Source organism: Eleginops maclovinus, chromosome 2, assembly GCF_036324505.1.
Source record: "Eleginops maclovinus isolate JMC-PN-2008 ecotype Puerto Natales chromosome 2, JC_Emac_rtc_rv5, whole genome shotgun sequence".
Classification (NCBI taxonomy): domain Eukaryota; kingdom Metazoa; phylum Chordata; class Actinopteri; order Perciformes; family Eleginopidae; genus Eleginops; species Eleginops maclovinus.
The window spans coordinates 11,101,491-11,209,863 of record NC_086350.1 but is presented as its reverse complement, the minus strand read 5'-3'; the positions used below and the strand labels follow the sequence as shown (position 1 = coordinate 11,209,863).

Below are 108,373 nucleotides of genomic sequence, written 5' to 3'. Positions count from 1 at the left end.
GTTAATTGATCTCGGGCAGTGCGGATTATGTTGTAACCTTTTAATCAAAATTAGTTCAAGTCTAAACCTTAATTAAAACATGTTATTAAATGGTGTAATGTACTCTTTCATAACAAGTGTCTCTGTTTTGAACATTATTTCCCTTTACTATAAAGTAGATGTTGGAGCTGTAAGCACTGTCTCACTCTTCTCTCTGTCACACACACACACACACACACACACACACACACACACACACACACACACACACACACACACACACACACACACACACACACACACACACACCCACACCCACACCCACACCATTCTTATCTGTGGGCCGAGGAGCCCTGACTCCAGCCTGTGCAGACAGTGCTATCTAACTGGGCCGTGTCTCTATATACACAAGGAAATCACCCACTCCTCATGAAAAAATTAAATCTGCTTCAGACATCCTGGCCCTGAGCTAGGAAAAAAATACATTTTGATAAGTCAGCTGGAGAATATTCACAAGGAAAAACAACATAAATCACATTTGGCTTTAAGTATGAGAGCAAAATCTATTCTTCTGAGCGTGTTGAGGACACTGTCCTTTGTGATCCTCTGTCCTAGGGAATTTATCTGTAAAGCATGTTGTGTTTCATCTGACTCCTTACTAGATGAGCTCGGTTAAGTTATTTTACATTCTTGTTTGTAGCATGATCTGCTTTTCAGCCACAGACAATGTTAAGGTTGTGGGTCTGCCCCTGGACTGACAGCACAGTGCTGGAGGCAAGGAGTCAGAGGTCATAGGGAAGTGAGGATGGCCGACCTCTCATCAGGACAAACTGTTAAGTGTTGTTGACTTAACATCGGCCAGAGTCTGGTGGCGGCTCTCACCCTCCGTTTTCGCTGACCTGTCCCAAGTGTTCACCACAGGAGACATGAGCAAGATTTCTGAGAGACCCCACACTGTTGGAGTTCTTCGAAACTGATACCCTCAGGATCCTCAGACGCAGAATATGCTGACACCACTTGATGAAACACATGCGTTGGATTCCTGGTGTTTCCATGTCAGTCATCCTCATAACTGCAGGAGGTCTCAGAGTGCTCACAGCCCCAGCTTACCTCAAAATTCAACATTTTTTTTTAATCCTTGTGGCCCTGATGGAGCGAGGAGACATCATGTCCAGTGATTTTGCAGCCATGTATTTATATTTGAACACAATAACAAATCTAACTTGTATTTATCAGAATCCTTAGTAATAGTAAAGTGGAAGATGGCTTAGGGGTGGAAAAGTAATCAAGTACAAAATAATAACATTTAAAGCACTTAGTCAGCTCCGTCAGTTAACATATGGCAGGATGAGAATGAGTCACTTGTTTCACTTTGAGGGGGAAGTTAGCTGGTTAGTGTTTACAAAGCGGACAAAACAGTCTGAGAGCCTTGCTCCATAAATAATTGATGATTATTCAAAAGATGAGTCACATTAGTGGTTTCTATGGCAATGAATCATGTTGTATTTGTGGAGCTATGCAGAGTACGAGGCCTGGGCCTGTCCCCCGCCTCTGGCTAGATGCTACAGAGGCCCTTCACAGACCAGCCTCAATCAGACTCCTGTGCAGGGGACAGGGCGCCCTGGGCCAAAGCCTCATGTTGGTGACAGGATGGCTGAGCTATCTGACCGCTGGACAAGATGCCCTCTATTATTTCGCCTCACTATTGGACAAATAGTCCTTTAGTTCAGCTACGATCTTGTCTTTAGTAGCTCATGCATAGACCGCGCTAATAGTGTTTGCACACTTGCTTTGCAGATGACAAAAAAGCCTGTATTGAATAATGCAGGCCTACTTTACCTGCTTCCAGGCCATGTCTCAAAATGTTGCAGTTATGATCCTACAAGCATTAGTGTTTGCATAGTCATCATTAGTCATATTAATAGTAATTACCTAGTAGCCTGCAGCGACAGAAGCATGTAAACCACAGCTACCTCCCAAACAGACACAGAAACCACACCCCGCTGCCACAATGTGTCCAGAGACTATTTTGTGGAAAAACCCCTGAAATGACTTTATCTCTAGGATGGTCGTCTTAGTTTAAATCAGGCTGGTAACAGTCAAAATACAGTATGCCACACTTTAGCATTGCAGCAGAGCAAATTGATCTCTTTCAAAAGCATGTAGGACATTTAATGATAGGCTAAGCAATAATGTTTCCTTTTTCAAAAGACTTGGGTCTGTTTTCAATGGTTCAATACATTTTTTTTCAAATATTTTACAAGATAAACATTCAACACAAAGATGTTCCTGTATGCCTTCTACAGTTTCTTACATTCAGAGTAAATTTCACACTGATATTTCAGTACTGTTTTGTTTCCCCTAAATCTTGCCCTATTGCATTTTAACCTTTAACATTGCCACTGCTCTTCATCACTTCTGTCTGGATGTGGCGTGAGTGACACAGCTGGTGTCTCTGCATCAGGCTAGAGAGGAGGGGTTATTTTTACCACTCGTTCGGGTAACCCTGGGCCGCATCCACTGGGTGAAAAGATGGTTCTAATTACAGATCTCTTCCTTCACTGTCTCTCTGGGAGTCTGTATTTCTGCCCCTCTCACTCTGTCTGTAGCATTCTTCCCAGATGTCCATCGCCCTCTCAATAAGCTAGAGCTCTCCATCGTCAGACCTGTGACTTATTTCATGTTGAAACCCATACCGTCTCAGTTGTAAGGATAGAAATGTCTGACAGACAGATGTAAAGAGGACATATGGCTCTGTGCAGCACTCCAAGCTTCCCATGAAAAAACATCTGTAGCAGCACACCAAGCCAATGATAATGTTGTGTTTAAGCGATAATGGCTGTGCTCACAGTGTCAATTTGAGATTACGATGTGCTGCTAACTTTGAGGGACGATTGTACGTTGTGAAAAAATCTGTTGCTGTTATTTGCTGTTATGCAGGGTCAGCATTGTGTGTAGACCACCAAACATGATGAAGTAGCTCCAGGGGCAAACACTCCCATATGTCGGGCAGCTGTCATTGTATGGTAAAAAGTTACATTCATACCAAACTAAACCCACAGACAAAGATGGTGGATTAGAGGCTTCCAGGTCCTAGGGCCGGTTTAAAAGCTATGTCCTTCATGGAGGATGATTGCAGAAATGCGTGGAAAGACAGAAATCAGAGGAGGAATAAGAAGAGGGGAGAAGTGGAGGTGGAAGGATTGCCCTAGAGAGGAAAGAGGGGGAATGCAGAATTAGAGGCTAAGAGCAGTGTGGAGAAAGGGATCAGAGGAGTGGGGAGTGGGGAGGGGGGGGGGGGGGGGGGGGGGGGGGGGGGGGAAGAGAGAGACATAGCAGAGGGGAAGGCGTCTGCACTCGCCAGCAAGCCATGGCTGTCAGTGGCAGGGCCTCTCTCCCAGCACCAGGGGCTCCAGGGCTGTGGCCACATAATGAAGGCTTGTTTGAGTTCACATTCAAACATCACAGAGAGTGCCTGGAAAAACAGTGCCCCACGGGCTACTTTTATTAACCCAGCTAGGATTCCCAGCCTTCAACCCTGTGCCAAAAGGCTTCCTCGTTTCTCATCCCCACACACACACACACACACACACACACACACAGTCTGTCTGGTAAAACCTCGTCATGTTGAGCCTGGAACCTGTAGCAGTTTGGTGGTGACTTGAGAGGATGTTGTAGACAGTCCTCTGTCTCCTCTGTCTCCTCCGGCTGTGAGAAAATGAGTTCTTTTCACAAGGTTAATCGAGAATATGTTGCACAACATAGAGCTTTTACACTTTCCACAGAGTCTCATCTGACTTCTCTGCTGTTTGTCTTCCCTCTCTTTACTCTCTTTCATAACACACACACACACACACACACACACACACACACACACACACACACACACACACACACACACACACACACACACACACACACACACACACACACACACACACACACACACACACACACACAGGTCTGCTGAATGATGGCCCTGTGAGGTTCACTGGGGAGGATATTTGACTCAGGATTTTCCGATAATAGGATTTGAAGCGTGCTTGCAACAGATAGTGGTTTTGTGGTGAAGGAAAGCAGTATGTGATCCTGCTTCTGTATGTAAATACTCAAGCTGTTTATGACAACCAGATGATTCCGGTTCTTCTTTTATGGTGGGAACAATACATTGTGTGAGAACAAACTTGTTTAAGTGTGGATTTTTGGGAGGAGCAGCGGTCAGATTCGCTCTGTCACAATTCATAGGGGATGTAACAGAGAAACAAGGCTTTGTTTTTGTGACTTGTTATATACATTTTGTAAAATATCTCTCGACACGGTAAGACATTTTAACAAAAATGAATAGGAAGGTTTTGTTGTAAAAATTTTACTTTGGAGTTAAGCTGTAATGTTATATAACCAAGGGGGACTGGTTGAAATGCACCATGGGATAAAAGTCCTCTCATTTTTTCCCAGGGTTGCCTGTTTGAGGGGCCCGTCAGCCCTCTGGACTCACACAAATCCCCTTAAAACCCCTGGAGTCACTGAGGGTGTATCAGGCCCCTGGATCTGCTGTGTGCAGGGCTGGGTGACGGGCTGTGGTCCGGAGCCAACTGGGGGGGGGGGGAAAGGGCCGCTACTGTGAGGGCGCCCGAGAGCTGGGAGTCACTCAGCCACAGAAACCCTGTGTTTGTGTATGGAGCGCAGTGCTCTTATCTCCCGCCTGTACTGACGCCACACTCTTCCTGTTTCAAATCTTTACTGCTGATTTTCTCTTCACTCTTGCCTCAGTCCCAGCCAGTCCTGTTGTTTTTGGTGTTCTTGTTCTTTTCAATAGAGATTAGATAGAGTTGCTGTGGCGACACGAGAGACAGAAGCCTTGCTGGTTTGAATGTACGTAACTGAGATAATATTAAAATATTAGCCCGTTTCAAGGCATTAAAAAAAGTTAGGAATTATGACTCATTCCATGACAAGCATGTTCAGTCCACGTCTGTTGTAATTAAAAAAATGGAAATGGAAAAAGAGCAGAAAACACAGCAGTTTGCTGCTTTTTTCCTTCATTTACAAGATGGTGAAAATGTATGTAGCCAATATAATGACATTGAACATTTCCAGGGCTTATTACAGTTTAGTTAAACATACCATGCATGAAATACCTCATTAACTTGTAATGAAGGCATCGTTCTTTCTGATAGCCTGTGTCCTATTTGCGTAATTCAGTTATGATTTGATTAATATATGAGCTATGGGGTATTAGGATCTTCGTTTTACACAGATTGATAACTGTCTCACACCCCAGAGGGATCAGACAGGTTTTTTACTAACATGTAGTTTTACTGAGTATAAGTGAAATTCAAGGTGAATGAACCTTAAGCAGTTTCATTACACTGTAAAACTGTTTAACCGCACAGCTATATTATATTCAGTAGATCAAAGTTCAACAAGAAAGTAGCTCTGCAACATGAAGAGCAATTGGTAGTTGCAATGGATAGTTAATAATTGTAACATTCATTTAAGAAAGGCTGTTCACATTCAGAATATGCTTAACCTTTCCCATTGTAAGTCAGTGAATGACATACTACTGCGGATAAGTATTTAACCTCAGTTGTCTAAAACCGAAACTACATCCTCTGAGAACAGATTTAGAAAACATTTAGTTCATGGAAGACTTTTCATGAACATTGACACATATCCCCCTGAGTTACTGAAGACCTATCCCTCAATAATCTTGTTTATCAACCACAAATAAGATGAGTTGTTGGCCAAATAACTGAAATAAACATATATTGCCATCCAAGGTTTTAATGGATAGGCCAAGTAAATTGAGTGTTTTTTGTAGTAGTTTGAAGTTGCTTATACAGTCGACACACATTATTGTTCTTGCTAAGGGACTCCTCAGTTGACTTGTGTTTGGAGACATAATGCTTGATCGGAGCCAATAAGTAATTTATATATTATACAACACAAAAGATGTGTGACGTTCAGTATGTAGAACACAATAACAGGTTAGATGGCATAATTTGCGTACAAAACAAGTGTAGTAACTGAGGGAGGTGTCTATCTTTCGTCTCGTGCTTTTCAAAATCCAAAACAGCCATCTAAAATACATAAACACTGAAAGAGCTCCCTAACAGTCTCCCACTTGGTATTTGCTAGCGTCACCAGCAGTCTCCCTTTCCCTGTCTGGCCTGCCCAGCTGCCTGGATGGCCGATTCTGATGGCGCCAAGCACTCTGCAACTCTGCTGTAATCAGGAACAGCGAGGGGCAGTCTCTATCACAGAGAGTTTCTTTCCTTTTCCTTTGTTTTCCACTGATTTCCTTCCTCGTTTTCTTAGATATTCTCTCCCCACTGATGTAAGTCCAAACAGAGGCCTATTTAGAAAGTAAACAGATGAATGAGGGGAGGTTCTGCGCCTGGCGTCCACGGAGTCAGGCGCAGAGCGGAGACGTCTCGCTCCACCCGCCCTGTGCTGACACAGCCTGTAAATATACAGCATGACAAATGGCATGGCTCTGCAGCAGTCCCCCGACCAATCTCTGGCAAGCAGGCCTGATGCCGGAGAGGCTAGCCGACAGGCCGTGTCTGATTCACTGTCACAAGAGACACATTGTTTATAGGACAGAGAGACACTGTAACACAAACACTAATACCCCTCGAGTGGGTGACACATTGGGAAAACCCTTGGTTTGTGGCTCCAGTGTTGGCCTCAAGGAGAAAATTGCCATAGGAACTTTGTTGTAGCTCCTCATAGAAACGTGTGTGATATTCTGCCACTGTAGTATACACTGCTGATCAATCACTCTCCTGTACCCATTTTTTTCCCCTTGTTTCTCAAGACCTCTCAAGAGACCCTGCTCTGGTTACACCAAACACAGCATGGCCGTGCATGTTAAGCTTCCGCCAAATGTATGCCTGGGACATTGATTTAGATCAGATATTTTCACCTTAAGCACATTGCATTTTCACGCTTTAACGCTTCTCTGGAAAAGAAGTTCCTCTTGGGTAAAACCCTTCATATGAGGCTGTTGATCTTGTTTGTGTCACTTTTGGCAATAACCTTGACTATCATGCTGGCCAGAGTTATTTGATAAATCTGAATAACTAAGTGAAAGGCCATAAATGGGGAAAGTTTTGAGATGTTGATGGATCTGAACTGTTTTGGAGGCAAGGTTTGGAGAAAGGAATGTCTTTGAGGAGTAGGGGGAGGGAAAACAGAGAGTGTGGAGGCCCCTTGGGGAAAAAGCTCTGTTTGACCTCCAAGGATAGACCTGCAAACTGAAATGTCCTCACGTTTTCCGGCTATGCTCTTGACCAGGATTTCCTTCCCTTCTCCAGGCCGACATCTCCTGAAACACCAGGGACATGGGCCGCAGTGGGCCGCCTATTGTGAGCGCTGAGCAGACTAGCTGAGGTCACACCGGGAGTCTGTGAGCGCCAGACTGGCAGGCGATCCACCGTTTCCTCCTAGATAGGAGATCAAGTAAATCAGAGTCGTTGCCCTTTAAGAGTCCTAATGACCACTGCTCCAGTACACAGCTATGTCTGGTGTGGAGCATTATGAAGGTGGTATTTTGTGCTATTATCCGTTTTTCATGGACTGGCTTTCCTTTCAGCAAACATGATATCATCCTGGTATCATGGCTAACTTAATGCAGCCAGTATTAGTGTTGTGTTATGTAGCATTAGCATATAGACTGGAGCTCGATTATTCATGCTGTGGATTTGTGCCCCACATGAATACTGTGTTACCTCTTAAGAGGATCCATTTTTCACAGGCTGCCGAGGGCTATAAAGACAAGAGACAAACCAATTGATTTTAATTCGTTGGCAGTGTCAGGGGAGCCTGTTGGAATAGACACATGGAGATTCATCTCCCAAAGCACTAGTAATGACAAGATTGTAATGACAACCAGCTGATCTGGAAAGTGCTGCTGCTGCTGCATGCTGCATGTTGCTGCTGCTGCTGCTGCTTGGTTCTGTCCACATTGAGACCGCTACTTTCTATTTGAAAGATGGTCTTGGACTCTAAAATGCTGGCATTGTTGTGTGCATTGCACCAATGACACAGAGCTTGTGTATACATATTTTCTCTCAGCAGATGACTTCATTCAGAAGAATGAATTCCATGTTTTGATACAGCTGTGTTTTTGGAGTCTTGTCTTGTCTTATCTCAACACCTTACATTACATATGTCACAGAGTTCTGAAGTTGCTGCTCATCGTTTTATTATCCGCGGATGTTTACTTACTCACCTACTTTATTCTAGTTTGACTAATTTGTGCTTTTCTTCTATATACTCATTTCTTAGCTTATTCTGTGTCATTGCATGCTTTTTTTTAAAATCCTGCTATGCCACTTTTGCTGTAACAAATGTAAATGTCCCCGCTGTGGCACAAATAAAGGATTTCTGATACTGATTCTGAGTCTTGGTAGATGTACTGAGTCATTTTCCATGGGACATTGAATTTCACTTACCTGTAAGGAATTTTCAGAACCTGCTGTTGGCTTTCTCAGGATTATGTTGCTATCAAGCTTAAAGCACTCACGGGGAACCTTTGCTCTCACTTGCTCTCTCTCTCTGAGGCTTGCACAGATACAGCTTCACTGTGGCTGCCTACTTTTAAGTCCATCGTTCAATGTCTCCTGTTCTCCTATCTTATTGATTTACTTCATGGGGCCCATCAGTGGAATTTTAGCATCAGGGACTGCAATTAATGTTCCTGTGTGCGACTTAACAAGTGGATTTTACAAGTGTCATAAGGACCAGAGCCAGAGGAGTGCCTGGGCAGAGGGGAAAGCTTACCCTGTGTGCACAAGTAAATCATCATTGGGGAAAGACAGGGTCACAGTTCTGACCCTGCTGCACCAGCGGGGCTTAAATCACAGCATCCCTTAGTGAATAGAGACAGTGCAGGCTACATAATAAAAACAGCATGATCCTTTGGACATGGCTGCTGTTTCAACTTTGCATATGGCGTGTTTCCCCTACAAGATATGGCCCTGCTCGACTTGACCTGACTCACTGTACAGTAAGAACCAGCTTGACTATTTCTTTTTCCACTGCAGACAGTACCTCCAGTGGATTGTTTAGGCAGGTTTTTTAGCTAATCGGGGTAGCCTCACCGGGTGAAACAGCTGTGAAAACGGGACAACAGTTACATTTTTTCATGGGCATTCATGCAGAGGACTGTTGGCACCTCGTCAACTGTTTTGGTTTAGTTTACAGCATTATTTTGTCACTGCCATTTGTGTCCCTTGATGCACCAGCGACAATGTTAGTGATAAATGAAAAAATAAAAGAGTGAATCTAGTTGAGAAGGGGACATTTACAATAGTCTGCTTAATCAAGATTATTGAAATATTTGAGCTCAATGTGGAACGTAGAGCGCATACAGGTCCGGAAGAAATTAAGAGACCACTCCAAATGTTTCTTAAATCTTTATCTCTACATGTATGGCAGCCATTCAGTGTCTGTCGGAATTCCAACACAGAGAAAAATTGTCAGTAGTTTATAGAATACAAAAAACTCAAAGACATGCCTATTATTGCGGCTGTAGTAATCCAATAAAAAAAAAGGTGCCGCAACGGACTAAGCAAGGGGAAAAACAGTGACTGCCACGTAAATTACGCAGCCTTTACACCATTATCCGTTTTTATTTGTTGAATAAAGCAAGCAAACAAAACAATCCAGCGATGTATGCGTGATGCGGTCAACAAAAATGATCCACCCCAATGCTCACTCCCTCTCCATCTATCACCAGGGTGAGCAGGTAAGACCAAATGGATATACTTTCTAGTCACCACCCAAAACCAATAGACACACCCACCACCTATAGTGACTCAAAATATGTGGCATAAAAAGCAGAAAATACTATTCATGTGGCTCCTACACCTATAAATAATAAAACAAGAGAAAATGATAATGCTGAAGTGGTCTCTTAATTTGATCTGGGGCTGTTTATGGATCTGTCTAAGGATGTTTGTCCCTGCTGCAGATGTGTTCTGTATCTAAGGTCAGCTGTAAGGTCTGGGAGTTATAGTGTGTTTGTTCTTTGGCCAGAGTCAGAGAGACAGAGCAGGCTAACAGTTAGTGATAGTGAATTGGCCGTAATCATTATCAGCTCTGTGGTAGTGAGTGGCTCCCACTCTGTGCAGGCGGCTCCATGTCTGACCTGTCTGTGGTGTGGCGAGGCGCTGCTCAGTGAGAGAACTAAATGCTGAGGGTTGGGGTCACTCAGCGTCTGCCCACTCTCTTGAATATCTGCATGCTATTAGCAGCAATGGCCCTGATGACATGTTTTTCCTGAACTGGCCTTGTCTGGGCTCCTTTTCTTCAGCGGGAGGTGGCCCCTGGTCTTGAGGCTCTTGTCTATTTTGGGAGGTCATTTGGAGCCGGACACTCTGTCTCCCCAACGCAGCCTGTCTCCTGATACTGCTATCAACCAGCCGGCTTTTAACAAGGAGCCACGGCAATTTACTAGAATGACGCCAAGCCAAGCAGTTATCAGGACCCCAACACCAGATTAGCTGGTTGCTCTTCTAATGAGCATCCTTGAACAGGGAAATGGAGGGGCGACACACAGAGTACAATAATAACACTATTATCCATGGTCCTGAAAAAACAGGAAATACTTGGCAAAGTGCATCTAAGTCCATCTAAGTGAACATTTAATTTATTTCTCAAGTTCAGAGATATTATGACATATTCCAGCTTCAAAAAACCCAAATGAAAGACCCTGTTTTTCCTTACTGCATGTACGAGGTGTAATACTAAAAAAATTTGACATTTTTGCCTTGATTGAAGTTGGGAAGTAGAGATGTGAAAGGAGGACATTGTGATCAAGGTATAGAGAGTATTAGTTTTTGTTATAGGTGCTTCTGCATGATCCTATACACATCTGTCAATGGAGAACAGTGATGCCAAAAACTGTGTTCAGAATAATGTCTCACAGATATAAAAAGGCATCCAGGAGTTATTCTGACTCTTGATAAGTAAGAAAAGCTGAACTTAACTGCAAACAGCCACTGATCTCTCCCATCTCTTTTCTTTGGTTCTCTTGTTTGTCAGTCAGATCTGGAGCGAATGACTCAACTAGTCTCTGCCGTTCAGTGTGGCCACTGAGTTTTAAACTGGACTCTGTGGCCTGCCCAACCCCGGCCTCTGTAAATGAAGTTAAAAATCATAAAACGTGTCTGTGCCGGGGTGATGTCATACTTGGCATAATGTTTCACTGTGGATTTTAGGAGGTTTAGATTTACTAGCATTCGGGAAACCTTAAAAAGTAGTGGTTCACTCTAAGTGCCTGTGCTTTCTGTAGTGTTTCCCTAGCCCCCTCCTGACTCCATGCAGTATACCGCCACTGTTGGTGCAGAGCCGTAAAACCATATACAAGAGAACCCTGCAGAATATAAACTGGTGCCATTGCACAGTGTGTTCAAACAGGATGGAAGTTTGTTGCTCTCAAAACACCATGCGCTACTTTATCCAGCTCAATCATAGAATTGAGTAAATTGTTATAAATAAATATAAATTTCCCTGAGCATTTGCATTTGAATATTATGCGGGCATGTGATATCTTCCTGGAATGAAAAATCAGCTTACTGCCAGTTGGTTTTGGCTTGAGTGCTCCTCTCCTGAAACAGTATTTTCATTTTGAGTCTGCTTGTATGGACGGGCAGCCCGACATGAAATTTATGAATGCATTAGGTACATTTAGACAGTTGAAATGAACTGAGTGCAAGTATGCAGCAAATTATAATTCTGTGGTAGTTATGATTTTATAATTGCAGTCAGCTCCATTTTACTGTAGGCAAATTGCAGCAGCATATTAAAAATACATACCATCAGCTATGCTGTAATACGTTTCAATGAGTGTGCTGTTAAGTGTGCACTTGATGGAGGCAGCTTAAAACAGGAAATTCCCCTGTGGGTAGTTTGGACCCCTGGGGCAAGATGGCGCCCACACAAGTGGCACCAGTTAGATATGACAGCCAGTGATTATGTTGCATCTTGACATAAAAGCATCCAACCAAATGGATGTTTTCCAAAATAATAATAAGACGGGTGGGGGTTGTATTGGGTTCGAGACAGGGTGTGGCCCCCACCACAGGGCTTGTTACCTTTGCTCTTAGACACGCCTAATTTGCAGCCAAGAGGAATGTGATGATGATTAAGATGAAATCCCACTAAAAGATAATACAATTAGGTCTGTTATAGGAACTTAAAATGCAGTCTGTCTGCCTGATAGAATGAAAGAATGAAAGAATGCCAATAGAAAGGATATTATTTCCACAACTTAGGTTTGTCTTGCTCAGGATTCAAAAGCTCTGCTAACTTTCCCTTTGAGGAAGTCATGGCAGCAACACACGTAATGCATATAACATTAACTATTGTGAACGCCAGAGGATCATATTTGTATGGGTTCTTACTGTGTGTGCGTGGCAGCGGACTATGGACAGGATTGTGTGCTGATCATGTTATGCTCATGTGGCCGGTTGTGACTCTATCCCCAGACTTTAATCTAAGTTTGTGTTTGTAGTCTTTGAGGTGTGGATTAGTGGGAGTGTTGAGTCAGGCCCAGGCGAGGGCCCAGGAGGTCAGCCCGGAGAGAGGCCCACGTACGCAGGCTCCAGTGCTGCTGAATGGGCCAATAATGGCCTGGATCAGAAGGAATGTGTTCATGGAGCCTTGCTACTGACAGCCGGCCCCTGGGGACACGAATTACTCTGACTGATACAAAAAGAAGATGACAAAAAAACAGCCTCAGGCTCTGTCTCCCCGGACTCCTTGTCTCCAACTGGCTAAATGAATCAAATTGCCTCCAATTAAAGATTTAACTATTCTTCTTTCCTTTCGGCTCTCCCATTTTTCTCACCCTCAAGTTTTCATGATACAAAACATTTGTCACTGCGTCTGTGTAGAAAATAACTCACAATAAGAAAACTTTGTTATGTTAAGTAATATTGGAAGGCACTTAGGGAATGCATCTGTTGTATCACAGATTTGTTATAAGCAAATACATTCTTTATTATTTAGATAATGATATGCCTTGTTGTGCAATAAACAGGCAATACAACAAACTTTTATATACGCTTATAGTTTTCAAGTAGTTTGGTTTTGTGCTTAGATATGTTGAATTTCTAAATACACAGCTAATCTTCCCCAACCCACACCTCTCCTAAGTGCCTTTAACTTCTAAAACTGCCACTCATCCATACTTAAAGCAATTTTGACATTTTCACCACGTTGCAATTCTCTGCAGTGCCTCGATGCTCAAGAGCCGTGTCAGTCAGGGTTCACTCTTGCCTCACTGCCCCGTACATTACCCAAGGCGTTGTACAATAATTTATTTCTGTGTATTTATGATTTCCCTTTGATTAAGTTGACCTATTATATTAAGTCCACTTTCCTCTCTCTTTGGAACACTTATGGTAAGATGTTTTTAAAGCCAGATTAGATCGTACTATAAAATAGTTTGCCAATTAAGTTTGATATAAGTTATTAATACCAAGAACAATTTATGGACTTTGCTCAAACGCAACCGTGAAATTAGTAAGAACTTTAGATAAAGTAGGTTATTATAAACACACATTTTGCTTGTCAGTTTTTTCATAGCAAGTGCTGAAATAGGCCGATCTCGCACATGGTTCGTGTCGAAATGCGCATTTACATGACAAAGGAAATAATAATTAAACAAAATCTAAATACTATTTTTAAATGACATCATTATTTAGTCGATAGGCATTGGAAATAATAAAATAAAGGCTAGCTTTTGTATTAATATCAATCACATGCTTTGTTACATTTCTATTTTCAACAAATGATTTAGTTGTTATGTATGTAAAACTTTATTTCAGGTACGTTTCTTAATATTCAGTAGGTACATTTGGATTCTCAAGCCAGGCAGTCCAACATGACTTTACTCACTTCTCTGAACATTAACACAGTAGATCAATTAGAGAGCCAGAGAGCTGTGATCACCTTCAAATAAATGACAGATTAATTAGGCCCATATTTCATTAGTAGCCCCAGGACTGAGCATGATCTTTTCTGAACCGGTTCCCCTAACCAAATGGAGTTGATCCTTTCTGTGGCTCCATAAAGAGCTTCCATCACAGCTTAATGTGTGTAACGACAATTGACTATTTGTCATCAGTATTTTTCTTGTAACTGCAGCATCACATCAGTTCCCTGTGGCACAAGTTGTCATCACAATTGTGTGCCTTATTTTTATTATGACATTTATTTTGGATTAAAGGCCTGTTTTGAATACTATTAGTCACAGACATGAAGTCACTTTACTAATGGGGTTTACGTACGAATAATCAACTGCTACACAGAGCTAGTTTGTTCTCCATGTTGTCTGTTTGAGTATGGTCTAAGAAGGTTTACACTGGAATAGGACATAAGGGTAAAAAAAAAAATTCTAATGGATTTGTAAGTGCAACCGTTTATGTGTTCTTTCTCGCTGCCATGTTTAATGTGAGTTTCTCGCCTGCTTGTCTGAAGCGTGAGTTGGGATGGCTGGCGTGACCACTGCATTATTACCCAGGGGTCTCCAGGGGTGCATGGGCCTGGACCTTCACAGGGAGAGGGGCAGGCCAGGGGACAGGCCTGTGTGAACAGCTGTGCCCTGTTTTAGATCCGCGTACTCAGTTACCTCTTACTCTTTGAAGAAGTCTTTCCTTACAGACTTTCACACATGCAGCACACATTAGTAGAGCTCAGATATGACTGTAGGATGAAAAGTTCAACTGCTAAACTTTGATTTTTCTATTTGGAGCCAGATGGTTTTAGTTGCTTTTTAAATTGTGCTTTTAAAAATGATGAATCTTCAAAGGTTCTTCAAAAGGAGCTTTATGGAATCATTAGTATCTGAGAGACATTTTGAAAGCGTGTCTCTTCGCTGCTACAGGAACCAATTGTGAATCCTTATAGCTAGTAATCGCCCAATTTAAAACCATAGCTTTCTTTGTTAAACCACAAATTGTTCTATGTATAAGCTATAGTGGTTTTTCTTTGCACTGTAACACTGGAGCACATGTGGTACAAAAGATTGTACATTCATACTGCGCTGCCACAGCAACATTTCAGAGAGATAGCCTCAATCCTATTTTAAGCTATGCTTGGCCTGTCAGTTCTGCCTTAACTGTGTGACAGAGGAATTCAAATGCATGACAGAAATCACATAAAGAACATCAATGATGACCACAAGATGTTTCCATGTAGGAACTACAGACCACTCTGCTTAATGATGTAATAGTTGTATTGGATGTATTCTGCAGTATCAACAATTAGCCTGTTTTGCTATAGATTCAGAAGAGCGTTTACGTCATTCATCATTTTAGGTGATGTATCGTCGTATTTTCAAGCTGCATCAGCATTAGAGGAAGAGGGAGCCGTTTTAAACAGATTTTATTGGCATTGGCTAATCAGCATTTCTCAACCGCAGAGTATCGAAAGCTTCTCCAACAAGCATGCCATACTTAAACAAACAGACGGATATATTAACAATTTATCAATGCGGAATAGTCATTGCTGATGGCAGTTTCAATTGGAGCTTTGTACTGATGAACATGCATAATGGAGACATCCACAGTATATGTACATACATATATTCAGTTCTCAACAAAGTGGGGTCAAATAGACTCCCTTAATAACAGAAAGTTATAATAATAAAACAGTTTGGATAAACGTTCCTTTTGAGAGTGATGAGCGACCAAAAAATAGTGCTCTTTTACAATACGTGCTACGGTAAATATAAATGAGCTTTTTTAGATCACCGACATTACAAGTATTTATTTATTTATGTTCATGCCATCATACAAGGAATTCATTAGACTTGCAATGCAGGGAATGAATGCAAGGACATATTTGCAGGGGGGCATTCTGTAAATTCAGCTTTGAGCTTTACAGTAACTTTGACAGTTCATGTAGATATTGGTGCAGGTTCTAAAGTTAACTCAATGTAACAGTGACCGGGTCAAGACCTTCTTACAGGGTCACTGGATCATCCATATGCAATTTATGCTGTACCAGATTCAAAGCATCTAAAGTGTCTGCATGCTCCTGATGCTTCCAGACATTTTGCCTCACGTGAATCGGTTCCAGCAGCAGGAATAGCAGAGCAGACAGCCTCGTGAATTATGAGCCAGCTGGGTTTTCCTTTGACTTAATTGAAAATTGCATGACACTGATTTAAATGAAGCGGTGCTCTGTAATAACAGTTTTCTTTTCCTTGTCTGACATGTGATTGAGTTACAAAGGGGAATGTATTTGCAACAGGTGCCTCTAACACAGTGCAGGCATGAGGGCCTCCATGTCCACCCTCAGTAACCTCCCTCTGCCCCAAAGCCGTCAGGCTGCCAGGGAAACCTGATTCCAGATCAGACATTGGCACACCGTGCTGCTGCTGCTGCATGCTGCTGCTCCTGCATGCTGCTGCTGCTGCTGCTGCTGCTGCTGCTGCTGCTGCATGCTGCTGCTGCTGCTGCCCTCAAAGACTCAAGATTCAAAGGGATTATTGTCATATGTGCAGTAGTTACAGTGAGTAATGGCAATGAACAGCTTAAGAACCAGGCTCCTCCAACAATGCAACAAAAACATGAAACACATTTTTTTTAAAAACAATATGAACAGTGCAAGAAGAAACAGTAGAATTAAAATAGTGCAGGAGAATTTTGCCAGGCTAGTCGGCAATGGGCCCTCAGAGCTTCTGCTCCTGCAACCCTGAGGGATCCAGAGACATCCTGAGGACAGGGTGTGAGAGTGTGCAGGTGAACATTGGTGTAGGTGTGTTTTACACCATCTTTTAAAATGTCCATTTGATTATGTGAAGCTAGTTGTTTTTAAATCCTGAAAAAAACTTAGTTAAGAATTAACTCTGTGGGCGACACAGCAACGACAATGTTATATCGTTTACATTTAAAGTTTCAAATGTGATTATATTAAAGAACGACCATCTAACAGTGTCATATGAGTAATGTTCAAGTAAGGATTGTTGTGTAGGTTGGATAATATGTTTGGCACATCATCAACATTTAAAGGACTGTGTTTCATTCATGACTCTTTACAAAGGTGATGTAGGATGTGGTTTTTTTCACCAGCAGGCAAGGGTTTAGTGCTTTTTAACCAATCAGCCGTGCTTACTCTTAAACTATTGCCTCTTGGATCTGTGTAATACATATTGGGGTGTGGCTTTGTCTACCTGATTTCAGAGCCGGGACATTTTAACTCTTTAACGGTTGTTCCGCTTTTAGGAGTTCCCTGTTATTAACCGAGTAACCTGACAAGAAACTCAAGATGAGGTGGAGACAGATTTGTAGAGATGTCAGAGAGTCGGTGAGTGCTGTGTCTCCAGCCAACATGACGATTGCTGTTTCTGAAATTGTGAAAGACCTGTAGTTTCTATTTTTTAAAACCTGAAGCTAAAAAGCATAGTTTTATGATAAACCATGTAAATACAGCAGTCTGGTGTCTCATATTTTTATCCTTGTCTCATTTTACAGCAAAGCAAATGCCTCTCCAGGTTATTATGTCCCTTATATACACTTCTTGATACAAACTTATTCACACATTTTAATTTGTTCTACCTTCTACAACCTTTATCCTCCATGTCACTGAACTGACCAAAAGCTAGTGGTTAAACAGAAAATTAGTTTTCCGATTTGTGAGTGTGACAACCAATCCTGGTTTTTTTTATTTACTTCGTCGATGAAATATACAATGGAGAAAGGATACAAACATGGCTGAGGTATCTGAGGAGCAGGAAATAAATAATACAAAGTACAAATACATATTTTCCCACTCTTTTCTCCCTATGTGCAACACTGGTGTGACCTCCTTGATATACTTTATTGTTACCAGCAACATAACTGGGTGCCACCCATGGGAGTCACAGTAATAAAAGCTAACTTTTAAATGTTTAACTAAGCAATGATATCCGGGAAGCCATTCCCTCAGGTCACTGCATCTGTAATGAAATTGTACTTTTGTTTTTTTTCCCTAAATAATCAGAATCAGGATGTCTTTATACTAGTAATACTTTATGTTTTGATTTGTTCTCTTTAACTTTACTTTTCATTGTCTTCATTTTTTCAAGTCCAAAATCTAATTTGGTGAATGTCAATATGATGTGATTTGCAATTGATGCACATTTGTCAGTCTTCACATTATTAAAAATGAGCTGCGACTTTTTAGTAGGAAAAAAAAGAAAAAAGCACTCTTAGGCATGAAAGTTCCTCGGTTGCTATTTTTCTTATAACAGTCACATCCTGCCGGCAGCTCAGATGTAAATAAGTTTACGTAACTCTAACTTAAAAACTATAGGTGGTTGTTTCGCCTTTAAGAGTTAAGAAACTTGAAACCTTGTTTGCGCAACAATCAGTGCAGCTCACAGCCGCCAAAGTGTCTAGACTAGCACATGATGGTAGTCAGCCAATGGCTCCACCGCTCTCCTCGGGGGCCCCGTGTGTGTGTGTGTGTGTGTGTGTGTGTGTGTGTGTGTGTGTGTGTGTGTGTGTGTGTGTGTGTGTGTGTGTGTGTGTGTGTGTGTGTGTGTGTGTGTGTGTGTGTGTGTGTGTGTGTGTGTGTGTGTGTGTGCGCGCGCGCGCGTGCGAATGTGTGTGCGGTTGTGTGTGTGAGGAAGCGGGGGGAGAGAAAAAAAGAAAAAGAGAGAGAAACGGAGAAAGAAAGGGATCTGGGCAGCAGTTTGGTTTAGATCTGAGTCGAGGAGCAGGAGCGCGATTCAGCCCCGGATTGATCCTCTTCGTGTAATATCAGCTCGCATGGATATTTTGTTGGGATTGTAAAAAAATAAAGAAGTGCACTGACATCTCAAGAAGACGACCAGGATCCTGATTTTTAGTGCATTTTCTTTGGGATTAAATCGCCTCGAAGTACCTCATGCTCTACGTGCCGGTGTACAAAGTAGATCCGAGCTTGTTAAAAGTACGAAACTGCTCCAGCCTGCGAGTCGCCGTCTTGGTTTGAAGGCTACTGGCTTTGGATTATGTTTCTAAATATACTATGTTGTGTTATTATGTATTCTACTTTTTATATGCGTTCATAACACACATATAAACAGTCAATTCCGCAGCAATCCTGGATAATAAGTCTCAATCTCAGCCGCTTGGTTATTTACAGCATATTCGGCTAAATGAATGCATTTTGATCGGTATGCTGCAGTGCATTTATTGCGCGATTTTATCGTTGTAAATGCAACAAAATAGCCCTTTCTCTAATGTTGCGGGTTTGCCACCAATGCTCGTCAGTCGGCTGTGCAGGCATTGCACGGCATTTCACAGACATTAATGTTTTGCAACGACCGGAGAAGTATCTGTAATTTTCGGATATCCGTACAAGAATAAAACCCTCTTATAGATTTTCAAGTTGTCGTATGTTCAGGACGAAACGCTCAGGTCTTGTGCGGCGACTCTGGAGAAGCCGTTTGATCCCAGATAAAGAAGGGGAAGATGGAAATGGCAAAACTAGTGAGGGCTGTGGGGACGATCTGTTCGGAAACAACCCAGAGAAAATTCCCAAAAGGGAGCTCGGACCGATGACCCCTAGCGGGTCTCTTGTAGGGGACATAGGGGGTGTGTGCTCCCGCAGCCCCGTGGAGAGCAGCGGCTTGGGGGTCACGTCGGACCAAGATGGGGGTGCAGTGTGCGTCCAGGAGCAGGGGAGCCCCCGCTCCATACAGGACAGAGAGTGCAGGACAGTGACGTGCTGCTTATTTAAAGAGCGGGACCACTCAGAGCTTAGGGGTCCAGAGACGACTCAGGGTACCAGGGATCCGGGGTCGTGTCACTTCATGCTCAGGAGCCTTGGTCCCCGGGAAAGCGGCTCTCCGGAGGCTCAGGAGGCGATGCCACGCACGGTGTTGGAGCAAGAACTGAAATCAGCCACATACTCTCTGTTAAAGAGGCTAAAGGAGAGGGCGCTGGATAACTTACTAGAGGCGGTGGAGTCCAGAGGAGGGATGCCGAGCGACTGTGTTATGATTTCCCGGACAGACCTGAGGTTGGGCGGCAATGTGGCATCCCCACAGCTGCTCGTGTGTAAACTGTACCGCTGGTCCGACCTCCAGCACCCTGCCCAGCTCAAACCGCTCTGTGAGTGTAAGAGCTTTGGGGCCCTGGACGGTCCTTCAGTATGCTGCAACCCCTATCACTACAGCCGGCTCTGTGGGCCAGGTAAGAGCATCTGCCAGAACACACACACACACACACACACACACACACACACACACACACACACACACACACACTCACACTCACACTCACACTGTCTTATTGTAGCACCTTGCAGACCTTCCTAGCTAAATGCTTCTATAATCACCAGGTAGCCCTATACTATAAGGCATCAGGGTTGGTTTTCTCAAATGTTAGTCATGCTGGCTACCATATTTCCTTCTGATCATGCAGATACATCTAAACAATCAGGCCTATTTTGTCCATTTGCCAAATGATTTTAAAGAGAACTGAACAGGTCATATTGCCTTTAACTTTTGAAGATTGTGAAACTGTAAAGGCCCTTGAAATATGTTCTCAAAATCTTTCCCTATCACCATGTTTTATTTGTCTGGTATTGTTTAGAAAAAAGGCTGGTCTTTGATTAAATAGTTAATAATTACTTTATACATTACTGAAAGGTGACCAATAGTGAAGTACTTGGTTGGTATGGCAAAACATAAATGTACCATAGTCTACTTTTGTTGCTAGTTTGATGTTCTTCTCATGTTGTGTTGACTGAGTTTGGTATATTCCGAAAAAACATCAAAATGCATGCAACATTGAATATGTGTTATTGTTTGTCTCTTTTGGAGGTTTTAGTTGCCTTGGAAGTTGTGTTTGAAGAGTTTGGTGCTTTACCAGAAAATCTCCCACATTAGCCTGTGAAATATAGGCCTTTTGAATGTGAATGTTAGTCTGGACTGCTGCTGTTCTTACAACGTGTTCCAGCTTTTGGTATTTAATAACTTCCTTAATAACATGAAGTACATGACATATTTAGCGTGTGTGAATATATGTATATGCCGTCAGTGTGATTGTCAACACACTGACGGCATATACATATTCTGTTTCTTGCATGGGTATTGCCATTTATAGGCTGATTATCAACATTGTTTGACATGTATATGATTGTTTAGACTCAGTCAGAGGATTGGACCAGGTGCCATAGGTCAGTTTAGTTGTTGTGGTTTGAGGATTGAGCTTTATTTTCACAATCAATAAGCTGTCTATGGCCGAACCTCTCTGACCTATATTAAACAGATTCAGTTTTGGCAGGGGGCAAGCCTGTGATTTGGCAAACCTGAAACGCTGGGCCACTCGACCCCACTGACTCCGAGAGGGAGAGGGGCACATACCCCATATTGGGACTAAGGCTCGTAGTAGACATAGCTCACATGCGTTCATGCGTGGCCCGATAGAGCTGGTATTTCTTTCATGCTATTCAAGAAGGGGGGCTTTGAATCACGACCTTAATCACTGTTTTTAAACTTTGTTTCAAATGGAGAAATACAAATTATGGAATTATGTGACACTGACAATAGATTTGAGTAGATAAACATTTAAATCCTTTGTATAAAAAAAAAACACCTCAACCAAAAAAGCCTAACATGTAGGCTAGTGCTGAAGCCTTTGTCAATTCTACTTTAGTTGGATTTGAAGATTATTTGAAAATAAACTCCTGGTCTGGATATTGTTTTTAAAGAATATAACAGTCTCTAATGTTTGACAGAGAGCTTGGATTGAAGTGGGCAAAAACTTTTTCCTTTTATTTTGCCAGGCATTATACTTTTCGAATTAGATCAGTTTCAAGTTGCGCTTTAAAAGCCCTTTTGTCCTAAGGAGGTCCCTTCGTGCTATTTAGGTGAAGGAGTGGTGATAATATACAGTTTGCATACTCCTGGCGCCAGACTGACTAGCTGTGTATCTGAGTGACTGAGTTCAGATCCCAGCAATTACTGCCGCCACTCTTAAAGGACCCGCTGCTATTATGCTTTTCTCCTTCCCCTTTTCTCTGTAGGCGAGGTCACAGTGTGCTCACAAAGTTTTCTTTCCTTTGTGCTTTTCCTTCTTTTGCAAGTTATCCTCCTTGTTTCTCCTCTTGTTTATTGGATATAATAAAGGTCTCTGAACAGAATAAAGTCAAAAAGTAGGGATTTACTCTGATTCTTTAAACTTCTAACTGCATAACTAAAGTAATGGTTAGTCTCTGTAGTTGTTGTAATGACTGCTTCAGTTAAATAATATGTGCTTGAATAATAGAAAATAAATGGTGCTCTGTTGGCTTTATTAGCTGTTTAATGAGGTTTTAAACAAAAGGATTTGATTCTGTAGTGCAGACACAAAGCTGTGAGAGTTAAGATGCAGTCTGGTGTCTACTTGGATCAACTGTGGAGTTATTTGTTGATGCCTTTATGATGGCTCAGTGTTTGTTGTGTTGGCATATTTCTTTTGGCTTGTATTAACTCATTACTATTACTTACTGGTAATTCAAACATAATTTAGTAAACAATGTTTGGTGACCCTTGAATTACTATTTTAGGAAATCAGATATAGAAGTGCAAGTAAGCGTGTATATGTGCTGCAAGGTCTTTACAGTTCTTTTACTAACCGGCTTTGTCAGCTACTTTTCATCACAGGCATTCAACTTATTAACAGTTATTTTTTTACAGTGTAAAAGTCAATATATTCAAACTGATTGATCTTCTTAGACCCCAAAACTGTTACTTCATGTTCACATTGCACATGCATAGTGACTCTCTTATGTTTAGTGTGTCGATTAAGTTTGAACTTTCTATCTTTCAAATCAGATTTCTTCCCTTTTTTAGGTTATTTACTTGACTGTTTTGTTTTACAGAATCACCCCCACCTCCTTATTCAAGGCTTTCCCCTAATGAAGAACACAAGCCACTGGGTAAGTGACACAGATGAGCTCTATGGCACCTGAAGCTTTCTATTCTTTACATATTGTTTCATCTTAAGTCTGCTATTGATATTGATCCTCTGTGTTATGACTTGTAACCATGTAGATGTCAGACTGTAAATACTTGATTGATTATTGTTTTCGTTCATAATTACATTAGGAGCCTGTAAATTGCATAGGGCACGGTCAGTCTTTTGTTAAGGCTCTGGTTTAACAGGAAGAAAAAAAGGAATAAAGCTATGTGGAAACTTTAAATGGCTCTAATTGGGAACAGTTACTGGCAAACTGCATGGTAGCTTTGAGATGAGACCAAGGCCAGCATGTGGCATGATGTCAGCATGCCAGCCAGAGCCAGTGTGGGTAATATGGCGTGGGCAGTATGTACTGTGGGCTGCTAGGACTTTGGAGCCTGGCTGCTAGCTGGGGCTGCAAGCCTGAGTACAGCTGAGGATTCTGGCAGCATTTGGGGGGGATGTCATCAGGTGAAGCCTGTTAGAAAAGTTGCCAATATGGGATGAAGCCAAATGTGGTGTTAATGGTTTTTAATTTAATATGGAAAAACTGAATGTTCCAGTTGAAGTAAAGATGTACACAGATGAAACAAGTTCAGACTAGCTGCAGATGAATAATCTCTGTTTTCCTCCCCACAGATCTGTCAGACTCCACATTGTCTTACACTGAAACTGAGGCAGCCAGCTCACCAAATATCACACCGGGGGAATTCTCAGGTGGGTGTGTTTCTCCAACTCCTCGTCAGTCTCCAAATAAGGAGTTTATATCCGCAGTGTATTACACTGATTTGAGAAATTAATGATTACCAGAAGTTTATCATCCCAGAGGAGCCATTCTGTAAATACTGAAGTCATTTGTCAAACAAGTAGAGATGTACATTTTAGTAGGGGGCATTCTTTTTTTTGGTTTGCATGGTACATACAACATACAGTATGTATACAACATACTGTATAGTACACACACATTGGGTGTTCAAATGCTGTCTGCTGCAGAAGTGTACTTTGACATCCTGGTCATAGAAGTGTGTATAGTTGCTTTAATCGTTTAGTGGCATGTATCAGAAAATAAATCAACTTTGACTTTGGTTTCATGGATACATGTGTGAGCAGCTGTTTGAAGTGGTAAGGCTCATATAGTGACACATTAACTATCCTGGATAAAGAGTTACTGTATTACTATAGAAACACAACTTGGAAAAGAGCTTCCAGTTAGTGCGTCACATGAAGCTATTATATTAAGTACTCTGTTTGATTAAAAGAGATTCTTGATGAGGAAATCATCCATGTGGTAAGGATCATTAATACATGGATTAGGGGTTTTGCTTTTTCCCTGAAGTATGATTAAAGTTGATATTTTGAGTAATTAAGCACATAATACAGATGTTAATTAGATGTTAAAAAAGTGATACTTTTCTCCCATGCTGATGTGTCTGCATGTCTCTGCATATCGATTTAAATCAGTATAATATAATCTGTGAATCACCATTTTAACATGGCATTAAACCACAGAGCACCTCTCGTGTTCAGTCCGGCTGTTTCTTCTGGCTTTGTAGTGGTGAAAATGTGAAAGAAATAGAAGGAGGTATACTGCTTGAGCAACAGTTCATCACCCTTCTCTGCCTAGCTTTTGAGTGTTTTTGAATCAACATACAAACTTATGAAGGTAATTTCATTTTGCTGTTGCACTTTATTTCTTCTCATTAAGGGCCATTAGGAACAGTGGGAGCTTTAAAGATAAAGGTTTCATTGTGAGCGCTGCAGAGGTTCAGCGGGGCGTGTGTGTTGGCCACAGAGCCGGCCTCCCCTCCTCTGTTTTTCTTTTAGAAATATTTGAGTGGGATCAAACTGTAATAAGATCCAAGCTCACTCAGAAACACACACAAGCACACATAGTTGTTCACATGCATGTGCGCAGACACTCGCACGTACAACTCTATCAGGCCTCGCTGTTAGCGGGCTGCAGGGAGGGGTGGGCTCAGGGAAATGGAGTTGCTCCTGTGAATGAGGCCACACCAAAGGAAGCGAGTAGAAACAGTCCTGTCCTCTGATTTGAAATGAAACACTCCTTTCTCATGGCACAGAGTGAGCATGCCTCCCCCTCCTCAATACTAGGGCCACAGCCAACATGCACAGTATCATGTGGACTGGGACTCAGAGCCCTCATTTTGGGGCTAGCAGGGAGCAGCATTTCCTGTTAGAGGGTCTGCCATGGCTCAGAGGCCCGGCCAGTTGACATGGCTACCTGGCAGTGAAGTATTCAGTCAGCAAGGGCCCCCTCCACCCCAGTACACATGCTGTCACCACCTCAGCATGGCCCGGCGACACTCCCTGAGTCAACAAATGAGGGGCTTGTCAGAGCGCGCACCACAATTCCTCAGAGACTGTGGTGAGGAGGGAGGATCTAGACACGCTAGGCTTTGGTTTCTTCCAACTGTGTTGCTGCTTGTACAGGCCTGGCCAGATCACTCTGCATTTGCGGGGACACACTCAGCAACTCGGACTTGGGAAGGAGAATGACCAGGGCTCTACAGGCTGGTGGTTTTCCATGCTGTGAGCTAATTTGTGTTGCCAGTTAGTCTTTGATCATGCTGCGTTTGGACCGTATGATGGTTTTAGATACAAAAACATAGTGTCCATGCTGAGTGAAACAAACTGTTAGCGTCTTGTCAGCGATAGAGATCTTCCTCAAAATGCTTTCAAGCGTATTCCATCATAAGACCAAAGCCGGAAGGCCTCCTTATGAAGCCCGCTTAGTTCTGCTGTATCACACAGACATGTAATGCATATTGTCAAGTTAACCTGTGTTTAATGCTTTGCTGACCTGGAGATGACTTTCTCTGTGAATCCCCCTGCAGCTCTGCTAGAGAGAGTGTGACTCTCTGTGTGTAACCGGAGTTGTATGGGATCCAGACTCCACCCCTCGTGCAGGAACAAGTAAACCTCTTAAAAGCAAGTCTGGGGGGCACTTGGTGGATGGGTGGGGTGTAGCTAAATAATCAACAACAGTTTGCTGCCCAGGGCTACAGAAATACCTAGTGAGCATTCTTCTGCATCACACAGGGGCAGAGAAACACATTCGGAACTGGTCGGTTTGGTAGATAAACTCGTTCCTCCACATCAACCAAGATTTTGATTGTATATAGTGGACTTTGAAAAGTAGTTTCCTTCTGCTTGGTGCCATGTTCATGAGGTATATTTTTAAATCAATACACTGTGTTGTTATGTCAATGTTAGAGTTGCATTTAAGTGCAGATTCTTTTTTCCCCTCTGGCTGATTCTTGCAGTTGTTTAACATGTTAAAAAGACACATGCATTCCTAAAAATATTCCCCATGTGCTCACTATTTACTGTAACGCTAATACCTTCAGTTACTGTGTGATCATAGACATTTGAACCCTTCACGGTGTTTTATTTAAACATGGCTGGGAGGGAAAGAGACGGCCCCACCATGGCACTCTGGGATATCTGTTTACGTCATGAGCGGGCCCAGCTTGCATTCACAGTATACCTCAGCACTGTGTGTGTGAGGGAATGTGCCTTTGCTGGTGCTGCCCTCCCAGTTTGCCCGCACACCTGTTTCCTCACCGCCTGGGCCTAGTCGTGTGGTCATCAGAGTGAAATCCTTTGAAGTGGGTCTCATTGCTTCCTGTATGACTGTCTGAGGGGGAGTTTTCCCCCTACACTTTGACTTTATTATTTCAGTCACATTGTCTCTGACATTGGGGCCTCTTTATGTTTGTCACTTCTTCATTATAATGCTGCTCTTAACGGGAGGAGGCTGTCTAAGAATTTCAGTCATTGAAGATATGGTCTTTTTCAGAGCCACTATTGATATTAATTTGGCACAATACGTGACAGGCATTGAGACCAGTGTAAGATCATCACTGCTGGGTGTCAATCACCCCATTTATCAGCATGACACTTTGTTTATATGCTCATGTGAGTTAAGATCACCAATGTCAATTAAGGGGCTCCATCAGATTAGCTAGACACAAAAAAGTGACCTGAATATCTTTCCTTGTTTTGTGTCTTCTCTGTTCCTGAATGAGAGCTTGAACTGGAGAAGCAAAAATATTGAACGTTAGTAGACATGGATTAAACAGAGTGCTGTAGCGCCTACTGGAGGCATGAGGGCATCAGCAGGTATTCAGGGTTCCCACAGAGTAATCATACAGTGCTCTCATCGTCTGCCTGCCTGTCTCTGGAGGAAAGGCCAGTGCTGTCTCTGTGGATGTCTGGTCTGCCGACTGTGTCAGCTCCACTCTGCTATTGACTGATTGTTCCAGGCAGCTACTAGATGGATGGGAAGGGCCTCATGTGATTCATGCAACAGATTGCTCAGGAACATTTCTGTATACAATGCATAGATCCCGGGACCACAAACATTCTTATATGTTTAAGTTTGTGATTCTCATACAAGTCCAGATGCATGCTGACATACAGTACATTCACACGCAAAGGTAATGAAATTGTACAGTCAATACTAATCACAGTCCACCCGTCTGGGTCAGGAAGAGGCCAGCAGTAAGCATCAAACCCTGTGTCTGTGTCAGAGACACTGGAAATGCATGGAATAATTAAACCGTCTAAACAAGGCATGTGATGCTTCTCTTGATTAAAGTAGATTAGACTGGACCTGTACTTGTTGATCTGACTTTGAAGGCATGTGATTCCACTTCTGCCTCCAAACTAATTAAATAGCATATCTACTGTACGTATCTGAAAAGATTTGGGATAGATTGCACTTGCATTTGCCCTGAACTGTCTTGTTGTGTTTTTCCATGCTGGATAATTGATTCAGTTTGTTGCAGTGGTTTTAATATTTTATGGATGGCTTTTTAAGTAATTTTTCTCTCTATCTTAAACTATCCTTGATGACAAATTGTAGGTCACATAATTTACACCACACCCAGATCCATAACATATTATTGCTTTATAGTATCAAATGTTAATAACTGTAATAATATGTAGTAATAATAATCCTGCTCTTCTCTCTTTTAAGGGTTACTTTGAAGTGTTTTGAGTAGATACAGTATGTCTTTCACACTGTGCAGACATTTACCAGTCTGTTTGTAGCAGCAGTACCCTGACACCGCACTGCTTCCCATGGTCTTATGAAATGTCAACTGAATCAGCATGTTAGCGAGGTCCCCCTCCCCACCTTGAGGCATGATCCCCCTGCTCCGTCCCCCAGACCCCAGAGTGATGCAGCCCGGGCTCATCTCCCCCTGCAGCCTGGCACATGGCCTCAGGTTTCCACCGCAGCCCTGAGCCTTCTCAGCGCCTGGCCGCCCACACTCCCTCAGGAGCCCCAATGCTCCAGGATACGGGATGTGGAAATAATGTGACTCGAGTGCTTCCACCCTGCCTCCCGAAATCAGGTTTTGCGGATTGTTTATTTGAGGGGAAGGAGGCCTCAGACAAACATCCTGTTTTAAAAAGCTGCCTGGGTTTTGTAGCCGTCCAGGGCGGTGAATTGCCCCTTTGACAGCGGCGGGAGAGGAATGTTGAAGAGAAGGCCAGAATCTCAGGGGACATAAGGGGGCTCTCCTCACCCATTTGTCATGTCCAGTTTGCAGAGTCCATTTTTTAGAGCTGGTTAGCAGAGAGTTGCAGCTATACATCCTGGAGGGTCTTGTGCTCTTTTCTCTCTGTAGTGCTGTGGAGCCTATACCCACAATCCTCGTCTCAAGTATCCGTTCCTGTCCTGGGAGGCTGGCTTCCGTTTCCCCTTACGTAACACACACATAGAAAAAGAGCCATTGATAAGAGCGATAAGGCCATTTTTCATTTTCCCTTTCTCAGCATTGTTAGACTGTGGTGTCTCAGAAATCCACTTTCAACCTATTTTCTCAGGGGTTATGACATTGAGGATCCTCAGTAGATTCCTCCACTGTCTACAGGATCCATTGGCTCACTAATTTAATGTTTAATGTTGGTTGTTATCCATGGGAAGGTGTTCAGAGTGAGAATATGTGTAATTGCAGTGTAGGTATTTAGATTTTTTTTTTTTTGATTGAAGACAAGGATGTAAGCCAAGTCTAGAATGACAACATTTCCAATAAACCTTCCCGCAAGTTCATAGTAGAGAAATATCCTGATGGTTGGCTGTTTGTGTCAAGCTGCACACATGTGGGTTTGAAGTAAACTCTGTGCCAACAGCACAGGCTAGAGTAATTGTGTTTTTGAGTTGTCCATCTCTCCGTAATTCCATCAATGCTGTCCATGCGTCCCAACCCTGTATCTCAGGAAGACAAAGGTCAAGGTCACTGATATCTGACCAATCGCCTTTTTGGCTATAACTCAATAACTCCTTATTATGATTTATGATATCCTTATGATTTAGACTTGCAACTGGGTAATGGAGGCATACAACCACAAGATGGTATCCATAGTTGAAATGAATCTTGAATAGTGCCATAGATGAAGAGGGGGGACCGCAGATGTCTTTGGGTTGAGATTTCTTCACGCAAAATTTGCTATAAGAGTTGATATTCAGTCAGAACTAACAACACAGGTCCTAGATGTGGTGAGGTAATGTGACCTCTACATGCAGAGTGAAAGCCATGCTAATCTAAAGCAGTCCTTGGAGAGGCCTGAAACCCCTTACATGTCAACAGAAACTAGCCTGCTGAGCTTAGTATTTATCTGTCTCCTCTTGGCAAGCCAGAGCGGTGCCAGCACTGCCGGTTGTTTGACTAACTTGTGAAGGGCTCACAGATAAAGATAAATCTATAGCCTCATACATGACCGTGTGTCTAAGCTCACAGTGCTGCGCTTGTTATTTGAATTTACAGAGTGTACTGTGCTCAGGATGAGGTGGACTATGTTTCGTTTTAGGGCTTACCGCATAGATAGAAAGTGCAGTCTTTAGAAATAACAGGAGGTGTGCTCAGGCTATAATTTCTGCCCCATATTCTACCTTAGCAAACAAAGTGAGTGAGCTAATCTTGTCATGTGCTCAAGGAGGGCTGCGCTTACCATCTTCCCGCTTCTTACCGCAGCGCTGCACCAGCCTCCACCAATAGCTCCATTCATTCAGCTCAGGGCAAAGGGTTACAGCAACAAATAAAGAGCGTGCAATGCCATTAAAAATGTAAGGAATGTCCAACTGTTAGTTTAGTGTTTTAGTGTGCCTCCTCTCAGCCTTGAGAGGGGGAACAATACTCCATTTGAGCTGGCCACCGTAAATATGCTAGCCTTGCAATGCCTGGCAAGCAGCGGGGAAGGAGGTGCCAGTTTCTGGATGCTGTTTTTATTTTCTGACCATTTTACCCACAATTATAAATCCAGACACTGGCCATGGCCAGCCATGATTTAGGCCTGTGGTCTGATTGCTGGCGAAAATAGATTTAAGATTTGTTTCCCTTCCTCCCCAGAGGAGCATTGACAGTTGTGCCTGAACCTATGGCTGTCAGTATTTTTAAAACTCAGAATAGCCAGCGCATTCTCTGAGCCTCCAGAATGCTGTGTGTGGATTAACTGTAGGGGCCCATGCCATCCGACATCTCTACACAAACCTTTTACAGCCAGAGGGAACAGATAGGAGCTCATTGTTGATTAGTTGAGCAGTACATTTCAAGTGTGTCAAGGTCTGGTTCATTTGCTCTTTACTTTACATGTGTAAACTGAGAGACAGGAACCTGAATTTTTTCTCTTTCCTTATCTTCAACTTGATCTCCTGTAGCTATATCTTCATTCCTCTCCCTTGTCCTAACATGGGGCCAAGTATGATAGACATCGTTTGGAGCCTTTGATCTTGTTCCCAAAAGAGGATGCCTTTTAAATCTGAGCAGAAAACCTTTATTTTGAGCGATGGTCCAGCAAAACTCCCCTGATAATACAGAGTTTACAATGGCTCGGCGCCCTGTTCTGACCAAGGTATTTTGTTTCCTGAGCATGCACAAGTATGTACTGTATGTCCTCACGTAAAGCACAAAGCACAACTTGACAAGGCAAATTATGCAAGTAGTAGTTATTACAAGTCATAAACATGCCTATGTGAACATTCCCATTGATTAACTTCACCAGGGAAAATGTATTTACTGTTGTAATGTGTGCTTTACTTATCTTGTATTTGTGTGTGTTTCTGAAGCCTTGGCTGTGCGGCGCAGTACGTGCAGCCAGGCTGTCGCATTTCAGGGTACGGTTTAGATTAGAGGTCTGGCTCTAGCTTCCCCCTCTTCCCCTCTCTGTGACTGCCAGCACATAATTTACTTAATGAAATCCTGCCATTCCCTTTAGCTTCAAGATTTTTCGCAGATGTTGACAGGGAAGGACTTTGTGAATTATTGGAAATGTTCACTCCTGCATTTTTAATGAATGTCTTGCTTGTTGTGAACGGGCTGACTTGTTGGAGATGGGGGAAACAGTTGTCTTTGTTTGGGGAGCTGGTGTCTGGATGCCCACGGTGGAGCAGTATGGGTTACCGCGCAGCAAGTGTTGTGATTGAAACAGAAACTCTGGTGCCACATTATCCTGACAGAACACATTCTCCTCACAGACTCTGATCCACTGGGCCGATCAATAGAAAACCATTGTTTCAACGGCAACGGTGTACATCAAAGCTGGTTCACCTCCTAGCCCGGTGGAAACCAAAAACCTACCTTTCGCCTTAAATTAGTCAGACTAATATAACTCGTAATAATAAAGTTCCTTGTTATTGTTCATTTGAAACCAAGCTCTCGACAAAGCTTGAGTATACAGACCAGCTAAAGTCAGTGTTCGTTTCTACTACAAATCAGAAGAATAAAATAAAAGTGTGTGTGGAAAAGTATCTTAACACACAACCAGCACTTTTTCTCTCATGTGTGGTTTAGTGAGAGTTTTTACGCCAAATGAGACTCTTACAGGAGACATAAAGCAACCTTCTAGCAGCACCCCTACCCCCCACAGTCCTAACCAGAGTAGGAAGTTAGGAGGCACAGCGAGGCGAGGAGGGGGGAGTTCAGGAATGTGCAGGGTCTCCTCTGCTCTAATGCTGCAGCCTTCTTGGCTCGAAGCTCCCTCACACACACACTCACAAATAAACACACGGACACACATGCTCACACACAAACAGATAGGCTGTACGAGGAGGTGAAAGGGCACAGCCCCCCAGCAGGATGTTCGCTGAGTGTTTTGCTTTCTGTGCTCTCTCAAACGTCGCTGGCCTTTAACGCCGCCCGTAGATATGACATTTACAAACATTCCCCACAGTTTCACAGAGTTTTTACATGCCCTCAAGGACTCTAATAGGCCTCACTTGCATCACCACCATCACTTGAGCTCTGTGTCTCTGACACATTGCAGACCTGTGGAGGAAACTTTGAGGAAATGAGCAGCACATTCTCTTCCCCTCGAAAAAAAAAAAGACTTCTGCCACAAACCCTCTTGCTCTCGCGCCCAGACGGCTCCTTCATATTAGCTTCCTGTGCTTTTTACACCCTCTGCTGTTTATTGATTTAATTTATGGATTCTGTTAGTATCTGCTATCAAGGGTACAGTACTTTTCCTCCCTCACGGGGTCATCCCGAAACAGCAACAGAGGGAAAGTGGAGAGGAAGTGGATGACAATGTAAAGCATTCCCATTGTGACCAGCCAGGCTTGGTGACTGGATTCAGTTTCTCCGGCTCCCACAGTGATTTCTCCCAGCACGTATCTCTCTCCCTCTCTTTCTATCTTGCCTTTTCTCTCTCTCTCTCTCTCTCTGTCTCTCTCTCTCTCTCTCTCTCGCTCTCGCTCTGTGTCTCTCTCAGCAGAGAAAGGCCAGACCTCAGGGAGAAAAATCCATAGACATATAAGAGCAGCTCCAGTTAGCGTGTCTGTCTGATAAAGCCGACTTTGATGGCAGCGATAGCCCAGACGCCAGCCTAAATGTGGCAAGCTCAGGGGTTATAGTCGGCCTGTAGGAACCATTGTCTACAGAATTAAAGCCATGAGGGGGACGCTTTTGCTTTAGTTACACTTTGCTCTTTTACTTTTTAAAGACGAACAAATTAAGAGTAGGGGGGTGCACAGGAATGCAGAAAGAAAATAATTTGTTCAGAATTTTCACACACACAACCACAAAGTACATATACACACACACAGGCATACACACAGTCCTCATGCCCCCCTCCTCACCACCAGCCCACCAGCCCCCAAGCCTATCAGTTCATTGGTAGAGTCTAATAGCTGGAGGGGAATCTAATCCTTGGCACAGGATGAGAGACTGCTCCCCCCCACCATCCTCCCCTTGCTGCTCTCCTCCCCTCCACTGCTTAAAGGGGCTCGCTACACTGTTTATTTTTTTCTTCCTCCTTAGCAAAGTTTTGCAGCAATGAGTTCCTCTGTGCTTGCAGCTCTGGATTAGGAGAGATGAAGTATAATGGAGGTGGCCCCGGAGCCTGGTGGGGAGATGTTAGCACGGAGGGGAAGCTGTTGTTTGTCTGCCTGTCCCTGACACTCGGCCTCCCATTTATCTCACTCCAAGGCTGCAGAGCCGTGTTTACCCCGGGGCAGCTCTTTTCTGCTTCTCCCTCTGCCCTTTTTATCCCCTCCTTTTCATGCTGTCTTTAAAAGCATTACTGGATGATCATCAAGGATTGCCATTGAAACTTTCAAGCCCCCCATTTTTGTGTACTTAGTAGTAATTATCCGGACTCGCCCTTGAGTGCAAGGAACTCAGAGATCGGTTTTTTTTCCATACGTAAAGGGCTTGGGCGAGTTCTGTTTAACATGGCTGATTTAAGGGTTGTGCTCATGGCATATTCCTCTACTCTCATAACAGAGGAACATAATATAAAAGATGTAATCATAATCAGCATATCCCTTTTATTGTACTCTAGTACAGTCCTTTGTGAAAGATGTTAATTCTTTCCTTCTCTGCTGATTTTCTACTTCATTTGTATTTTATGTTAAACCAATACACAGCAGACGTATCAGTGAGATATTATGCAGACACTTGAGCATGCCTCCAGGATCAAGCACACTTATTCTGTGTTTGTTATCAGACATCATGGCCTGCTTTTGATGCTCTGAATTCCTCCAATCAGAAAGGCCACAGGGAAACAGAAAAATCAACATTTTACATGGTTTCCATGGAGCTCACGCCTTGTTATGGAAATCAAGCTCTGCACACGAAATGCTTTTTGTAGTTGCTAAGTGTTTGTTAAATATCTCTGTTGACTGTGTGACTGTACTGAGACACGCAGTACGTGCAGATACAAGGCGTACAAGGTTACTTTTTATCCACTAAACATGAGCGTGGGCTTGTTATATTATGAATGTCGTAATCTGTTTACTTATTTCTTAAGGCGTAAGGGAAAGCCAAACAGATACTTATCATCATTTATTTATCGTAACTGTTTTATTCCATGTATTTCATTTTGGCCGTGGACCATTTTGTAGACCAAAGACTTTCTTCATGTCCGTGTACCTACATTTTTTTGATACCAGCACATTCAGTTGGTTATGTAATACGTCAGCGTTGATTAAGTGCTTCACGTGTTCAGATCATTGTCCCTTGGCAGCGGGAACAGGAAGTGCAGTGGCCATACTGTGGCTGCATCCGCTGACTCTGAGACTGACACTAAGAGGACAGGCTTTTGAGAATAAAATAACAATAATAACATGCGCTACTATTCTAATGGGTAAACGGAGCTGTTAAAAGGTGGCAGGGTTAAATGGATGCAGAGCACCAGTAATTGCTCCCAGCCCATGATTTGAGCAGACCCTCTGAAAACCAACATGGACTCTCTTAGAGTTGGGTGTCTTTGCTGTGGTCAGAAGGGAGGAACACACACGCCCTCCATTCACCGCCTCATATCTGGCTTTTAGGTTTGCTTTGAGCCTTGGCCTGGCCTTTTTATGTATCAGATTCTGGTCATGTAATAATAATTAAAGCTGGCTTCCTAATCTCTCATATCAATTTGGAAAAGATGGATAAACATTTACTGACAGACCCAAACATCGCTGAAAAAGCAAAGCTTCCTTAAAACTTTCAGAGTGATTAGCAGGAGGCAGCGTGAGCTCTGCAGTGGAGGCCCAGTTGCTGTGGTGATGTTGTCCAAACAGTCTGCCCACTGGTGATAGCTCTGCTCTGTTAAAGAGATCCTAATGAGTTCTTCTCTCAGAGCGCTTTACCTCAGCACCCCCACCTAGCCAAAACACACAAGTCCAGGACAAAAACACAAACACGCCGGCTGATTTTCCTCCCCGGCCAAGCAGACACATGTGCGCACAGGCACACGTAGACGCTTAACACAACAGAGCGACAGGAAAAGGCCTGGCTCGCGGTGTGCTCATTGTCTTCCCTCAGGCTTAGCATTTGATACATTTCTAACCTTTGTCCTGCTCATTCCTCTTCCTGGTCCTTGCAGTCTCACTGGCTACCCTGGTTCCAGGCTACGTGTGAAAACTAGACACTATTGACCAAATTGCTTTTGCTTTATTCTTCCCATCTGAAAAGGAGGAGACGGTAGCCATTTGGTCTTTTGTGTTTGTGTGCACAGTTTCAAAGTGAGTTTACCTTGATGTGTGGGCTCCATTTGATTTGAGACAATAGAGCGCCGTAAACAAGTTGGGGCTGAGTTCTTTGTGTGGCCGAGCCACGCTGAAGTAAAAGCTGAGCTCAGAGTGGAGGAGCCGAGTGTGGAATTCACTAATGGCACATGCATGTTGGGGCCCCTGAAGAGAGGGGGTCATTTCAGCCATCAGTGTGTGCGCAAACACACAGAGAGCCTGTCTGCAGCTCCCCCCACCCCCACACATCCCCGCTCATTCACGCTTTTCCTCCCCCTCCTCAACACAGAGAGCCTTGAACCAGCAGGCGTTTTGTCTGTGCAAGTCTGGTCAACGTTTTTGCTAATCTTTGTATAAACTTTACTAGCGTGGGTCACTCAGCAGAAAGGTTTAGTTGGGTGGGAGGTGAGCCAGGCATTTTGTTGCTGTGTGGATCTGCGACGCTCCACCTTAAAGGCGTTTGTTAATGGGGCGGGCGGTCATTAAGCCCTGAGAGCAGAGAGACTGAAAGGAATGAGGCCACAGGCCCAGGCTTTAAATCCTCTGTGCCAATAGACTCTCTGAAGCAAAATAATGGCATCACTCTGTGTGTGAGTTAATGGGAGCTGATAGCATGAAGGCTGGGGGGTCAGCGGGTCACGGGCTTGTGCTAAGTTGTCAGGGAGCTGAATGCCGTCCCTGGGCCCACAGCAGGGGGAAGAGCTGGGGGGAGGGGGACCCCCTGCCTGGCCCTCTCCTGTCACCCCCACTCGTGTGGAATGTGAGGAAGACAAGGGAAGAGGAGAAAGAGGCACCCTCCTGCTGGAGAAGTAAAGGGTGCAGGGACAGATGTGAGATCATGGGACTGTGCTGTTTCGTCCTCTTCCAGCAGCCACTCTCCTCATAACACTCTTTTTTGAGCAGTATAACTGTATGACAGCTCTGAGAAGTGTAGGACTGAAGCAGCCTCTGAAAGCAGTCGGCAGCGCTGTGTGTCTGCTTGCTGTGGTGAAGATAGAAGTCCACCCAGGGAGCAGTAACTCACTGTGGAGTGCTGAGGGCTGTCACTGGAAAGAGTTCACAGACTGCAGCCATGAAAACTGAATTAACAAGCTGATTTACTGGACAAAGATGTTTAGCAATGGGATGCCAACTTTGTTCCACTGTAAAAAAAAAGAAAGAAAAGTGTTTGTTAAGCAGTGGCAAAAAAACCCTGCCTTTTCAAAAAGTTGTTGTAGATTTTTTATTTCCAATGCCAACACACTACTGCAGGAACGTATTTGTCTTCAGTGGAAACATCGAGTGTAACCCTGAGATATTTTTTAATAAACATGATCTGTTTTCAAAGTGCATGAGCGCAGGACTGCCTGTTTACCTGGGTGGTCAGCCTTAAATCATCACAGTGCCCTCTTGAGGAAGAGGAGGAAACTGCTGGTCTTCAGTTGGACTGACCTCACTATACTCTCCACCCCCAGGATATGTATAGTAGCCTGCGTGTGTGTGAGTGTGTGTCCATTGCACGGATGTGCATGCAGTGGTATTTATACAAGGCTTAGATTTCAATACAGTGCCTCCTTCAGTATTTATAGTGTGGCCATCTGCTCTGAACAATAAAAAGAGATAGTTAATCCCTAAAAAACTCCAGCCTTCCTTTTTACTAGTCCTGTTTGCTTTTGTTTATGTTTCGTTTAATGACCATCCCTCTGTCTCCTCTAGATGCCAGTATGTCGCCTGATGCCCCTAAGCAGAGCCACTGGTGTAACGTGGCGTACTGGGAGCACCGCACACGCGTGGGCCGCCTCTACACAGTATACGAGCACTCCGTCAGCATCTTCTACGATCTACCTCAGGGCACTGGCTTCTGCCTGGGCCAGCTCAACCTGGAGCACCGCAGCAGCACCGTTCAGCGCACACGAGGAAAAATCGGCTACGGCATCCTCCTCAGCAAAGAGCCGGACGGCGTGTGGGCGTATAACCGCAGTGAGCACCCCATATTCGTCAACTCCCCGACCCTGGACGTGCCTAACAGCAGGACTCTGGTGGTGCGGAAGGTGATGCCAGGCTACTCCATTAAGGTGTTTGACTATGAGCGTTCGTACCTCTTGAGGCACAGCACGGACGCTGATCTCTTGGACGGACCCTACGACCCCAACAGTGTGCGCATCAGCTTTGCTAAGGGCTGGGGCCCCTGCTACTCAAGACAGTTCATCACCTCCTGCCCCTGCTGGCTGGAGATTCTCCTCAACAACCATAGATAACACAGACGGACCCCACAAACTATCCCAAATATCATCTACCTAGATTTAATATAAAGTTTTATATATTATATGAAATATATATTATACTTGTAAATACGGAGTCATTTTTACAATGTAATTATTTATGTATGGTGCAATGTGTATATGGACAAGAGGAAAAAAACGGAAAATGCACTTTGGCTTATATATATTATATATATAAATATATATAAAGATAAAGAATCTTTCAATACCAACTTGAGAAATTATACAGCAAAATTAGGATGAGCCTGGATTTGGTGTATAGTTTTCATATACTATTAATATCCAGACAAAAAGCTAACACCATTCACACATTGATAATAAAGTATTCGCATAATAATTCTCTTTGTTTGGTCTGCATCATTAGCGCTTTGTTTACAATACGTTCAATATTCTCTCTATTTTCATGAAATCTCGACAGATCTACTGGTATCCTAAGGAATTCAGTAGACTCCACCTCACCTGTTATGATTAGGCTAAAATATCATGGATGCACAAATATGGATTTGTTTCAGCTGATAACAACAACCCATACTTACCTGCTTCTCACAGTTGGGTTGAATGCACACCTGGGGGTAAAAAAGGCATGGATGTAGTGAGCAATGATGGAGGATTTCATATATCATGTCTCTAAACTAACGAAATCTAACTGCCTGAACTACAACTGTTCTGAATCTACAAATGTACAACAAAAAACTTGTATTGCAAATTGCAATCAAGCTCTCTTCCTGGGAATACTTCTGCATTCAGCGTCTGTTTTACTGTCCAATAATTTATCATCAACATTATGAGACGATCATTTTTATGTCACAAAATTTGTTGCGCATCCGTTTTAAAATTCCCACCCTCAAACATTTTGGTATACCACCATGTTTTATACTTACATTTAGGCGAGGGTCGGTATACTTTTTGCCTGATCAGCCTGGGATAAGATGGTATAAATATCAAAGTTGAGCTTGTACTCAGAGCTGTTTCACTGTGTTCAGTCATTGTGGAAAGTAATGTGACGTCTGCACTCATGGGTGTAGAGAAGTTAATCAAAAGTCCAGAGCAGAATACCAATTGTATGTATTAATGTTTCAGGGGCATCTACAGCATCATGTTCATAACTTGATTTTAAAACCAGCTAGCTCAACGCATCCACATGTCCTTGAGGTCCCAAGGAGCCCCAGTAATGAGGACAGAGAGGAGATGGTGTAGTGGAGGACAGTGTAGGAGGTCATGATTTCTGTTGGGGTTTTCTACTTCAACACATCCTTCCGGGCCCCTGGTCTCAGGCCCCTACAGCTCCTCTCACAGTAGACGTTGTTTCACTGACCGGGGATGCTGCTCCCTGAAACCTCCACAGTGATGCTGGAATGTGTGCAGAGAAACCAAAAAGTTTTACAAGCCTACTGGAATCTTAAAAACTACAGCCAAGGTGGATGTGGTTTAGCTGGCTTCCTTCATAATTGCTGGTGTTGGGTTGTCAGATTGGCGGTGGTGGTAGTGAAGAAGGGGGGGGGGGGGGCGGGCAGCCGGTCTCTGCCAACATTCAGCAATAGAGGCATTCAGTAACACTCTGATTTAATGAGTGCTGAACTGTGTAGTTACAAGGAAATGTGTTTTTAAAGTGGCTTCTATAAGACATCAAAACTGTTGGAGGAGCTTTTTTGTAGTTTGAGAGGAATGTACTTTGAGCAGAGAGAAACAACGAAGATGGGTGCTTGCTTTTTTTTTATGAAGGCCATATTTTGTGTTGAAAATACTACTTTCCAATGGTGTGCTGCTGAGTGCTCTGTCCTTCCACTCCTCTATAAAGGCTCAGACAGCCTCCTCCAGGCCTGCTGACTGTCTGGAGCCAAGACTGTGTAGAGTTCAAACAGCAGAGAGGAGTCTCCATTCCGCCTCTGTCTCTGCCTCCTCTTCCCTGCAACTGGGGGCCATTATCCTGCTCCTTTGTGTCTCTGTTATGGGAAAAGGGCCCACATCACCACTGGAGAGGAACTGGCAGACAATTATATGGGGTGGCGAGGAGCTAAGACATAGTGGGCATATTACACAAGCCACCACAGAGGGTATGAGAGGGGGGCCTAATTAGACGAGGCTTGGGAGGAGCCAGGCGACAATACACATGAAGTGAAGCTGCATCTCAGGAGGCGCCTGCTCTGCTGCGGAATAGTTGTGGCAAGAGGACTTTGAGCAAGATGAAGGAGAGTAGGGAAAAGCCATGTAAGCAGCTTTATGTGCTCCATGAGCTCAGGAATGGCATTGATTAGCAAGCTGCTGCTGTAACCCTCAATCATTTTCTGGAGAAGCCGCCATTTTGTTCCTGTGTTTTGAGCTGTATTTTCTGCGCTGCATTGATTAGAAACGGATGTTAGAGGAAAAAAAACAACATAGTAGCTACTTTTAACAACACAAATGCAAAGCCCTCCCTGTGTATGGTACAGAATATGTGTATAGTATCTGCATTTGTGTTTCTGTGCACAGAGGAGTCTCTGAGCTTGTGTGCGGACAACTGCTTTTTAAAGCTTGGAGTTTCGAAACCCTGTTATTATGGCTTCGGTCCTGCCAAAGCCTCAGTACATTCCTCAGACTGTAGATTCTTGTCTTTAAGCTTTTCCGAAAGCCTGATTGGCTCTGTATGTTCAAAGTTTGCGACAAAGTATTAAGCTCTCTCTGATAATTACAATCAAGTCACTTTAAACAAAAGATCAGCCCACCTGCAAAATCATCCGTGTAAAATGTAAGGATAAACAAAAAGGGCAGTCCAAAGACTTTAGAGTTAAGACTTTAGAACTACCACAGCTTGCTACTTCTCCCTCCATTTGATGGCCCTGTCCTGCACATCTGGCCCCAGTAAAAACACAGTGAGGTAATAGCACCTTTTGAAATGAAAGGAGATTACACAGAGTGCCTGAAACACTTCCTGCTCTCCTTCTCTCTCTCTCTCTCTCTCTCTCTCTCTCTCTCTCTCTCTCTCTCTCTCTCTCTCTCTCTCTCTCTCTCTCTCTCTCTCTCTCTCTCTCTCTCTCTCTCTCTCTCTCATGAACGCCGGCCCACGGAAGTCTTCTCACCTTGGCGGAGGGTGTTAATTACGGCTCCTCGCAGCTGCCATGCTTGCCACTTACTGGGCGTGCTGACACTTGCCAGCGCACAGGGGATCCACGCTCTCAGAGAGGATTATGGGCCGGCACGCAGGGCAAGCCAAGAAAGAGAGACTTTTCCTTTTAGGTGTTTTTCCAACTTAATAGGCTGAATTTAAGACAGACGGATGAGAAGCGGTGTGGGCTGCATGTGTCTTCGCCTGCACATGTGTGGGTGGTGTCTCCACAGCCATCACTTTGTCAATGCTGCTCTGTGCTGATACATTCTGCTCCCTAAGTGACGTTTTTGTTTTGCATGCCCCCGGTGACAAGTCATGATTCTGCTACTGTGCTGCAGGCCTCCGACTGAGCCTGGAACACAGCATTGAGTAAGCATTTAGGTGGTTTTTCAGAAGCCAAAAGCAGCCCGGGCCTGATGCTCCTCTGCAGATCCCACCCTCCCTTCGGTAATTACAGGGTGCACAGGGGCCTCTCTGACGTACGAAAAAGGATTTATTTTAGTGAGTTTCCACAGAGGTTAAAAGAATGCCACAGTGTGCACACAGTATGCACACACACACACACACACACACACACACACACACACACACACACACACACACACACACACACACACACACAGAAACCCTGAGGCTCAATTCTGACAGCATTTATCAACAGCCTATTGCTGCCTCCCCTTATCCAACTTTGATCATAAGAGCACAGTGCTCCTTATTGTTGCACCCAGTATTATTAAAGTTTTTGGGGAATGTTTGTATTACCCCGATGATCTAAATTAGCTGTCTTAATTCTAACGTTTATCAATTGATTCACGTAACTTCAAAAGGTTTCTCTGTAAATCATGTTGTCATTTTATGCATTCTGCTTTGAAGAGTAAAAGGCTGAAGTGAAGTCTCACTCCATCTTCACCGTAACACACTAAGCCTGACTAAACAGAGGCGTCTTGTGCACACAAGCATGACACCACTCTCGCCTAAACTAGGATGTTTTTCCTCTTTAAACCAGAATTCCTCATTTAGGTTATCCGTACCAAGGGGACCAGACTTCACTCAGTCTTCACGCAGAAACCGATAGAATTACATTCTTTATTATTAGATTGTTCTTGGAGAAGAAGAGTTACTTCCTTTTCTGTCAGCATGAGGAGTTTCTCTGATGAGAAGGAAATGGGTGTGTGTCGAGTTCTGGATGATATTGTCCGAAAAACCTCTATAATTTAAACCAGCCTTTAATAGAGATGCTTTATGGGCTATAATCAAATCCCTCCAGAACCCTCTATCTAAATTGTGAGGCAATAGCACTTGAATGCAGAGCTGCAGCAGTGCTGAGATACATATTTTATGCCTGCAGGGTTGTGGTTGTGCCTGCCTGTGGGTTATTTCTTTTTCTTTGAGAGTACCAATCAAAAATCAGTTTTACACTTTTCTGCTCAATAATACAAAATACCGTCATTTAAGTCTCACATGTTTTGAGAGGTAATCCTATATATTAAAGTATGTCATGCTCATTGATCTCGCCCAAAACTCGACAACTTTTTTCCAAAGGCCCAGTTTGTCCTTTTAGAAGTCTGACAATTTTTTTCTTTTTTTTCCGAGGGGCTGTAAAAGTGAAGATCTAGGAAGGCGGCCCCTTTTTTTCTAGCGGGCTCCTAATATGTTCCATATTGTGAGTTTAAATGGGGTGGACTCAGGAAATGCAGTCACACTGCTTTGCCTTCCAAGCTTCCAGTCTGAGGTTTGGCCTGCAGTGCCGGTGGTTCTGTGGACTGGGGCTGATTGAGCGGTTAGGCTCAGCCATGTGGGCTTTCTTCCTCCTCTACTCAGGAGCCGAGATGTCCACGTCGCTGGTTCTGTTTTGTTGTTCCTGTGCCTGCAGAGGATCCCTATGTCATGTACATTGTGCTGTAATAGTTCTGGTTCTGGACCTCACTTTGTTTGCTGACTGCAACTTTCTCTAAGCCGCTTCATCTGGCCTTATTACGCAGGATTGCTTAAAATAATGATTTGACATTTTGTGTAATGTGCTCACTCACTTTCTTGCAGGGAGTTAGATAAGAAGAAAAAAAGAACACTTATTTTTGTGTGTTAAAATAAGCGCTACAGTATGTTAGCTTACCCTAGCAAGAAGACTTGAAACAGCTAGCGTGGCTCAGTCTGAATGAACCAAATCTGCTCGCCAGCACCTCAAAAGGTCACCAAATAACACATAGAAAGCACCTTCTTTTTACTTTGGTTTTTGTACAGGTTAAACAAACAACATGTAAAGTGTAAGGGGTGCTTTAGAAGAGGGGTAGGGATACTTCGTTCTTTTGGACAGTGACCCAAGTCTTTATGCTAAGCTAAGCTAATGGCTGCCAGCTGTAGTTTTAAATGTATTGCACAGACATGAGAGAGGTATTCATTTTCTCATTTAACTCTCCAATTACAAAAAAAGGAAATAAGAGTCTTTTTTCTAAAATATAGTATAACTTTAAATGTTCCTCTACGCTTTATGCTTCTTTTGTCTCCAATGCGTTGTGAGATCTTCATTTAGCCGGTGCCAGAGCTTTAAACCAACCCTTCAGTTGTTGGAGATGACTTTATGTAGCAGTTTAAGTACTCTGCTGGGCAGTGTGAGGCCCAGCTATGAGAACGTATCTCTGAGAAGAGTGAAGATGAGTGAGGAGGCTCAAATTCCAGCCCAGAGGTCAGGTTTCGCATTCCTGGGGCACACACCACCGCCTGTCTCCACACTGACATACCTGCTGAGTGTATGAGTGCCAGCGAGGGGCCTGGAATGTGTGTGTGTGTGTGTGTGTGTGTGTGTGTGTGTGTGTGTGTGTGTGTGTGTGTGTGTGTGTGTGTGTGTGTGTGTGTGTGTGTGTGTGTGTGTGTGTGTGTGTGTGTGTGTGTGTGTGTGTGTGTGTGTGTGTGTGTACCCATGCACAAGGGGAAGTGTGTGTTTTTCATGCACGCTAAATGTGTCCAAATGAACATGTTACATTCCATTACACATCATCAAACATACATACACAAACTTATCAAAGCAAACAAAGGAGTGAGCTGTTTCTTTGTGAAAAGAAAAACACACACAGATGTAGAGAGGAGTTGGCTCACCAAATCAAACCAAGCGCTCATTACTTCGCGCACGCCATTCACAATCAGCTCAGAGGGTGGGTGGGAGTCCAAAAGAGCAAAAAAAAAAAAAAGAACGGGCTCCTTCTAGTCTCATTTGAGCAGAGCTAGTGCCCTTGAAACTCTGAGGAATCCAGCGAGGGGAAACCGCTGCAGCTTTTAACTGCTCGTGGTGCCTACCGGGCTGAAGCCTTCAGCATTTTATTTCAATGTAAAAGCCTCGCTGAACAAAACTGACTTGTCTTTGTAATTGTTTAGTCATTTTGTTGTGATTTTAATGGGAGCAGGGATATGAATACCAGTCCAGCCGCAAACAATGGTTTTCATTATCTTAACAATAGTGTTTATTTCACAGTCTTTGAACAGGGCCTGTATGAATAACTTGAGGGAAAGTGAATCACTAATTAGATTTAAGTGTTGCTTTCTTTTTCACAAATATATTTACAAGTCAGACCTAGTATATAGTTATTCCAGCATGCTTAGTCTTAAACTGTAAATACCCTTTATTTTACAATAGAACTACCAAAAATACACAAAAACGTCCATCAGCCAACCCTCTTTAAAAGGTTTTAGGCTATGACATCGTCTCGGTTGTTAAAGCAGTATTCATGATGCTATCTCAGTACAAAATTTATGTCAGGTTTGGCAACCCCGGAGCAGTGTAACGTTACGTTCAATACTCACCTCTTTGCCAATAAAGTTGCAGTAGACGAGGCGGCTTCTGGCCAGGAATTGTTGGCTCATCTGCTCAATATTATGGATCAGTAACACAATGCCTCCCTGCAGTAAGTTAGCAGCTGTTTTATGGGAACAATGAAAAACTGAAAAACTTTACATTTTTTAATTATGTGTTTGAATTGTTCTAAGTTGAAGTTTAGCAAACAACAAACTACATCCATCAAACTTCACAGAAACTTTGCCCTGAGGACATGTGTTGGGTCCCCAGGCTGGGTGCTTTAGTGGGGTACCTTGAGAACAGAAATGTCCCCCAGGGGCTTCCCAGCCACCAGAAGCAGCCAGTGTTAATAACATGTCTTATTCCTCGAGGGCTGTGCAACATGATCTCCATCTGACATTCCTGGGCTTTTGTTTGTCTCCATTTGCACTGCGCTCCAGCCCCAACTGCTTTCCCTCGTCCCGTGCCATCCCATATGAGGCTGTTTAACATCTTAATCTACTGCTGTCTTTCATCTGGCTCCTGTTAAAGCCTTAACAGAAAGATTGTGAATGCTAACTTCTGTCAGCACCTGGTTGTAAGAGAGCGGAGAGGTGAGGAGAGGGAGAAGAGCAGATAGGAGAAAGACAGGGAACAGAGGATTTAGAAGAGTGTGGAGAGACTGCACATTCGCTGCACGGTGGAAGGAGTATCCAGGTCCTTAACTTTAGTAAAAATAAAAATATGAATCCATATACAGTGTATATGTACAATGTTTTATAGGGGAAAATGCACAAATATGCTGCATCAAAACGTGCTGAAGATTGTTGTGTAATATTCCCTCTTTGGTTTGGGGTTAATGCCTCTTTGATTGAAATATCAACAACTGATATAGGTATCTAAAAGGGGTCACACTTACACATTGCTAGAAACCAATGTTTTAAATGATAAAACACACTATATTTTTAAAAGAAGGTTGGTGTTAATGTAAAACCTGAAAATAATCTAGTAATTACATCTGTCAAATAAGTATACTTATTTGTGTAAAACTGTAGTAGAGTGGAAGTAAAACGTAGAATAGAATAACACAGTTATAGAACCTCACATTGTAATTGTAAGTCCATTTTCACTAAATCAACTTCCCCCCACTGCATGAACTTTACACAGTCTATGTAATCAGTGCTGCATTTGGCTGCTCCCCCACCTCTACTACAAGGATATGCATGTCCCTCCTGCTATAATTCATCATGTAGATCAAATACTTGAGTGTGTGACATGGCTCCTACCTGCCTGCCTGCTTTGTTATCTCTGTGTCTCTTGTCAGCGTGTTGCTCTGCGTGATGGCACGGTTCTCACAGATTCCTCTGCAGATTTATGTGTGCGCCCATCCCCTCGCCTCTGGCAGCAGGTACGAGTGGCGGCAGCCTGTCAGAGCTGCTGGGCCTTATGATGTTCTTACAGCCATTAACATGGCAAACAATCACTAATAGGAATGAGCCCCAAGCTACAGAGCCAGGTCAGCTCCAGTGCATGGCCCCGGTGTATCAGACAGCCAGGGATCTTATCGTCATCATGAGGAAAACAATGTCTAACATCAAGCAGCAGGCAGATCAATGCAGTCACTGAGCACATCTCCTCTCCACTGGCATTCCTCTAATTGCTTCAGTGGTTTTTTTTTTTCTTTGGCCTGTATGAACAAAATGAAGCAATCCAAGGGAATTAATATAAATGCTGTAATAACCGCCCTCAGGGCTATTCAAAATCAGGATAATAGCAGGCGCCTCGCAAGCAGAAAGAAAGAGAAAATCCTCATTGCACTTGCTTCTGCATTCTTCCTGAATGGTGGACATGCTGCAGCTTGTCCCTTCAGCTTGGAAAGTGCACAGACTTATCTGTGTGGCTATCGTTCATTCCTCCTGCACCTCAGAACAGGCTGCAGATTGAAGCCTGAATAAGACTGAATTATGTGTTTGTGAGGGATGTAATGAAATTCATATTTTCTGTAACGTGTTTTATGTCCCTTGGCGCTCTGGTGTAAAAGTTCATTTCGCCTCCAGGAATTCGAGGCAGCAGTAACACACTCTTGTGCCAAGCTCATACTCTCGGGTATAGGTTTAAACCCAGGGCAAGGTGAATTTGGTCCTCAGTGTTGGTTTATTTTTGCTGGCACGCGCACCTTTTTGGGCACAACCAGGCATCTGCTAGTATTTCAGGTCTTTGGCACAGCCTCAGTCGGTGAGGTACAGTATCAGGGGATTTCTTTCCTCTGGTGATGGCTCCAGTCCAGCCTAAGAGGCCTGTTCACGTCTAAAGAGAGGCCCCCTGTGTCAATGTGATCACTGTGTGAGAACACAAGAGAATAGGCAGGTGGTTGTTACAGCGGGACAAGCTACAGAGTCAGACTAAGGCTGATCACATGTACTACATGAGGAGTCAAAGAGCTGTTTTATTTTGTTTTGACTGGACAAATATTTGTGAGTCCATTATGAGGTTACACCTACAGACATGGGCTCAGGAGACAGTAGGAGTTTGTTTTCATCCTTTTCATCTTTCACTGGCGGCTCCCCCTCTTCCCTCCCTACTCTCACTCTCCCGCCTCAGCAGAGTTTTTAATATCAAAGTGCGCCTTCTGACAGGGGTAAGTCTCACACAAGGGCGCTTTTGTTGGGTCTCCCTCCAACGGGCCAGGAACGACAAGAACTTGTCAACCCTTGTTCAGTTAGAGAGGAAGATGAAGAGAGGTGGAAAAATGGTAGGGACAGAATTGGCTCTTCTACAACGTACAAAAGAGATTATTTAGGTGTTTGGCACTGGGTATGAAACTGAATAGCTTAATTTTAGCTTATTAAGGAGCAGACATACTGTAGATATGAAAACACTATTCATTTTTGAGTTTCCCCATATATTTAATATCACACAGAATAGGGACACAATCTCTCTGTCCGTGCGAGAGGGGAACACTGTTGTAACTTTGCCAGAAACCAGAACGCCGAGCACAGCCAAGATAAATATAATACTCTATCAGTTTTCCTGGCATTTGAACTAATGTATGGTAATTAAATGTAGACACTACATTTTATGTATAAATTCATCATTGGTATTCTGATTCTGAGCAACCAAATACTGTCATCTTAGTATTCAAGGATACTGTACTTAAAGTAATTTTGTGCTTCTTTTTACTTTTAATCCACTACTAGGCATCTACAATATTGTGCCTTTAAGGTTTTAAGGTTTCTCTATCAGTACCCAAGGGTGAATGCAGTCCAGAGTTAAAAGGATTCTCGCAATTAAAACTATTCTTGTTTTAAACACAACAAAACAAAAAAACTCATAATATCAAAATTAGTATTAGCTATAAACTTGTTGCATCAACTTTTGCAAATTTGTTTGTTTTCATTTGGTTTTCTGTTTTTGTTTGTCAACAGGATTAAAAAAAAAAACTACTGGTGGAAGGGTCCAGCATGTGGCTTATAATCTAAGTCTCTCCAATTATTTCACTGGGTTTGCTTATAGTGATTGGATGACCTGCCTACCTTTACCTTTGCACAGTTGGCCATCGCAAAGGTAAAGTAGGCTGTGAGTACTAAAAACAGCTGTTTTTACATTCATTACGATAATGTAAGGTGTTTTCTGACATAAGGAACAATGCCCAGCGTCTTTCAATCCAACACTCTTTCATGAGTCACGTATTTTGGAGGCAAAGCTGTAGAGGGACGGGCTAGGATTTATTTTTGGTTAAATGCTTTTAAAAACTACTTGAATACTCATGCTGGTGTCGCCACAGTTTCCTAACCCAGCTTTGATTTAAAAAACAAACATTTCCTACGTCACATTACTTGTGAAATGATATGGAAACATTTTCCAAAGGATTGCATGCTCTTGCTATGGAGGGGACAAAAACATGTGACATACCACAGTTTAAATGCTTCTGTTTGTGATGTGAAAATACCGGCTCGGATGAGCCGCCTGACAAAGATAGTCATGCTGATTTAAGAACTGATATTAAGTTAGTTCCCACAGTTGTAAAGAGCAAGGATGGATTCACGGCTGAGAGGAGGATCATTTGATCTTAAGGATTAACAGCCTGTGCTGCATTTGTGAGTTATTTCAAGTTACTCTCTATCTGATCATTAACCATGTCACCACACCGGAATGCATTGAGTTCAATCTCTGTGAAGTATGTGTTCATTTTAACAACATGGGTACTGTGACAATCAAGATCAGCTTGATAGCAGGGCTATTTTTTGCTTGATACACACCTTCAAACAAACCTAGATTTGCACTGAGGCAAGATGTTCTTCCCATGCTATGTGTAAACTGTGTTTGACCTCTGTCCACAAAGAATGTCCTTATGAGTTGTGGTTCAGGCTGTAGGTATGAAAATGTACGTTTGCAGTGAGCTGTAATGTACACCAGGGGAGGAGGAGGAGTGTGTGGCTGGTGGCCAGCTGAGGCCCCAGATGTGCAGCGTTGTTTGGGTCGTGTCCTGTGTTGTAAGTGTGTAGTGTGGAGTCGGCTACTGGACACACACTGAGGGATCTGGGACGCAGATGATGGCTCACTGTCCAGTATGTAGGATAAACTGCTGGCTATTAAGGATTTACAATACGAACAAAAGAAATCATTGGGTAATGGGAAAGGAAAATGTACTTGTTAAGAAAACACAATGTTAAACGATACTTTGGGAAAATGAACTGCTCTTGTTTTTAAATGAATCACTTTTAGCTTACATTTGATCATGTCTGACAGCTGAAGTAAAACAACTCGGTCATTTTCTACTGAATATCTGTGTCTGTTATTTGATTAAAATAAGGTGATCACATTAGATATTTAGCTCTGCTTTGTCATTATGACTTGACTATTTACCCATAATTCTCCCTTTAATGGTACATTGTACATAAGCAGGATTAGGATCTGTTGTTGGTCTTCACCAACCCCTAAATGGATATGTTCACCACCTGGTTGTTATATTTGTTAGCCTGCTGAGCAAGTAATGTACATTGTGTTTCTTAGAGCTTTTTAAATGAAAACATCTGCCAGCTCAAAATATTTTTAGAATGCCATTGAGAATAAGTCAAAACAAGTTGCCGGCTGAGAAAGTAAAACAATGATTGTAAAGATGCCAAAATATAAATGGTTTAGAGGCTGTGATCATATGTCATACACCTAGCAACAAAGTGCTGTAGATGAATTAATGCAAAATCTACTTGCATCATCTTCCTTCAGATAGTTCTGTCTCAGTAAAAAGGAAGTGATCTGTAATTTTTCATTCCTTTGTAGTTTCTTTTCAACTTTGTGGCCCTAATTCTGACCCTGTTATGCATCTCCTGTGTTTAAAATGTTTCCTTTTCCATTTCCCAGCATGTAAATCTAAGTTTGTCCTCCTCTAGCCTTGGTTTCTTCCTTTTTCCATGCAGTCACAGAGATGGTTACCTTTTCCCACACTGACTTGCTGCAGCAGCGGAGGTAATGTCCGTCTACCTTCCCTCCAACTTGTTTGCTTTCCACATTATGCTATGCACGGAGAATGAAACCGTACTATTTTAAGACCCTTGAGGGGGGAAAAAACTCCACCCAGAAGTTATGCAATTAAAAATGTTCCATATTTCCTTCATGTACTTTTTAAAGAATGGCCAACACTCCTCAAGGCCCCTGTGTGGAGTCCATGAAGGGTTTGTTGGACGGGCACAGTGAACACACGGCTCGGGGAGGGAGTGGAAGTGTTCTGTCATGGTTGAACATGGGCGTCTGGTGGTGATTAGAGACCATTTGTTTCTGTCAGAGCACAAAGCTTCAGCCTTCTCTCTGCGTGATAGATGAATTAGTGGAAGTTAACTGGATAAAAGGAAAGAAAGGCGGGGGACAAGCTCATCAATGAAATACTTTGACACTGAGACGCTGGGTGATTACCTGCACTGGAATGTTTTCTGCCATCGGCCGGATCAAATTTAAGAAGAATCGTTTTTTCTTCCCTGTCTGTGTGTCTGTGTGTGTTCTCATGGACAACATTTTCCATTTGTTTTTCAAGCCTTTGAATCCAATCTAGTCCTCTTCTTATTATTGTTGTTTGCTTCCCTCACACACACACACACACACACACACACACACACACACACACACACACACACACACACACACACACACACACACACACACACACACACACACACACACACACACACACACACACACACACACACACACACACACACACACACACACACACACACACACACACACACACACACACACACACACACACATGCACTCACATAATAAACATACTAGTTGATGACCTGGCTAATGCTTGTTCCTTGTCTAAAGAGCAGAGATAAAGACAGTGAGCAAAGTGGCGAGTGGTGCAGTAGGCCCCCTCCCCTCCTGTCCTCCCCAAGGGGATCGGATGTTCTCAGCCGTTATAAGCAAGCAAAGCTGGCGGCCGGCAGACCGTCTGGCTCCAGAGCGGCCCGGGCACACAGACAATGCCAGACCTTCTGTCATGAGGTTTGCTTTCACTGAGGTCAGCTAAACAAGCCTCCAGTCCCTAAACACAGCACACGCACTCTTCCCTCCTCGTACACACATGCACATCTGAACACACTCAAGATACTTTATTTCCCACCTTATAACAGTGTCACTGTCTTGTTTGTGTTGTCTGTGTCTATGTTTGCTTTGTCATTCTGTGCTGCAGCCAATGACATTGCTAATTTTTTCTGACTCAGACGAGGAGCCGTCTATCGTTTGACCTGCTCACTGTGCCAACATCGACATACTCCTCATTCCGTATTTTAACTGGAGATGTGCATTATTTCGCATATAACACCAGCAACTGTCAGAGTGAGCTGCAGTAACTGATATTTGTGGCATATATCATATTGTTTGTGAGTAAATGAATCCAGCTCTGGTCTAACATTGAATAATACCTATAATAACTATTTAAAGCACATTACAATATGATGCAATCCAGTGGTACTAATACATCTACTAAAGGACTGTATACTGCAGGGTTTTGGGATTCTTACTTTAATTTTCTTCAACATTTAGGAAGGAAATTACTCCACTTATTTCTTCTGACAGATACAGTGTAGTTTCAAGTTACTTATATAGTCATTTTCTCCTACTGCCTGTGCTTCAGCACCTCTTTTCACCCTCTGTCTGAAACCAGAGCCCAGTCTGATCTGATTGGTTAGCTGGCTGGCTCTGTTGTTATTGGTCAACCACTTAGAGATGATATTTAAATCTTAGACTCTATGTTTTTCATGACTGCACTGCCATTATGGATGTTTCTAGCATTAATGTATTTATATTTCCCCAACATCCTGCCTGACAAATGTGTTATCTGTATAAACAGTTGCCTCTAAAAATGAAAAATAATGTTGCATGGGTTCGGTCCTCTGTAGCTGGTAAGAGCTGGTTTTGCTAAGTTTGTGATGACTGATCCCCCCTGTCTGAGCGAGTAGGAGGGCTGCGGGATGGATCTGCTCTCCTGTTTGGGGATGCGCCAATCTGCCTGCACTCAGGAGAGCAGAGTAACTTTTGTGAGTGAGTTATTCCAGCTGAGGCTTCTTTGTAGCCTGCTGCAGCTGCTTTTGATTTCACAGTCCACCCCCCTCTTCTCTCCCAGCCAGCATCTCAGAATGAACCCCCCTCCATCCTCCCTCCCTCCATTACCACCCCTATACTGCACACTGATACTCTCTCACATTTACTCTCATGTGTTAAAATAGCGACACGCACCACAACAGGTGTTTACACTCGGCTGTCTGTCCGCACAGGTTTCAGGGTGATTTATGAGCGACGGGAGGAAATTAAGCATGAAAGATTACATTGTGTTTAAGACACCAGCAAGACCTGTGGAGTGTGTGTGGTGTGTTTTCTGATAGACTCGTTCAGCCTTTACAATTATTGACACTGTACATAAACACTTGTATAAACACAGTGACATGCACACAAAGCTTTTGAAGCACACAAATAAGTTTGCAATGTAAATATTAGACTCTGAGAATGAAAATGTTTTATTTTATTCTGAAGGAAAAATGTATAAAGGGCTTTTATAGTTAATGTATGGATTTGGACTTACATTTATTTTGTCTTGTACATTTGGGCTGCCAATATGAATGTGTCTTTGTCTATCCCAGGTATTCTGAAATCTCAAACCAAAAATAAATGCTCACATAAGATAATATATAGTATTTTATATATATATACTGTACATAATGCACTTGGAACACATTAGTATGACCAGAGAAAGAAACAACCCTGCCATTTTAAATTGAAAAGTGTACAGTGCCATCTCTAGAGAAGCAAACATGCTCTAAAATGTTTCCTTTTATCCTGCCTCCCCTTTAGCCTGCTCCCACTCTCCTCTCCTGTCCATCCATTCCTCCTATATCTCCCTCTCCTCCCTCTCATCCACCTCTGTTTTTTATCACTCCCTCTCTCTCTGAATGAGCTGCCCTCGGATTACTGGGGCTTGTGGAGGTCTATCAGAAACATGTGTGGAGGGTTGGAGGCGGCTGATGGGATGTCCTCCGTCAGGCGGCTCACCCTTCTTTCTCCCAAAGAGACTGAGCCAGTGGGGAAGAAAAACTCTCAGAGAGTTCAAAGACAGAAAACATATTGGCTTTTTACGGGATATTATTTTCCGTTGAATGCATAAACAGGAAAAAACTTCTCACCCTAAACCACTCTTTGTAAAATACAGGAGCCAGTAGGAAAACTGGATCATTCACCCCTCTCTCTGCACCGCCTTCAATCATCACCACTCTGGCTTCAGCCTGTGACACTTCTGCCCTCTGTCTCATGTATGAAAACCCGATGTGTGTTTGAATACATATAATACAGAACATAACACATTGGATTATATCATACTTGCTGAACACACTAAAACATACTGGTAAATGTCATGTAAAAAGGCAATATGAACAGGATATGTTGTTAAATTGTGGTACTGCTGATTGAAATGTTTCATAAGGATTTCATGTCATTTCAAAATGTGGCAATAGTAGAAGCAGCCACTGAGGGAAACTACACTTTTTATTCACTTTCAGATAGATTATTCAAACACGTCATACATTGCCACCTTGTGGACTCAAGTTGTATTGTCCTGATGGGCACACAATCTTACAATCAGATTTAAATTTGCATGTTCAACTATTGTAAATCTTGCACTAAAGCTGACTGGTGTGATTTTTTTGTTATTATTTGTGTTAGCATTCAGCCTGAAATGTGGACTGATGGAAAAAGGACTGGAGAGCTAAAATCATGCAAGTACAACCATGTATAATATCGCAATTAAAGGAATTTTTATTTTATTTTTAAATATCAAAGAATATTAAAGAAAGTGTTGGTGTATTTTCAGTATATATAACTGAATAACATACAATGTGACGCCACATTTTACTCCTTGGTTGAGTATTCTCTACATATAAATATATATATATGTAGTTTGGTAGTTTAGTCCAGTGGTCCAGTGGTCTCAACTAGAGAATGGGCTATGAAAATTGTAAAAAGAAAAGAAAAAACAAACAACAAACTTCGGTTGCACAAATTTGCATTTATTGTTGTGGATTTTTCTGTAATCTTTGATCCTTTGTAGATATTGGATTACTTTACCTCCTTGAATCTCAAACACAGGTGTGATGTAGTAGTAGTAGAAAGTGGGAGTTTAATTATTTTCATAATATGCTGATAAGACACTGCACAATAACATGTATCGCATAACTGCATTTGTAATGAGGCATGCTCTGTGTGTGCAGTGAAGGTCAATTGTAACACAAATTTACAGGTATACTGTATCTACCCGCCCCTTAACCAAAGCACTCCATCACTTCCAGTCTGCATGGTTTTAAATTCAACAGTTACTGTAAGTGCATTAAAAGCTTAAAAACCAAGTCTTTGTGCTTACTAAGAAGCAATCACGGCAGAGGAATGCTGCTGAAACAAGAAAATGTCTTCCCGCTCCCTCTTTTAGCTACCGAGCAGAGGCTGTGCCGCTTGAGAATGGGCCAAAGAGGGAATGGAAAAATCCACGGCATTTAGGTAAAGCCATGTCATAAAGGCAGCACTAATGAGCTGGAGGTTTTAAGAGAGAGAGAAGAGGAGGAGGAGGAGGAGGAGGGAGGAGAGAGGAAATGGTTTACATATGGATTTGAAAGAGCACAGGCATCACAGCTATGTTGTGTATTTAATGAAGCAAAGTAATCCTAGAGCACATGTCTTTCTGCTGCTATACCACTCCTCGTCCACTGCTGTTTTATATTCTGTGACACTTTTATACATACTTATTGGATGCTAAAAGTTTGTACACTTTGAAAATGATTGTATCAACCCACTAACCCATTAACATTTTCTGATGTTTCAGGCTCATTCAGCTTCATAAAACCTTAAAATAGTTTTGGAACTTGAGAATGGTGTACTAGTACTTTCCCTCAAGGACATAATCTGAACCTTTTTCCACCACTGTTGGAACACGAACCTTTACTTTAGTGTAGGGAACCCTTTTTAATTTAACTAGCACCTATATCAATCTTTAAAACACACACTCCCTCACACTAATTATTTAAAACCATTTCAAATTGTTTGTAGAATTCACGGTAACTTGTCGTCTTGTGAATTATTTTAACTCAAATGTGGGGGGAAAAAAACAGGGGAAAGGATGTGGTCATGAAAATATCTTGTCAGGAACTTGATCAGGATCAAGTTCCTTAAATGTTGTTTTTGTGTAATTACATTTTACTGGCAGCCCCTCCGTGTCACGGGCATTCTTCACTTTGACCACTGAATTAAAAGAGGTGATTTGGTTGTGTGTGGGAGGCACTATTTTATGTGACACATAATTAAGGCAGTTTGGTCTTAATTGCTCTTCAGGCTGTATCCCCCACATCTGTGACTCCCAGTGTGCAGCCTTTAAAAAAAAACAACTGTTTGACATTTCTTTTTTACAGAAGATCAACAACAACATTGCATCAGTTGCAGCCTTTTATTTAAGCCTTTTTTCTACGGACCTTGCTAAATCCCACTAATTAAGGCCCAATAGTGCGGCCTACAGGTACACTACCATGTTGTTATTCCATTGGATTTGATTTTGGGTGGACAAAATAGGGATGGGTGCAGCAAAGGACACAAGATGATGCAAACAAGGTTTACCTAAACACAACAGCTGAAAGACAGGACGGGACTCTCCTGTCAGCACACTGTCCAGAGGAATGTGTTTATATACTTCCCTGAAACATGGCCTCCTGTTGCCGCTGCAGGTCATTCAGCCTGAAGTGACAGCCTGAAGGTTTGACACATGTAGGAAGGTCACAAAAACAAGAACATGGGCTGGAAGTGTAAAATGCATCTATGCAAATACTGCTATAAATGCAGAAATACTGTATTTTAAGGCACATGTTGGTACAGTATGAACAACACTTTGCATATGAAACAAATATTTATTTCTCAATATTTCCTTATATTTCTTGGAAGATCAGAAAAACAATAAAAGACAACGCAATAAGTTTCACGCACTATTGGAAATCACAGAGGTTTCAAACCACTAATGCTCCAAAAACAAGGATTAGCTCAATTGTTTAACACAGATTACAATTTTTAATACACTTTTACTAATGAAATCCCATTTTGGGATACAGTGAAAGAAAGTTTACAATTGCTTGCATACTAATGCTAATGAGAACACATTATTAGGAGACGCCAAAAATAGTGATGAGTCCAATAAGAGTCCTCCACTGCCTGCAGCTCTCTGAAATAAGCAAGTTTTAATGTTCAAGAGTAATGCTTAATTATCCATACATGGCCATTTACAAGCATATTGCCACAGGGCTCCGGCTTCACAACGTTCCCCAATCTAATAGAAAATAGCATTATTGCGTGCACTCAGAATTATTCACTGCATTACCCACGATTCATAGCATGTATTAACGCAAGCAATTTCATGCATATGGATACAGTGGGTCTTAGCAGGGGAGCTCCTGATTGCTCTGAAACTAATTTCACAATCATTAGTTTTGGTGGTGGCGTGAGTGACAGAGTGTACTTACCAGATCTCAGAAAATGACAATTTCCACAAGCTTTGTGGAGGAAGTTGTAAAGATGAAAGTCTAAAGAAGCTCTGTGTTTACACTGTACCGTGACTGCACTGTTGTCAGTTAAAGTGAATCAGCTTAGACTTCTTTTCAACAAGCAAAACAGGACAAACAAATAGTAAATGATCATAAGTGTCTAGTGTCTATCACTGCTTATATCAATGTCGATAAAATAGATTCGCAGAGGGGGAGCTCCTTGGTAAATACAGGGCCAAGTGTTCGAGGTGCAGGGTTAGAACAGAAATGCATTTTAGCCTGGAGGTGAAGTTAATGAATCATAGCCAAGTGCTGCATTCCATCCATATGTAAGATGAGGGGATATTCTGCAAAGCCCCTGAATCAACTGAATGCTGTTATGGGCCATTGTTCACAATAAACATGTAAATTGTGTTTATGGAATAGCATATAAATCAATGGAGCTGATTCACAAATAAATTATAGTGAGTACTAACACTCTCTCTCACACACACACACACACACACACACACACACACACACACACACACACACACACACACACACACACACACACACACACACACACACATCCTTTTTTATACATAAAACCAAACAAAAAACAATATTCTTACTATATAATAAGCCTTTTTACATGTGATAGGAGAAAGAGCCCAGGTGTTACTAATAACATGGCATTGTTCGGTTTAAGTGTTCACTTATAATGCAGTGGTTGCAAGGTAAACTTAACTGGAGTATTTTTATGCTCTTATATTTGATACTCTACTTTAGTCACTGGTGATACTTAAGTTTTGGACAACATATAAACAATACATATATAATAGAGTTTAATATCAATGAAGATTGATAACTAGAATCTAATAATGTAATATCATTATTGCCAAATAGTTTTGCTTCTGGTATTGTAAGTCTATTTTGACACAAAGAAAATTATACATTTATTTTTAAAGAATACATGCAGGACTTGTACATTGTGGTATTGACTTATCCTAAGTAAAATATATGACTTCCACCACTGCAGTAAACCATGACAGTTTCACATCTTTCATAAAACATGCTTAAAGAATAAAGATTTCCTTCAGACAATTAATTAGGTTGGTAGGTAGTATTAGGATAAACCATAGCAAATGTTGTCACACAAGTCCAACACAACCATCCGGGTGTGTTAGTGTAGGAACCATACATGCCTTTTAGCATTAGGTGGTGTAGTAGTATTTCTTTTCCACTAGGTGGTGATATGTTATCTATCTTGTTGAAAGTAGTTATTTCAGCCAGAGTACCAATTTGTGAACGTCATGGATTAATGTAATTATTCAAACATAAAATTTGCATACAACTTTGAAAACTACATCTGGATAATATTCTATATAATAATGCAGAATCAGTGAAGAAAAACTAAGTCATAAGGCACCCTTTATAAAAGGTTTAAATCACTACAACTGATATTGTTTTTATAATTTACTGATACTTTATAGATATAATCCAATATCTTTTATTTATAAAAAAAAAAAAAAACATAAGCTGGTTTCTAACTACAGCTAGCATGTTGGTATGGTTTCTCATCTTCTCATAAGGCGGCATATATCGGCATGTGTACGCTAATTTTATGTTAAAGATAAATGGCCTTATGTTCTAGATGCTCTGCTAACCTTTCCCAGAAGTGAAAGGTTCTTTAGAGAGATCCCTGATAAAGCCATCAGGTACAGCTTTTAAACCCTTTTTCTAAACAACCTAATATCTAAACGTGAGAAGAGCAAGGTCTCATTTTAGACAAACACCGGATAAATGAAATACACAGAATGTTGAGAATCATAGTGAGGTGAAAGAGGATTTGAAGGCGCTTCGCTTCAGGCCTGAGGAGGGTGAAAGGAGGGAGGTCACTACGGCCCGAGATTTGTAGGTGCCACTGTCTGGGGAGAGATTGATGGCTGCAAGCAACAGATAACAGCTTTCAGTGCAAAGGGAGATTAAAAAAGGAGGCATAGATTGCATAGGGAACCAGACCCCACCCAATTTGGGGTGTGCTGAAAAGCTATGTCTGATTCTAACACACTGCAATTAGCTGCTGGGGCGATTACAGGTTTACAGAGGGTAAATATGAGCTACTCTGTTTTCTTTTTAAATCATATGCAAGGCTATCATTTATCCCACATAATTAAGGTTTATGGCAAACCTGTGATCACGACTGAATGCTTTAAAATAAGCGTTCGTTTAAAAACTTTATAAGATTTCAGTGGTCTTAAAACTGTAAAAATGTCCCTAAAATGTGCCCATATGGACACACAAAAGGCAATTTACTCTAATTGCTACTCCATCCTTGTCTAAGTATTGTTGTGACAGCAACCCAGCTGATCGGGCCCCTGCACCACATCCTGCTTGTTTCCCACGTAGCCCATGAGTGCTCCATCACAATGCCATTGTTATCCATCAGATTGTTTGCAGTCATTACTTATTCACACAGCCGTCGTGCCTTTTGTCCAAAATCACTCTTTCTCTGTTTCTAAGACCTTCTCCAGCCTGCTGCAGCCCATCTGCCCCTCTGTCTGACACTTATATCACCAGCCCCCCATTTTTCTCTCAAACACACATACACAGACACTCAAACATACACACCGACACGCAGAAACTCTTCACGCCAGCTGTCCAGCTCGTGTCCCCTGGCAGTATAAGGTGCCGGCCCTCGAGCAGATCATCAGAGCACAAAAAAGAAAGCTCTCCGGCCTGTTTCCTTTAACAATGATATTATGAACACTGAATAAGTTTAACAGACTCCTAAACCTACATGTATCTTACAGGTTGGATCATCCACTGTCAACACAGCATTGTAATATTCTATATGTATCAACATAGGCCAGCACTATCTTATCCTATAAACAAGATTAATATATACATTGTTGATGAAGAAACTATACTATTATATACCACTGTGTAGACAAAATAATGAATCAAAAAAATAATCCACAGATTATTCACGAATGAAAATAACAGTTATCAGCAGCCCCTATTGTAAGCCCTCAAGTGTATACTTTGAGATACACATACCAACTGACTGTTTTACATAAAGCTATGAAGTGTGCTCAAATAAATAATTTTCAGGTGCCACTGCCAAGATAGCTATAATATTTATATGAGGAGGAAGTAAGAAGCCATGCCAAATACTTGCTTAAAAATAGACAGCAGTCATTGATGGAGGTTATAAATAGAGAGAATGAAAGGGGGGTGCTCCTGGATATGGATATTTATAGCACCGGCACACTGTTTACTGGAGGCAGCAGCCATGAGGTGCACTTATCAATAACACCATATAACCCCAAATACCAGTGAATGCAAAGTCACCTTCCTCTTCCATGTCTAGAAAGATGCATCCATGGTGAAATAAAATCACTTTTATGAGGGGATGAAAGGGATTACTTCTGAGGGTCTTCTATTCATGGACACAGTAAATGTAAAACTTGGATCACTTTTCAGTCTTGGCACATCTCTGATTACAACATTTTTTCCATTTCTTACTTCTTGACTTATGAGTTGGCTGTGTTGAATAGATGTAAACACCAACAGGCTTTAAATCACTTGCAATGATAACCTGCATCAAAGAAAACGTAATTTAAAATAAAATAAAATAAAAATACAAATTGTTTGTGAATAAAAGCAAATTATCACTACCAAGATGTGTAAATGTATACTTTATTGCAGAGAATGGTGGTATCACTGCATGGTAGCTTAGTCATTTTACCACATTTTGAAACTGACTTTAGTGGTCGAAAATGAGATGATGCATTTATATTTCTCTACCTATGTAAAATGTTTCCTGTTTACCAATGTAACATAATTAAACACACTTAAAATGACATTGCTGTAATAATTTAAATTACATTGCTATATATTGCATTACTGTATATTATTTTGCTGTACATAATAAATATTGTTGAACATTTGCAATGTTTAACAATGTTCAATTTAGTTGTGGTGTAATGTGTTGAAAAATAGTCTTGCCACACTTGGTGGGTGCAGGTGGAAGACAGAGCAGCTGACGGAGGAGCAGGAGGAGGGGCAGACAGGCAGCCGGTCTCAGGAGCTGCTCCCCTAGACAGACGGACAACTTGATCGGACTGAACCAGCGACGCACGCCGCTGCTGCTGCTGCTGCTGCTGCTGAGTCCCGGCAGAGACCCATCTGTCTGGGAGTTTAGCTAGCTAAGCTAACTAGCTATCCGAGTCGTTGGTATAGAAACGACAAACTGTACTGTTAACAACTGTGGGAACTAAACCAGAGAACTGAAACTAATTGTGTAGGTTGCAATTTAAAATGTCTATATTGCCGTTCACACCTCCAATCGTGAAGAGGCTTCTTGGCTGGAAGAAGGGGGAGCAGAACGGGCAAGAGGAGAAATGGTGCGAAAAGGCTGTCAAAAGTCTCGTGAAGAAGTTGAAAAAGACAGGACAATTAGACGAGTTGGAAAAAGCCATCACAACACAGAATGTCAACACGAAATGCATAACCATACCCAGGTAAGGACACAAACACGGCTAACTAGCTGCCTCACAGTTGGCTAAGCTAAGCAAGCTAATGTTGATTACAGCTAACGGTAGGTTGCTAGTTAGCTCAAGCTAATATTAACAAGCCTTATGCTGTTTTGTAGTGTAGCAGTATACTGTGTTACCTTGTTAACGTTAAACTAGACAAATTAATCACCAAATTAGCTGATGAAGAGATAACATATGTGATGGTATTCAGTGGGTTTTCAGTGCATTGTTAGTTAGCTTTTGTTGTAAACAATCCTATAGGTGAGCTAACATTAGCTGATCCATGCAACCTGCTTGCGTTCCAGTTTGTTATGGTAAAATTGTATTTGTCTGACATACCGATATATGGCAAACTGTGTTACGTCTATTGCAGTAGTTTTTTTAATAAATTGTCAGTTGCTTTAAAAACAAACGTGTTTGTTGTGTCACATTATATCGTTAGTTTGCACAACTAGCATGACCAGTAGACCAGCTGTAAAACAGCAAGCATCTGTAGGAATGTGATGTACATAGTGGTTAAAAAAGTCTTAAGTTTCACCTGCTGACATGGTAGCTGTGGTACATATAGTGCCACAAAAACAAGTGCGTCCTCGGGTCACACCTGTGATGATCAGGAGCAGAAGGGCTGGTTTGGCTGAACAGAAGTCTGACTCGTATGAAGGATGTGTCGACTGAGAGTGTGTCTCTACTCTGGAAGAGTTGGAATAATAGCTCTGTTTGGGATTATCCATGGGCTTTCTAAACCCAGAACTCCAGATATGAGCAATATGAGACCATTTTTTGGGTGTTTTTATTCTTAGTGGACTGAATTGGTTGACAAATGGCAATCAAATAGTGTGCAGTTTATTTACACTGACTTCAATCTGCAGTAACACAAGTGAGTTAGTGTTAGCCTTGAATCCTATAACCATCAGTTGTCCTCTCCAGGTGTAAAAATGTATCCTAAAATAAAATGATACAATTAAAATTGTTACCAAACTCAATGATAACTTGGATAAGAGACATAACAACATAAAGTAGACTGTCAATACATTGAGTGAATTCTTCACTGTGAACTATTGGTAACATAATTTCTCAATTCCTCTCCAAAGCCTAAAGGTACACGGATAGATTTGCACATCTTGACCCTGCTAAAAAGGGCAGTATAGAAAAAGCTAGAATCAAAGCTCTGCCCTCTTTAACTGTTAAGCGTTTTTCAAAGTTTTTCCCCCAAGTAATATCCAATCAGGCAGCATGTCGGCCTATTTGCTAATTCAGCTGGGAGTCCCCTATCATAGTGTGCACAGATGTCAGAACATGAGTGTTAACCTTCATTAAAGTGTTTCTTAGTTATTGGGAATGTCCCCCAGGTTCTAGGGACGGTTCCTGTAGGTTTACAGAATTACAGTTGTCCAGCTATCTGTGGTGATACTGATACTCTAGACTCTGAAAGTGGTTTCTTTGCACTTCTTGGATTGTCTCAGGATAACAGTCATTGCATAGGTGTTGAGATTTCCATGAACTGGCTGGCTGCTGTACAGTTGTTATTTCTTCGGGAGGATAAAAGACTTCTCAGAGTGGTCATCATGTCAGAGTGGATGATAAAGCCCCGGCGATATCTGCTGAGCCACGGGGAGGCTGACCTCAGCTGACCTCATAAATATACACCCTCTATGTCAGAGCTGAAAAATGAGTGTGAACCCTTTTCCTTTTGCTGTGGTCACTGATGTTGTCTGAAAGCTTTAAGGTCTGTGGTCTGTATTTGAAAGATGTTCCAACTATTTAGGCACCAAACTGCCTAAATCTCATTGGTCCTGTAGGATCTGTCCCATTTAGCTTGTTGTATTCTATTGTTAATGTTTTTTTTGCCTTTTATGTCTGTGATATCTATAGATGAATGCATTATGTTTTTCGATCCCCTGGTGCCATCCTCGTGAATGTGATATTTCATTACTTGACAACATCCATTTCTTTTGAAGAGGACTGCCTGAGTGATTTTTCATTATTTCTGTGCTGGAACATTTGAACAGTTCTTTATCCATTTGCCTTGTAGATTAAGAAAAGGGAATTGTAGTGTGTTATTGCAGGTGTCTCTTGTCATTGAGATGAGAGTCACGGCCGCCGATTGTAGTCTGTGCTTTTGATGGATTGTTCTGTATGTCAGAATTGTCCGCAATGTCACAAAATATCTATTCAATGTTATTTTCTAAAATCAGAAGTCTGAGGCTCATTTAGATCTGCAGTTTATCCCTGGTTTGACAGGGACACTAGCCCTTTATTCTTCTTCTTCCGGCTTTTCATCATGCCAAATAAACTTACTGCACCAAAATGTTAAATTTAAATGTGATTGCCATGCACGTTATTCCCTGCAAGACCATAATAATAACAAAGTGACGTTGCATTGTGTTTTCTTTATCATGATATTTGCATTATCCTACTGTAAGTTGCCTTGTTGGTCACCTTGAAACCAGCACAAAGCTAGCGTTAAGCTTTGTTTTGAACCCCAAGGTCCTCTCTGACATACTTCACAGAAGGCCAAGCCATGGTAAAGAATGAAAACCATATGTTTCTCCTCTGACTGCTCAACAATGAGCTGAACTCTTGGTGAGTTCATCTGGAAAAAAGCCATCACCGCACTGAGCTGTATGTGAGGGGAGAGGTCCGGGATCTGTTACAGTCCTTCCTTTCCTTATTTAGTCATTGGAGTTTCATGGCATATAAAGGGTCTAACATGTCACAGTGGCATATACTCTAGCGGAAGCTTTTGGGCATTGTCAAACCAGCTCTCTTTACAGGCACTACTACGTTTGACAGTATCACATAATAATACCATGTTGACCGTGTTTTATTTACATGAAACAGATTATCCATTTAATCGCAACTAAACAATTTCGATAGATTTGTAATACCCATATGTATATTCAGAAATTGTTATTTGGAACTTGGTGTTTTTGTCGGTTGGTTCGGACTGCTGATATTTCCCACCATGGTGCTGTGTTTGGTTAGAATATTTGGAAAAAATAACTGGTGTGAGATCAGTCAAATGCTTTAAAGCTGAAATATCAGCAGTCCGCCCTATGTTAATATTGATTTATTCGGAACTAGTAAATGTTAGTATTAAAACAATTATTGACAGAAACAGAGCAGAGTCTAGAGCAAATTGATTGGTCAAACTCAGTGTGCATGTTCCACTACAGTCTTTTTGGTGATGTCTTTCAGGTCTTTAGATGGCCGTCTCCAGGTTTCCCACAGAAAAGGTCTTCCTCATGTGATCTACTGTCGCCTGTGGCGCTGGCCAGACCTGCAGTCCCACCATGAGCTGAGGGCTGTGGACCACTGTGAATATGCCTTCCACACCAAGAAGGATGAAGTCTGTGTCAACCCGTACCACTACCAGAGGGTGGAGACACCAAGTGAGTGCAGTTAATTGCTACATGCTACAAATGGCTGTATTTAAAATAATGCTTTTGCAACATTGATACATATTTCGTCCTTAATAAAAATGTCTGTGTGTCTCCAGTTTTGCCTCCTGTCTTAGTACCGAGGCACACAGATATCCCTGCAGAGTTTCCTCCGTTGGATGACTACAGCCCCTCCATCCCGGAGAACACCAACTTTCCTGCTGGCATTGAGCCCCAGAGTAACTATATTCCTGGTGAGGAGGACCCTGTCATTATTTCTGAACACAGAACTTTAAAGTCTCTCAGGATTGAGTTATTAAAATGTGCTTTTATTTTACAAGATTGTGGCTGACATTTCTACACACAAAATCTGCAGTAAAGAATGTATTACTTCACAAAACCTGTTTTAGCATTTGAAAAGGTGTCAAACATTTGAAAGACTCAGTCCTTAACATGTCTGTGCTTGCTTTTTGTGTGTTTGTTTAGAAACTCCCCCACCGGGGTATCTGAGTGAGGATGGTGAGACAAATGATCACCAGCTCAACCACAGCATGGACACAGGTGAGTCACATGGAAATACCCACAACACAAGCTTGTTCTGTTCTCATTATGCTGTATCTGGATCATGAACCAAACCTCTATTGCTGCTCTATTTCAGGTTCCCCCAGCCTGTCGCCCAATCCTGTGTCGCCCACAAACAGCAATCTCGGTAAGCAAAACCACAGGGGTCAGCTTTACTTACAGAGCACATCATTCATTATCCGGTTAGGAGAACTGACATTATGGAATGTATACTATTATGTATACCATGGCCTATTTCAACAAACAGTCATTACTTTATAACACATTTTTGTCTTGCTTTTTGTTTGCTTATCACCATTTTTAGTGTCAAAAAGGTCTGAAATCAGATTTGCATGAAGAATGGTGTATTCATTACACTGACCCCTGTGACTGTCATTATCTACAGTTTAATGCTGGTGCAACAACTCTCATCAATAGAAACATCTGTGTAAGAGTTACTTGTATAAACTGTCCCGCTACTGGAAAGATAGCAGGACATAAAGGGCTTCGTGGAAGCAGGGCTGGGTATAAGGATTATGTCAAATATCTCAATATCACCAAATACCTCAATATAGATAATGCGACAATATGGTAGGGTGGCATGTGGGTTCTTTCATATTATATTTGCACATTGGGATTTTTGACAAATTATCATCACTATTGTGGATATAATGACTTGGAGGGTAAACACACATAATACATACAAAAATAACATTCCATGTGTAATCTACTGTAATGCAGACTGTTGGATACTGTATATTATTTAATCATTTATTTACTTGCTGTTTTGTATAATGAATATAATATTAATAATAATAATACATTATTATTTTTTATTTTGTCTTGTTATTTAACTGAGTTCAATGTATTTCTATGCTTTTATTCTGAAGGCATGTTTGGGCACTGGGTGATTAGGGCACCTGGTGTAATTGTGTGGAGACAGGTGTTGGTGGGAGCAGAGCATCAGAAGGCACATTGTTTTTTTACCAGTCAGAGTGAAGCTAGCAGGAGAGCCATAGGAAAGGCTCAAGAAAAGGAGTGATTGGAAACTGTGTTCTTCACTGGATCACGCAAATAAACGCACAAACGGTGACTTGTCTGGACTTGGATCATTTTTACCTGCGTAAGATTCGCTATACGGTGCTTCAGGGTCAGTTTTTTTAAAGTTAATTTTCTTTAATAGATTCTAGAATTTTGGCCGCTACACAGACTTTAAAACCAGCATAGCACGTTTGCCATATTAACACTTTAGGATATACAAAGGCTACCATTGGGATCCAGTATAGTATCACAAAATCAATATATTGCGAGATATTTCCCAGCCCTACTTGGAGTTTCATGTATATTTGCATCCAAGGTATGACTTTGAGTTAATTATTATTATTTTATTATCCTTGCATTCTCTACACTACTGATAATTTTTGTCTGTGTTGGAATTCAACAAACACTGGAATGGCTGCCATCCATCTAGAGATAAAGATATAAGAAACATTTGGAGTGTATATATAACCCATACTACAGACGTTTTGAATCTGAATCGTCCTACAACAATGGTCCTTACTACCTAACTACTATAGCAGTCCACAACATATTTAGAATATTCTTGTAGGGGTTAGAAGAATATTCTGGTAGAGGTTAGCGTGTTTGAGGGAGACAGATTAACAGTTGACGGCGTCTGGGCAGCATGGCCTCAGGGCAGTAACAGAGTAATCGTGGTATGAATGGAGCTTTTATCCATGGTCTGTCCTTGTCTGTGAAGAGGCCAGTAACAGACAGCTCAAGGTAATGCAATAATAATATCCGGTTGCCAGGTTATTCTATCTATATGGAAAGCCACCAGAAGGTCAATGCTAAAAAAATAAACATGTACGTCATGTCTTGGCCATTCCTGGCTGGGGCCATGAGGGTCGTGGGAAGAGCTTTTGAAGATAAATCAAAGGGGAACCTTATCAGTTGTGTGCATCTTCATAATCCAATGGTTGTACCTGTTCTCGTGAATTTCTTAAATGTTTTTCTCATAGACTTTAGCTTTTATCTCAGCTAATGTCTCTAATCTCTCTCTGCTCTCACAGACTTGCAACCTGTGACGTACTGCGAATCGGCCTTCTGGTGCTCGATCTCCTACTATGAGCTGAACCAACGTGTAGGAGAGACTTTCCACGCCTCCCAGCCGTCCCTCACAGTGGACGGCTTCACAGACCCGTCCAACTCTGAACGCTTCTGCCTGGGTCTGCTGTCCAACGTCAACCGCAACTCAGCCGTAGAGCTCACACGCAGACACATAGGTGCTCCCCTTATTTCACAGCAATCACTTAAGCTCCGATCTAACTTTCTTTTTATATTTGCGCTTGAGGTGATCAGCAGGTAGGTGTGCGCTGAGCCAATATCTTCTCTCTTCCCTTTCCAGGACGGGGCGTACGGTTGTACTACATTGGTGGAGAGGTGTTTGCAGAGTGTCTCAGCGACAGCTCCATCTTTGTCCAGAGTCCCAACTGCAACCAGCGCTATGGCTGGCATCCTGCCACAGTCTGCAAAATACCTCCAGGTTAGCATGAGAGGATACTCACAAACACCATAGGCAAAATGACCAAAGCAAAGCAACTGATTTCTATCAAAGCCTTTAAATAATTGTGTTTTTATTGCAGGCTGCAACCTGAAGATCTTCAACAACCAGGAGTTTGCTGCTCTGCTCGCTCAGTCGGTGAACCAGGGCTTCGAGGCCGTCTACCAACTCACCAGGATGTGCACCATCCGCATGAGTTTTGTAAAGGGTTGGGGAGCTGAGTACAGGTAAATAAATACATTTCAAACTAATTGAGACAATTATAATTATATAGCAATTACAGTAATATGCACTCATTGCAGTTGTTTCTTAAATACACATGTTATTGACCAATATGTGTTTTTAATGCAACTATATAAAGCTTAAAATGTCCAAGTGTGGAAGCCATTAGAGAGGTCAACCAGTTCAAATGTAGTGATAGTAGCTTAGACAAATACATTATGTGCTGCTTACCATATCAGAGTGATCCAATTTTTATTAAAGTAAATTCAGTATAAGAAAAAGGCGGCAACTTTTGTCAATTGTTCTTGAATGTAGTGCTTGAGCTAGACTTAAAGCAGTGGCTAAAAATGGACCCAATAACTGACTGCAGCCTCCTATTTCTACATTGCTTTTTCTCCTTTCTTCTCTCATACGGTCCTTGGATAAACCCAGAGTAATGAGTAATCCCCAGGGTGTGGGAGGGAGACAGGGAATTTGAGGGGGTCTTAAGCCCTCTGCGAACCTGCCCTTCTCTTCTCAGGACTCTTCTCTTGATGGAAGATGTCATTCTGCAGAACAACACATAAAGCAGTTAACAGCCAAGAGTAGGCATCCAGTGTCCCTTTTCTTCTCGCCTCTACACTCAGCCGTCTCTCCTTTTGTTCTTGTTAGCAGTGTAGAAACTCTATCCCTAGTTAAGTGTTTAATTAGCGGTTCCTATTTCAGCTTTAAAGCGTGGAATAAAGCTCCTGCCTTAACACACAGCCCACATTTTACCTTCAGTAAACATTTGGTTTTTGTGTTCTTCTTCTCTTGAGCGTGTTGCACAACCTACAGCTCTGGAAAAAAATGAATAGACCACTCCACATTTTCCCTAAATCTTTATCTCTACATGGACCGCAGCCATTCCAGTGTCTGTTGAATTCTAACACAGAGAAAATGTGTCAGTAGTTTATAGAATACAATAAAAATAAACAAAAAATAATTCAACTCAAAGACATAACTGTAAATAATAGTAATAAATAATAAAAACCAGAGAAACTGATAATGCTGCGGTGGTCTCTTAATTTTTCTCCACAGCTGTACGTGTACGATAAAAGCTGAGTGCCCAGAACTTCAGAATAAAAGCGGCAGGGCCATGATGTTTATGGTCAGGATAATTTACGTCAGTTACGGGGGTTTGGAGAAAATCAAGGGGTGTTATGCAGGGGACGGTAGCAGACTTGAAAAGGAGGGAGATGGGGGAGGGTGCTGCTGTGAGTCGGCAAGAGAGGGTTGAGTAACGAAGGAAGAATGCGGCAGGCATGCATTCGTGAGGGGCACATGGAGTGAGAGGTGAACGCATTTCAGACACCCTTTGCAAAGGGGATTCCCACTGGAGCATGAGTGGTGCGTGTTATATTTCTGGCACCAAACACCTTGGAGGAAAGCATCTCTGATAGAAACTTGAATGACTTCAGAAATAGCCTGTAGAGTTGGCTTCAGAGTCAGAGCCATCCAAGGCAAGAAACCCTGAGTGCTGTATCTTTGCGTTGAATATGAGGAAGTTTCATTAATCATGGCAAGCTCTCGGTAACAACAAACTGCTGCCCTCTGTTTCTCTGCAGGCGTCAGACAGTGACCAGCACCCCCTGCTGGATAGAGCTGCATCTCAATGGCCCGCTGCAGTGGCTGGACAAGGTCCTCACACAGATGGGATCTCCCAGCATCCACTGCTCCAGTGTATCATAGGAGCAGCCCATGCTTCCCAGAAACCCTCCTTCCCAATACCACACTCACATAAAAACCACATAGGAAAACCCCAGCTTCTCCCCGAGATCATAAGGAAAGAGACACCATTCATCACTCTCCTCCCTCTCTGTCTCGAACATTTCACCTCACATCGATAGCACTTTCCTCCGTACCATGTAGGGTCTCCATTTGATGGTTATTTTAGGACTCTGGACTGTCTTGTTTTCATGTGTTCAACCACAGGGTATTTGCAATAGGTTTCAAAAGACTTAATCATTATTCATTCAGACATCACGTCTATGCTGTGTTGTCATTTTTATTATAAAGGAGATTGAAATGTTTGATCCCAAGTTATGGTACAGTTTGGTCACCTTTTTACATGTTTCAAAACATTTTTGATTCTATGAATTAGCTCAGTTATGCTTTCATCACTGGTGTTTCAGTGTTTCAGTGTCCCAGTACCACTGTTCGTAATCACTGAATTAGGAGGCTTATTTATCAATCGAACCATTAATTAACATGGACAATGTAATTCAGAGTGATTAAATAGAATATATTTAATTAATATCTTAAGTACAAGGTACTTTGCCCACATTGATTTATCTCTAGGAATTGAAGTGACAATTATTTGATAGCTCATGTAATTGGTATTTTATCTATTTTAAACAAAATATAGATATTAGCACCATTGTTTCTTGAAAAGAACCCTTGTATGAAAACTATTTTGCTCAGTGAAAGAGACATTTTATAAGTTATTTTTGCATATTGTCCTGCATGGAAATATATTTTTTTTATTGCCTCGATATGATTGTACATAAATATTTATAGCTTGTGATTTCTTGTAGTTGTGCAGTGCTTGAAACAGTGGACCTGACTGACCTTTGGCATGAGTAGATTCACAAACACACTTTGCTTTATCGACCCAAACCCTGGCCTGCTTGAATGCAGGCTTTTCAAACCTGGGTCAACTGGATCTTAAGTGTGACACGTAGGATTACTGTACTACTGTTATTCATAACATGGACATAGACTAGGAATTACAGTTTGAGTGACCATAGTGAACTGGTTGATTTTAGACACCTGTGTGACCTTAGTGTGAGGGGTACTCACCAACAGCAACATGGCTGTCCATAGATGGCATGTAGAGTTAATGCAGAGCTCTTCACATATTACCAACTGTTAGGCAATAGTACACTATGCTCATTGTTAGTAAATAATGCACTTCCAATTTACTGTGTTGATCAGTGTGAAGCTTAAGTTCTCGTGGTAATTTGCTTGTCCGGTGAATACTCTAGATTACATATACATTGCTACAATATTAGGCATGTGTAATATGCTCGCTATCCTCGGTCATTGTCTCTGAAGCCACCATGTTTATCCTGCACTTACTTACGGTACATAAGACTGAGTCACCATGTAACATATTTTAAATTGTTACATGGTGCTAAACTGAAATACTGTAGACTACAGTGCATTGGGTAGTTGGTAGACCTGTACCAGTACTTGTTCCTTGGTATCCTTAGTTGGTGGTTTTTTGTTCCAAGTCTTATGTACATGTTTTTTCATGTATGCTATTTGTTCTCAAATGACCATTGTTTTGTTAACTGTGAAAATAATTAATAAATTGCAATTGAGTAAAAAGATTTCAAGTCAATGCTCTTTTTTTTTGTACATTTCTAACAACACTCATACTTGAATAAAAAGTCCAATATAGAACAGTGATTGAACATTGCGTTTGGAGCTGAAAGATGTTTTTTTATGATCTGTTAATGCGTCTTAATAAGCATTAGGTGAGCAGTACGTACCGAAAGAGTGAAACTGGCTTCTGCTCACAATAAATGTGCCACAGTCACAAAGGAGGAAAATAATTAAAATCACAAATGTTTATGTTGATTCAACAGAATGTACATTAAATGTCTTACAACTCTAAGGATAAGGCACATTATGTCACTTGCAAATATATGTGACAACAGTACCCAAGGAACATACACATTAATCAAAGACCACAGAATTATTTTTTCAATGATTTTCCCACTGCAACACCAACATGTGCTGATGTTCATTCTGACCTTTATAGCATAGTATAGAGATGGACCCAGGGCAATCCATTGGATCACTTCTTTCCCTTATTAAGATAATCAACTGCTTTTCATTATACACCAGCATTGCAATCGTTTCATTTTAGGAATCAAAAGTTTCTAAACATGACTAGGCCTTCAGTACAGTCTGTAAGCATCTCCACCTTCCCGGTGCAAGAAGCAAGTCAAATGGCGTTGGAGCCCCAGGAAAGGAGGGGGGACCAGGAGAAAAGAGACACAGGCTGCTGCTTTTAGCTTTCCTCTCCCGATGATAACCCGTCAATCTCGTCATCATCACCACCGATGGCCGTCCAAAACGCTTTTGCTACCTGGAAAGAAGTTTTAGAATCAATACATTAATAAAGTTTACATAAACATATTTAGCTAAAACATTACTACTGAAATGTTAAATGATATAATCTGTTCTGACAAGGGTGTGATGTTGTGAAGACACTATTTGTTTGTGATTCACTTTTCGAAACAATATCATGGGGGATGATAAATACTTTATACATCCAGGATACACAGATTAAGACAACAGGCGCTAGTCTTTGTGTCTTATTGTATCAATACAGTTGCTTACCTTCTCTGCATGAACCTTCCTCTGCTCATGGGGTAATGAGGAAGCTTTGTCTGCAAGTTCAAAATGAGAGAAAAAACAAAAACAGCATAAATTGCGTCAGCTGTAGAAATATTTAACCTTCACATCAAAAATGAAAGCTGGGTACAAACATCTTGTACGTTTTTTTTTTTAACAGCTGACAGTGTTGTCTGAGAAAAGCTGTGCATGCCCTTTTCGTTCCCCAATTACCTTTCATCTCTTTTAATTTGGTAAAGAGACGTTCAAAGTTATCGACATCTACATCTCCAGCTGTTAGATTGGCAAGCTCCTGGATGTCCAAATCAGTCATTGCATCTGAGAGAATCATCAAAAGGGAACATCAACTTCACATTTAATGCAACCTTTAATCAGATACTGATGTTTTTGGATGAACATAGGAGAGAAAATCTGCCGGCAGAATTCTTTGGATTTAAATGTAAGTGAAAAAGATTGATAACTTACCAACTACTGCGTCTCCCTGTGTTTCTGTGTTTGAAGTACTTTCTGTATGGTTAGGTTCTTCACTAACAACTGAGCCCTCTACTGGCAAGCTGGAAGACTGCTACAGAAAACACGCTAGGGTTAGCTTGCCTTATCAAACACGGAGTAAACATTACATTTAAGTGACAACGGATTACTGAAACACAAAACATGGTAAGAATACGATCAGTGTAATTGAAAATGGTAACAACAACATTGAACCACTGACCTGTGGTTCTTGAAAGCTGCTGCGTGGGTTGTTGTGTCTGGCAGCCACCAAACTACTCATCAAACCAAAGCCCTGGTTGTGCCCTATCAGATAGAGATGACACGATACCATACAGAGATATATATATTAAATAGTCAGAGTAAAATGGAACTGTTAATCGCATTGCTGATGTCATCTCACCATCCTTCATCTCCACACTGGACCACACGTTGGCATTGAGAGCCTGGACAATTCTCTTTACTCCTGTGGATTCTGGAAAGTCATCTGATCAGACAGCAAAGACCATGTGTATGAGTACAAAACAATTATTCAAAATATGAAGAAAGCTTATACTATAAAGAAAGGTTATGCAAGTGTATGCAATTTCATTGGAATTTCTGCTGTCTGTAAAACTCACCATCCTCATCTGGCAACTCCTGTGGATTGAGCTCCACCAGCTCAAAGGCATGAGCCAAACACCACTGCTGGGCTTCATGTCTGGTGACCCCTTTAATAGAAATTACATTTCAAAAGCATGTAGTTGACTGATAAACTGTATCCAACTTCTTTCTACAGGCTAAGAGACATCATAAAAGTGTCATATAAAGAGCTGGAGTACTAACCTGTTTCACAGACTCGGTCACAAACCAGAATGAGCACCTCAGGAGCAAGATCTTCTACCACTGAAATCCAAGTGTGTAGCTTTTCTAGACCATCCTTCTGTAAACACCATGCACACATAATAATCGTTACACATGTATCACGGGATACACTGTTGAGATGATTAAACTATTACTCACGTACCACTTTACTGTCAAAATAAGCGATGAAAGCCTGCATGGACTCTGCAATCTCCGATGACATTTGAAAGGGGCTTGGTACAACACATAGCCTGACATCCGCTGTGTAATATTTGTTGTTGATGATCCATGGATACCAGGCAACTGATTCTTCTTCTTTGATCGGCTCTGGCAAAGTATTCGGACTAATGATCTCTGAGGATGTAATAAATGATACACAAATAGAGACATAACATTACATCATCTTGGTTTCACAAGTATAGAAGCAAAGAAAGATGCATGTAACCTCCTTCAGCCTAACCTTCCTCTTTGTGTATCGCCCCAACAAAAATGAATCCCTAACTAGCTTGACAACCTCAGACATGTGGTTATTAACCTGCATTAGCAACATACAGACCCTTTCGAATGTCATCTATTATGCTAAGAGTGGGCTAGCTTTGTTTAACGTTAGCCTGTTTGCTAAATCATGCACATTGAGATGAGCTAAACTTACGTTTTATCAGCTCCACTTCTTTAAAGCCACTGTCACAGCTAGTGATGAGCACACAGGGAATAGTAATCTCCGTTTCTTCTTCTGAATCTGACATTTTGAGTACTATTTGGGACAAGCTTCTTCAGCTACTAGCTTTGCGTGACGTTGGTAACCTTTCAACTCTGACTGAGCCGCAGTGACGGTCTCTTCCGGGGCAAAGAATAAACGGGGCTTTAGGTTGTGTGCTTTTTACCACAGCTTTTAATACAAATAAATGTTTTTCCAATAGGTCATTTTATCTCGTGATGAGGATACTAAATCTGTATTTTGTTCTACGGCAACATTGGCACTTATTGTACTGAATGACACTCGTACGATATGACACCGCCTCCGACTCCCATTCATTTAAAAATAAGAAGACAAACGAAACCCCATTTTTGGGTTCTGTATTTGTACCTATGAACCCTTGAAGTCAATGTTTTTTGAGTATTTGATGTATGATGTATATATATTATTTTCTTGAATAAAGGAATAAAAAACACACGAAAAGTTGGCTTCTTGTTGTCATGGTTACGAGTACTGTTTGCAGACTCTTCATTAACGAGTAGCTAACAATGCTAACTGATTTGGTCACATAAGTTATTGTTTTCTTACACACGTGTTTAAGCCATATGATTGTTTTTATTAACCCAATACAAGAACATGTCTGACACCCTTAATGGCGAAGATAAGTTGGGAGCAGTTTTGTTTCAGGTAATGTTGTCTACCTTAGCCTATTAGCTAACGTTAATACTAAGGTCGGTGAACATGTGACTAAAAAATAACAGTTTGGAAGTTATCGTGGGTTTCTCAAGTTAAGAAGATTGCTTTTGAAACACATTCCAGACAATAGCTAAATGTTTCATCAACGTTGTCGTTGCTCTTTCTTTTTAAACCTCCTGATATGTATATAAACTAACAACATGCATGAACAAGCGTCAGGCTACAAGTCAAGTTAACAGTATTTTATCACTGAACTGTATATGTTAACAGGTTCAAGAGGATTTGAGAAAACTCAAATGTAGTCTTGAGAATATCACTACCAATGAGAGGGGAAACACTCTGGACATTCAAGCCTTGGATGATGCCATTGGCAAAACAGAAAGTATAATCAGGGTAAGTATGTTAAATGCAAAATAAGTGCTGATTAACATTATATTAAAACATATCAGACAAAGGGAACAGACAGATAGCTTCTGTGTTCCTTTTATTGTGAATAGAAGCATGCAGAGGACCATCTGAAAGCAGTCACTAAGCAGGTGCTGGTTCTTCCAAGAATTGAAGACTTCGAAAAAAACAAACAGATTCCAAAATGGTAGGTAAAGACAGAAGTGGCGGCACTTTCCTTTACCATGCAATTGTTAATACAAACATTCTTGTATTTATTGATGGGTATTAGAATTATGAAATTGCACAGGAAACCTGCTCTGGACAGTGTCCCAGATGTGCGTCCACAAAGAGAAGACCTTCCCGGGCCTTCACCTGGGGAAAAGGTATATTATTATTATTCCTCATTAATATGTCATAACACATATATATATATATATATATAAATATAACACATGAATACTATTTAGCAGGGCTTTACATACATTTCAGTCTTTGATATTGCTAACTGAAGTTTTAAAACCTTTCCTCTCTCTGTGTTTTTCAGCACAAGTCAGCATTAACCATGCGTTTGCTGTGTAATCCTACTCACCCAAACAACAGAGCCATTTTGCATCAGAAATTTGGGATATCACTACCTGATGTCAACAAGAGGAGTATAAATGCAGTTAGTAATCCTTCATCTACTATAAATGTATATTAATTTAACTTTTCTTGTTATTTTAGTATATCATTGTGATGTCATCTGTAATCCGACTGGGTTTAATTACCACTATGAATTTAAAAATTGTACTTGACTCAGCCTGGGGCCTTTCAGACTCTATGGTATCAAGGTGATAGTTGATTTGTGTTCTCCCATAATTATGTACTGCAATTTGTTGTAAGACAAAGAAGTATTTATAAAAATCATGGAGTGAGTGACAGTTAATTCTACTCTGGCTTTGTAAAGCTGAAAGCCCAGGAGAATTAAGGGTTTTTAATAGTTGCGTGAAATGAAGCTACATCTGGACTTTTGGAGCATATTTTTACAAACAACATCAGAATAATAATTTGCCCTCCATTTATTTGCTTTGTACAATGAGAAATTGATTCCTGTGTCGTGAGTCTTTGTTGATATTAATTGTAACATGCAGCACATGCCTCAGGAAACATTTGATTAGGAAGCATTACAAGAGTTTCTGCTGCAACAAAGATTAATTGAGTATCATTGTTCCTTTCCCTGATGCTTACTCTCTTAAACCCCTGAAAAGACACTTTATGCTGGAGTAAAGAGTGATGGTACATGTCTGTATTAATAGATGCTTCAAGTGCTCGGAGACACCGTGACATAAAGGTCACTTGGTTCAGTGATGACAGCCAGCTCTTGTCACGGCAAATCAATGAATCTTTTCAAAGGTCGACATTAGTTTTAGATATATTTTACACACATCTTTTCCAATATGTTTTTGGTAATCTACACCTGACATGAGGAATAGCAGCCAAGACTGTCATTCTGATATAGGAGAGATGGAAGTGCTGGCTGCAGAAAGCGGAAGGCAGCAGATTGCAGCACATCAGCATTGTTCTAAAGAAACAGGCGCCTGATTGCTGTGCTATGGGCTGCTGGTTTACAGCTGTCTCAGGACAGAAGTGGGTACCTGGTCCAGCATGCCAATAAGACAGCCGTAGCTTCCCCAACTGCTAACCACTGGCTCTCTGCCTGGTGCCTTCTCCTGCAACTCAAGCCAGCTCTTCTTCACCATATTCATGCCAGGAAATGAGCTTTTGCATTTTAGCAATTTTAGAAAAAGGTGCCACCTTTTCCCAAACTCATCCGAAACAGATGTGTGCCTGTGAGGGGAGATGCTCCCAGCACCTGGCTGCTACCTGAGGTCTGTCAGAGAGCTCAGTGGTCTGAAAAGAACAAGAAGAGGACATTCTGGGATATGTCTGGAAGATCAACAGCATAAACGTTGTTTTCTGAGTAATGAGTATGTTTATATTAAACTAGGCCATTAAATTAACTTTTTGTATAAAAACCTTTAAGAATATGTTCCAGGACAGTTTTCATCTTGGCATTGTCAGTTTCAACTCTTAATGAATACAGGAAACATATTGTTTGTTAGCATGTAAGCTATCCCAGGCTTCCCTTTTATAGTTGTTTGCTAGAAAACTAGTTAAATCCTACATCAACAAGCTGGGATGAGTCTGATGGCTGAGTGTTGGTTAGATCCTGTACTAACAACAATGTCGCTTATAGGATGAAACCCCAGCTGCTGAAGAAGGATGTTCAATTCAAACAGGCCAAAACAATGAAATACTGGGAGCTGGAATCATTGCTTGAATGTTATTTGTGTCAGATGTACAGCCTCTGATCATATGTTATTGTTCTGTTAGGGAAAGCATCAGAGAATCACCACTCGCCCTGTGGTGAGTCTTCCTGCTATTGAACCGAAGGGCCGAAATAGCCTGGCAACACCTGAAGAAGACATGGGGACAGGTAAGCAGACATGTCATCGCTTTATCACCAGAACCTCACCTCTGTTTGAGTGTGAGAACTGACACGCACCTCAATTAGCATGCCTGTGAGTTGGTGTATTATAATCAGGCCATATCCTGATATATAGTGGCAAAATGCTCACCATTATTTATATTGTTACATTAAAAACAATTAATGTTCTTTTATTAAGTTGTTTCCAGCATTATTGTGCTATCTTTTTTTTACTCTTACCTGAGTGCAATATTCGAGAGTTTATTTTTTCCTCATGTGCCAGATACAAGTTTTCTTCATGCGTCGATCCAGCCCAAGGCTGCCTCTCTTCACCCCAGAGATGATTCATATTCTTCTAAGAAAGGTCTGTTTTCTTGGGAAATATTGACAATAGTAGAGTCCTGTCACTGTGGCAGTTCAATATTTTGTGAGGCCTTTTATGCAATTATGCCTTTCATCTTCTCTTTTGCTCTCTTGCTAGTTCTGTAATTGTTTTGATAGTCTTTTTTAGGGAAAACCTTTGGTGACTCATTCAACATTGATACAGTTTGCCACTGATAGAGTACAGTGCCCTATCCGTTTGTGACTTTATGTCTAATAGGCTCGAGGTCCAGGGGTCACAAGCAACTAAAATTGGAAACCGAGCCTCGATCCACCTGTAAAGGAAGTGAGTACACACCCTTCTGTACCAAGACACCGCCTCCCTCCACAGCCTCCACAAGTGTAGACCACAAGGGTATGATGCAAGGCACCAACAACCTTATCCCTAAAAGCCCTCAGGTAAAACGTTTTTTTAGTTTTTAGCTTTGAATGGATTTTAAACTAAATCAAAAATATAAAACGTGATCAAAGACAATAATTCAATTGATTTAAAGTGTTGGTTGGTGTCCTCTTCCATGTTTCCCTGTGCTCTGTAGAATTCACCTGTGGATGTCCTAGTAAACATCAGCAAATACCCCTTTACCATTATAAACGGTCAAATCAACCCGATGGCTGCAGATTTCTGTCACTTTAAGCAGAGCTTTAGCTTGTGTTGGAGCAGTGTGATTGATGCTCTGGAGGCCCTGACCAAGCTGCTCAGGGACTTTGCTGTGCCGCTAGCCAAAGTGAGCGGGGAATGTCTGTTGGAGTTTAGCCACAGTTTGGATACCGGTTGGAAAAAGACTCCTCCAGTGATCGGCCTCCTCACGGTGCTTGAAAACTGGGAGGAGGTATCAGATCTGGTCTTACGCCCAGGTCAGCGCTACAAGGGAGAGGGGGGCATGGAGGCGGCTGCCATCCACATCCAGTCCTGCTGGAGGCGCTACCTAGCCCGTACTGCCTACCTGAGCCACTGCAGGAGCAAGTGGGCGGCAGGCATCATCGCTGTCTCATGGCTGCTGCACTCTCAGAGAATCCATGTCAGGGAGGCCCTGCAGGCTCGGCGTTTCAGACAATTGGAGAACCAGCGCAGCAGAGCCCAGGTGATGTTGTCTCCCTCTCTCTTGCATGAGTCAGGCCTTTATTCATGACTTGTGAATTAAAACGCATCTAAATCCAACATGTGGATGTACATGGTTCCACCTGAGACACTATCAATTATTATCCAAATTAAATTATCTACACAATACATTCATTTGTGCTTGTGTGTTTCAAAAATTAAGTAGAAAAGTTTGACAAGTTCATTGTTTTCTCTAAAAATCAAGGGCAAAAAAGATTTTGAAGGTCAATTACATTACATGTAGCTAAATCAATAATGAGGTACTATGTATTATTTAACTAAAAAATGTAAAATTTGTTGTTTTGATATTAGGTTTAAATAATCAAACTATTAAAAGAACATTTTTGTGATTTGAAGGAATCATTGCAGTGCATTAGGTAAAGCCTTTGAGTTGAGTTGGACACACGGAGCTATAGTTTTTAAGGTGGTATTTATAAACTGATTTAATATAATGAAATTAAATGTGTAGAAATCCTTGTTTTTTTCTGGGGAAACTGCCTTGTTTGGCTGAGAGATAAATCACAATTTACAAGTATTATTATTGCTAAAGCAGAACTTTGCAAAGCTCAATAAACACAAATCTGCTTTTATTTATTATTCTTTATGAGAGCGGTATGACAGCACCCTTTGTTTATATTTATAATGTTAATGTTCATGTCTCCCATTCAGTGTAGAAGTCACGTCTGTGCTGTCATATGGGTAGAACATCTTTAAGAGCGCTGACACAACATTAATTAGTGCCTACAAGTTCATTTAGTTTTAACACGACTGTGTGTGTATACATGCACTAAATATATGTTCTCACTCTTTAAACATTCATACCCCGTTAATTAAGAGAGCTAATCTTCCCCTGGCAGTGGCATCATGTACCTTGCTGATTGAATTAATTGTGAGAAGATGTTTCTAAAGTAAACGCTTAATTTAATTAAGGTGGTATTTTATGCTTGGTTTGCTTCTGTTAGCCCAGAGAGAGATTGGCTTGATGTGTTTTAGCTATGCAGTGATGATTTGTGTGTGTGTGTGTGTGTGTGTGTGTGTGTGTGTGTGTGTGTGTGTGTGTGTGTGTGTGTGTGTGTGTGTGTGTGTGTGTGTGTGTGTGTGTGTGTGTGTATGTGTGTATGCGTTCATGCAGTCCCCTCTCTGATCACTCCTTTTCTCCATCCCCAGCATCTGGCAGCCAACTGGAAACACATCCAGTCCTCCAAGAGGACCATTATCCACATCCCTTCATTAGGTAGCTTTCTCTGCCTGCTGCACACACACACACACACACACACACACACACACACACACACACACACACACACACACACACACACACACACACACACACACACACACACACACACACCAACACACCAACACACACATGTGATCTAGCAGCAGACATCCCGTCTCACCAGTCTGCTGCCCCAGTCTGTGGCCTGGTGGAGGCACTCTGTCTCGTTCAAATGACTCTCTGCAGGAAAGCACTCACAGGATGATGACAGTCCCAGTGCCAGGGAACTGAACAATTTAGTTTCAATCGCCATTTAATTTGCAGATTAAGCAAATGAAAAGCCATTATGTTGAATATTTGCAAGCGGCACAAAGGTCTTGTTTTATTGCTCTGCAAAAAAAAACACACACCCAAAAGAGCAAGTCACTGCTGTGTTTTTCCACTAGACACAGAGAGCATGCTATGATCCATTCTTGTTCTAATTTCACCATGGCACTCACATTTAGACTGTAATCAGGCATGTGCATTGTAAATCATTATGCGATTGTCTAAAATTATTAAGCCTAATTACTAGCAGATGGAATGCTTTATTTGCACTTGGGGTGGCTACAGAGAGTGCTGTGTGAGCAAGGATAATTAGAAAGTTGAACCCCATTGTTGTTAATTAGCATGAATCCAATCATTTAATTACCTTGATTCAGTTGAGGATTCTCTCTTAGGCAGAAATCCAGACAGAGGCACCACTGGATATAGCTCAGTGGAGGCTGGACATGTTGCAACAGGACATGACCGACTCTGCCCCTTCTAGTTATAAAGCCAAATTAATAATCAAACTGCACCCAGATGTACACCATCCCAAGTGTAGCCCCACACACATGGACAGTTTTACATAGCTTTTTAATAAAGCAAGTTAGAGCTGATATGAATCCCTCTGAAAGTCTTACCTTTGTGACCTTGTGCTGACAGGATACTCTCAGCGCCAGCGAAGACATTTGAGGAAAATTGACATCCTGCAGAACGTCCAAACAGGCAGACTGTGTGATGTTAGAGGTAGGTGTTCACCTCCTCACCAACACAATACACTTTAACTTTATCCGTCTGCTTCTCTGCAAACATCTTGTTTCCTCTTTTGGATACTTTAAGATGAAAATGTTGAGGTGATCTACGTCTGTCCGAGACATTTGGGGGATGATATTCTGCACTACTACGCCAGCCTCCTGAAACTGGATGAAGCAACAGTCGAGGAAGATACCGGCACCGCTCAGGCCTCATCCTTCTCCATCAGTCGCTTCATCATCCTCACACCTGAGGCTGTGGATTATTTCCCGGTAAGTCAAAAATGAACTTAAAAGATAAAAAACCTCCCAATGCATTTTGTTTTTCATTACAATCTCAAAATGTACTGTAAGAAATTGATAATATTGTACTGTGAAGATTCTACAAGTATCTGTAGTTTTTGATTTCACCTCTAGAGGGTACTAGAGGAGATTGTTTTGCACTCAGTGTGTTAAATATTCTTTTTAAGTCCCTTTTACATATTTTAAAATACACGTAAACAATAAACATGTGTGTTATATTGAAGTAAACACACTAGAACTATATAAGGTTATACTTTATTAAAACGAATATAATGGTTTTCAGCTGGTTAACAGTTTAATTTCATATTAACTGTTTATTCTGAATGCTTTATTCTTAAAAAATCTGAATTTGATTACCTCAATACAATTAAATAAAGGTGTTGTTATATTGTTTTTTTTTACATACAAGCACTTCATCCATGTTTTTATATCCTTTTGCACAGATTGAATGTGCGACAACACGGTCCTCTTCATTCCTTTCTATTGATTTTCCTGCTGTTTTGTTGTTAGACTGTGCCAGACGTGTTGCTCAGATGAATCACTGCTACCCATGGCTGGCAGCGCATTCTGCCAGTGACAGAAGGGATAATTCCATGTGGATCAAATAAATACAGATGTGAAGTAATTAGTTATATTCCCAAGGAGCTCATTGCTAGCACACATTAAAGACGTGAAGGATAGGGGAGGCCTCCCACAGGCAGCTTTTATCAATTCAACCTGCTGGAATACAGGAGAGGTTAAACCCCTGCTGGCTATTACAATAATAGATCTGTTGTGTGTACACAGTGATAAATCAGGTCAAGAAACAACCCTTGAAAGACACTTTTTTACGCTCTTCTCTTCTAGACCCACAACATGTGCTTGTCCACGCTGCTAAAGTACAGTCCGCGCACTCTGAAGCGCATCAGGAACCTGATCCAGGGGAAGCAGGCCTATATTGTGGGCAGGAGTGGCCCATGTTGATGACCTGGCAGTGGCTGATGAGCTAGGAGTGCCAATCCTGGCTCCAGAACCGGCTATTTCACAGCTCTACAGCACCAAGTCCGGAGGGAAGACGATTTTCACAGTGGCAGAGGTTGATGTACCCCCTGGTCAAGGAGACATCTACTCGCTAAACCAGGTCAGAGGTCAAAAATGCATACAAGACTCCAGACAGCATGAGTTTCTATATTAGTGCCAGATAACACCAAACACATTTTTTAATTTTACATTTTCATATTATTAATGTCTTATTCACTTGCCACTCTTTTGTTACAGCTTCATGAAACGCTTGCTCGGCTCATGACTCAGAACATTGATGTGCAGCGCTGGCTCTTCAAGATGGACTCCGAGCACGGCAGCCGTGGCACAGCGTCCTGTGACGTATGCCATCTCAGCTGCTATAAGGGGGCCCTTCAGGAAAGCCATCGCTATGGTCCTGAGCTCTGGCGCACAGAGAGGATTCAGGTAAAGACACTGAGGATTTAGGAATTGCCCCCATGTCACAAACTATAGAACCATGTCTTCAAGGACACTTTTACACACTTACTTTTATGCAGTGTTTTATTATTTTTGCTAAAATGTTGGTTTGTGTTTTTATTTTTTTCATTTATTTCCCTTATTACTTCAAACTAAATTGAAGATTTTAAGTCTTTACTATTATGTCTGGTTTTAATAGCACTCTCAAAAGCACTGGTTTTAGAAAAAGTACAATAAAAATAAAGTTTATTGCTATTATTATTACGCTCATAGCAGAGAGGGATTCGCCCTTTACAGCTAACATGGTATCAACTAGATACTCAACAGATAACATTATAGTAACAGTAAGATATTAAAGTGGAGATTGTGCTACTTATTGAGATGAGACAGCTCAGAGACAGGTTGGTTTCACTTCTGGTATCAGATGAACAAAAGCATAGGTCACAGCGGGGTCACAGAGATGCCATCATTTAGGAGTCTTAACGTCGCAGTCACAATGCTGGTCCCTGTAGTACAGTATTTTGAGCATCGTCCCCAGAGCCACAGAACATTGAATCAATAGATAAAATATCTGTTAATACACACTGCCGTTATCCATTCTCTGAGCCACACACATCAGTGTCGGTGTGTGTTGGGGGAAACAGGAGCCGGTCCAATGGCAGTAAAGCTCTAACTCACCAGCCAGTGACAATATAATCGTAGTACACACATTCTGTCCAACAGAGCATTTCTGTCTGTGTTTGTATTTGTATAAAGTATTAGTGGATTCATTTCACACAGATTCACACTGATTTAACTCGTATTGCAAATTCATGAAAGTAGTTTGAAGTACAAATTGCACTAAACATTTAAATCCATAATTGCATCTGATGTTGCAAGCATTACAACATTGAGATGTTTGTCTCTGTCTGTCCAAAACACTCATTGGATGAGTCTGATCCATTTGAGTACAAAAACCATGTGTAGTGTTCAAAGTAAGACATTGTCATTATTTCAGACAATATCAACATTTCCTTTTACCTCAAAAGAGAAAAGTACAGATTTAATTTGTGACAATTCAAAATAAATAAACTGAATCATTGGTGAACCATTAATTTAGTACGGATGCAATCTGCACACGGCTTCTGAGCCCCTGGCTCTTATTTCTCATATGCTTACAAAGTAGCCTTTGATTTTCTGTCATGTGTTAATTACCGTGTTTTGCCATTTAACTGGGAGCTTTGTGTAAACTAATTACAGGCTAATGATTGTGGGCTTGGAGCACAACGATTTTACTTTTTATTCCATCCGAAAGAACAGCAGTCATCTCAAGCGTCTTCCGGCTCACTCTGTTTTGTTCCTATTAGCTCCTTCTCTGATTCATAGTGCGTGTGCGGAGCGGGGCTGTAATTGTCGCTGCATTGGTGCTGTTAATTATGGCAGAGAGTGGCTGAGCTACAGCCAAGGTCCATAATGGTGGCTGAGGCAGCTCAGGAAAGTAAATGGGGTTTGTTTCACCAGCTGGGGTCCCATGGAGAGGGAAGAGTGCCGAGGCCCCCAGTGTAGGCCCACTGCCTCGGGGCTTCTGGGCCATATGGACACAACACTTTAACTGGCCTTTATTTTACACCTTGCTCTTTTAATCAAAGCAAAGCCCACATCCTGTGCTCCTCATTGCATGATTTTTTTTCATGACATTGTTTTCCCATAAAATATATTTGCCCCTTAAATGTGTAACCTTGTCCTTCTGCTGTTGTACGTGTGTCTATCGAAGAAAGCACTTTGGCTCTATAAGCTGAAAGATAACAGAACAATGTTGTTGATTAGATAGAAACATATGAATATTTGATGTCTCTATCGCTATACGCTCCTCACAGCAGGAACTGTAGATGGATGTTGGCGGTATATTTTGAGATATAACACTCATTAACGTAGCACTTTGCAGAAAAGAGACCTAATTGCAACCGCAATGACAGCTATTGAATAGGATAGATACTGAATATTTGCAAGCGTTTAGGCAATGGATGTCTGAAGCTATGTTTATGAAAATAGTGTACATTTAATGAATTATTTATCAACAGAAATGGTCAAATAAAGCCTTTTAAAAATTCATTCATAATTACCAAAAATGAGACCAAGATCATTGTTTACCAAAATCATAAAATAATAAATGATGCTCGGAGTGTATGCACATATCTAATAACCTTTACTCACCATAAAATAGAGACGGGATCCAAATTATACTTGGCCTTAGTCTACACAGACTGTGTGCATATTTTTGTAATTATTGCTTGTTCTAAGGGGCTCAGCATGAAGAAGAATACCATGTGGTCCTTCAGAATAATACCAACAACCAATTCTGGCTCTGTAAAAGAAAGCCTTAAAGGCTACAGCAGGAAGTAGGAGGGTTTGCGTCCACACTGTAGGAGCTTCCACTGAGGTTTAGGAGATGTTTGTTTCTCTGAATATTGTGAGGCCCACAGCCTCCAGCACAATGTTCCAGCCTGCAGAAAGCCCCCAGGCCTCTTTCAGCATTTACACAGAGAGAGGTTAAAGACATGTAGATCTGCACCCATGCAATGCCTGAAGGGGCCCACACACACACTTAAGTGCTCACACAGCTTGCATAAGGATCATTAGGCACAAGAGGGTAAAAATTACACCTAATAGCGTCAACAGATGGAGTATTTCTTTTTGTCACGCTGTGTACAAACAGATCTTGAGCAACACCTTATTTAGGTTAAGTTTGTCAACGAAATGGGTCATTTGATAATCACTACCACTGTAGATGTACCGGGACATTTTGTACAGATGTTTAGTGTCTAAATAGTGTGCAGTCTGCAAGTGCATGGAGGAGTTTAAATATATAATCACCTACCTTAACATCATTAACCTGAATTAACCTGAATAAGAGGCTAAGAGTGCTTTTTGTGCAAGCAGAGGAAATGTTGCTGCCATTGCACTACGATGTTAAACTCAACCAGGGATGAGGGGAAGGTGGTAATAAAAATAATGCACATAAAATGAGTCATAGCCTTTATATTGAAATCAAAGCTTTGGTGGGACAGTGCTAGAGAAAATGAATATTCATAAAGAATGTATTACTAATCATATTATATTTCTTTATTCCAGAGACTTTCTGTCGCTTTGCAGTAGTTTTAACATGTAGTACAGAGAGAAAGCGGCAATCAAGAGGCAGCGCTACATCTATTTTATTTATGACCAGATTGCTTGTCTTTATGTGGACACCAAGCAAAGCCTGAATCCTATCACAGGGTACTGTACGCAGTTTAAGTCCAAATAATTTATTGCAAAATACCTCTCTTTCTTTTCCCCCTCTGTCCTGCTGTTTCTGTGAACTGCATTGGCAAAGTCCTGGGGTGAGCTTGCTCTTCCGTTGAAAATGACAACCGTTCCCTTACACTTTTGCCGCACCATTGTGTGCTTTATGGTTTGTATAGGGGGAATCACTGTGTAGCATTTGACCTCGCCTCTTACAGTACTTGAATATGATGATGGCTGTTACATGACTGGAATATCAACAGCATAATCTCCAGCCCTGTCTCCAGTGAAGCCAGACAACATACACTCAAAACAAAGTAACGCTCCAGATAGAACGAGGGAAGAACAAAGACATTATTCCCATTCAGAATTTAGTCATCTCTCAGACCGGCTTCACGTATTTTATTGTGTATGACTAAATTATATACACAGGCATTGTCACATACAGAATCCTGTATTTAAAATAAGACTCAGCACTTGGACACTTCATACAGTTAACATCAATCTTCATAGTTTTATAATAGAATATACTGTTGATGATATAAAATGATAGTTTAAGGTTAAGTGGTGTGGTTGTTGTAACTTTTACTCTAAACCTTGAGTTGCCAAACTGTTTAGCGGACATCCAAAACAAAAGTAAGAAATGAATGGCATAATTAAGTGGCGAAACCATTAGGGCATTTCCTAGTTACAGAAACAAGAGTAATATCGACCCCCGTGCAGCCCTGATTGATCCCCAGATAGATGAGGTTAGCTTAGGCATTCATCAGCTGCCCAGCGGAGAGAGTTGTTATTGAGGGCAGGTGTTGTCTCTGTGGCTGTGAGTTAAAGCCATTAGACTCCGGAGGCCTTCTGATAATAGGCTGTCACTCACAGGTAGACCTTCCCGCGGTATCCATCAGACACTCTCACAGAAATCAGAGCAGCCACCAAAGGTCTCGGGGATAACAAGCAGTCACTGGAGTCATCCGGATAACACAAGGGCATTCCCAATAATGTGCTCGACACCGAGAGAGTTTGATAATGAGACAAATAAAGTATCCAGGACTTGTTATTGGCTTGTGTTTTGAATAGCAAACATACATAATGTCCTCTGATCTGTCCCCGAAGTATGTATGCACCCTAACTTTCTTCCTGCAGGAGTCTGTGCTGCCTCGATATTTAGATGAAATCCCAGAGTGGCTCGCCCGTTACGCCCAGCCTGCTAAAACCTCCCGCTATTCCACCTGGGCCTGCTTCCTGGAGACCTTCCTCAGGCAAGGTCAGATACCTATTGTAAGGCACAGAATGCTTTTTACCTGCAAATACAACAATTTCGAATATGTTAATAGTCATTTTCGATGTCCTTCCTAGTTCCCAGATGTTACCCATGTGACCTGACAAGTTTAATAATGTTCATGCTGCTCCTGTCGGTTGTTAAACAGCTGCCAGGAGACTTTCAGGTGTTGAATAATTTGTAACTTTTTATTGTCTGTACTGAAGCCTCTGCTGTTGCTGTGTGTTCAGGCGGTGTGGTGGAGGCCTACCCCCCCTCAGACAGTGTCACCTGTCTGACGGTAGATCTGCTGCTGGAGCCCAGTGGTGAGGTCACCATGCTGTCCTGCGGAGACCAGCTTCACGGCTCCTGTCAGCTGGAAGCTATAGGCTCCACTGTCCCTCAGACTTCTGTACAGCCGGAGACCTTGCAATCCATCTGCATGCGTGTGGGCCAGGCCTGTCTACAGCGCCTCATCGTAGGGTATGTCTCCGTGGACCTGGCTACCTTTCTGAACTGCAACACCATGGAGCAAAAGGTGAGACGCAGGCCTTCGCTCATGCTACCACAGTAAATATGGTCTGGGCTGTTGCGACATATGGTGTCAACGCTCTCTCTTTCACCACATTGGTGAGAGAGGGATCAATTTTTAGGCAGGATCAGGGATCCATTTGAGCAGATAGGTGTCTCTCTACTGCTCCCCTGAGATTTGGAAAACAGACAAGGCAAACAGTGGGCGCAGGGACCAAATGTGTCACAAGGCCATCTAATAAACTGTCAGGTCTTATCGTGTCGATACACTGATTCTACCATTTAAGACTTGCCCTTTAACCTCACAGTGCCGAGAAATTCAGGCACCTATCTTTCAGACAATAGGTCATTCTAAAGTGATTTGGCAGCTTCACAGGGATGCCCTGTCAGTGTTTAACCCCTCGCTGCTTACCTGCAGCGCTCTGCTGAGATGTGTGTTGTTATTAAAGTGAGGCTCCAGCGAAGCCTCGTCTCATTTGTCAGGATTAAGTTTTGTTGAAACGTACCTGATTTATGGTATTGGAAATGGGCTGGTTTATGATGGTTTAACCTCTGCTCCTAACATGTGGCTACATTGACTTCTTATTGATCCAGAGCTGTAAAATGGAATGCTTTGTTTATAATATGGTCTATAAAATAGCAAACCTGCAAAACGGTGGAGAAAGCACTAGAGCTACTTAACAGTTTTTTCAAAAGGGAATAAAAAAAGACACTGACTCTTTTATATATATTTTTTTCTTTGATAAAAATACATTCCTCTTATTCAGGACATTAAAAAAAATATCTTCATGTTTTTTCTCTTCACTGTTAGAATTCTTAATGTGTTCTCATATTAAAAAATGATTTGAAGATGAAGCTATTTAGGGCCTGCTTGCCACTAGAGGGTAGTCTCTTATGGATCAGATGGAAAAAATACAGTGTGAGCAAAGCCGTTTTCAGACAATGGTTTTTTAATCTTAAAAATGTAAAAGTATATATTTAAATGCAATCATTTGTACTTATGTTTATGAGTGTCAGAAGTGTTTATATGGATTAGGGATTTTATCACACTGTATTCATTTCAACGTAAGAATAAACATATTACTCACCCTATTACGAGGGGGGGATAAATATATCTAACCATATCTTTCAAAATGTCATCAAGTCACTATATTCCAATTTTAGTTTCACTCAAATGAAGCTGATTTTTTTAACATGATATAATGACAGCATTCAAATTCATTTTCAGTTTCAACGTTGACCCAAAATTGAATGGGATTCACTGACAGCATAATTAAGAGCAGCCTATGAACAGCATGTGCTTCAGTAGAGCAGGAACATTGAAGGCAGATTCTTAACCATCTCCCCACACACAGACAGAGGAGAGCCACATGGGCAAACCTGTCTGGATTTAAACATCAATTTAGATTCAGACCTGTTGCTAAAAGCTGCCTTCTTTATTTGATGGGAAGAAGTGGGTCACATATGTTTGCCCTTGCAGTCTCTCCTCACATTGTGGAGCGGTGGGGCCCCAGCTGCAGCATCAGGGTTTTTAATGAAAATGCAAGGCAATAGAAAACAGGTACAATCCAGGCTTACATTTCGCACGGCTTTGTTAAGAGCAACAATGAGACATCGGAGTATGATTTTTAGTGAGTTGAGTGAATGGTGCGGTGGAGTGTGTCTGTCACTCAGGCCCAGGTATCAACCTGATGCTTAGAGACCTGCACTGTCCACCGTTCCTGACAGTGAAGGGGAGTGTTAGACATACAGCTTTGCTAAACATGAATGTTTGCAGTTGTTTTTTATAACACCTTCTGCATGTACTGTTTAATCTCTGGATTTTTGGGGCTTGAATGCAATTTTTAGGTTAGCCAAATGCTAAAATGATAACAGCGCCTCACAAATCATAAGCAACGGCTTCGTTACTCAACAACATTATAGTTCATTACATAAATGATTATGACATTAATATTTGATTACATAATTTTGGCTATACCTTAGTATGATTTATTAGTAAGTAGTATTTTCATGTATGACACAGTTTTGAAAATGAACACATTTATTATTTATTATCGACTCACTTATTGAAGGATCATTTCCTTATTTTTCAAACAAAAATACCCAAAGAATTCTGATTTTAACTTCTGAAATGTGAAGATTTGCAGATTTTGTTTGTTTTATGTCATTTAAAACTACAGATCCACCTCGGAAATGGGCGTGGAATCATTTACTATTTTCTGACAGATTATTTGATAGAAAATGTTTCAATTTCAGCTATACACTATGACCTTTGTTTCACAGTGTATTTGAATAGAAAAATCCGGCTTATAAGAGAATTACTGTAAATGGTCCGATATCCTTGTGTTAGTGGAGATATAGTGCTCAGTTTACAGAGACTGCGGGGTTCAGACAGGCAGCGATTTGCATTCAGTGGCAGGAGCGTTTACTTTGACAAATAGGAACAGCAAAAGGAGGCAGCGGACTGCCACTTAGTTATTAACAACTCCTTCACCAGTGATTTATTTGCCACTTTTGAAGAGAGGGCATAGCTATTAGGTTATTATTGGGAAAATTAGCCCTGTTTAAGCGGAAGGCTACGACCATACCTGACCCCTTAATATACTTATAATGATGCCATTTACTATACATATCTGAACTTAGCTTTTCATCAAACCTGTGCCAAACTAACTAGCCCAAGGCAAGCTGAACACAAAACGCAGCAAAGGATTTACTTTGTGCACGTGTCATTCCACAACTGAATTACCCAAATCTGTGGAGCACACGCCATTAACCGTATTTTCCTTTCCCCGGCCTCTCAACGCACAAGGATTAAAAGGTACTGACCCCAACTCTTTCTAAGGATTTATGGGTGAAATACTTTGATGGTCCATTTTTGTGATTAAATTGGAATTTATGTTTATAGTGTGTGTTTTCCTCTGCTGTGACACATGGTTCACGATGTCTTGTGTGCAGGTGTGGGCTATTGATCTGGACCTCACATACAGTGACCAGCTGGCCATGACCCAGATGCTTCTGATGGTGACTGGAGGAACGCTGAATTTCCGCACAGGCTGCTTAGAAGTGCCAATGCCAAACAGAGAGAAATGCTGCGAACTCCAGACTGCAGCCAAAGTTCCGTTTTATATTTGCTTAGATTACAGTTAAAATATTTGTAATTTTCTTAAAAACAAGGTCGATTTTAAATGCTATATTTGAAGTTGTATTTTTTCTACAGTGGCTCATTTTGTTGTTAATTGTAGTCCTCTAAAAGAAACCATCTCTAAAGCAAGCAGAGACTTTAGAGGATATTATTATACGACTAGAGTAATCACAAAGATAGATCAATGTTTTGCTCCTCATTTTGTTAAATACAACTAAATACTGTAATTACGCACTGAGCTCAATTGGTGTTTAGGTGCTGAATTCATTATCATTTTGATAGATGAGCCTAAATAATCAACACATTAATAATTCATACCATTTTCATTATGCATGTGTATGCATGCTTGAACACCTCATCAACCTGGTGCCGGGCCTTAAACAATAGACTTCTTTTATTAGCAGTATGCCTCAGTTTACGCTTGTTAATCTGCGACTTGTATTATTTTATCAACCGTTCGTTTAGTGGGTGGCCTGGTGCTTTGGTGCAGCAGTTGAGCCACAGCAGTGGTTAATGGCTTTAGCAGTGGCCATCATTACGGCCCTGCATATTACAAACACAATTAAATCCCTGTTGGACACTTTTATTGTTTGTGTGAGGGTCTTGTGTTTGACAATCGCTAACACACACCCAGCCCAGCAAGTTATGGGCGATCTCCTCGGCTCACAGGGGCTTACGCCTGCTCTTTTGTCTCCCAAAGGTGCCTGAGAACCAGGAACATTTTTATCCTCTTGAGCCTTGCCACTTTTAAGTAATCAACCTCTCTAGTGTTACTTATGACATCGCATGCTCAGAACCCTTCTATCATAGTGATGTGTATTGTGTGTGGTGAGTAGTCCTTTTGTCCAATAGCCAGTGCTTTTGTTTCAAACAGAATGCGTACATTTGCAGTCCTAAAACTGTGGTTTCTTTGATTGGCATCGTACAATTAAGCTCATCTTGTACTTGGCATGTATTCTAAACATTAATTGTTCCTCCCTGCAGTTAATTAAGAAAGGCCCAACAGTTTACCACATGTGCCCCACACTCATCATGTTTACTAATCACACACACTCCCCAAACTCAACAGTGACCCTAAGGACATGTGTATGGGGTTCAGCCATCGCTACTTCGCTCATGTTACACACATCACCATTTACACTTTAAATCGAAATATCATAAAAGTATTGTCTCATTTTAGACTCATGCTAACCATTATTTTCTATATCCTTTCTCGTTTCTTGCTTTTCTTTTTTTACAGCCTCCTGTGGTTCATCGTTATGCAGTTATTGGGAGCCACTTGTTTCACTCCAACCTTTCCATGTTATACCATAATGTGTTCCTTATGGTGTGCAAGGCTCATGGTATAGGATTTAACACGAAGGTATAATCCCCAAATGTATCTGTTTGCCTTTATATTATCCTTATTCTTGTTTCATTCAGCAGCATAGCGTAAGATGGCTTTAAAGTGGATCTCGGCAGACTTTATAAATCCACTTCTCATCTGCTCTAGAGGTTAGCAGGTTAAGGCTACATTAACTGTAACTAAATAACACACCCAAATCTTTGATCCATCTGCAATCCCGTTGCATTGTGGGAAATGCACAGGCCAGGTTGTGGCAAGGAAGCAGAATGTATAAAATAAAAAAGATGGAATGAAATTGATTACGATTTTTAATTGAACATTGAGTCTGACAGTGGTATAAGAGATTAATGCTGAATCTTTTTTTTACGGTTGATGGAGCTCTTTTTTGACTGTCTGTTTTTGGCTCTTAAATTTCAGAGGAAGCAAGGCACCATTTTTGCTGTTTATGACGGCAGTGAGAGATGCAGGATGGGAATGATGTGAGTATCTGTTTGCATCAAATGCATATACATTATTACAGTATTCATGACATTCAGGGTAAAAAAGCACTCGGAAGAATTTTAAACACATTAGGGTTTGTTTCACCTCTCTGTTTAACAGACAAGCAATAAACAGTAGAGGATTATGTGGATAAAAGACCTCTACAGACCGTGAGAAAAGACAATTCGTTTAGAGGATTAACATGCCACCTCTGGCTTTGTAAATGTTGTTACAAAGTCTAGAAGTTGTTAGGCAGAGGGTTATTTAACATATTTATCACTCAAATCCTTTAGCCTGCGCAGTGCTGTAACGGTTAAATCAAGCTGTGCTCATCCCCCCGAAGACTGAAGATATTGTCTGCTGAAAGTTTCATTTTCCAGCAGCATCACATGAGCAAGGTGATTGTTTCTTAGCAGGCAGCATGGGGGACATTAGTAAACTCGTTTGTTTGGGGTGTCGTTAACAGAGCCGTCTCAGAGGATCTCCAGGGAGCTCTGGTGACCTTTGCTCGGAATCTGTCAGTCATTCATCAGGAGATATCGCCCTCTAAGATGCAAGGAGAAACCAATTTTAAGGTAACTTGTTAATGACTTAACGATCCCTCCTCATCTACATCATGAAACTTTCATCTTGAAGTCAAGCTCTCATCAGCTGGATGGCAGTAATTTAACTTCTTTTGTTTTTTGTTTTTTTTTGGAGGATCTGATCAAGGAAATACAAGACGTACTGCAGATGACTGTTCAGAACAAGATGCGAGCAGTGGATGATAAACCTGCTTCTTAAAAAGCTGTTTCACCAATATACTAACATTACTCTTACCAAGTTAAGTCATATTTTCTTTGCCAGCTTTATTGTGTTATTGTACTTTGAATACATGATTCACTGAAGATGGAGATTATTGTTGATAAAACTGATTGCTAAATAAATTCCTGAAACATTTTCAGAATTTATCATGAACCTTTATAATATTTTATAATTCAGCTTTATCATCTGTTTAAACTCCCTTAATATAATTCAATATCGGAAATGGAGTATGGTGGAAGTGTGTCTCATTGATTAATTTAAGTACAATCACACAATTTGCTCCATAGCTACTAAAAATATCTTTATATTCTGTAGTTGGGTTTCAAGAGTTTGAACATCATCATCTTCAAACCAATGTACATATTTTAATCAGAACATTTACAATATGTTGTATGCACATTGGCTTGCAGACTGTTAAATGTTTTTTGGAAATATTTCAGGAAAGGCTTCAGTGTATTTGAGTGGAGTTTGTACTTAAATGAGAACATTGTTCATCTGGTAAGGCACCAACAAATCTTTCATTGCTACTGGGATCAGTTATAACAGTTGCAAAGGTTTATTTGAATGAATAGTAATGATAGCAAGCAAATGCTTATCTGCATATATCTTAACATAAAAAGAAGACGAAAAACTAATCAGAATGTGTAAAAGAAGACTGTTGTTAGTAATAGTATGTCATTCATTAAGCTTACTACACACACTTGTGTATCATGTCTAATAAAAATAAACCATTGAAGCTAATTCGTTTTTTATATATACCTTTGTTGTTGCATAGAATGGTGTGAGTATAGTGCTAGCTGAACGGTCACATGACACAAGACTCATACCCGCTTAACAGGTAAGCGCATAACAATAATAAGCAGGTTGTAGCTGTGAGGAACAGTAAAGCAGCGCTGCGTTTCCTACCGGAGGACTTTGGCAGGAGCACCAGGTCAGAGCGAACAGCACAGCACTGAGCGCCCAGGGAGCAGCTCTGCACACATACATGTCTCTCTGCTGGTGAAGAGAAAGGTGTAATGTATGTTAAGCATGTGTATCGGGCGTGTGTGTAACGAAATATCTGCAGCAGATAAACGTGTTTAGCTAGGACCGTGCTGTTAGCTAACTTTAGCTGACGTCGGTCGCTCTGGTCAAATTGTCCTGTGTGCCTCCTATGCAGCGCCCCACTGGTTTGAAGGACGTGTAGAAGTTGTGCTGTGGTACATCAGCTTATTTAAATATGTATGTACATTTAAAAGCGAGTCTGAGCTCTTTGTACAAGTAGCTTGTTAGCATGCAGCCCTGTCAAAAACACGAACAGCAGCAAAGGTGAATCATTCTCGTCTCAGCACAAGTCATGAGGGAGTTTTTGAGGAAGGTGCACGGTGTCGTTATAAAGCTCGCGCTGTTTCCGAGCACATTGGGCAGGACAGTCCCGCGGCCCGCAGCCTCAGAGGTGCTGACCTGCCACCTGCTTCAGCGCAAACTCCCGCCCTGGACCTCATACTGTGTCCGCTACAGCTCGGTACACAATGACCAGTTTGGACTGTCCAACTTTAACTTTAGAGTCCAGGGATCCAACTACCAGATACTGAGGACAGGCTGCTTCCCCTTCATAAAGTATCACTGCTCAAAAGCGCCTCATCAGAACCTGGACTATGAAGACAAGTTTTTCACCATATTGAAAGTTCTTAACCTAGGTCAGTAAAGATCTTTAATACTCGACCTTACTCACATAAAAAATACAGATAATATGTTGTTTTGAAACACTGCAAATAGTTTATAATCAGTGTGTTATTTCATTGCAGGCATCCCTTGTTTGGCCTATGGCATTGGCTGCTGGATGGTGGTGGGAGCTGCAGAAACAGTGCAAACAAGTGTTGGACCTGTCACAGTTTATTTCGCCTACAAAGAAGATGAAGGCGCACAGTACTAAACCATGAAAAAAATACTCATTCAAGTGTTTTAAGAGACTCTTTTCTGCCAAGCTGCTGTATTTACAACATTTCCCCTCAATGTTCTGCTGGACCTACGTACGACAAAAGTGCCTTCTTGTGTCACTCCTCCTGTTGTCTGACTGCACAGGTTCCTTTGTGTTTAATTATTTAATATTTAAAAGTTGCATAGGACGGGTCACTTAAGCATGTTATTACACTGACATACAATACTGACAGTGTTTGAACGGAAAGCTAACTTTCCATTAATGTTTAATGGAAAGTTTAGGATTTCTATACTTCTAGTCACAAGGATGTTGTAAATGCTGCATGAAAGTGTATTTTTGCAATTATTATTATTAAAGTATATAACATTACTTCAAATGTGATGGGTTTGGTATGCAACATGGCTTTTACACACTGCTATAAAGGTCAGCCAGCTTCCCTAGATGAATCCTTGTTTAAATTGAGACAATACCTTCAAGATTACAAGTATTAATAATTCACATAAGTGAGCCAGGTGGTGTTATTTATTTGACACAATGTCTTTTGCTTCATTTTGTGTGACAAACTTAAGAATTTAAATAACCCTGGCTCATTTATTTAAAGGTAAATTAGTGATCACTCTGCATGCAACAGATAGTCAATAGTGTTGGGGAAAAACTAGTGACAAGACAGGTCTGATAAAATAGGTTTTAATTACCAAAGTGTGGCCTTTGTACAGACACATCTACATGCCTTCCTTCGGGCCTTCCCTGGCCTTTGATTTCTGGTAATGTGCTTTGCTGACAGGGCACACTCCCCTCGGCTGCAAAGTCATGCTCCCTCTGAGAGGCAGGTTTACAAACTGCCATATTGATTTCCCCACTCCTCAGCATCTCCTACTAATAGCATTTATCAGCGACCTCAATTTTCTGGCCTTAACCTCTTCATTTTTAGCAACAATGAAACCGAACGATTAATTTCTTGTTGTACATGTAAATCAATGCACCTTTTCACCTTCTTTGCACTTGAAGGCCTACATGCTGTTTGTGATGTATCGGCTCTTCATGATTGTCCCACTTGGTAAAACTAACTTGTCCTGTGAATGGACATTGAACAGGTACTTTTAATTTAATATAAAATGTATCATTAATTGTTAATTGTTCCTTCCCTGTGGTTTTAAGATGCAAGTCTAATACTGTACATACTCGTACTGATACTAGCACTACTATCACATCTTTTATACCAAACGAAAAATTGTATTTATTTTGCTGAAACCATCACACTAATTACTAAATTAGATATTAAAGAGATATTTAGGGTCCCTTGATGTATAGTAATTTGCATGTTGATTTTATTCTGAACATCGTAACCTCTGTTGTGTAAGAGATGTCTAAACCTCATGCAGAATTCATGGGCCAAATCCTCTTTAAACAGCGTGATGACACCACACTATCTCTTAATCATACTAATTGCCTTGAACAAGGAACATTTAGACACACTTATAGAAATATGATCCGTAGTATCAGGCTGCACTTAAATCCCCCTCCTCTCATTTCGTATCTTTCATCAGAACTGAAAGTGTGCATGGGGAATGCTCAGGCAACCATGTCTTAATTACTCATTGACCCTTTGACCCAGGAGCTGTATTGATACCGCCGTACAGGCAGACACAATTGCACAGGGTTTGCTTCTGACTGCAGCTTTGTGTGCGGCTATTACAGGATGAAGTGAGTCGCTGAAATTTAAACTGTGGAGCATGTGAGTACATTGTATTCGTTTTCAGGGCTTCACCTTTGAGTCACTCTAAACTGCAGGAGGGCAGCCCTTCAGCTCCAGTACAGGCTTAGCGTTTCACATCGAAACTCAGTCACCACCAGAGCAGGTCTAAAGTATCTGCAGTGCAAATGAGATAATGTAAATTAACAAAATATATCAGCATTTGGTGCGAGATTAATGCCTTTTAATAGCCGAGGTAGTCTAGTCCCCTATTGAAGTGTCTAAATTAACCAACACATGTCTTTTGTGGTAATGAACTCAGAATGAATGCCTGTTTGGCAAGTTTAATTGCATGCTGATGCTGGTAATAAGTTTTGTCAAGGTGAAATCTTTAAATACTTGTACTGTTTAGAATTTAGGTAAGTAAAGCAAAACAAGTGCTGAAATAGAGTGTAGTGTTGCTGTAAATTGTTAATGTTCAACAGTGAAATTGCTAATCAACTTGCAGAGACTTGTAATTATCCTCTAATTAGCCAATAACTTCTCAGATTCTTTAGTGCAAAAATAAATTGCACAAAACATTTTCATCTGGAAATAGTTTATGCAGCCAATTCTTGAAATACATTATTTAGTAGGGGAGTCACAGCAGTTTGTTCTCTGTCATATAGATATATGGCTTGGCAGAAACAATTATTGTGTGAACAACCCCTGCAGCTAACACTGGCGAGGTTATCATTACTGCGCCTCTGGATCGGCCACCAGCACCGTCTCTCGCTTGCTCCACAAGCAGCAGGGTACCGGAGCCATCACTCAGATCACTTTGAGGATCACGCTTGGAATTACATCTCAATGCAGATGTGTCAGCCAACATTGTCACAATATTCACTGTGAAATGGCACTTTATAATTACAATATGACAAAGGAAACATAAACCTCATTTCAAATCTACTAGAAACATCTCCAGTTCTCGACATATGTATAGCTTTGAAATGGCAATATATAAAATGTTAAGTGAGACAGTTAACATTTTGTTTTATTTGCAGACTTTTCAGTTAATAATTGTTGACTTTTTGTCATTGACACTTGAACCACTACCTCACCTTGTTGAGGAGGGATAGCATACTGAAGCAGTTAAAAATCTATTATGGTGTATTTCTTTACCCAAGGGATGACAAGAGGCACCATAATTCTGTATCTTTACATCCCCTCTCTCTTATTTATCTTTATGACATGTTATATATATTGTGTGTGTGTGTGTGTATGTGTGTGTGTGTGTGTGTGTGTGTGTGTGTGTGTGTGTGTGTGTGTGTGTGTGTGTGTGTGTGTGTGTGTGTGTGTGTGTGTGTGTGTGTGTGTGTGTGTGTGTGTGTGTGTGTGTTGGGGGAAGGGTTGAAATGCTTCTCCTGCTGTGCCAATCGGTGTTGCCCAAGCTGCTGTCAGTGGGTGGCTGCAATGTCTGTCACTCATCTCTTCACCACCCCCAGCTGACATTAGGACTAAGTTGCAGTAAATAAAAAATCTGGACAATTTTACAAATGTTCCTTTATATTCTTCTCCACATTTAAAGCATGGTACACATGATGATTATGTATTCTGGGAGTGGATCCACATTTTTATAGTTTAATATGTCATTGTCATTGTTTTTACTGTGTTTAGTTGCTGCCCTTAAGCTTGTGCACTTAACTTTATGCCCAAATGGCATTTTTTTTCCTTCCAGTTCAAGTTGATTATTATTTTGTTTTTTCTTTCTTGTTGATGATGTGTCATCATGTTCACTTCATTCATACTCAATGCTTACTCTGTTGACATTAAGAGAATAATGGATTTTAATAGTTTTTCCATGACTTATCCGGAGAGTTAAATGAACTATTCATTTTTATTATATATTATGCAGTATTTAAAGTTTCAGCTCATTAAAAAACAGACGCCCTCCACATCCCCCAGGCTGTCTTTTACCCCCCACCAGCATGCAGTCAGGCTCCTCTAGCCACGGGCTCTGCATGATCTGTTTTTCCTAAGTCAAAATTGAAATATACAGAAATATTTATTTATTTGCTTATGCCTTTTTATTTCACCAAAGAACAGCCTAATGTCTTTGTAGCTTAAACAAGCGGCAGCAGTGGATCAGAAAAAGGGCACGATGCATGCTTCTGTTTGATTGATATAATTTGTCACATTGCATATATGTTTGATCATTTATTCAAGATATCTTATATAAAAAATACTGCATGTACTTCAATTTTGCCCCAGAACAGGCCCCTTGTGTTGTTTGAAATGCCGCTTCTTACTTGCACAATAAGCAGCAGCCTACACAGCAACTCGATGCCAGACTGGGGATTTACATTAAACACATTGATACTGATGCTGCATACAAACATAGAAATGGAATAAATCAATTTTCCCCTCAGAAATGCTTCACATACTTTTTTGATGCAGCGTGATCTCCAATCTTTCTGCAAATGAGCTGCAGTCCCTTGTAATGGTTTCTGCTCCTCGTGGGAGGCCGGTGTCTCAGAAAAGCTGCTGATTGAGGGAGAAATGTAATACAGGTGTAAAGCAGACTTGATAGGGGTCTTACACGAGGGTTATGCATTTTAACAGTGATATACATACTGTTACATATTTATCAGAGAATATGGAATCTGCTGGGTCGGCTGTTTCTGGCCCGCAGGGATTTGTACGTTTCTGCTAGAGTGTTGTTAATTCTGGCAGAGAGGGGTGGCTATTATGTTGAATTAATAGGAATTAAGGGTTTTAAATTGGTTAAGTAAGCACTTCATTAATCGTGAGTGGATTGCTGTGTGTGAGTGGTTTATAGGTGGTGTGAGCGACTAGTGCTTACTTAGATGAAATGGAGGGAGATCTGATTTAAAAAGCTGGTTGGGGCTTAGCAGATGAAGACAAGATCTCCCAATTAAACTGTGTAATGTTAACATGAAAAGATCAGTCGATTAACTGATTGGTCTATTGGACAGAAAAATGATTTGCAAGTATTTGAAGAGGTGCTAAATCATTTATCTTTTCACACATTTTTCTGGCAAATAAAAGTGAGAAAATGCTATAAGTTTTAGCTTCTGAAATGCAAAATTTGATGCTTGTCTTTGTTGAATATCTTAGTAAACTGAACCGTCTGTCAGACAAAACAAGATGTCATCCACGTTGATTGATAATAGAAGAAATAATGCAAAGGTTCATCGATAATGTACATTTCTGTTTGTAGCAGCCCTTATGTGATGTACTCTACACGCAATGGCAAGTGTACCTTGTATGTTACTATTTTCTAAAGATGCTTTTGTATTCATATAATTTATTTAAGCCAATGCGAGCGTAAAACTCTAGTACGGGTGCTTGGAAAGTCCTTTGCTGACTGCATATCAGTGCAACATGCTGATGGTGCATTGTGTACCAAGGCTACATTTCTCTACCTCAGGGTCTTTGCCATACTTATACCGTTTTCCAACTGCACAACACAGACTGAAAATGTATGGGTTTAATTGTATTAAAGGCTCCCGTTGCATGCTAAAACATCAACCAATATGTGATTCTTCTATAATGTAATTGTTCGCCCTCAGTCTGGACACGTCAGGAGAGGCTGTAAGTGAAGTTATGGCGTGGGTCAGCTGGAAGCGTCTGCCTCGCTTGATGTGGCTCCCCAGCTGAGGTGGACTAATTGAGGTGTGTTTTTATCTGGGCTTGCTAATGATGATGAGGGTGCTGGAGAAAGTAGACTGTCCCCTTAGGCTGAGGAATAGCATGACTTAGCCAACCTTCTGTACTTATTGTCCAACAAAGGGGGAATTCACTTAATGCAGTGCTTCAGAAAAGTGGATAATTGTGGCCACAATCAATAAAGTAACAGAGCGGAAAATGAACGGTGTGTGCAGTGTAGCAGTGTTGTGGGTATTTGATGGAAATCGAAAGGAAGGTTCTTGTTTTTTTGTTTGTTTCAGCCATGTCATCAAAACCAGAAGTCAATTCCAGGATATGCCCACAATATACATATGGATGCAGGTTAGGCTGCACATGTTTACTCTGTGTAGCTGTGACAACCAGCGTGTGTGTCTGTTTGATAGAGGGGGTAGGTTTGGTTGGATGAGCCACATTGTTCCTGTGCGGCATAGTGACATCGCTGGAGGGCAGAGAGGGATGCAACCTGAGAGGGGTGACAGTGATAAATAGCCCTTTTAATAACAGCTGCCCCACTTGGCCAGCTAGTCCCAGTCAGTGTCCTCTGTGTATTTATGCCTATGTTTATTTATGCATCCATAGCATGCAGGAAATCACCACCGCAGGGGTACAATCATTCTTTTTTTTTTGTGGAAGAGGGGGGATTGCATTGGTTTAACTTTGGAAATTGGGGGTAAGCTAGCTCATCTTAAACGGGGTAGATATTAATTTACCCTCGGGTTGATCTGTTGGTATGTCTGAGAGAGGAGTCTCACTCTGAAGTACAAAGAAAGATCAGATTATACTTTAATGTCACATTTTTGGATCTCAAGACGACATTGAGTATATAGATATGAGGACAGAAATTTGATTTATATATACAATAACGAATCCTGCATTTGTTTTCATCCCATTTCAGAGGAAAGATATAATAAAAAAGCATGTGTTTTCCCCTTAATAATCTGGATATGCTATTATTTTGTAGTAAAATGTCTCGTCTGATGCTCTATGCAGCCTTCAATCTGGATGGCTTTTACATTTTTAGTTCATTGTCGCTGTGTGACTGAAGTAAAAAACCTTTTGTCTGCTGAAATATGACCTCAGGCCCAGGACTGTGAATAGGGAGAGGGGAGGCTGTAGATCAGATGTGTCAAAGCTTCTTCCTCGAGGGCAAAGCCGACGCTGTTCTCACTCAAACCAGTTCCCTCCCTTTAATTGGTTCAATTAGTTAAGTATCCATATACATTATCGTCTATGCATTTTTCATGACTCCTCTCAACGCTCTGTTTGAACAGAACAACTTCCGGCTATGATTTGCCATTTGGATGAATGTCAAGGAGACTAAATGATTGCGCTAATTGAGTAATTAAAAGCAGATGTTGGAGCAAGACAGCATACACTTTAAACACTTTGCCCTCCAGAAAACCTACAGTGTTTTTGACACCCCTGTTATGTATGGTTATCCCAGAGGTGCCTCTGTAATAGTTACAGTTTCACCCTTGTGATTATTCAGTTGAAGTCTTTGCTATTGAACCAAAATGGTGTTTTTATGCTATTTTGACCATGGGAAATGGTCTGGAAAAGAAAAGCCCATCATGCAGCCTAATGGCCAGACTCAGTGGTGCACAGATTCAACACAAGCTCCAGACAAGCAAAGCACGGTATCTCCAGCCTCGCTCTATCACTCTTCCCCCCCGCTGTCCTCTGGCGGGACACGAGTGGCCCGTACGAGACTGTTTTGAAGGAGATGATGTTATGTTGTAGGTAATTAACATTGGAAATGTGCCAGTAATGAGAGTCAGCGTGCCATCAAATCGCAAAGGAACGGGGTGTATTTCCAAGATCTGACAGCTGTGGTGATTGGAGCATTGCTGGAAGGCTTTACAAAGTGCAGATCAATAAGTAACAATTTTCCTATTAAAGAAAAATTACTTGGACACTGCACTAAGATAGCTTGTGGCTATTTCACTTCACATCAGCTAAGGAGGAAAGGTCTCATGTTGAAGGATGGTTTGTATAATTTCGTCTTTACTGAGGTGTTATTTGCTTTTCCTTAATTTTCTCGTAGTCGGCAATAACTTGATTAAAAGTAGGTGGTGGGATTCTTGACACTTCCACCTCTGATTCTGTAGAGAAAGAAACTTGAACTTCGAATCCTTAAAAATAAATCATTCATTCAGTCATGTTCAGCTGAAGCCTGAACATGACTTATGTTGAATGAACTGTCCCATGTAGTGTTTTCCATTTTTACTAAAACATTCTCTCCTCAATTTTTGTAAAATCGCTACCAAAAAACGATTTCCTGCTTATTAAACGCAAAAATTGATCATTAGCAGATACAAAGAGGGAAAAAAAGGGTAATTTATCTATTATGTTTATAATTATTTGGTGACTCCGCACACTATTAAACATTATTCAGAATTTTAATATTATTATCACATATTTTAAAGAACCTCTGACAATGGACACTATCAGAGCATTTTCAGTTTAACCTTTGCCTTCTTCTCATGTTGGCAGTTCTACCTGTAAACTGATATCCCTTATGGAGAAGGTTATCATCGCCTTATTAAATGGCAGTTGCAGTCAGGACATTAAAAAGCCTTGGAGAGATTTGAGGACAAATCTTGTTTTAATAAATGTCTAGGCCACTAGCGTGGCTAATGAACTTAGTAATTACTCATCACTGGTTGGAAGAGTGTAGCCCGGGTGAGATGAAAGTAGTGGCTGCTGGGAGCCACAGGAACGGCACAACAGGCAACAATCAACACAGTGTCTGCACAACAATCAATCAAAGCTGTCAGCCCTAAACAGTCACAGTAATGTGCTGATGTTTCTCAGAAATGAGTACACCTTGTAAAATGTAGCTAAGATCACATTCCCAAACACCTTCGAGCACAATAGATTTAAACCAGTGAGATTTGTGTTGCGTGATTTATCACAGTGCTCTTTTTCATTGTTATTTTTATCTAAAGAACTTTTCCTATTAGCTCAAATTATTTATATTGAATTTGAACATTTCTTTACAGTTCTGTGACTTATGTGTTATAGCTCAGCAGCTTTTGTTTTGATTTGTTTTGCACTTTAATGTCTAGTCAGTCAAGTATAAGACTAGATGCATTTTGTTAGGAAAAGAAACAATGAAATAGACATCAAACATGCAGGAGAAATAAGAAATGTTTTAGTTCTCTTGCATTCACAACTGGTATATTTCTGTCTCTATCTCTTTATGTTTCTTGAACACACACACTTGAATATTTAAATATGAATAGTCAAACATTTAAATATGATCTGTGGTGTTTTACTGAACATGTGTTGAACCACAGTGATATTTAAATACGAGTCAGAGCAGTAATACTGGACTATTCACAGATGCTCTCTCCTGCAGAGCTCTAAATCATGTTTCCTAATTCCCAGAGCCACATCTCAATCATACTCCTTGCTAATTTGAGAGTCACCCTCATTTCATTTTAAACGATTCATTTTTGGCAAATTTGTAAATGGCCCCGATGTGTTCTACAATTTAGTCAATTACTGTTTCAGCCAGCAGGACTCCGGGGACCAGGAACATACATCGCCTGGAGGTATCATCTCAATAATTGTTTCAGAAAAGTTGGGAATGGATTGCTAATGCTCTGTTCCACTTATTGAAATGTCAATTGGAGCCAAGACCCTTTTACTTATTTTCTCACTCTTTCTCAGTATGACTGCCGAACCTTCCCTCCTCATGTCTGAGTCGTAACCAATGCTAAAAGGATCAAACTGAGCTCTATTTTTCACAACACTTAATCCTAAACAGTATTTATTCTTGTGAAGATTGTTCTCACAGACTTTATTGACTGAAAACTCAACTCAGTAGTAGTGGTTAATACTAGCTTCTTTTTTTTCCCCGTTTATCCATGACTTGCATTTTTCCTGTGTTTTGAAAATAAAACTGTAGCTTTCTTAATTCTGAAATTAATTATTAATTAGATGGATAAAATTAAGAGATGATAATAAACCAAATGAGGTCTTAATGGGCTCTAATTAAGAGAATCCTTCTTTATGAAACCAAACGGTGTGACCCAGAGACCCCAATTAATGAAGTTATTATTATCTGCTTCCCTGTGTTTGGCTGATCGGTGTCTGGTTGAGTTGAAGTTAAAATATGTTACAAAACCCTTTGGAAATGTGCCTCTGTTTGTTTTCGCCACAAGGTCCCTCACCCATCCTCTGAGCCAATTAACCTGTGATGAGCCTGTTGGTGCAACGCTGATTAATTAGAGCAGGGAAGGGGATCTGCACATGAGGCTGTGGGGAAGCCCTTAGGTGAGCACAACATAGTATTTAGCCGTTATCTGTTGCCTTTGTTCCCTCATGTGTGCACTGAGACACGAGGACCAACACAGTGACTTGTCATCCACACAGTGTGATGCAGGTCATGCTCTGAAACATCAGTCAGAAGGGCAGCTTTAAACATACCTTCCTGCAGTGTATATTAAATATAGATAGATAGATCCTTTATTCATCCGAAGTTGGGAGATTGTTTTGTCACAGTAGCATTTTGACGGCCAATAAACAAGAATTACAAATTCTCTTAAAAATAGAATAAAATACAAATAAAGAACATCTAATCAGACACTATAAAATATAAAGAATAGATTAGAATTCCGTTGTAATTTTTTATTTGATGGTTAAACATTTGTGGAATGTATTTTTATGAAAGAACAAAATGCCAATACAAATATTAGTCAAAAACAGAATAGATTAGAATACTCTCTAATATATAAATCTAATTAAGGGTGAGAAATTAAAAAAACGTGGCTATTCATACATGTAAAATAAATAGTCAAAACACAATACAAATATAATAAAATAAAATGGTAAAAAGACGGGAAAAAAATAAACACAACGGGAGTTGCTGCACCAAGCTGCCACCTAGCATGGCACCGTCTTAGAATACAACACATTATAATAGAGAATAAAGGTGTGTGTGTGTGTGTGTGTGTGTGTGTGTGTGTGTGTGTGTGTGTGTGTGTGTGTGTGTGTGTGTGTGTGTGTGTGTGTGTGTGTGTGTGTGTGTGTGTGTGTGTGTGTGTGTGTGTGTGGTGGGTCAGCGGCACGTGTCTGTTCTGATTACTGGATGGTTAATTCTGTACTTCTGTGCGTAACACCTTCAGCTCTATTCTATAATTAACTTTTGCCTGCGCCCATCAGGCTCCATTCCACACTTGATGCGTCCACAGTGACTGTTATATGCAAGCAGCTTGCCATTCAGTATGTATTAAGCTGTCAGAGTGGGCTGCTCTCCCAAGCCGCCTGTCTTCACTGAACAACCCAGCCTATTAACTCCTATTGACTGTGACACACATGTCCCTCCAAAATGAGCGGTTCCGTATTGATTTTTCCTGAGAGCTGCTCACTTCCCCCTTTCATGCCGCCAAGGGTGAGATCTTTATCCTGACTGATTGTATATGTTCATCGTATCAGAGGAGTGTTGCGCATTTTAGACCCATGAACCCTCCTCTGCTCCCCCCAACCCGCCCCCTCCTCCTGTGTATCAGGGCTACTTGTACCCGGCCAAGTCTCAATGAGACAATTAAAAGGCCCGGAGTCCCCTGTGTCCCCTACAACACTGCGGTCAAATGGAGCTGCAGACCTTCCTACAGCTCACGACATAAGACATGACAGCCAGCTCCTCTCCCCCCACTAACACACTGCCTCCCAATCAATGAACCTGAATAGAAGGGTGCCATATCCTTCAGTGACGCCCGCTCTAACTGCTCCAGCCAAAATGAACTCTGACAGGTCGTATCGACGTCATATCAAGCTCCTCCATGGAGAGAAAAATGATTATCTGCTGGTGAAATCAGTTATTGACATGCTGTGGAATAGCTTCCCTTTCCCGAGGGATATATTGGTACAGTTTATGGTGTATAAATATTTATCTAATATGTGTCTGAAATAGATTTGTCTAGTTGAGGTGTACAGTGCGTGTGTCTGCTCTGGTCTATGTTGGCCCTCTGAGGGCCATCAATACCTCACTCTCTCTCCCCAGCCACTCAACCATGACTCTGCCTTTCCCTCTCGTTGGATTCTGTTTTTACAGGCAGCATGAAATTGCTTCGGCTGTTGTGACTCTGTCTTGAAGTCAATAGTAAAACATGTTGTAATTACATTTTATTGCCTCTCACTCTAGAAAATCAAAATGGCTTTACTGCGGCCATCATATTGTAAATGCATGTAGACGCGCTACGTGTCTCACCATCAGTGGAGAAGTACTCAAGCCTTTTACATAAGTAAAACTAGATACTCCTTGAGGAAATGTTAGAGTAAATACATGTAAAAGTCCTGCATTGCATCGACTAAAAGCTCCAAGTGATGACCTTTACATTGGGAAATAATGCATTTACATTTGATCAGTGTTTCCAAACTTTCAGAAAGCATTCAAGATATTTCTTTTAAGGCATATTATAGGGTGGTGTTCGCAAAGTCCATAGGAACATTGCGTGGGAAACGGAGGGTCACTGGTTCAACTCAGTGCTACTGCATGCCAATGCAAAATGTACATTTCCCCTCTGTGGGACGTTTAAGGGTTCCTTTTTCTTTCTTCTTCAAACCAGAACTTGAGAAAATGCGCTTTGTCATTTTGATGGTTGGTACCTTACTATTAACAAGTTTCTTCCTTCCAATTGTTTAGTTATTTCATAATCTGGTGCAAATGTAGGCATACAGTTGCCATGTTTTCTTTGTGATTGTATTATCCTCATGAGTGAAAAGTACACTCACACCTGCCATTGCTTTGTCAAAGGCCAAGAGAGCGATTTCTATTTAGTTATAAAATTGCTCTTATTGAGACTAAAAACCCACCATAGACACTTTCTTTAATGATACTAGTCAAATATATAATCTCAAAACAGTTTTAAAGTATTATTTAGTTCCATACGGCTAGTATAGGACCCTTGTGCTGCCAGCTTTCATCAAAATTAGACTTAACATCTC

The 108,373-nt window shown here is 41.3% G+C and overlaps 5 protein-coding genes across 8 annotated transcripts; 4 read left to right on the top strand and 1 right to left on the bottom strand.

The window, feature by feature from the left end:
• Window positions 1-18,622: 18,622 nt before the first annotated feature.
• On the top strand, window positions 18,623-37,992 carry smad6b (SMAD family member 6b). Its single transcript, XM_063905946.1, has 4 exons — window positions 18,623-20,159; window positions 22,834-22,890; window positions 23,550-23,627; window positions 37,090-37,992. Exons 1-4 carry the CDS (start codon window positions 19,361-19,363, stop codon window positions 37,629-37,631), a joined length of 1,476 nt encoding a protein of 491 aa, XP_063762016.1. The 5' UTR covers window positions 18,623-19,360; the 3' UTR covers window positions 37,632-37,992.
• Window positions 37,993-60,647: 22,655 nt separating this feature from the next.
• smad3b (SMAD family member 3b) lies at window positions 60,648-71,170 on the top strand. Its single transcript, XM_063906305.1, has 9 exons — window positions 60,648-61,076; window positions 64,290-64,483; window positions 64,591-64,725; window positions 64,958-65,032; window positions 65,130-65,180; window positions 67,105-67,317; window positions 67,440-67,577; window positions 67,678-67,822; window positions 69,404-71,170. Exons 1-9 carry the CDS (start codon window positions 60,874-60,876, stop codon window positions 69,525-69,527), a joined length of 1,278 nt encoding a protein of 425 aa, XP_063762375.1. The 5' UTR covers window positions 60,648-60,873; the 3' UTR covers window positions 69,528-71,170.
• A 225-nt stretch (window positions 71,171-71,395) lies between these two features.
• aagab (alpha and gamma adaptin binding protein) lies at window positions 71,396-74,382 on the bottom strand. 4 transcript variants are annotated; one of them, XM_063906335.1, is made up of 10 exons: window positions 74,188-74,382; window positions 73,699-73,889; window positions 73,518-73,614; window positions 73,313-73,402; window positions 73,096-73,179; window positions 72,916-72,998; window positions 72,669-72,768; window positions 72,417-72,521; window positions 72,189-72,238; window positions 71,396-71,934 (listed from the first exon to the last, which is right to left on the bottom strand). In XM_063906335.1, exons 1-10 carry the CDS (start codon window positions 74,279-74,281, stop codon window positions 71,857-71,859), a joined length of 972 nt encoding a protein of 323 aa, XP_063762405.1. In that variant the 5' UTR covers window positions 74,282-74,382; the 3' UTR covers window positions 71,396-71,856. The 4 variants fall into 4 exon arrangements, with proteins under 4 accessions (XP_063762405.1, XP_063762387.1, XP_063762413.1 ...); XM_063906317.1 differs by having other exon boundaries at window positions 72,189-72,248; window positions 72,418-72,521; XM_063906343.1 differs by having other exon boundaries at window positions 72,669-72,765.
• Window positions 74,383-74,758: 376 nt separating this feature from the next.
• On the top strand, window positions 74,759-94,806 carry iqch (IQ motif containing H). Its single transcript, XM_063910978.1, is given in 22 exon segments — window positions 74,759-74,919; window positions 75,199-75,321; window positions 75,426-75,520; window positions 75,623-75,698; window positions 75,860-75,979; window positions 77,689-77,791; window positions 78,066-78,146; window positions 78,384-78,562; window positions 78,700-79,245; window positions 80,430-80,496; window positions 81,448-81,531; window positions 81,625-81,809; window positions 82,686-82,784; window positions 82,786-82,959; window positions 83,097-83,285; window positions 87,699-87,819; window positions 88,065-88,351; window positions 91,300-91,458; window positions 92,727-92,849; window positions 93,249-93,310; window positions 93,778-93,886; window positions 94,011-94,806. Coding segments are annotated over 22 exon segments (3,117 nt in total). The 5' UTR covers window positions 74,759-74,868; the 3' UTR covers window positions 94,095-94,806.
• Window positions 94,807-94,993: 187 nt separating this feature from the next.
• On the top strand, window positions 94,994-96,405 carry c2h15orf61 (chromosome 2 C15orf61 homolog). Its single transcript, XM_063898753.1, has 2 exons — window positions 94,994-95,794; window positions 95,903-96,405. The coding sequence occupies exons 1-2, from the start codon at window positions 95,452-95,454 to the stop codon at window positions 96,028-96,030; spliced, it is 471 nt and encodes a 156-aa protein (XP_063754823.1). The 5' UTR covers window positions 94,994-95,451; the 3' UTR covers window positions 96,031-96,405.
• Window positions 96,406-108,373: the final 11,968 nt, after the last annotated feature.

Coding starts and splice junctions, on each gene's coding strand:
- c2h15orf61 (XM_063898753.1), top strand. CDS start 95,452: ATGAGGGAGTTTTTGAGGAAGGTGCACGGTGTCGTTATAAAGCTCGCG. Junction 95,795..95,902: donor ATTGAAAGTTCTTAACCTAG/GTCAGTAAAGAT, acceptor ATTTCATTGCAG/GCATCCCTTGTTTGGCCTAT.
- smad6b (XM_063905946.1), top strand. CDS start 19,361: ATGTTCAGGACGAAACGCTCAGGTCTTGTGCGGCGACTCTGGAGAAGC. Junction 20,160..22,833: donor CAGCCGGCTCTGTGGGCCAG/GTAAGAGCATCT, acceptor TTTGTTTTACAG/AATCACCCCCACCTCCTTAT. Junction 22,891..23,549: donor TGAAGAACACAAGCCACTGG/GTAAGTGACACA, acceptor TCCTCCCCACAG/ATCTGTCAGACTCCACATTG.
- smad3b (XM_063906305.1), top strand. CDS start 60,874: ATGTCTATATTGCCGTTCACACCTCCAATCGTGAAGAGGCTTCTTGGC. Junction 61,077..64,289: donor AAATGCATAACCATACCCAG/GTAAGGACACAA, acceptor GATGTCTTTCAG/GTCTTTAGATGGCCGTCTCC. Junction 64,484..64,590: donor CCAGAGGGTGGAGACACCAA/GTGAGTGCAGTT, acceptor GTGTGTCTCCAG/TTTTGCCTCCTGTCTTAGTA.
- aagab (XM_063906317.1), bottom strand. CDS start 74,281: ATGTCAGATTCAGAAGAAGAAACGGAGATTACTATTCCCTGTGTGCTC. Junction 73,403..73,517: donor TGACCGAGTCTGTGAAACAG/GTTAGTACTCCA, acceptor TTTCTATTAAAG/GGGTCACCAGACATGAAGCC. Junction 72,522..72,668: donor ACAGGGAGACGCAGTAGTTG/GTAAGTTATCAA, acceptor TGATTCTCTCAG/ATGCAATGACTGATTTGGAC.